Source organism: Ctenopharyngodon idella, chromosome 3 (genome assembly GCF_019924925.1).
Source record: "Ctenopharyngodon idella isolate HZGC_01 chromosome 3, HZGC01, whole genome shotgun sequence".
NCBI classification, from domain to species: domain Eukaryota; kingdom Metazoa; phylum Chordata; class Actinopteri; order Cypriniformes; family Xenocyprididae; genus Ctenopharyngodon; species Ctenopharyngodon idella.
Window position 1 is genome coordinate 1,566,699 of NC_067222.1, and position 144,179 is coordinate 1,710,877.

The 144,179-nt window shown below is 38.6% G+C and overlaps 4 protein-coding genes and 1 long non-coding RNA gene across 8 annotated transcripts in view; 2 read left to right on the forward strand and 3 right to left on the reverse strand.

Moving 5' to 3' along the window:
- Positions 1–8,326: 8,326 nt before the first annotated feature.
- LOC127509475 (Fc receptor-like protein 5) lies at positions 8,327–110,435 on the reverse strand. The gene is made up of 22 exons (XM_051888266.1): positions 110,364–110,435; positions 109,456–109,491; positions 108,919–109,053; positions 108,113–108,283; positions 107,733–108,035; positions 107,260–107,502; positions 104,083–104,325; positions 68,650–68,895; positions 66,391–66,663; positions 55,625–55,897; positions 27,838–27,966; positions 23,720–23,890; positions 23,348–23,629; positions 22,862–23,104; positions 14,602–14,874; positions 14,248–14,490; positions 14,049–14,153; positions 12,180–12,281; positions 11,733–11,783; positions 11,491–11,568; positions 11,319–11,378; positions 8,327–11,241 (listed from the first exon to the last, which is right to left on the reverse strand). The coding sequence occupies exons 1-22, from the start codon at positions 110,392–110,394 to the stop codon at positions 11,201–11,203; spliced, it is 3,732 nt and encodes a 1,243-aa protein (XP_051744226.1). The 5' UTR covers positions 110,395–110,435; the 3' UTR covers positions 8,327–11,200.
- LOC127509461 (butyrophilin subfamily 1 member A1-like) lies at positions 43,722–53,257 on the forward strand. The gene is made up of 9 exons (XM_051888216.1): positions 43,722–43,734; positions 43,841–43,916; positions 47,832–48,182; positions 48,304–48,576; positions 48,783–48,881; positions 49,405–49,446; positions 49,711–49,755; positions 49,989–50,015; positions 50,789–53,257. The coding sequence occupies exons 2-9, from the start codon at positions 43,859–43,861 to the stop codon at positions 51,328–51,330; spliced, it is 1,437 nt and encodes a 478-aa protein (XP_051744176.1). The 5' UTR covers positions 43,722–43,734; positions 43,841–43,858; the 3' UTR covers positions 51,331–53,257.
- LOC127509482 (uncharacterized) lies at positions 86,210–89,139 on the reverse strand. Of its 2 annotated transcripts, XR_007929241.1 has the most exons (4): positions 88,165–89,139; positions 87,971–88,057; positions 87,789–87,854; positions 86,210–87,365 (listed from the first exon to the last, which is right to left on the reverse strand). It is a non-coding gene; the product is annotated as an uncharacterized LOC127509482 (long non-coding RNA). The 2 variants fall into 2 exon arrangements; XR_007929242.1 differs by lacking the exon at positions 86,210–87,365 and having other exon boundaries at positions 87,388–87,885.
- Positions 110,436–120,736: 10,301 nt separating the features above from the next.
- Positions 120,737–128,769, reverse strand: dnaja3a (DnaJ heat shock protein family (Hsp40) member A3a). Of its 2 annotated transcripts, XM_051889644.1 has the most exons (12): positions 128,489–128,769; positions 127,228–127,364; positions 125,980–126,063; positions 125,684–125,890; positions 125,320–125,472; positions 125,098–125,245; positions 124,948–125,012; positions 123,511–123,639; positions 123,301–123,416; positions 123,114–123,211; positions 122,937–123,039; positions 120,737–121,328 (listed from the first exon to the last, which is right to left on the reverse strand). In XM_051889644.1, the coding sequence occupies exons 1-11, from the start codon at positions 128,691–128,693 to the stop codon at positions 122,951–122,953; spliced, it is 1,431 nt and encodes a 476-aa protein (XP_051745604.1). In that variant the 5' UTR covers positions 128,694–128,769; the 3' UTR covers positions 120,737–121,328; positions 122,937–122,950. The 2 variants fall into 2 exon arrangements, with proteins under 2 accessions (XP_051745604.1, XP_051745605.1); XM_051889645.1 differs by lacking the exon at positions 122,937–123,039 and having other exon boundaries at positions 128,489–128,766.
- Positions 128,770–129,795: 1,026 nt separating this feature from the next.
- The window catches only part of coro7 (coronin 7), a 165,756-nt gene continuing 151,372 nt past the window's right edge, over positions 129,796–144,179 (forward strand). For both annotated transcript variants that reach the window (XM_051889638.1, XM_051889636.1), the window contains exons 1-6: positions 129,796–129,974; positions 134,906–135,002; positions 135,190–135,270; positions 135,458–135,528; positions 139,121–139,304; positions 142,710–142,786. In XM_051889638.1, coding sequence (XP_051745598.1) covers positions 129,915–129,974; positions 134,906–135,002; positions 135,190–135,270; positions 135,458–135,528; positions 139,121–139,304; positions 142,710–142,786 — 570 coding nt within the window. In that variant the 5' untranslated portion in view covers positions 129,796–129,914. The remainder of the gene's footprint in view (positions 129,975–134,905; positions 135,003–135,189; positions 135,271–135,457; positions 135,529–139,120; positions 139,305–142,709; positions 142,787–144,179) is intronic.

The window sequence follows — 144,179 nt, forward strand, 5'->3', positions numbered from 1 at the left end:
ACGTAAAAAGTTGACATTATAAAATAAAAAGTCAGAATTTTGATATACTAAATCATAATTATGAGATAAAGTTTGAAATTATGACATATTGATACATACCAAGTCATAATTGTGTGATAAAAAGTTGAAATTATGACATACTAAGTCATAATTGTCATAATTTACTTTGTCATAATTTTGTCTTTTTATCGCATAATTATGACTTAAGTCAGAATTTTCATTTTTCATCTTATGACATTCATTTCATATGACCTAGAATGTCATAATTTCAACTTTTGTCATAATTGTGAATTTTTAAGTCATAATTTTTATCTCATTTATGACATTTCATGACCTAGAATGTCATAATTTCAACTTTTTATCATAATTCTGACTTAAGTCATCATTTTCACTTTTCAACTCATTTATGAGTTAGTATGTCATAATAACTAGCTACTGTTTTAATAGGGGTGTGTAAACTTTTCATAACCACTGTATGTAAAATAACTGGTGAGTTAAAATGTTTGAAATAGCCAATCAGATCGAAGTAGGTGGGCTTTACTAACTGCCAATGAACAACATGTAATAGACAGTCATGCTGGTCTATACCTGGAAAGCTCTGGGCCAGACGTATATGGGACGCTTGAGAAGACCCGCTGCATAAGCCAGCAGCGATCAACCTGAAGCTTTTGTCTGCACATCTAAGAAAGCTAAGCAGGGTTGAGCCTGGTCAGTACCTGGATGGGAGACCTCCTGGGAAGACTAAGTTGCTGCCGGTGTTGTGTAATATTCGGTTCCTGTGAAAATTCAACTGTTCCAGTGGGTGGAGTATACATGAATATTCATGATATTTCCCCGGTTGTGGGCGCGGCCTTGAGACAACGCGCAGACGAATGGAACTCGTTTAAATCAAACTTGTTTAATGGATTATTTCGAAACGGTAATGAAGATTCAATGTTAAGCATTAACTACAACAGTTGACATTTTCGAAACTATGAATATATTGTGTAATATGATAAATCGTATGTGCTGTTTTGCCTGATTGATTACAGACATTCGTATTTAGGTAAAGACACAGCAGAGCAAACAATGAGCGAATAACCTATTCTACAGTTTATTACTTGTGCCCTATTAAAATGTTTATAAGCTAGCCTGTTGTGAGTTATCCTTAATTTCTTGTTTATTTCGCATATAGCCAGTGTTTCTGTTAACTACATAAACTACATACCTGAGGAGAATGTTTTATTAATCTTGCAGTCATCATAAACATTGCAATTTGTACTTTATTATATAATACAGTGCATAAACCTTTAAAGCATTAAAGTCTTTCTTATATAGGCCAGCAGTTACCTCAAGAATATTATTCTATTATTTTTCAGAAACTTCATTTTGCTTTTGTGATGCATATCATCATCATGTAAAGTTACTGTCGTTTCAGACTGGATGAGTGCTGAAGCCACTGGCAGCTCTGGCAGTGTGTGATCTGGACAGATATGGAGGCTGTTCTCATTGAGTGCCAAAGCCCTGTTTTAATCATCTCAGACATTCATTTAACTTTGCTTTGTTAGAGTTGATGAAAAGCATACAACTGTAAAAACAATCCAAATAAAACAGTAAAAAAGATGACACATTTAATTTGTTTACATGCACATCACATTAACCAACATCAGAGAACAGTGAACATGAAAGTGTGTTGTCGAATTATTGAAATATTAACTTTATTAATCTCAGTGGGACTCAAGTAAATATTTTAGGTCAACAGAGTTTGGCTGAGAAAAACGTTTGGGAATCCCTGCCCTACAATGTTGAAGATCGGAAATGCTATAATTGTATGTATACTTGTAAAATGAGAAGAAATACTTTTGAATAATATTTTCAAATCTTAAACGCGATTAACACAGCATTATGGATTATTACATTTTGGATGATTTCACATACCATTATAAAACACATGACATGAAAGTAGATTGTTTTTCAGCGCAATATATGGTCAAAGAACAGACACGATGCATGCTTTATATAAATATATATAAGTGTGTGTGTGTGTAAGAAATATTTAGTAATATAATATTTATTAGTAGTAGTTAGTTATTTCTCTAAACGGTATTTTACTCTTAACTAAATACAACCTGTTTTTGTTAATGAAAACAGAATGTGCTCTTTTGAGGGTCCATATTAAAGGGATAGTTCATTAAAAATAAAAATTCTGATGCCCTCATCTTATTTCAAAGTTGTATGTCTAATCTTTTCGTGGGACATATTTTGAAAAACGTATCAGTGTATTTTTCATACAATGGAAGTCAATGGGCACCAAAATTAGTTCTACTGGTTCCCAATGTTCTTCAAAATATCTTCTTCACAGAAGAAAAGAAAACATACTGGTTTCGAACAGGTGAGTAAATGATGACAAAATTTTCATTTTTGGATGGACTATACCTTTAATCTATTATAATCGATTAGTACTTGGAGACTAGTGATTCCCAAATAGGTGTGGAAAGATTTTGATGTTGCTTTGTTAGAGCTTAAAAAGAAAATGTGACAGATACAAGTAAATGTGAAATTGTGTTTCTTTAATTACAGTTTTACATAATACCCAGTATAATATGAGAAAACAGGAAAAATGTGTAGTTTGGTGTTGATAAAGGAAGTTTGAGCCTTACTGACGTGGCTGTGGAGGCTGGGAAACACTGGCTATAAAATAAATTAAGAATTACACAAATACTCACACCAGGCTAGCTTAGGCTACATTTTAATTAGGGCACCGATGTTTATTTCAGGCATTGTTGTTAACACTCTGCTGTCACCGAATGGCAGAAAGGTAGGCTATAGCACAGGCTACTAACCAAAATATTCAAATTAAATCGAAAACCTCACAAATTAAATAAATAAATAAAGACATCAAATAGTAATAAACCGTGCTAGCCTATATTTCTGTCAGACATCTACAGAAGTACTTATTGAGAACTGACAGAGGTTTAGCTCTAGTCCAGGGGTCTCCAACTCCAACCCTGCTTCTGGAGAGCTTCCGTCCTGCAGTTTTCAGCTCCAACCCTTCTTCAACGCACCTGCCAATCATTTTTTTAGTAACCTTGAACACCTTGATTAGCATTTCTGTCATTAATTACTCACCCTCATGTCATTTCAAACCTGTAAGACCTTTGTTCATCTTCAGAACACAAATGAAGATATTTTTGATGAAATCCAAGGTTTTTTTAAAGCAACGTAATTACCTTCATTCAAAGTCCAGAAACGTAGTAAAAACAGTTAAAATAGTCAACGTGACTACAGTGGTTTAACCTTAATGTTATGAAGCGATGAAAATACTTTCTGTGCACAAAAACAAAACAAAAATAACAACTTTATTCTTTATTATTATTTAGTAAACATTGTGATGATTTTTTTTTGTGGGCAGAGCTTAGTTTGAGGCAGAAAGATTTCCCTGACCACTTCACTGATGCTAGCTAGCAAGTTTTGTTAGCTTGTTTTTTAACAATGACTGGAGAAAATCCAATTTTATCAGAATATGTAAGGTCACAACACTCACTGACTGTGAATGTGATTGTTATTTGAATAAGTTTAAAACTTTAATGGAAGGAACCAGATTGGCCGACCCAAACACGCTCACTCGATGGATGGATGATTTGACGGGATCACCTCCGGTTGAGTGGCCTGACATCTTGAGAAAAAGAGTGTGTAGAGTAAAGAGAGACTGAGGGCGTATAAATCTTTAGATGTCCATATACTAACAGTGGCAAACGTTAGAAAATGCAACTACTTGAACACACACCTGACACATAACATGGTTTTCTTAACATTGGAGGAACGTGTTTTAAAAGGTATGATGTTCCTCAAATGTTCTTTCAGCTTAATTTTGATGAACAATTCAACATTCTAGGAACGTTGATTTGTAACATTCCAAAAACATAAAAATGCCCAGTTTCCTTAATGTTACTAGAATGTTATTTAAAGGTTAGTTTGATGTTTCTGAAACATTCTTCAATCATTCAAACACCTGCTGTGAACAAACACTGAAAAAAAGAGAAATAAGAACACAAACTACAACTTGACATGAATGACATGAGGAATGACAGTGGTTCGAGTCTTACCTCTCAGATAGGTCCTTCAGGGTATCTTGGAGAGGTGAGGTGTCCAAGTCGCATCATCTTGCTACTGGGGTACCTCAGGGCTCAGTGCTTGGACCACTTCTCTTCTCCATCTACATGTCATCACTAGGATCTGTCATTCAGGAACATGGTTTTTCCTATCACTACTATGCTAATGACACACAACTCTACCTCTCATTCAAACCAGATGATCCGACTGTTGCTGGTCACATCGCAGCCTGCCTGACAGCCATTTCCGCCTGGATGAAGGACCACCACCTTCAACTCAACCTTGCAAGAACGGAACTGCTTGTGGTCGGTGCCATCCCAACACTTCATCATGACCTTTCCATTCAACTTGGGTCGTCAACCATAACTCCTTCCAGGACGGCCAAGAACCTCGGAGTGGTGATGGATGATTGTTTAAGCTTCACAGATCACATCGCTACAATGGCCCGGTCCTGCAGATTTGCTCTGTACAACATTAGGAAGATTAGACCCTTCCTATCGGAGCTTTCCACACAAATTCTTGTCCAAGCTCTTGTTCTATCCAGACTGGACTATTGTAATGCTCTCTTGGCAGGCCTTCCAGCATGCACTTTCAAGCCTCTACAACTGATCCAGAATGCTGCAGCAAGACTGGTCTTTAACGAACCGAAGAGAGCGCATGTCACACCTCTCTTCATCAGTTTGCACTGGCTGCCAATTGCTGCTCGCATCCAATTCAAGGCTCTAATGTTTGCCTACAGAACATCCACTGACTCTGCACCACTATACCTAAACCCACTACTTCAGACTTATGCGCCCTCCAGAAGCTTGCGTTCTGCAAGTGAACGGCGTCTTGTGGTGCCATCCCAAAGGGCCACAAAATCACTCTCACGGACTTTCTCCTGGTCTGTTCCTGGTTGGTGGAATGACCTACCACGCTCTATCCGAGCAGCTGAGTCTTTAGCCATTTTCAAAAAACTGCTAAAGACATATCTTTTTCGTCAACACTTGACCCAGTAATAGAGCACTTTTTTTATTTATATTGTACTTTTCATTTTTCGATTTTCTATTCTTTCTCCATATATTTGTGTATATATTTCAAAAAAAAAAAAAAAAAAAAAAACCCAACCTAGCTATGAGCACTTTACTGATGAAACTGTGACTTGACACAGCACTTACATACTGTTGTACTCATGTTGATTTGATTGCTTCTACTATTCTCATTTGTAAGTCGCTTTGGAGAAAAGCATCTGCTAAATGACTAAATGTAAATGTAATGTAAATGTAACTTTCTTCAGCCACAGCCTTAGATGAAATCAACTGAAGATAAAAACATTAAATCTCTCAAGATCTCAGCAGAGGAGGATCAAAGCATTACCAGCTTCACTTATTACTAACCAGACTGACTTCATTTCTGTTATTCATCTACAGCAGTTCTTATTGAGAATTAAAAGAGCTTTAGATGTTTATGTTTGGTTGAAAATGTTTAGTTTGAGGTCACCGTCATGGTGATCAGTGTTTACTTTAGTTGGTCTCTTGACCCTTGACTTCTGTTGCGTTACTTCTAATTCAGCAATTGATGTTCGATGTTGTTTAAACAATGCTTTTTCTGTAATTGTTGTCTTAAGGAATCGAAACATTATTAAAATATAAACTCAGCAGATGTGATAAAGATCATTTGTAACATCATTGTTGCGTTTCAGATGCTGAATGTTGATGTCTGTGAGTGTATAAATAACACTGTCATTGTTAACTTCCTGTTTAAAACCTGTTTTGTGTCATTTGTACACTCACAGACATCAACTTTCAGCATATGAAACACAACAATGGTGACATGCTTCATGCCAACATGCAAAACATATTCATAGCTCCCAGCATGCATTACGGCAATGAATAAATTATGCAGCCAAATTTTTTTTTTTTTTTTTTTTGATTGTCACAATTGTTGAGGTTTGTATGATGAGTGCTGATGTCTAAGTGTGTCTCAACTTCCAAATAGATTTGGACAGTCTTACACAAGTCACTTCAGTGTTACAAATTGGTTTACTTCTCAAAAAATGCTTCAATTCCAAAAGTAAGCAAAACTACAGAAAAAACAGTTGTCTGATCATCATGATGGTGTCTTCAAAGTTCAAACTAAACATTTTCAACCAAACATCAATATCTAAACTTCTGTTAATTCTCAATAAGAACTGCTGTAGACGTCTGACAGAAATAAAGTCAAACTGGTTAGTAATAAGTGAAGGTGGTAATGCTGTTTGTGGAGTTGTTTAATCTTCAGTTCATCTAAGGCTGTGGCTGAAGAAAGTTGTAGTTTGTGTTCTTATTTCTCTTTCTTTCAGTGCTGGTTCACAGCAGGTGTTTGAATGATTGAAAGAATGTTTCAGGAACATCAAACTAACCTTTAAATAACATTCTAGTAACATTAAGGAAACTCAACATTTTTATGTTCTTGGAATGTTACAAATCAACATTCCTAAAATGCTGAATTGTTAATCAAAACGAAGTCAAGAGAACGTTTAAGGAACATCATACCTTTTAAAACACGTTCCTCTAACGTTCCCAGAACCAACACTGAATATTTGAAGAACGTTCTTATAACAAAAATCTGTTAGTTGGGTATCCGGTGGGACAGATCTGGGACTTGATGGTGGTTTCGATCATCTCACTCAGTGTTGGCCAAAGCTCAAGTCGATTGAATAATAGTTTTAAAAAGCCTGTTAATCTCCTCCAGACTGTCAGATCCTGCAGCATCTCTCGCTGTAATCACAACTGCCTTCATGATAACATGATGTACACAATAATCAGGTTTAAATAAATGATACGATTGCCCAGTAGAATATTATCATTTCTTTCAGTATTTATTGTGAAGCTTTCAAGACAAAATAATGTATTTATACATTATTTATAATAATAAACATGGAAGTAAATATGTTTAAATTTGTTCGTTGAACTGTTCAGAGATGTTGTTTGTTCTACGACGACCAATTCTTCACGATCCTGCTGCATCCTTACTAGGAACTGTGATGAAATTTTTTAATTAATCATAACTAACATTTCTTTTTCCTTTCAGGAATAACATTTACATGCTTTGAAACCTAAATGTCCTCAAACCTTGCATGGGCCTAAGTCAGTGTGTGTCTGAATCATGTCCAAAAATAAGAAAAGTGGAAATGACACTTAGGGACAGCTAGACAACCATCTAAATATAATAGCCCCATGATATTGAGTAACCAATGAACTAATAAACACATGATTTGGGCAGATCTTGCTTTACCTAGTAACAGAAGGGTTTGACATATGAAGAACCAATCATATTGTAGAATTCTTTGCCATGCTCCTATCCTATATAAACTGTTGTATTCTTCTTGCTGGTGTGATTCTCTGTGATTGATACGAGGTCCTCCGGCCATGATTAAAGCATATAGTCTGGAGTCTGTTTGGTTTTTAGGCTGCGCAGCAGACTAGACGCTAGAGATCTTACTTCTATACTCAAGTGATAGTGTTTAGTGAAGGAGCACTAAAGAGCTTATTACCAGGTGACAGTGCTCAAACAGGCAGAGACGTTGGCTGACTCGAACAGGTATTGAAGTACGCTTAGTGGAGTATGAATTCATAGGTGTATCCGGTTTAACTTAAGTCAGGTACGTAGGGGAAAATCTACCACAGAACATGTTATAATATAACATGTTAGAATAAGCTATATAAGAACTTTTAAGTAAAATTGGGGTCAGAAAGATTTTTTTTTCTTTTTTTTTTTAATGAAAGTATTTTCAAAAATGCATTAAAAGCAGTAATGTGAAATATTATTTCTATTTAAAATAACCGCTGTCTAAATATTAATATATTTTAAAAGGTAATTTATTTCTGTGATGGCAAAGGTGAATTTTCAGCATATTACAATGATTTCTGTAGGATCATGTGACACTGAAGACTCTTTAAATATACTATTTTAATATATTTTTATCAAAACCACCATTAAGTCTTTTGGTGTCTTCAGTGTCACATGATCCTTAAGAAATCATTCTAATTCACTGATTTGAAAAACATTTCTTCTTATTATCAATGTTTTGATGCTTAATATTTTTGTGGAAACATTTTTTTCAGGATTTTTTGAGAAATAGAAAGTACACTTTATTTGAAATAGAAATCTTTTGTAACACAAATGTCCCTTTTGATCATTGTGTCCTTGCTGAATAAAAGTATTAATTTCTTTAAAAAAAAATATATATATATATCAGTGGCGTGCAGTGGTGTTCTGAAATGAGGAGGCATTTTTTATTTATTTATGAATCAAATGTAAATTCATGTGCATTACTCTTAACGTTGACACATCTTCCTTGTTAAATGAACATTACTTTACATTACATCAAAAAAGAAAAAAAGAAACCAAATACAATTTTATTTTGTAATTTTACATTAACAATGTATTGTAATAAATGTTCTATTTATCAAAACCAAAACAATCTCATCAAGTTAGTGTTTTAAGCATTTCTACATTAATTCCAAAATAATAACTAAAGGCTGTAACAATTTAAACAATATATTTTATTTGTGTATTGATGTTTTTCTTTTTAATAGTCAACTTAGTCTATTTCGGATCACCAGTCATGCTCCGTAAACACCGTCTGTCACAGACACGAAGATGTATTTTTAATTTCACCAGCTGATTGCACTAAAAATCATATTCTCAGTCCATTTCAAATTTGTATTTTGACGTGACATAAAGCGGTGATATCTAACTGGGTGATCTGTTTACTTACTTTTCAATTAGTCTTCCCATTGACGCCATTATTTGTTCATTCAAACTGACGCGCGGAACGTGCACATAAACAAGAGGCGGGATTTATCGCACAAACCAATCGTATCCAATCATAACCAATTACATCCAATCACAGCGAAATGGAGACATTGCCTCCTCTCACGTGACTTTCCCCCATTCATTCTCAATTACCCCCACAAAACCCACCGCATGCCGGGGTCTGATGATTTTCTATGGTTTTCTATGAGAGCAAAGGGAGGCATGACTCCTGCTGTAACTTTACCTGCGGGTGTCGCTGTTGGGCAGTGTTCCTTAAGAAATACGAGTGACTTGCACTCTTTTTAATGTCGTAATTTGTAATATTTGTGTTGTTTTATATGTAATATGGATTATTTTCTCATCCTATTTTTTTTGAGGAGGCACTGCCTCCCTTGCCTCCTTGGAGGAAATGCCCCTGATTATATATACATATATAAGAATCTTACCCCAAGCTTTTGAACAGCAGTGTATATAATACTGAGAAAAAATTTCTGATACACTCAAATAAACAAAAACAAAAAAGAACATAAATAGCACAAGACAAACAAGCAAGCTATATAACCTTGTGACTAATGTATTTCGATGTTGTTGTTTTTTTCCTCATTTGTTTGTGATTACTGTATAAGGTTTTTTAAGACTGCATGCATGAAGAGCTATTTCTAGATTTCTAGACAATGGAATATTTAAAAAAAAAAAAAAAGTAGTTTCACTAGGCTATGTACATATACATTTAAAGAAAACTTTTCTGGACCTGATGTGTCCATGATCATATGAACCTATAGAAATACATTTAAACCAAGAAGACAGAAAAGAAAAAAGGAAACTTGGTCACTTACTCAACAGTCTGAACAGAAATAGTCTTTCACTGAATATTCTGTTCCCTCAGTTGTCAAATGATCAGCTGCTGCTGCTGGTATTAACCAATACGTTGACTTTTTTCTAATGAATAATCTTCTCATTGCTTTTCAGAGATTAACATTGTACAACCCCAATACCAGAAAAGATAGGACATTTTGTAAAATGCAATAAAAACCATAATCTGTGATTTGTTAATTCCCTTGAATCTTTTTTTAACTGACAAAAGTACAAAGAAAAGATTTCTGATGTTTTCACTGACCAATATAATTGTATTTTGTAAATATAAACAAATTTTGATTTTGATGGCTGCAACACACTCCAAAAAAGTTAGTACAGAGGCAAAATAAAAGTGAAAAGATTATAATCAAGTTACACTGTTTTTTTTTTTAACAGTCCACAATCAGCAGATGAATTGGTAATAAGTGAGGGTATAATGTTTGGGTGTAAAAGAGCTTCTCAGTCTTTGCAAGAAAAGATGGTTCATGGCTCACCACTTTGTGCCAAATATCATGAGAGAATTGTCGGACAATTCAAAAATCACATTTCTCAATGCAAGATTGCAAATAATTTGTCTTTCACCATCTACCATACATAATATTGTAAAAAGATTCAGGGAATCAAGAGAAATCTCAGTCTGTATAGGGCAAGGTAGGACACCTCTGTTAAATGTGTGTGACCTTCAAACCCTCAGATGGCACTGCATGAGAAACAGAGTTTCATGCCACAGAGTTCTCTGGCCCAAGCTCATCTCAGATGATCCAAAAGACAGTGGAAATGTGTGCTGTGGTCAGAGTCCATGTTTCAGCTTGTTTTTGGAAAAAAAACAGACATTGAGTTCTCAGTCCCAAAGACGAAAGGGAGCATCTGTCATGATATAGGTGTGACTTGCATTTGTGTGAAGGAATCATTGACGTGGACGCATATATTTGGATTGTACAGAGACATAAACTGCCATCAATATGACATCTTTCCTGGGAAGCACGACAAAGCCAGAACTCATTCTGTTCATCAGAGTGGTTTCTAGACACTCTACACCGTACAGTGGATGTGTCTGACTGACTGCAGTCCAGATCTGTCTCTTATTGAAAATGGTCCATCATGAAAAGGAGAATCAGACAAAGATGACCACAGACTGTTGAGCAGCTGACTTGTATCAGGTGAGATTGAGTAAAAAATCCACTTGCAAAATTGGAATAATTAGTATTCTCATTTCGCAAATGATTAAAAATTGTAATTGAAAGGAAAGGTGATGTGACACAGTGGTAAACATGCTTCTGTCCCAACTGTCAGTTAAATAAATGTTAAAGAGAATCAACAAATCACAGATTCCAACTTTTCTGGAATTGGGGTTGTATCTGAAGCACATGAAGGCTTACTAATATTACAGTCAGTTCTGGTAAATCTATTGCCTTCAAGTGATCCTTCAGTAAACTCATCAGCATCCTGGGATTGAAGTTTCTCCTCCGGGTATTTATATAACCTGAGCATACGTCGCATCACTAGATCCAGCACCTGAAAATATATCAAAAAAATTCAAAATGCACTGATTTCTTGTGAATTGTGATTGATGTTTTTAGTTTGACACTCACCTTGATCTGTTTCCAGCTTCAGTTTAGAGTACAGGACGTCACAACTCTCAGTGTTTTTGTCTAGAAGAAGCCAACAGTTCATATCTCTAGTGCTTACTGTACGTCCAACAGTGATATGAAATATAACATTATAACATGCTAAAAAAGAGCAGAGACTTTTGTGTCGGTTTACCTTTGTTTTCTTTCTCTTTCTTCTGTTTGTTTGTAGATTTGAGTTCAACCTCAGCATATGTGATCTCACTTACACCGTCTACAATGAACAACAGAGAAAGAAATAAGACACTTGGTTGAACTTGATTTCCTTTGCAAAAATCACAGTGACACAAAAAACGATGGATTTGATTTCCAGTTTCTTTAGAGAAGAACTACTGAACTCATAATGACATAAAATACTGTAAATGACATCAATATTACCTGTGCTTATGTCTTTATTAATAGCAACTGAGTCATAGACATGTGCAGTTCCTGTAATAAATTAATACATTAATTAATTTCCAATTATATTTTTAAATACAATTTTAAAATATTTTTATCATCCATCTTATAAATTCAATCCCACAGAAAAATATTGATTTCATGTTTACATAAACTTAAAAAATAAATCACTAGACATAATATTTCATGTGCAATTAACATTCTAAATTACAGAAAAAAAAATATTTTGTTGTGTATTTTTGATCAAATAAAACCAAATGACATCTAGCTGAAATATATACAGTATGTCAGACAAATATCTTGTTAAACTTTAAAAGAGTGAAATATAATTTCTGTCCTGTTAGTTAAAAGTTATTTCTAAGTGTCTTTCATTTCAGCTTGTAAAGATTTATGGGTATTTATTAATGGTAATGAATAAAGTCTGACCAGACAGCGGTGTGTTGTATCCGGCTTCACTCTGGTTCTGCTCTGATGTCTGACTGATGTTCTGCTGTTGACTGACAGCAGAGGGAGACTCAGATCTTCCACCTAGTCAAACACAAACTGGGTCAATGTTTTGAGGAAAACTGACTTTTCATCTCTTTCATGTTTGAGAATGACAAACTGTTTAATGACATGTTTTTATTTATTTATCACATTATGTTTACATTAATCTGCCTCACTGCCTGCTGTCTTCAGACAGCAAATAAAACCTGATAAATGACTAATTTGCAGTGCTTTACAGTACATATGCACTATATCAAACAACTACACTGTAAAAAAAAGTTGAGTGAATGTATTGTTTTTTTGTTTTTGTTTTTTTTGCACTGACTCAGTTAAGTTGTATTTAATTAGAATATTAAGTATGTTCAATTTGACATTTAATGTTGTTTGAACTTATAAAGTTTACTTGGATTAACTTTATGAAGGTAAGGTGAACTTACTTGAAGTTTTCATTACAAACGTTAACTGTAAAATATGTTTTTTGTTCACTCAACTTAACTTTTAGAGGTACTAATTTTCACTGACATATTTAAGTTTTAATTACTTAAAATATTAAGTATTTTCAACTTGACAAATTTAGTTATTTGAACTTACAGTTTTCAATACCAAAGTTCATGTTCATGTAAATTTAGCTTATTTTATTAATTCAACAAAATAAATATTTTTTTTTTTACTTTTTCTTTCATGTCAATTGGAAATTTTATTTCAAATGTTTCAGCCATGTTTCGGTTGAGAACTTTATTCCCATTTAAATTCATTTACTGTGAATAATAACTGATCTGATTTCAGCCACTGAAACATCAACTGCAATTAAATTAAATTTCTCAAGATCTGAGCAGAAGATGATTAAACAACTCCAAAAACAGCTTTATCATCTTCACTTATTACAGACCAGTTTGACTTTATTTCTTTCATAAGTTGTTTTTGGACTAAAGGAAATGCTGTTCACCAAAATACTTGTTTAATCATCCTCTGCTGAGATCTTGAGAGATTTAATTTAATTGTTTGCAGTTGATGTTTCAGTGGCTGACATCAGATCAGTTATTATTTGAGGTAGAAATGAATTTAAATGTGAATGAAAAAGTTCTCAGCCGAAACATGGCTGAAACATTTGAAATAAAAGAATTATTTACAATTGAAATAAAAGAATTATTTATTAGGGTCAGCTAAGAAAATAAGTCAAATTAGGTTAAATGAACATGAGCTGTGGTAGTGAAAACTTAAAAAAGTAAGTTCACTTTACTTTCATGAAATTATTCCAACTAAACTTTACAAGTTCAAATACATTTGTCAAGTTGAAAATACTTAAAATTCTAAGTCAATTCTGAGTCAATGTAAAAGGATAATTCAAAGAGTTAAGTTAAAGAAACTACCTTTTTACAGTGTTTATGCCATCAAAATCAAAATTTGTTTATATTTTCAAAATACACTTAAGTTGGCCAGTGAACACATTGAAAATCTTTTCTTTGTACTTTTGTCAGTTAAATAAAGGTTCAAGAGAATTAACAAACCTTAGATTTTTGATCTTATTGCATTTTACAAAATGTCCCTGCTTTTCTGGTAATGGGGTTGTAGATGATATAAATATTTTTATCAATACTTTTCAGAATTGAAGTAACAAGCCTAATTTAAGATGGTCTCCCAGCCTGACCAGCTGAAAACTGCCCAAAAACAACTAGCAAACATACCAGCTTTAGACCAGCTAAGTCCAGAAGACCAGCTTAGACTGATGTAAGATGGCAGCTCAAAAGGTTTAGAAACAGAGCTAGTGTCTGAAAATGTGTCACTGAATTTTAATGTGAGATGATAAACCTTTGTTGTTTCTGAAGCGCCACAGCAGGACCAAGAAGACAATGATCAAAAATACAGCTGTCAGTCCTGCAGTCACTCCAATTATCAGACCATCAGATCCTGATGCTGGGGATACAGAGATACAAGTATTTTTACATTTAGATTATTGCTGTAAATTGTACAGGAACATTTAAACCGTGTTTATAGTTTTTACTCTCACCTCTGACTGAGATCCAGCTCTTGGGCGACTCTCCTCTCTCTGGGTGTTTGCAGTAGTAGAAACCCTCATGTGACTTTGAGACAGTAGAGATGATCATCTCTGTAGTTTGACTCTGGATGAGTGATCCATCTTTATAGAAATCAGCTCTGACGATTGATGGGGTTGCAGACTTATTTAAACAGCGTAGAGTCAGAGTATCTCCTTCAGTCACAGGATGAACAGGACTCTCCAGAATCACACCAACTACAGAAACACAGGAAACATGCAATCCCTTATGGAAAATAAGTTTATTCAAGTGTGCTATTAGTATACCTATTTTAAACTAAAAATAAGAAAGTATACTTTCAAACTCACCTGATACTGTCAGTGTAACTTCATCACTGATGTTTGATCTGCGTGATCCTTCAGTGTCTGATCCATTACAGGAGTATTTACCTGCATCAGACTCATTAACAGACCTGAATGTGTGTTCCTGTAGTTCACTGAAAACACTGGTTGAACCTTCTTTATACCAGTTGAACCGCCATCTAGTGACTCCTTCAACATCAATGTCACATCTGAGAGTGACTGTCTCTCCACTGAATACATGTTGATCAGGTTTAATGATCACTTTGGGTTTTGGTCTTTCTGTAGAACAACAACAAATCACAATTAAAAATACTCAACAGTCAGAGTCGGTTTGGGAATATCTGTCAATATAAAATTATTGGGAATTTGGGAAATGTTCTGAAATGTTTTCAACAAATCTCATTCTCTCACTGGTAAATTAATTAATTTTTTTTTAGGGTTCATGACATGAAAAAAAAAAAAAAAAAAATCACATTTTCCTTGGTCTTTTGGCATATAAGAGGTCTTTGTATGATTATTACATCCTGCAAGTTCCATAACTTGAAAATGTCCTCGTCATCAATAAAAAAGCATTTATATAATCAAGCTGTAAAAAAAGCTTTGTTTGGAACAGAGGTGTCATGTGATGTCACAGGGGTACACTTGCATACGACTGCCTCTGGAGCAAGACAACAACGCCTACTTTTACATCGGCCCTATCCCAAATGGCACACTTCATGTGCACTTTCGGTCTTGTGGACTTTCAATGGCCGCTGCATTAAATCCCTTAAGTCCACAAGACCGTAGGGTGTCCCATTCCTTATTTAAGCTTAAAGAAGGGTGTTCGTGAGCGCCCCCTTTGCGGATGCTATGCGCCCTCGATGCGCACTTCAGCTGAGCCCGCAAGACTGCGAGCTACGCAGAGGACTTTACCCGGCAGTCAAAGCGGCATTACGTCGTTGAAGTGCGGACTCAGAGGAAGACCGTGAGGGTTTAGGGTGCCATTTGGGACAGGGCCATCACCATCATCGCATCGTTGTCCCTTTCCACTGATGTTCAGTCCATGAGAAGCGAGTGGATCTAAAGCTGTGTGATAATAACAAGATTGCGATGCCATGCAGATGTTGTGTTGTTCCTGGCTGTGGAGAAACATCTTTGCATAAACTGCCGAAGGATCCTGATGTCAGAGAAAAATGGATTCAGTTTATTTTTAACAAACGTCCTAGTCACGTCAGTGCTGACTCATATGTTTGTACTGTACATTTTACCAGCGGCTGTTTTGAGAACAAATCACAATAGGAGACTGGCTTTGCCCAAAAACTTTTGCCTAATACTAGTATTTATACTTCAAAGAACGCTCTCTTTATAATGGCTGAAGCGGTCAATCACGCAGCGCGAGTTTATCTGGACACTTGCCAAAATTTTATATTACACTCTTACACTACATAATTCTCTTACTGTATTTACATCATGTTTGCATTGTTAGTTACGGTAAAAGCATTTCGTGAGAGTGTGAAATTGTGTTGCAATGACAAGATCACTGCATTCACGCGATCAACAGACTGTCATCTGCTCAATGTTAAAGGGTTAGTTCACCCAAAAATGAAAATTATGTCATTTATGGCTCCACCTTACCTTTCCACACTTTTGACTGAGCACCATCCAACAAGATCACTTCGGTCATCTAATCAGAGACTCGTCTATCCCTAAATCAAGGTTAAAATGTAGGGGGGACCTTTTTTTCCGTAGTTGGCCCTAGACTCTGGAATGACTTGCCCATTTCGATTAGACTGGCTTCATCTTTATCTGTTTTTAAATCTAAGTTAAAAACATATTTGTTTGAAAAAGCATATAATACATGTTGAAGCACCCTTACATTGTATTTTATTGTCATAACGATGAAGCACTAATTTTAGTCTATTTTATGGTATTTTTCTACAATTCTTTGTGTATGTGTTTTATTGCTTAATAATTTTTTGTTTTTTTACTTTCTGTGTTTTCTGTGTTTTTAGTAATTGTAAAGCACATTGGACAATGTAGGTTGTATTTAATTGTGCTATATAAATAAATTGCCATTGCCATTTATTACTCACCCTCATGTCGTTCTACACCTGTAAGACCTTCGTTCATCTTCGGAACACAAATTAAGATATTTTTGATGAAATCTGATGTCTCAGTGAGGCCTCTATTGCCAGCAATGACACCGAACTTCTCAAGATCCAGAAAGGTACTCAAAACATATTTAAAACAGTTCATGTGAGTTCAGTGGTTCTACCTTAATTTTATGTCTAATGATGGGCGATTTCAAAACACTGCTTCAAATCTTTTGTTTCGAATCAGTGATTCGGAGCGCCAAAGTTACGTGATTTCAGCAGTTTGGCAGTTTGATATGTAATCCGAACAACTGAATGGAAACAAAAGATTCAAAGCAGTGTTTTGAAATCGGCCATCACTGGATATTGTTGAAAAGTATTATTTAGTTTTTTTGGCACACAAAGTATTCTCATCGCTTTATAATATTAAGGTAAACCACTGTAGTCACATGAACTGTTTTAAATCAAGCATTCTGCGTTAGTTGAGGCAGGCCTCGTAGTCAAGCTCTGCTATCAACTGATTCACAAATTCCAACCCCACCCATATCAGCTGATCTGATTTCTATGGACTCAACAGAGTACCTCAGGGATGACGTGTTTTTGTAGGCCGACCCGGAAGTTAGTGGCGCACTGGTTCCCTCCATCGAAAGCCAATGCATTTTTCCCATAGACTTTTGGAAAATTGCAAAAAATAAGCTCTGTGTTTAACAAAGGGTTATGACACTTACACGTTTTGTTTATCAAGATAATCTTTACAAGTTAACACAATATTTATACATTTTGAAGCCTAAATAAAGTCATCAGATATAAAAAGCTAACAGTAGGCTATAAACGGACTACAGCACACCATGGTCGCAGATCAACGTCACCACCACAAGCTTCCTCAAACTAAAGCATGTTTATCAGGCATTTTGGGAGACACAACAAGTGAATATGGAAATAAATTATACATCAATATTCCTATGAAATATTAGATATTATTATTAAAATGTTGCCAATTATTACTCCAATTATTACATCTTTTTTCATTAAATGTTGCGCCAAGAACACATTAATATGCAAATTAGATACAGTGTACATTGCATTGAATGGGAATATTAATTTATGGCCATTTTAACCACATATTGCATAAAGTAAAATGGTGTATCAATTCATTCCATTATATCTTTCATAACATAGTTGAGAATCATCTTTATACAAATTTTGGTTAAAAAAAAAATCCTGAAACCCAAAAAGTTATTGTGCGTTTTTCAAATGTTCTAATGAAGGATTTGTGCAATTGAGAAATATAATTTTCTCTTTCACTTATGTTGTTATAATAAAATATAACTTTGTGAATTGGATCTCGCCCAGGGTGTAATTCAATGTAGAACCGCCACTGCCGAAGTAGTTCCAGGTATTCTCAACGAAGCAAGAGCACAGTTGATGCTGTAATCATATCATTTTGGCAAACGTTTTTACTGGTTCTTTGGCTCTGGAGGGTGTTTCGTTTGCAGTCATCAGGTGTTCACTAGATCAGTCACAGTCACTGCTGCTCAAACGCGGTGTTTTTGCTTTAAAACAGAAATAGAAGATTCGTTGCATATGGACCGTAGTGATGGTATGGTTATACCGGGACTCCGAAGCTCTGACGCAGTTTTCAAAGCACATTGTATCACACCAAAGACTATAGATATAGGGACTTTGATCACACGCTGTCAATACGTGATTGATTGATTGACGTTTTGAAGCTTCGAACGTCATGCAGTATCGGTAGATCAGGACAGCTGGTTTAAAATTTTGAAAATTGGCGCTTCGTGAGCCGCGCATAAAAGGGAAATGCATTTATTTTTGTTTGTTTAACAGAACATAAGGGTTAATATTTATTCAGACTTCCGATGTTTTACCATACAGATTGTGTCAAAACAGTGTTAACATGAAAACATAGTTATGAAATTGTATATGCCCAGACTGTACTAGACTAGATATGACCCTTCAATATATTTGCACTCTGCAGCTCACTACATGCGTAGTCATCTATAGCCAAATCTACATTTATAAAATGTATGACTGCTTGGCCTCACTTCAGTTCTTCTGTGCCACTTTCTCCATAGCTGCACTGCCTTCAACCAAAAGTATGGTCACCTGCGCTGCCTGGATCCATCCACCATCAGCGTACTAGAAAATCCATCTATTTGTTTCGGGCTTTAAAGAGGGAAACCTCAAACCTCATGATCAGCTTTTCCCTTTTGCTCATGGTTTTCTCAGAGGTGGCGAGTTTTCCACACGCACAAATTATTTTAATCTGTCACATGACCTCACAATTTCTGATGTATCAAATTATTCGCACCACTTCATATTTCTAAAGCACTCTAAAACTGATAGGAACCAGAAAGGAATAGTCATTTGTATCTCTGAATCTAACTCTGCTTTTATCCTCTGTCATCTATGTTGGGCTACCTGAGGAGCCGTCCACAAGCTGGTCAGCAGGACACATTATTTGCCACGGAGGAGGGAAAGCCCATGTCCAGGGCCTGGTTTGCCTCCCATCTACGCCCTCTCTGCAATGCTACGAGCTTCCCCAGAGCTTCCTTCATTCACTGTGCCATGTGCTGCTACAACCGCAGCTTCCTCCACTCCGGTCTCTACATTGAAGGCCATGGGGTGATGGTCTTCAGCTGCTTATGAACGTTACCTCCGGCCGATGCTCGAGCCATCCTTGAGAAAAGCAATGAGTGCTGCTCCCTGATCCATGGCTTGAAAATAAATATTATGGCTTCAATAGCTGTTGGGCCTATTTACATTTAAATACTGTAAATTTGACCGCAGATGCGTGATGACGCTGCGTGTGCTTTTGGTGCGTGTCCACTGGCAAGAGCAGAGCGAGCGTTTTCAATTAGTTTCTTTGAAGTTGAGCGTGAAGTTCGGAAAAGCTGAAGCAAATTACATTCACGGGATTCATTGCACAGGGTATGAGAGAGTTGTGAGAAACGCGTGCTTTGCTTGATGTTTACACTTGCTGTTTGTGGTCTCACCCAAATGCTCTACGAAGGCATCATTTATGTTGTTTGGATTGATGTGGGCTTATATATAAAAATATGAAATTCACTGACGGAAGGCTGCTTTTGATTTCAAATTCTCACGTGCGCTTTGGGAAAAGCACTCACGCATGCGACTAGTGCTTAAATGTACTTGCTTCTCAAAATGCTTTTGACGCAAAATTAAAAAAAAAAAAAAATTGCTACATTCCTCTTGCTAGCTTCACATAGATCGATTGGCTCTTAAATTCAGTAAGATTAGCTTTCTGAAACGCTCATTTTGGTTTCTCTGCTGGCTCTTCAATTTAGCAGGAAGAGCCAGGGAGGATCACCTGGTATGGTCTGTTTGGGGGGGAATTTTGTGCTGCTCTCCCAGTTAAAAAAATGGGAGGTTGTCCCCAGAAGCTGCTGCTGTTCCCGGTCTTAGCTTTCATGGAGCTCATGAAAAGGACGGGGAATTTAGAACAGAGCCATACCACCAAATGTAACTTCAGCAAAATATGCCAATAAAAAATTGACTAAAAAGTTTGTCTCTGGTAATTTTTTGACTTAAGTGGTCCTGACTCAAATATGTTTTTTTTGTACCTTTCTAGATCTTGAGAGGTTCTGTGGCTTTGCTCTCAATAGAGTCCTCACTGAGCCATCAGATTTCATCAAAAATATCTTAATTTGTGACAAGCTGTGTTTCGTGAATGAATCGTCAATGATTCAATGACCTATTCATAAATACAGCCACTTGCTTTGATACTGAAAGAATGAAGGACTCGATGATTCACTCATAAAGACAGTGACTTACTGCCACCTACTGGCGGTTTCAATTTAATATTTAATGTTTTTATCATCATTGTATTTATTGAACTTTTTTTTTTAAAGCATTATTTACTTTATAAAGGTATTTATAAAGGTAAAAAAAAAAAAAAAATGCACTGGAAAAATCGATTTAAGAGGGCAAATATTGTCCTTTAATGGAAAGTGAAAGAGGGGGTACCGAAAGATGTTAATGCCTCAGGGGGTACAACACTAACCATGACAATAAAAAGTTTGAGATCCACTGAAAAGGGATATGTAAAATTGCACAAGTGCTACTGCTAAGAGTGCAGTGTCAATACAGCCTGTTACCTTGATTCAAAGTTTTCATAAGCTTAAATTAATTGGTCTAAAGAGAAAAATTGTAATGACTATTTTGTCTAAAGACTACATATAGAATAGCTATCAAAAGTAATGTTGGTAACTGTAGTTTGACTAAAAGTAATGACTAAGACTTGACAAAAATGTGATGAATTTTCACTGACTAAAACTAGACTAAAATATTAAAGACAAAATTTACAAAAATGTGACCAAGACTAAAGAGCATTTTTGTCTGAAGATTAAGACTAAATCAAAAATGGCTGCCAAAATTAACACTGAAACCCACAATCTTTGAGTTAATAATCTAGAGCTCGAGCCACAGTGTCACACCACCAACATCTACACCAGCAGTCAAAGAGACACACCGTTCAACAAAGTGTTGTGCAGCTGCAGCAGTTTACATGAACATTAAAAATCATCTGCAGTAGATTATAGTGTTGATAAATTGGTATCGTTTCTGACCAGTAGGTGGTGCTGTCACCAAACCTGACATCTCTGATCAGATAAATGGACCGACAAAGATATATTCATAATAATTCAAAGAAAATCTTTGTTTTGGAGGATTGGTGGAAAAGAGGTGTTTGTTGAACATGATGGATAAGAATGGATGTTTCTGGAGTTATAGTGATTTCTTCACCCAATTCAATTTCAATTGTAAGAAAAACGATTATATGAAAGTTAAGTGTCACTTTACCAATGATTAGTATGTTAAAAGGGGTTTTAACATATTTCATCATTCCCAAGGTATTTGATCATAATTTAGGCAAAATAAGTGATACTGTAAGGAGTGAACACTAATAAGATTATAAGGAATTGTCTTGTGCAGGAAAGATATCCTGGTCATATAAGAAGAGATTACAGTTTTCAACATCTCAGTAGGAAATCAGTAAAGGAATTCAGAAGCAAATATCTTTTATTTCCCATTCGACCTAAATGTAAAGAGCATTTTACAAATGATGTATGATATTTATCCAGCTAAGATTTAATGTGGATTCAACACTTGCCAAATTTGTAATAATGATATTGAAACTGTTGATCATTCATTTTACAATGTAATTCAGTTAATATATTTTGGACTGAGGTATTTACTTGGAAAATATAAAACAAAAAAATATCTATATTTTTCCATTTATTACTTGGGATATGGTGAAATTTGGAATACATTTTTAGGACAAAAATGTGGACTTTGTTATATAATTGTTTACTTCTTATTTCTTTTTTCTTTCTTTTTTTCCCCCATAATTTACTTCTTATTTCAAAGTTTTGAAAACAGCACCACAGCTTAATGTCTTTAAAAAGAGCAAACCCTAAATATACTTTATATATAGGCCTTAAAATTATAAGTTATAAAGGCAGGAAATTATTTGATTTGTTTAACCATTAATATTTTGTTTAACCCCCAACAGTGTATATTTATTTATACAACAGTTTGTTCTGGTTCTTGAATCTGATTGGCTGAGAGCCTTTTCCAGATATTCTACCAGATATCACCATGGGAACCGTTTCACTGTTTGTATCACTCCGCTTGCAGCATTTCTCACAGCGAGTGTCATGATGGACGAGCAAACCCACAATCATTTTACAAACACTACTGTTGTTGTGTCACAGAATGTAGTTTTTAGGAGAGAATGAAATTATTTACAACTCAATTATGCGACTTATAAACATAGCGTCTATTTGACAACTTGTTTAGATGTATTTAAAGATGTGAAATGCAAATAAATAAATAAATAAAATTCAGTAATAAAAATCATTGAGATACATCATGACTACTTTTTAGGGTGTTATTTGGTGAAAAATCCAAAAATCCAGCAAATTTTGTGACTTGGTTTGAAGATCATGTGAGACAATTTTGGTTAAAAAAAGTATCTTAATGTGAAGAAGCAAATCTCTCATTAATAACATGATAAACTTGTGTGTGTTTATGAAGAGATGATCAAACTCACCTGATACTGTCAGTGTAACTGCATCACTGCACTTTATCATGGACTATATCTGAACGAGGGCATATGAAGACATAAATCAGCTCACAGTTTCATTGACTCTCACCTCTGACTGAGATCCAGCTCTTGGGCGACTCTCCTCTCTCTGGGTGTTTGCAGTAGTAGAAACCCTCATGTGACTTTGAGACAGTAGAGATGATCATCTCTGTAGTTTGATTCTGGATGAGTGATCCATCTTTATAGAAATCAGCTCTGAGGATTGATGGGGTTGCAAACTGATATAAACAGCGTAGAGTCAGAGTATCTCCTTCAGTCACAGGATGAACAGGACTCTCCAGAATCACACCAACTACAGAAACACAGGAAACATGTGCTGATTGAATAAAGAGTAAGATTATATGAACAATATGGTAACATAAAAAATAGATTTTTTTTAAAAAAATAGATTTTTATTACAGCTTGTGCATTAAGTTTTTTGTTGGTTTGTTTGTTTTTTGCCCATTGATGCTTCCTGTTCTTGTTAAATCAACCTGCTTCCTGCATTGACTGTAAACTGCCAGTCAAATGAATAAATACAGAAACACAGACTCACTTTGTACAGTGATATTAACAGGATGATATTTCTCTCCAGATTCAGACTGACACCAGTACACTCCAGTGTGTGAGGTGATGGTGGAACTGATTGTACATGTAGATCCTGTTTGTGATCCAGACACTGATGATGAACAATCTTCCAGCCCCCAACTGTCTGTGTATCTTCTGACTGTCCATCCATCAGAGTTACTCTGGTCCTCACAGCTCAGAGAGAGAGAGACAGATGTGAAGTGTTGAGTTCTGCTGGGACTGATGATCAGAGAGACTGGAGGAGAAACACCTGACAAGACAATTACAGCTATAATTTTTCAGATTTGAGCATTTTCTTTATAAAAGTTTAACCAATCGTTTAAGTTCTGCATGAACTCACCAGTGACCCACAGTGGTTGTTTGTTGCTGTACAATGTTTTATAGGCTGTTTTTTCTCTCTTTGCTCCACACACATAAACTCCAGTGTGATTTACAGCAGCAGAACTGACAGTGTATTTTCCTCCAGCTCCTCTGCTGCTGTCTGAGAGCAGCTGATAACGATCTCTGAAGTCTGTAAAATAAGAGAATGTGTAGATTTCACTTTAAAGTGGAACTTCGCTGATTTCAGCCAACTTTAATTGTTACAATGTTGGTAGTACACACTGTAAAAAAAAAAAAAAAAAAAAAAAAACTAATTTTACGAAAAATAACTTTTTTACAGTAGTTTTCAGTTATTTTAAATTATATTTAAAACTCTGTAAAATTACAAACAATATCTGTAAATTAACAACTTGACCTTATTTTAAGTATTATATAATTAATGACAAATTACAGTAATTCTTTATTTTAAGTATTATTTATACAGTATTTTTTTTCTGTTTTCATACAAATTCACATAAAATTACATGAATAATCATAATCTGTAATTAAACATGTAGCTCATTTTATTTAAGGTTGATATCATACTAACAATTTAACATTCTTCTTTGTAATTTGAAAGTAAATCTTATTGGTTTTATATTTAGTTGTATTTTTACATTCAAACTCTGTAATTCTGGATACAAATATAGGAAACTATGTATAGCAAAATATCAATGCACAGTCTGTTTTTAAAGAGTACAAAGCTGCTCTGCTCTCCAGGTTTATACTTTCAGGCCTTTGCACACACACCAGTTGATCCAAATGTCTTTACAAAAGAAATTGTCAATAGAGATGAGAAAATCAGACATATACTTTACAAGCTCAAACTCCCAAAAAAAAAACACCCATCAACTTTCACAAACACACTCATGGCATTCTGCCATTTTAAAGTATTATATGTTATCTGATCAGAATATGCATTTGTTATTTGGAGTGTGTGAGAGAAACTGTATACTGAGACATTTGAAACTAGAAAAAGCAGAACATGGAGAAAATGGTCTGAAAGTACTGGAGTGCATCCCAGCATGCAATGTGTGGAAAACAAACATTCAAATATGGAAAATTTATAATCCTCAGTTTGTCAGATGTGCAGGTCTGTATTAAGGAAACACGTTGCTGTGAGGTGACAGTATTAACCACTGACTCATCATGCTGCTGCAAACACTACAGTGTTGAAATTACAATACATTCATTATCGAATCTCTCAATTATTGTTGAATTAGTCTGACAGCATTTCAACATTTTCATTTTCAATGTTAATACATCTGCGTAGCACAGTATGCTGTTAAATATTGTGAAATAATATGCTCATATCGCCCACCCCTAGTGTCAGTTAGTTTTAAGATCAAACTTATCATAAGAAGTAAAGGAACTTAGGAGTGAGTAATCTGAGAACAGTCGTGTACACTCGTTCGACAGAGACGACATGAAAACACCATTCTCATGAATCTAAAGAACAGACCTAGTGCAAACCATGATTTTGGATCTACTTTGATCTTTGGATCTAGATTTTGTATGGAGCTGATGAGAAAATTTTTGCAAACCCATGTCTCTGTCAGTAAGTTAATAATTAATATTGTATTATTAAACAAATTAATATTCATTTGTGTGCGTGCATGTGTATCCTCATGATCCAGAAGTTTTTGGGAATGAATGCTCTTCAAAGGAAGTGAGTATTCATGCCATATTAACATTAATACTGTAAATCAGGGTCTCAAACTCAAATTGGCCGGGGGCCGTTGCTGTGATTGACACCTCAAAGGACGGCCATTTTAACATTCAATCACAAGAAAGCGCAAAATTTATGAAAATTTACTTTCCTTTGCATTATTTCTCACTTCAAATTTCAATGCTAAAATATTTTTGCCATACTTAAAAAATGTAAACAGCAGTGTCTCTATCATTGTTAAATACAGTATTAGTTTTTAACAGTTAGTGCAAATATTTTTTCCCTGACTTTATTTTAGTTTAAATAACATCAAAATCTTGCACAGAACAACACTGTACTGAACAAATGCAATCCCTGAATACATTTCTACACTATTCTATTTCTTGGCAGACACCTGGCAGCGCTTCTGCTCACACAGCTGAGCCACATTTGTCCAAGATGCCGTTTGAGCATCGGACGCGTTTCGGTGGTTTAAATCAAGTCGCGAGCGCTTTTACTGTAATTTAGACACACGCGCTCATAATAGAAGGGACGTGCAGGCGGTGCGGCACGCTCGTTTTTTCCAGGCACGCATATGCCGCCGCGGGATGAAAACATCTCAACTTTTTTCAGAATGCTGCAAGTGCACCGCAGGTCATGTGACAAGGACCAACCGATCAGCTTCGGAAAAGCTCATGGAAAGCTCAGCCGAACAGCTGATCATAGCTGTACAGGGCGGGTTTTTATTTCTCATCTCCATAAATATATCTAGTAGTAGAGCTAATGCAAGGGCTAGAAATCAATTAATCATTTGCTGATACTTCCTCGTCATCGTGGAGAGTGCAGTTCATGGTTGCATAGCAACGACAGACACCACGGGAGCGAAAGCGCATTGGAAAGAAGGAGAAAGCGGCACGGCCCCGCTTTCCACACGTTTCACACGTTTTTAGATGCGATATTTGAACAGCGACTTTTTCTTTGCATATCAGACAGGTAGCGTTTCCATTAAACTCCCGCGGGCCGGCAGTTTGAGACCACTGCTGTAAAAGATACTGTGCCCTTATGTGTGAGGAAATGCGTTTAACACAGGCAAACTCTGCACCAAGGCACCACTCTTGTTCAAACTTACCTTCTTGAGTTTAAAGAGATAGTTCACCCAAAAATGAAAATTCTGTGATTAATTATTCACCCTCATGTTGTTCCAAACCTGTAAGACCTTCATTCATCTTCACACAACTGAAGATATTTTTGATGAAATCTGAAAGCTTTCTTAACCATCCATAGGCAGCAATGTTAATTGCAACTTTCAAGGCCCAGAAAGGTAGTTAGGACATCGTTAAGATAGTCTGTGTGATTGCAGTGGTTCAACATTAGTTGTTATTTTTGTATGTTTTTGCGCACAAAAAGTATTCTCATCGCTTCATAACATTAACCACTGTAATCACATGGACTATTTTAATGATGTCTTTACTTCCTTTCAGGGCCTTGAAAGTGGACGTTGTGTTGCTGTCTATGGAGGGATCAGAAAGTTCTCAGATTTCATCAAAAATATATTAATTTGTGTTCTGAAGATGAATGAAGGTCTTACAGGTGTGGAACGACATGAGGGTGAGTAATTAATGACAGAAATTTCATTTTTTGGGTGAACTAACCCTTTAAAGCTGTTCATCAAACCGCTCAATTAATATGGATTAGTTTTACGATCTCTTTATGAACTTTTTAAGCGTCAAAGTTTCAATTGCATAGCTGTCAATGGAGGGACAGAATTCTCTCAGATTTTATCAAAAAGATTTTCATTTGGGTTCCAAAGATGAACGAAGGTCTTACGGGTTTGTAATGACATGAGGGTGAATAATTAATGACAGAATGTTTATTTTTGGGTGAACTATCCTTTTTAAAGCATTGCTCACCCAAAATGAAAACTCCCTCTTCATTTTCTCACCCTCATCTCTTTTAAAACTTGTATGACTTACTTCTGTGAAACAATATTTTGAAGAATGTTGGTAACCAAACAACACTGGACCAAATTTTATGGACAAAAATCACCAAGAAATTGACCTTTTTTTTAACAAGTTTTTTGTTTGTTTACAGTGTATGTAAGAGTTTACTCATTCACAGTGTTTCCTGGACAGAGTAATTCATATTTATTTGTCATCAATATGATGGTTATACGTATGAGACTTTTGACATCACCAAGGTTTTGTGAAATCTACAGAGTATACTTCTACATTTTTGTATCCTCACTCATGGACAGTCGGATCAACAGAGGTTTATTATCATGGAAAATTGTAACTCACTCCTGCTAAACTTTTACTCTCTGAATTCTTTCACCCGGGAACAACACAAGTCTACATACCCTGTTTCTATTGTTTGGATTTAGAAATATTAATATTTCAGACTTGAATAAAATCAGCTAATTCAGATGATACAACATGAAGCACATTACTGACCTGATGAGAGAGTTACAGTGAACCAGCTGAATGTCCAGCCTGTAGAGGAGCCGTTAACCTCACAGATCAGAGTCACTGGATCTCCTTCAGTCAACCACTTCTGAGGAGAAACACTTAACTGGACTTTATCTGAAATAGAAAAATGAAAGGTGCAAAGATCACCCTATGTGAGGTTCAAACCCACATCCTTTTGGTTAGAAGCTCTGAGCTCAAAGCAGCGTTTCACACCACCTTCATCTACACCAGCAGTCAAAGAGACACACAGTATCAGATACCAAAGTGTTGAAAATTGTTGTTGAAGTTCAAAGAACTGTGGTGTCTGTAGAGTTACTAATATTCCAGACAAAGTAAATGTCAAAAGATATTTTATTTTTCTATATTCTTCGTAACAAATTTTGGCCATGCAATATTTCTGAAGAAATTGGCATTTTTGTGAGTGAATGTTTTTGGTCTTTTTGTCACACTTCAGAACTGTCTGTGTGGTTTTACTAGTTCACAACACATGAATCATTCATATAACTTGTTTAAAAAGCTGTATTTATAATCATGATACTCTTTTTCACTGCTGAGCCTGGATTTATGAAAATCTTCTTAAAAAAGATTTCCAAGAAGTTCGTAAGAATGTTCCTTTGGAGATTTAAGACAGGTTGGAGGTTATCCTAACTTTAAGAAGTTATTTACAATGATTTTAAAGAACATTATTTTCAGGAATATGAATACTCTCTCTCCTCTCCACCTATGGCTGGTGTGTGGTGAACCACTGGTGCTGTTATTCTGTGGCTGCCGTCACTTCATTCATGTGGATGTTGAACACTGGTGCTGGTTGAGGAGAAACTCCCTGATATGATTGTAAAGCACTTTGGATGTACAGTAGAACATAGTAAAGTGCTATAAATGACTCATTCATTCATTCTTCTTAAATTTTGTCTTCAGATAAAAGATAAGAACATTCTTTAAAAAAAAACTTTTGGGAATAAAAATATTCTTATCTTTTTTCTTTTTCTTCATAAGTTAGAAAATAAGAAAATAGCAGTGAAGAATAATTTTATTCTTCAGATTGTTTTGTGAATCCGGCCGCTGGTTTGTAACAGAATCACCAATTGTGATGAAATTTATGAATCAAATTCACTCACCTTCAGTGTGTCCAGAGTGGATGTTTGAAATCAGCACTAAAAATACAAAGTAAAAAATAAAATAAAACTCATGAAAGATTGTTTATTTTTCAATGTTCCTGGTAAAGATGATAAACTGATCCATTGGTTATCCTGAGAGAGTTTCAATGGGACCTTATTTGCAAAGTTCCTCCCGTGAGGGAACCGGCTGTGTTTCTCTGATGGGCTCCTGTGATGTCTCCTGCACGGTGTTAAAATAACAACGCTCAGTGTTCATATGGGAACCACCAGCAGGATGGTATAAGTAACACCAAAGCAGTGTTGGAGTTAATTAGGTACTTTAAGTTGTTAATTAATTGATGATTGTTTGATTATTGAAACACCTGATGATAACGAGCACAATCACTGAAGGAAAGAGAAACACAAAAACTACATCTGACTTCCAGCCACAGCCTTAAGCCCGGGATACACTGCAAGATTTTTGCAATCCTTTAAGATCATTACAAATCACACTGTGCGACATGGATCCAATTGAACTCGGGCACGACATGCATGTAAACTGTATGATGATGACATCTATTGACTCGTAGGCTACGATGCAAGTTTCTATTGAAGAATAAAACGTCATCAGCATGTGCTAGTGGGTTAACAAAAATACCATGTTGAATCACACTTTGGCAGTTGTAATGTTTATGTGTGTTGAAAATAAAAAGGAAGCGGCGAAAGAAGAAGGGAAAAGAGCTTGAGGTAAGCAGTTTTAAGTTTCAGCGCCATGTCGCTTTGATTTCATGACGCATTTTTATTGGCTGGTCAGTAGACGTAGGTCGTAGCAGCAAACACACTGTGCGATGATCAAGCTGAATTTCTGACACTGTCAGAAAATTATCGTAGGCTATCTTTGGTCGCAAAACCGGGAAAACGGCCATCTTTGAACCTCTCTCACTGTACGACATAGGACCACCGATTAAGAGCCACGATCAAACAAATCGCCACGATTGTTTCACGATGGGAATCTTTTTTATCTGGGACAGCCAGAAATCGTGCACTGTATCCCGGGCTTTAGATGAAATCAACTGAAAGACATTAAATCTTTCTTATTACAAACCAGACTGACTTTATTTCTGTCATTTGTCTACAGTTCTTTTTGAGAATTAACAGGTTTAGATGTTGATGTTTTATTGAAAATGTTTGGTTACCATTATGGTGATCAGTATTTCCTTTAGTTGGGCAGATTGACTTGATTTGTGTGTTAAGTTTGTCGATTTTGTAACAGTGTTTATGGAAACATAATTTGTTACAAAGAAGGCTATTAACAAGAGCAATCAGGTGATTGTTCTCAAGAAAAAAACTGATTGTCTAGTACTGTTGTTGACAGTTGTTTTATTATTTATACAACTATTATTTTTACAAAATTACTTATACAACATTACCTTTGTGCCACAGATCAGACCATTTGAATTTTTAAGCACATAGAACCAGCATATGTTTCTCATCAATGGTGACATGCTTCATGTTGCAATGCATGCTGGGAGCCACCATAGTATAAAACTCATGACTCCCAGCATGCATTGCAGCATGAAGCATGTCACCGTTGATGAGAAACATATGAAGAGTTTGGCTCCAAAACGCGATAAACGCCTTTTTTTTAATTGAGTTCTTGCCAAAATCAGTATTGTATCTGGTCGGTATTGAAAAGTCAATTTTTAGTTTTACTCAAAATGCAATATCCGCCATGTTATCCTGTTATGTTTTCTCCCTATCTTTCCAAACCGTGACAAACGCCAGTCCCCCTTCTTTGCAGAATGTGATACATCCGCTTAACCAATCACAGCGCACCATTCCACGCACTGTAAACAGTAATGGCAGCGTTAGTTTTCCTTATCTACTTTGTACTTTGTGATCAACAAAAACAGAAAAATGAATAATTTTGACGGCATTGACGAACATGTGGTGGTTTCTGTGGTGCAGAAGAAATGTAAGTCATCGAAATCTAATAATTTACGTGAGGAGATTAAGAAGATGAGGCACTCGGGAGGAGAAAAAATGCCGGCTGTTGCTTGTTCTCACACGACAGCATCAAACTTCTGTCGTGGTCCCCAAAACTAAATCATGAACAGTTTTTAAAAGCCGTTTAACCAAGACTGATTAATTCTCGAATCTGGCATTGCTAGTTTTGATTCTAAACATCTGATAGAAAAAAAAAACATAACATGATTACTATTTGAATGTTTGCAGTATAGCGACGCCCCTGGGTAGTTGCAGTCAATCCCAATGTACTCGGCAAATGTGTTGTTTTTATTTTAACCGTGCGGTGGCGCCAGATACTCTTTAATCTGTTTTTTTTTTTTTAACATGAATATTATTAATAATTCATTTATAACATTAACAAGATGACCCGTTCAATTCATTTTGGGAGTGATGACTGAATGTATTTTTAGTCCAGTGCCTGTATATAAGATTAGTATTGACCAAGTTCAGATGCTGTCATATAACTTACTTTGCTGTGTATTTTTAACAGTTTCAATATGAAAAATAACTTTTATATTGATTCAATGGATTAACTGCATTTTTGAAACAAAAAAAAAAAAAAACCTGTCATGGATTTATTGCATTTTGGGTAAAAATAATCTGTTTTTATAATAAATCTTTGAAAATCAAAATCTGGATTTGAATGTTTATTATAACCTAAAGATGCTATGTGAAAGATTGAAGCAGAAAATAGTGGTTTTCATCTTGCCACTTTCTTGGTGAAGAAAACACATTTTTACTCAAATTAATCAAAATGGATTTATAGCGTTTTATAGCGTATTTCCTCCCCATAATGTGTTTAAAAATTAAAACTCAAAATGTCTGATCTGTGGCATGATGGTACTGTTGGTGCTAATAACTTAATAATGAACAACCACTTTCAGTCAGTGACAGGACTAGACAATCAGTTTTCTTCTTGATGGTGTAAACCAAATCACCTGATTGCTCTTGTTCATGGTCTCCTTTATAACAAATGATGTGCTTTCTATAAACACTGTTACAAACTACATCTGACAAACTTATCATAAAAACCAAGAGTAAAACTGCCCAAACTAAAAGAAACACTGATCACCATAATGATAACCAAACATTTTCAATGAAACATCAATGTCTAAACCTGTTAATTCTCAAAAACAACTGTAGATGAATGACAGAAATAACATCAGTCTGGTTTGTAATAAGAGAGATGTAACGTATTTTCAGTTGATTTCATCTAAGGCTGCGCCTTTAGATTTAACATCGAGGAATTTACTGTGCAGACTGTCCACCCAAAGTGACAGCTCAGCCAAATACAGGAAAATCTGACAAATATTCAACATGGAGCTGACCAACTTTGTATTATACTTTAGGCATTTTATAAATGCATATTCTTCCTTTGCTTGTGAAACACCATAATTTCACTCTAACATGTTCCTCAGCTTCACAACACAGAAATGTTTATTTTATCATCACAGCAGAAAGAACCTGAAATTGATTAAGAAACTTGAAGCCAACAGTCTGATCTAAAGTCTGATTAAAGATAAACTCTTACTAATTGCATACTAGTGAACATCTACTGAAGACTAACTAGTGAATATCTACTTCATGGACAGCAAACTGTACAAAACAAACCAACAGAACTGATTCAACAAACACTATTACAAAGAGTGACTGAACAAACAGACTGACTCAAACACAACAGAGTTCATTTCTCTTTCACAAACAGCTCTAACTGCACACTTCCTCTCTCAAGATCGTCTTTCACTCATATATCATGAACTAGAGCTGGATCTGAAACACTGAGAGCAGCATGAAAAGAAAAGGAAAATCCAAGAACACTAAATAATCACTTGAATCTGTTCAATCTATTCATAATATGATCAGTTAACATCCACTGAAAATAATACTCACAGAGCACAAGAGGAAGTTGACTGAGCTCCATACTGACTGAATAATGACAGACGGTTAAAGACACAGACTGAGTTAAAGCCTCAAGACTTCCTGATACCTACAGTCAGATCTTTAGGAACATAAAGACAGATTAAATACATACAAATTAACCTCATGTGTTACAAAAAACCTTCTGATAATGTTGATAATCTTGTAACATGTTTTCAAAAAATGTCACAAAAGTTTATAGTGAAATGTTGTCAGGACTCATTCAGTATCAAAGTGAAGAGCAGCAGTTCGCCATTTTGAGAATTAATATTTTGTGTTTAATGGAGAAGGAAAAGGAATCAATACTTTGAAGTATCTGTATTATAATAATGGTATTAGATGTATTTATAACTGTCACAGTTTTGTTCAGTTTGTATGAGTTTTCATGTTTTCATTGCCTTTCTGTTTAAGTTGCTGTGTTTATTCACTCATTTTCTGGTCACATTTCCACATAGCAGTTGTTTCTTTTACTTATCTTGTTTGTATTGCCTTCTAAGTAGACTATTAAAGACGTTATACCTGATCTTTATCTTCATCATGTGTTCTTTGCAACCGTTGGTGACAATAACTTTATAAGTTAAGAAGCAGAAACTGGTGAAGGACTGCTGTTTCTCCACACTGGTTAAAACCACTGAGCTGAAAGAGAACAAACCAAACCACAACTATGAGCTCATCTCTATCTATTTCTATTCTGTCCTCTGACAACAAGGGTGTTGAGTTTGGTGCTGATATATTTGTACTTGTGAACAGTTTAATATTCATACACCAAGACGTAACAATTTTTATGCCTGTTCCTCTTAATATAAGATTAACGTATAATGTAATATAAATTCAGCTACTGAATGATTCATAATAACAGTTTTGTCATTCATTTGGAAATCAATCTGCATTTGTTGCACTATATGATTTTGATTCACCAACAAGAACCGACTTGAGACATTTTTTGGGGAATCAGACTTCACTGTTTGACTGAATAATGACACAGTCAGTGGAAACTGTATCTCAGGAAAATCACAGTTTTTAGCTTTTTTTTCCTCAGGAAAAACAAAAACAAAAAACATATGTAGGCTACATCAGGTATCAGAGTCAATATTTGTATTTCACTTTAACAAAAAATGTCTGACTAAAGCACTGTAGCTACATGGCACAGTTACAAACAGTTAAAAGCTGAGGAGATCGATGAGTTTTTAGCTAAGATTTGAGCTCGCTTAGCCAAAGCATAGAGCGTAAGATGGGCATAATATGATCCTTTGTGTGATTGCCTATGAGCAGACAAGCAGACATATTTTGGACCATTTGAAGGCGAGAGATGGACGAGAGAGGATACCCATAGAACTGAATTGCAATAGTCCAGCCATGACGAAATAAAAGCGTGGATAACAATTTCAAAGTGTTACATAACTACACATCTAGGGCTGGGGAGCTAGTATCAAGATAAGAAAATATATAACTAATGAAAAAAAACTTGGAAAGAGAACCAGGGCAATCCAACCTCCAGTCCCAGAGTCAGCACAAACACTAATTCAAATTAATATCTTTTCATTTGAAAAGATAAAGAATAATAAACAGAAACAGTAAACTCAGTTTTAGTATTAACAAACATGTGGTGAACTGTTATGTACAGAAGGGGACGGAGACACAGATACGGGTTAACAGGTTTATTGAAGGTAATGCAGAGCGTGAACAGGATGCAGGTAAGTGAATGCAGATGAATAGAACAGAGAGCTGAAGAGCTGGCACTGATACTTGACTGGATGTTTCTTTCAGGGAGCGTGGATACCAGGAGACGTGGGAACGAAGACACACCGGAGACGAGGAGACACAGGGAATCACGGAGAACGCTGGAGACAGGTAATCGAGAGCAAGGGAGTCCAGGAGGTAAGTGAACACAGGTAAGTGTCAACGAGACCGGACAGTGACTGTGTGAACTGGTGTGTCTTTTATGTGGCTGTAGTGATGAGTGTGGATTGGCGTCAGGTGGGGCTTGTTAGTATTCAGGAGAGGGAGTGCGATGTGATTGGGTGACTGTGGAGCCTGGCGTGTCTGTGACATGAACAAAGACTTCAGGAGAGAGCTAGGCCAAAATAACCAACAGAACCAAACTAACTAACCCAAGAATATTTATAAATTAATGAATCTGGGAAACAGGAGGAAGTGTTTGCCTTGGAGGAAGGAATTATCTCTCTCTTCTCTTCTCTTCTTAAAGAGGGTCTACAGCAGCATCTAGACCTCCTGCACAGCTTCTGTCAGTCATGGGCCCTGTCAGTTAACCCCAAAAAGACAAAAATAATGATTTTCCAAAAAAGACCCAGCCGACAAGACCAACATCATAGTTGTAAATTAGACAACATGCTCCTTGAGCACACGCAGAACTACACTTACCTTGGCATAAATATTAGCAACACAGGGAATTTTAACAAAGCTGTGAACGACCTGAGAGACAAGGCACGGAGAGCTTTTTACGCTATTAAGAGAAATATCAAAATTGACATCCCAGTCAGAATCTGGATAAAAATAATCAAATCAGTAATAGAACCCATCGCGCTCTACGGGTGTGAAGTCTGGGGCCCACTCACAAACCAAGAGTTCACTAAATGGGACAAACACCCAATAGAGACTCTGCAGACCGAACTATGCAAAGTTTTGCTACGAGTACAGCACAAAACCCCAAATAACGCCTGCAGAGCAGAATTAGGATTTTACCCACTTATAATTACAATTCAAAAAAGGGCCATTAAATTCCATACCCACCTAAAAAATAGTGATAAACAGACCCTCCATCACAAAGCCCTGAACTACCAAGAGCTGACACCAGAAAGAAATGCCCTCGGCCAATTGGTCTTAGAGCTGACTACACAAACCAAAACATGTCTGACTGAAAATAAAAACTTAGCCAGACCAAACCAAATAATCAAAACACAAAAAGAAAAATACCTAAAACATTGGACAGACGCAACAGCCCTACAAAGTAAATTGGAATGCTATTTGGCCCTAAATAGAGAATATGAATTGGCAGGATACCTGAGTACAGTGAGCGACCCTAAACTGAGAAAAGTCCTGAGCATGTACAGACTCAGTGAACACAATCTCACCATAGAGACAGGCAGACACAGACAGACCTGGCTACCAAAGGAAGACCGGCTGTGTCCCCACTGCACAGAGAATGAAGTGGAAACAGAACTACACTTTCTGACATCCTGCCCTAAATATGCACAAATTAGGGACACTTTCTATCCCCATTTCACAACTCACCACAAAGTCTTCCAACAGAAACCAAATATGGACAAACTCCCATACCTGCTAGGAGAAAGCCCAGCAAGCTCAAACCTGGCTGCCAGGTATGTGAGGTCCTGTCACGACGAAAGAGCCTCCAGCGGGACAGAACTACCAACACACTCACTATATGCCTAGAGACACTTCTATAAATATTATAAGAGTGAACATTTTTATTGCAATTTTTTTATAATTATTATTATTTTTTTTTTCTCTTATTTTCTTTTCTTCATCATTATTACATATATTTATTTATTTTTATTGTACAGTGTTATTAATGCTTTGGCAATGTAAAGATTTCTTTTACCATGCCAATAAAGCTATTTGAATCTTGAATCTTGAATCTTGAGAGAGAGAGAGAGAGAGAGAGAGAGAGAGAAAGAGGGAGGGAGAGAGAGAGAGAGAGAGTTCCATGAGAGATGGTCACACTTGAGTTGAGCTCCAGATAAATTGCGAGAAAAATTAGAATATTTTGCCAATAACCTAGAGAAAATAGAAGATTCAACATAAAACATCATCTAGACAACATCTAGACAAAGCTTTTGTTGAATTAGGACAGTTTTTTTTTTTTTTTTTTTTTTTTGACACTGTCACCTGAATCTTAGGAAAATTCAAGAGGAAATAATCACAGGACAACCCTCTGCAGAAGAGGATATTCATGTTTGAAAGGATAACATCAAGCAAAATAAACAACATCAACTAAGAAGAAAACTTACAGGAAAAGAGAGGTAAAGACATTTGAAGAGACAGTGCTATTTATCTCTCATTGGATATTTGCTTGAAAGAACAGCACAGAAAAACATTTTGGACACAACAGGAATTTTGGAGAAAGGAATTTCTTTCTTTTTCATCTTCACAAAATCAGTGAAAAGTCATATTTTGGCTTATTTATTATTTTTTACTATTATTATCTTCACTGAGAGAAAATAAACAAAAAACTGGCAGTTATTTCAGTTGATTCTGTTTACATTCTAAATCAACTATGGCCAGTACATCATCTTGGCCCCGCCCCTTCTGCCCTCAGAAGAGTTCTGAAGCCTCCAACCAGAGCGTTGGGCCTAAACAACCCCCATATGTGGAGGTCATCACACTGCACTATCCCAAAGATGTCACAAATGAAACAGCACGTAAAGTCTACAAAAACAAAAGACTGACTGACAACCCAGAAACACTTTTTGCAGACCTACATAAAGATGGCAGCATAAGTAACCTGATATTCTACACCAACAAGCCCTATGCATGGCACAAGGCCATCATTACACATTACCCCTCTGCTGAAAGAAAAGGCATCTGTGGGGGTTTCCAGCTAAAAATAAGAAACGAGGAAGACACAACTACTGCCAACGTTAATATCTACAAAACAACGGGTATAGTGGTGGTAAAGAGCATCAATGGGCTCTTCGAACAAGACTTCCTCTGCATCAAAGACAGAGCACAGAAAGAGACCATTACCAGCGACCAACTAATCACTCCTGAGGAGTCAGTCTCCCACACCATCCACACAGATGAGGATCAGACAGAACAGAGAGACCCTTCGAGCATAAACCAGACCAAAGACCCCCATTCACACTGCTATTGCACTGACATGAGGGAGAGGTTCACAGAGCTAGAGGGGGAAATGGTACAGCTCAAGGAGATGATCTTTTCCTTGCAAAAAGTTCAGACAACAGACCAGCAACAGCCCCACAGCCAAGCACAGAGAAAAGGACAGCCTCAGGAGAGAGCTGTCTACACTGCAGACTGAAGTGAAGGAACTCCAGCAGGAGAGAGAGGGGCTAAGGGCCCAGCTGGAGACACTGGAAACACTGTTCTTACAACAGACTGAGATACACAGGGCACAACTAACAGCAATGAAGATGGAAATAAGAGAACTGAAGCAGGACAGAGGAGCACAGCACAGCGAGTTCAGCTCATCAGAGGAACCGGTAGAGCAGGACACCCCTCACCCTGATCACAGCTCCCAAACAACAGAGATTCAGCACAGCCTGAATCCTCCTCTCCCATCAGACACTTCCCTCACATCACACTCAGACGACCTCTCCACACCAACAGAAGTAACGCTAAAACCAGAAGTCGCTCTTTTAATTGATTCAAATGGGAAATTTATTGATGAAAAGAAGCTCTTTCCCAAACACAGAGTGGCCAAACTCTGGTGTCCGAACACTCAGAGTGCACTCAAATCGCTAAGTGTGGACAAACTGGGATCCCCAAACCATATAATAATCCACACCGGCACAAACGACCTGAGAGCCCAACAGGAGAGGGTGGCTACATCACTACAAACAGTGATTGAAAAGGCCTCAACCACCTTCCCACATGCTAAAATTACCATCTCCACACTGCTGCCCCGAAAAGACTTCCACCCTGACACTATCCAGCGGGTGAACGCCAACCTCTCCCGTGCCTGTGCACTTAAACCCAATGTGCACCTGGCACACCACCCCACCCTGGACTTCACATGCCTCTACGACCATGTCCATCTGTACAAAACAGCTGTTCCTGTCTTCGCCAAGACCCTAAAAGACGTGGCCCTGAATCGGAACCGCAACAGCACCCCCAGGAGCAACAGAGTCCAACAACCTCCACCCAGACCTGCAAGAAAGCACAGTGTACCCCCAGAGAGAACATCCAGAAGACTTCCGTCACGACAACAGCACTCTCGCATGCTGAGACCGTCCCAGCCAGCACCTGAGCATCTTCTCCCAGCCCTCACATCCTCACATTCAGTGAATCAGGCCAGACCAAAGCCTCTCCTACCTACCCCCTACCCCCCTCATACACAGCAGGCCCCTGGCAGCCACAGCTATGCTCAGATAGTGAGCAGAAAACCAACAACAGGACCAGTGCAAGCCACAACAACAGAGCTAAGAGACATCCGTCAGATGCTCAACCTCATCTGCTCACACCTACTGTCATAGGTCAAAACTTATCAACAAAACTAAGACCCTATGGACAGCAACGCATTTATAATATCATGTTGGAATATTCAAGGCCTGAGATCATCTACCTTTGGCCTCAAAAGCAGGAACACAGATTTCAACTCAGAAATAAAAAATTCAGACATCATCATCCTGCAGGAGACATGGAGCAGAGATGGACCCACCGGCTGCCCCAAAGACTACAGAGAATTCATCATCCCATCCAGTAAACTGCCTGGAGTGACACAAGGAAGAGACTCAGGAGGCATGCTTATTTGGTACAGATCAAATCTTGCCCATGCCATCAAAGTAGCTAAAACAGGACAATTCTATACATGGTTAGAAATTAATAGGACAGTCACCGCAACAGAGAAAAACATCTTCCTATGTGCCACTTATATCCCTCCAGCAGAGTCTCCGTATTTTAATGAAGATAGTTTCTCCATTCTTGAAGTAGACATTAATTACTACCAGTCACAGGGAAGCGTACTGGTCTGTGGAGACCTAAATGCCAGAACAGGTGAAGAACTGGACACACTTAATTCTCAGGGGGACAAACACCTGCCTGGAGGTGACGTCCTCCCCCCACCTATACACACACGAAGACACAACTATGATAAAACAACAAACAAAAGTGGAACACATCTTCTTCATCTGTGTCGCACACTAGGTATGTACAAAGTCAATGGCAGACTAAGAGGAGATTCCTACGGTAGATACACCTACAGCTCACCATTTGGTAGCAGTACAGTCGACTATTTTCTTACAGACCTTAACCCAAACTCCCTCAGAGCGTTCACAGTCAGCCGACTAAACCCACTATCAGACCACAGTAAAATAACCCTCTACTTAACCAGAGCAATGCCCAACCAAGAAGCATCTAAACAAACCCAGCTCCACTCACTTAGAAACACATATAAATGGATCAAAACAGTAAAGATACATATCCAAGTACAATTAGTCAACCACAAATTCAAGTCCTATTAGATCAATTCCTTGCCACTCCTTTCCTGCATAACAGTGAAGGTACAAACCTAGCAGTAGACAAGCTGAACAGAATATTTGAGGTCTCAGCAACATTATCAAACTTAAAAACCACAAAAAGAAAAGCAAAAAGACCACATGCCACTGAGAAATGGTTTGACAATGACTGCAAAATACTTAGGAAAGAAGTAAGAATCCTATCAAACCAGAAACATAGAGATGCTGACAATGAGAACATCCGTCATCTCTATCATGAAAAACTTAAACAATATAGGAATACTTTAAGAAAGAAAAAAGAACAAAACACAAAAAGTCAACTCATAGAAATTGAAGAATCCTTAGAATCCAACCACTTTTGGAAACTTTGGAACACACTAAACAAATCTTACCATCAAGAACTAGCCATCCAGAATGGAGATGTTTGGATAAACCACTTCTCCAACCTTTTTAGTAATATAGTCAACAATCGGGAACAAAATGCAATGTATGAAAAACTAAGGGTTTTAGAATCAACCATCAAACACTACCAAAACCCCTTAGACTCTCCAATTACACTAGCTGAACTATTAGACAAAATACAAACCCTGAAAACCCAAAAAGCCTGTGGTGTTGATGGCATCCTAAATGAAATGATAAAATATACAGACCACAAATTCAAATTAGCCATCCTCAAGCTCTTCAATATCATCCTTAGTTCAGGTATATTCCCCAACATTTGGAACAAAGGCCTAATTACCCCAATCCATAAAAACGGAGACAGATTTGACCCTAATAACTACCGTGGCATATGTGTAAACAGCAACCTAGGTAAACTTTTCTGCAACATCCTAAACAGCAGACTAACCCATTTTCTCAGAGACAGAAATGTCCTGAGCAAGTGTCAAATTGGCTTCCAACCAAAATATCGCACATCAGACCATATATACACTCTCCATACCTTAATCGATAAGCAAATCAACCAAAACAAAAGCAAAATTTTCTCATGCTTTGTTGACTTCAAAAAAGCTTTCGACTTCATTTGGCATGAAGGTCTTTTTCTTCAGTTAATCCAGTGTGGCATCGGAGGAAAAACATATGTGGCATCGGTAACAAACACACAGAATTCCTCCCTCAGTGTTGTGGAGTGAGACAGGGCTGTAGCTTAAGTCCTGCACTGTTCAATATATACATAAATGAGTTAGCGAGGGCTCTGGATCAGTCTGCAGCACCTGGTCTTACTCTACTAGATACTGAAGTCAAATGCCTCCTGTTTGCTGATGATCTGGTGCTGCTGTCTCCCACTAAAGAGGGTCTACAGCAGCATCTAGACCTCCTGCACAGCTTCTGTCAGTCATGGGCCCTGTCAGTTAACCCCAAAAAGACAAAAATAATGATTTTCTGAAAAAGACCCAGTCACCAAGACCAACATCATAGACGCAAAACCCCAAATAACGTCTGCAGAGCAGAATTAGGATTTTACCCACTTATAACCTGCCCTAAATATGCACAAATTAGGGACACTTTCTATCCCCATTTCACAACTCACCACAAAGACTTCCAACAGAAACCAAATATGGACAAACTCCCATACCTGCTAGGAGAAAGCCCAGCAAGCTCAAACCTGGCTGCCAGGTATGTGAGGTCCTGTCACGACGAAAGAGCCTCCAGCGGGACAGAACTACCAACACACTCACTATATGCCTAGAGACACTTCTATAAATATTATAAGATTGAACATTTTTATTGCAATTTTTTTATTTTTTTATTTCTATTTTATTGCTAGATTTTTTTTCTCTTATTTTCTTTTCTTCATCATTATTACATATATTTATTTATTTTTATTGTACAGTGTTATTAATGCTTTGGCAATGTAAAGATTTCTTTTACCATGCCAATAAAGCTATTTGAATCTTGAATCTTGAATCTTGAGAGAGAGAGAGAGAGAGAGAGAGAGGGAGGGAGAGAGAGAGGAGAAAAAAGAGAGCAAACAAGGCCACATCCAACACACACGTACACAATTATAAAACACAATGAATACGTCCTCAGACGTAACACAAAGCTCTTCCTATATAAGTAGGGTTTGACATTGTCTAGTTGAGGAAGGTGATTAAAGCTAGAGCTAACAGTAGCGTTAATTTACTTGTCTAGCTTAAGGGTACTATCAAGATAAAATCATAAACTGTTAGTGTCTAAGGAAAAATAAGGAGTAAGAATACCTACAGTAGGTCAATAACATTCAGATCCTTTTCTTGTTTGGCCCAAACAGAATAATTTGGGTTTTATCGTGATTTATATGGAAGAGACCGGGGTGTTTCCAGGGATGCAGCTTCTCCTCAAAAAAAAAAAAAAAACTGGATGAGAAAATAGTCAATATTACAAAATGTGACATTAAAAATTTTAAAAGTTACTCGTTTTTATAAAGTAACACTGTCCAACAATGACACCCGCAGGTGAAGTTACAGCGGGAGGCGTTCCTGTGTTGAAACAGAGCCCCTAAACAGTGGCTCTCAACCTTTTTTAGGCCAGCGCCCCCTATTCACTATCTAGGTATCTAGGTAGACTTACATTATTGATAGCAAAAGCCCTGGGCTGCTGAGGCTGATTCTGCTCGTTATCATCAGATGTCTTCAATAATCGAACAATCATCACTCAGTTAATCACTAAGGTATCTAACTAACTCTAACACTGTTTTGGAGTTACTTTTACACACTCTGCTGGTGGTTCCCATATGCCTCAGACCACCTAACAAATGAAGCCACGCAGTGGTAACGCAGGGGCTAAGTTCATGTTTTTAAGAAAGAAAGACCCTTGGCTTTTAACAGTTGTTTCATTAGCTAATTGAGTAAATTAAAACACAATACTTACATTTATAAGTGTATTCCTTGGCCGCCACAGAACTAGTATCCATTATTTTCTTTGAAAAAAAGAAAATCCTGTTGTCACTGGCATGCAATGAATTGGGCTAGGCTGTCCCAAATGGCATGTCTGTTAAATCTACGAGACCATAGGGTGTCCCATTTGTCAATTTTAGGTTTCAGAAGGGTGCTCACAAGTGCCCCCTTTGCAGTCAATATGCACCCTCGATGCGCACTTTTGCCGAGCCCGCACAAAACGGAGCTCCGCAGCAGACTTCTTCCCGACAATCAAAGAGGCATTACGTCACAAAAGTGCGTGGGAAGACCACAAGTCTTCGAATTGGGACAGCCTTTGCCATGTTGCAATCGGCCTTCGAATGTGGCCTTCGAAGGATTCAGTACCTGAATTGGGACACAGCTAATGACTGAGGGAGTGTAGCTGCGTCTCATTTTGGAGGCGTCCTCCGGAGGTCGTATTTGTAGGCTGCATATGTCATAAAGGATGTCCTATTTAAGAAAAGTAACCATAATAAAATTGACTGTTACTCCTCGTAAGGAGTAAAATACCGTCATTTCTTTCTTACTTTGCAATCTAACGGTTACTTTCCTTAAATGAGAACGCCTCGATGACGTATGTGGTCGACAAATACGACCTCCAGAGGACACATCCTCCGAAATGAGACGCAGCTTGTGTGTGCTTTATATAGTGCTGGTGATGGGAAAGGCAGTCTGTGACAAATATGTTGTGCAGTTCTACTGGAAGACATGAAACAGAAAGTGATTGTTTTCATGAAACAGGAAGTGATTGTAGATGTGTGTGAAATTTATTTGGTAAGTGTATGTGTAAGTATTCTGAAGCAAAACACATGCATGTTAACTTTATGTGAGTTTCTGATTATAATACATGTTTTCTCTTTTTTCATATTTTTCTTCTTAGCATCTGTGTCCTTCAGAGATGAAGTTCATTTGTTTGATGCTGCTGATTATTAGTAGAATTACAGGTTCAAAATCAGGTAATGATTTACTCCTTATAAAGAGCTGCGTTTTAAAGAGATGAAGTTTGTGTTCTTTGTAAAAGAAAGGGTGGAGGAAGATGTAATAGTTATACAAGGAATAATGTACAGTAAGCTAGACATTGTCTGACTAAAGGTTTATTTTGAAATGACCAACTCACTGTACATTATCCCACTAATTACATTATCCCACTAATTACATGCTACTTTCCAAATAAACAAATAAGTTGACTTGAAATATTGGTCTTACTAAAATATTACAGCAATGGTTGTTACAATTGATTGAGTTCAGTTCATAGAGAGAGAGAGAGAGAGAGAGAGAGAGAGCAATCAGTTTTCCAGGGAGATGTGTAATAATAATTAATAAAACCTTGCTGTTTTATATGAAAACATGTGGAATGAAGAAGAAAAAAATTACACACAGAGAGAAACAGCTTTTGTTTCTGCTCTGACAGCCGCAAGACTGGCTGAACACTGTGAGTGTGTGTTAGAAATCAGGAATGGTGAGAGAACATTGTGCTTGGTACATTTTTGTCTTCAAACCAAACTTGGGTCTTCAGCCGACAAAGTTTAAGCATGAAAGCAATCCGGTCGAATGCGTTTTCTACTACATCTAGAAGTGGTTGAAAGTGGACAAGTTCAAAACGTTTTAGCGTCGTACACTTGTCATCTGATCAACAAAAACGCTTCTTAATACCAGGTGTAAACAGGGCCAAAGTCTTACATACACTGTAAAAAAAACAAAAAAAAACAAAAACAAAAAAAAAAAAACGCTAAATGACTGTCAGCTACAGCTGCCAAACCCATATCCTAATATGATCTTAATTTAAATAAAACACAAAAAACTTTAACAGAAATTTTCCTTAAATGTTTTAGAAAAAACACAGATATTTCCTAAATTATTATAATCAAACACCTTCACTATAAAAAAAAAAATAAAAAAAACGATCAAATGACTGTCAGCAACAGCTACCAAACAAAACTGTAAATGTTTTATAGTTATTTTGCTGGTATTTCTTGAATTATTACTAACAAACACATTCACTGTAAAATATAAATCTCTTGCAGTTAACCAGAAATAACACACATGCATGAATTAATGTAACCATATGTCACTGCATCAGAAACTACCGACTGACCCACAAAACTCAGACAACACAGAAACCCTTTAAATCTCAATCGTAATAATCAATAAACATTAAACACTAACAGATCTCTCAAAATCTCAGCATCTTCACTTATTACAAGTAAGACGGCTGTGTCATCATGACACATCAAACCAAGCTGTATTCATGTTATCATAACGCTTCAACCAATTGCAAATTAAAATAATCAAAATAATTCAAAATAATGACAGCCAACAATATGCACTTTTCGGCAATGTATGGCTTATTACGATAATTTCTTGTTTTCAGTCAGCAAATGACGGTAGCTTTCCGGGAGAGCGGGAAGAAAGGATTTGAACGAAGAGATACAGAGCGCGGCAGGTTACAGAGTTTTCGATTACATAAAATAATAAAAGAAACAAACAAAAACATAGTGAAGAAGTAGCACACAACACAAAAGGTGATTAGAATGATTTTTTATGACCTGAACGAACCATGAATCATTTAATGCACCAGTTCAGCTTTAGAATTTGGAGGTACTTGCTTGTCCTTTGTCTTTGAATGCGGATTCCCTTGGCGGCATCCTTGGCTTGGAGTAAAGGGATCTTCCGTGTTAGCTGGTTTGTTGCAGGGCTTTCGGGTCTGGATTGATGTCGCTGGCAAACAAATGGAGTCTCTCGTGGCTGAAGTTTGGAGTTGAGGCAGCAAAAGAGTCGTTGTTTTAACTTTGCGGCAGACTTAACTTAGAACACGAGACTCTTGACGTAAAAAGAAAAGAAGAGTTAAAGTAAAAGAAAAGAAATGTGAGTAAAAAGTTGGATGGCTTGAAATGAGCTGCTTGTCTGCCCTTCATCATCTGTTCTTTGTCTTAAGCCATATTCTTCTTCTTTGTTCTTTTGAATTACACTCAATTTGTCTTAGTGATCTGACTATTTAACCTATAGGTGTTTGGTTCAACCTCTTTGAGGAGTTGTGACCAATCAGGTTTCGTCTAGTTTCAAAGGTGGCTTTTTCTTCGTCCCCGATCATAAAGTGTTATCTCAGGGCCTCTTGAATTCCCACTCTCGGCAGAGAATACAGAGAGTACAGATTAGACATGATTTCTATTAAACAGAATATGATACATTTTGCACAGATTTCATTCATGCCATGATTTGAATGGAAAATAGAGATTTAAATTCATATCACACAAGACACACTTTCAATCAACCATTCACTAGTTATAACATTTACATGAACTGTGAGTGTTTTAAAGCATAACTGGTCACATGTAGAATGTTTAGACATGATATAAAATTTATGCAGTTGAAAGATGTTTGATAAGTCCGTTTCAAATTGTCTTGGAACAATTTGATGTTATTTATTTTTATATCGCAGTCTCTGTGATTTTTCTTGTGGATTTTCAGCTGTGTCACTCAGAGGTCACTTAGAAGAAATAGGCCTGCATTGTCTCTCTTTCTCTTTTGATCTGGGGATCAAAGACTCCTTATCTTTTTGTGGCTTATGTTGTGTTGTCTTTTCACCCATTGCTTAAGTTCGGCACCTTTCCCTCAGCCAGGAAGCATGCATGGCCATAAAAAAACTTCGCAGGGGGTTGTTGATAGATTCACTGGAGTCGCTTGGGGCCTGCAATGTTGATTTGGATCTCTGGGATTATGTTTGAAAGAATCATCTGAAAGATTCATTTGTCTGGTTCATCCACAATCCTTACAGTGTGTATGGGAAAAAAGTCTCCTAAATGAAAACTGTGCAACCCAGTGTCACAAAAAGACTTATATATATATAATAGTTGAAGTTTGAAGTGTTAGATTCTTTTGCTCATTATTTTTCTTTTTTTAAAAATCATAACATTCCTGATGAGTTTTTTATTTATTTTTTTTTTTAAAGTGATGGTATAGTGATTAATCTGTTTAATATTAGTTTTTAATTTCACATGCCAATGCTACTGCAGAAAATCTTGCAGTGCTGTGATACTCTAAAAGATTTTGTGCAGAAAATGTTTTGACAGGTATGAATCAGGCCACTAAATGATGCTATAGCATCTGAGATTTTCTCCTGCATTTTTTTTTTTTTTTTTTTTGCCATAACAAATCTGCATCAGAAACACACAGTTAAAACAGTAAAATAAATATTTATTATTAAAGGGTTAGTTCACTGCAAAATGAAAATTCTGTCATTAATTACTCATCCTCTTGTCGTTCCAAACTCGTAAGACTTTCGTTCATCTTCGGAACACAAATTAAGATATTTTTGATGAAATCTGAGAGTTGTCTGTCCTTCCATAGACTGCCTTTGCAATGACCACTTTGATGCTTCAAAAAGATCATAAAGAGATCAGAAAACTAATCCATATGAATCGAGCGGTTTAGTGCAAATTTTCTGAAGAGACTTGATTGCTTTTTATGATAAATACATTTAATTTAGGCTTATTCTCACATGTAAACATTGATCAGCGAACATAAGCAGAAGCTCAACAGAACATGAATAACGCACAAGAACAAAGCTATTCCGGAAACTCAAACATGCTGTGCAACCATTGAGGTTCATTCATGCAGTTTAGACCTGGGGCCAGTCACATAAACGTAGCCACTATATTAAGATTCTGTCTTAAGACTAGTCTGACCAGCTAGCAGTTAACCAATGGCTAATCAGTCTTACTTTTTAAATTCAAATTAGACCAATCTTCTTTTTTATGTAACTGACTTTAAAAAGTTATGACCAGTCTTGAAGAAAACAATAAATGACTAACTTGTAAGACTAGTCTAAGGAGTTTATGCAAATGGCCCCTGCTCTCTTTCTCTTGTAACAGAGCAGTATGAAGTAGTGGGACCTGCAGATCCTGTTCTTGCTGTAGCTGGTGAAGATGTGATTCTGCCCTGTTCAATCAAACCCAGCTTCAGTGTTGTGGACATGAGAGTGGAGTGGTCTAGATCTGATCTGAGAGGTTCACCAGTGCATCTCTATGAGAATCATGAAGACAGAAACACGGCACAGATTCAGTCCTACAGAGGGAGAACAAAACTGATCCATCAAGAACTACAGAGAGGAAACGCATCACTCAAACTCTCAGCAGTCCAAATCTCTGATGAAGGACGTTATAAGTGTTTTATTCAGTCCAAATCCTGGTTTGATGATGCCATTTTTGACGTCAGAGTTGAAGGTGAGGAAACCAACAAAAACTAACATTGATGATATTTTTTGTTGATCTTGTCAACGGAAAATAAAAAGGGTTGTAGGCAGAAAATGTTCATTCAATGAATGTTGTTGATGTTGATCTGCAGCTGTAGGAAGTCCTCCAGTGATCACTGCAGATGGGTTTGATCGTTCAGGAGGGCTTCATCTACAGTGTGAATCTGAAGGTTGGTATCCTGAACCTGATCTTGAGTGGCTGGACAGTGAAGGAGTCAGTTTGAGTTCAGAAACAACAGAGACACACAGAAACACAGATGGATTCAGTGTCAAACACACCATCATTGTACATCGCAGTATCGACAAGATTCACTGCAGAGTCAAAATGAAGCATCACGTGCAGGAGACTGAGGTTATCATCTTAAGTAAGTACTGATACATTTAAAGACAAGAGATCTGAAGACTATTAAAGTCCATTACGTTATGTACAGCTAAAAGCAAAGGCAGCATTATGTTCATTATAGATTATTAACATTTCACTGTATACTGTATAGCATTCCGAATTTTCAATAATCAACTCATTAAAACGTTTGACTTACACAATGTGCTTAATTATTGTTTTGTTTCACAGATAATATGTTTTATGATTGGAGGACATCAGTCATCCTGATTTCAGTTTTCGTTTTGCTCATTGTGATTGCTGGACTATTGTTTGTTCATAAATACAGAGGTAGTAATCTTGTTTTCTTGTTATTTTATATATATTTTTTTCATAAATAAACAAGACAGCTTGAAGATAGTTCTCACACGTTTGATTATTTGATTAGTCTTTTTATCATTTCTTCTGAAAGGGATAATTAATGTAATTTCCACCACATCTCAAATGATTGTGTGCTGTGTTTAATCTGTGATGACATTTTTAAACAATATTGAATGAGTTCATATGCTAGATACTTGTTGCCTGTTTCCTTGGTTGAATAGGTTAAATGTTAAATTGCAGGTTTAAAAAGTCCATTTCCATGTCTGCGACCACATTGAAAATATTATAATTTATTATGATTATGTTACAAAAATGCATTTTTACTAGCGGTCTACACACACACACAAATTAAATCAGAAAATATTTAATTGACAGCTATTGTGTATCCATATTCTTTTGTGTATGATCATCCTGTCAGAAATTATGTTTATATTTAATGTTTATGTTGTCTGAAAGCTGTTTTGTTCTTGTCTTTATTCTGAATTGTCTTCAGCACACAGACGTCTAAAGGATAAGAAGAGCACAATACAACATGGTGAATTTGTCTTTATTTTTTCTATATAACGTTATTAATTCATTATTTATTTAAAGTGTTCTTACTTAACAGACTCTGTGTATTTATTTTTATTTTGTGTATATCTTGGATCCTGTAACTGTGGTCACCATTTGTTTATTTATGTAATGTATATTTATTCAGTTGCCTATGTATGTTTATTCATAACTTGTTGTCAGATTTACTGTATAAAAAATAATATAATTTCAATATTCTTATCTCGTCTTTTTTCTGAATTTTCTTTAGAACGTGATCAACTTTTACAAAGTCAGAAGACGATTATACCAAAAGGTGAATTTGTTTTATGGCTTTATTAAGATACATATTTCTGCAAAAATATGAATGAATATGCTGTGCATTCATATATGTATAAAATTCATCATATTTTATTATTGTATTGTAAACTGTGTAAAGTCTTCTTGAATTTTATTGGTATTCAAGTGCTTAAAAAATACCTGATCTCATTACTGATCTAAAGATGAATTCTGTTATGAACTCTTTATAACTTCATACTTTGTTTTTAGCTCTCACACATTTAAGAACACAAAAGGGTGAGTAAAAAATACTCAAGTTTTATGACTATAATTATTTATTTTAGGAATTTTAATTTCCCATATTCATCATGTTGTCACCAATTAGGGTACGTTTACACAACAACAAAGTACTAAAAATAAAAAGTTTTCCGTTTTTAGTTGAAAATGGTGTCGTGTAAACAGCCCCTTAGTCTTTCTATGTCATCTTAGTTTCATTTTCACTGACTTTTAGTATGACTTTAGTATTTATTGCCTCCTGTTTTCCTTTGTTCAGTTTTCCTGCAACTCCTCTGTTGTCATGGTTACTAACATGATTTGCCATCACGTTCAGCTGTGTCATTGTTAATCACCTTGTTTGCCTGCGTATTTAAGTTCCTGTGTTTTCAGTGTTCTTTGTCCAGTCTCGGTAATGTTATGTGGTGTTTGTTTGCTTGCCTGCCTTCTGATAAATGATCAAATGTAGTTTATATGTGACATAAAAGAAAACTATGCATTTAAACTCATAAATGTTTAACTAAAAAAAAGGAAGACAAAATATCATCATAAGGGAATCCAACAATGAACAATAACACACATAGAAAGCATAATCAGAACAATCAAAACATTTCAGTCTTTCAGAAGCAGACAGACTTAATTAATCATAATGCGAAGTACACTGAACATTACATTTATTTACAATAAATGCAGTATTTTTACTGCATTATTTTTGTAAAGATACCAATAAATTATAACAATTATAATTATTTTATTATATACTCATCTGTAAAGCATAATTTTCTATATTTCAACAGTGAATGTGATTCTGGATGCTGATTCAGCTCATCCACGTCTCATCGTATCTGATGATGGGAAACAAGTGGAACTTGGAAATAAATTGGAAAAAAAAATGGATGGAAATGAAGAGCAAAATGGCAGGTTTAAGGAATATCTTAGTGTCCTTGGCAAGGACAAATTCTCCTCAGGTAGTTTTTACTATGAGGTTCAGGTGAAGGAACAAACCAAGTGGTTTTTAGGAGTGGTCAGAGAATCCATTAACAGGAAGGGCTTTGGGATTGGAATGAATCCTCAGAATGGATATTGGACTGTGGGTCTGAGATATGGGATTTATTCGGCTTATAATGATCCCCCTGTCCCTCTTTCTCTGACAGTGAATCCTCAGAGGGTCGGAGTGTTTGTGGATTATGATGAGGGTCTCGTCTCTTTTTATGATGTGGAGTCCATGTCTCATATCTACACTTACACTGATCAGTCTTTCACTGAGAATCTTTGTCCATTTTATAGTTTGGGGTATTGGAATACAAACTCCACACCACTGATTATCTGTGATGATTAATAATGACTTCAGTGAATAAATTTATGTGAATGATCAATGAAATGAAGGGAAATACAGTAAAAAAGTGTAAAGTAATAAAAATCAGATATTATTTACATGGCAGTCAAAACTTTGGACACACAAGGCTGATTTTATGTTTCACGTGATCTTTAAAATGTATTGATCTAAAGACTTCTGCTTAAATGACTGAAATGAGTTTTGTAAACATATAAATTGTGCCTAAACTGTTAAACCATTCAGTGTAAATTTGCAGTGATTAACTGGCAGCAGATTCACCTGCAAATTACTGCTTTTTTATTATAAATTTTTATATAATTACATATATATTTACTGTAAAACCCTGTCCTTTAAATTATCTTTAAAATGCTGGCAGCACAGTTGCACTAAATTAAAACTCATTTTATTTGCAGAAACTGACTGCCTTAAAATGGCCATTTGTTATTTAAGTTTATAAAAAAATATAGTGTGCTAATAATGTGAGCGAATTAATACTGTGAGATTATTTCTTTTTTAAATGACTGAGAGAAATTGCTAAAGTGAACTGAATTAAACAAAATTATGAAAACAAGAAGCATCAATTTAACTCAAATCCTCTTGCAGATAACAGCACTCATGCATGTACTAATTGTCACAATCCTCAGTCACTTGCCCAGTCACAATCTGCATCTCATTTTGAAGGCTGCGTCCTCCAGAGGTCACATTTGTCAGCCGCATACGTCATCAAGGCGGTCCCATTTTTAAAAAAAGTAACCATTAGATTTCAAAGTAAAAAAGAAATGACAGTATTTTACACCTCACAAGGAATTACAGGCAATTTTGTTACAGTTACTTTTCTTAAATAAGACATCCTTGATGACGTATGCGGCCTTCAAATGAGACCTCAGGAGGACACAGTCTCCGAAATGAGACGCAGCAACAGTCCTCAGTCACCACCGAATGAGTGTTATATTGTGTATTATGTGTATAAATGTTTTTGGATATGTATTTTACTCTGTGTTGAGTATTATTATTACTCTGTCTCTCTCCCTCACTCTGCTTGCCTTGCAGTTAATTAACCACTGTCGCTTGTAAGGAGTGTGCTGCAGATCTACTGCTATAAGAGAGCAGAGTGAACACTGCTTTAGGAAAGTTCACTTCTCCCCTGTGCCAGACTTGTGTGTTCCTGCAACTGAGTGTAAAATGATTTCTGAAGGATCATGTGACACTGAAGACTCTTTTAATATACTATTTTAATATATTTTTATCGAAACCACCATCAAGTCTTTTGGTGTCTTCAGTGTCACATGATCCTTAAGAAATCATTTTAATTCACTGATTTGAGAAACATTTCTTCCTATTATCAATGTTTTGCTGCTTAATATTTTTATGGAAAAATTTTTTCAGGATTTTTTGAGAAATAGAAAGTACACTTTATTTGAAATAGAAATCTTTTGTAACACAAATGTCCCTTTTGATCATTGTGTCCTTGCTGAATAAAAGTATTAATTTCTTTAAAAAAATGTAAAATATACATACACACACAAATATATATATATAATTTTAAAATCTTACCCCAAACTTTTGAACAGCAGTGTATATAATATTGAGAAAAACTTGGTCTCTTACTCAACAGTCAGAAAAGAAACAGCCTTTCACTGAATATTCTGTTCTCTCAGTTGTCAAATGATTCGCTGCTGCTGCTGGTATTAACTAATATAAATACACACTGTGCAGTAATAAACAATAATTACTTTTTTATAATGAATAATCATCTCATTTCTTTTCAAAGATTAACATTGTTTCTGAAGCACATGAAGGCTTACTAATATTACAGTCAGTTCTGGTAAATCTGTTGCCTTCAAGTGATCATCAGTATCACAAAGTCATTCACTTCTCAAGCTACAGTAAACTCATCAGCATCCTGGGATTGAAGTTTCTCCTCCGGGCATTTATTTAACCTGAGCATACGTCGCATCACTAGATCCAGCACCTGAAAATATATCAATAAATTCAAAATGCACATTTCTAGTTTTTATATGTAGAATTTAATTTCATCAATGATGCATGTAGATGTAGTTTGCAGTGGTTTCTTGTGAATTGTGATTGATGTTTTTAGTTTGACACTCACCTTGATCTGTTTCCAGCTTCAGTTTAGAGTACAGGACGTCACAACTCTCAGTGTTTTTGTCTAGAAGAAGCCAACAGTTCATATCTCTAGTGCTTACTGTACGTCCAACAGTGATATGAAATATAACATTATAACATGCTAAAAAAGAGCAGAGACTTTTGTGTCGGTTTACCTTTGTTTTCTTTCTCTTTCTTCTGTTTGTTTGTAGATTTGAGTTCAACCTCAGCATATGTGATCTCACTTACACCGTCTACAATGAACAACAGAGAAAGAAATAAGACACTTGGTTGAACTTGATTTCCTTTGCAAAAATCACAGTGACACAAAAAACAATGGATTTGATTTCCAGTTTCTTTAGAGAAGAACTACTGAACTCATAATGACATAAAATACTGTAAATGACATCATTAGTTACATGTCTTTATTAATAGTTGCATCAACGGAGTCATAAACGTGCAGTTCCTGTAATAAATTAATACATTAATTAATTTCAATTATATTTTAAATATATATTTTAAACGATTTTTGTCATTCAGTTTTAAAAATTCAATCCCACAGAAAAATAGTGATTTCATGTTGACATAAACTTAAAAAAATAAATCACTAGACATAATATTTCATGTGCAATTAACATTCTAAATTACAGAAAAATATGTGTATATTTTATGCATTTTTTGATCAAATAAAACTAAATGACATCTAGCTGAAATATATACAGTATGTCAGACAAATATCTTGTTAAACTTTGAAAGAGTGAAATATCATTTAGCTGAGATCTGTCCTGTTAGTTAAGAGTTATTCCTAAGTGTCTTTTATCTCAGCTTGTAAAGATTTATGGGTATTTATTAATGGTAATGAATAAAGTCTGACCAGACAGCGGTGTGTTGTATCCGGCTTCACTCTGGTTCTGCTCTGATGTCTGACTGATGTTCTGCTGTTGACTGACAGCAGAGGGAGACTCAGATCTTCCACCTAGTCAAACACAAACTGTTCGTGTCAATGTTTTGAGGAAAACTGACTTTTCATCTCTTTCATGTTTGAGAATGACAAACTTTTTCATGACATGTTTTTATTTATTTATCACATTATGTTTACATTAAGCTGCCTCACTGCCTGCTGTCTTCAGTATATCAAACAACTACATTGTTAAAAAAAAAAAAAAAAAAAAAAAATCACTCACATTTAACTTTCGGAGTTATCTTTTTGCACTGACTCAGTTAAGTTGCATTTACGTAGAATATTAAGTATGGTCAACTTTACAAATTTAATGTTGTTTAAACTTGTAAAGTTTAGATTAACTTCATGAAAGTAATGTGAACTTACTAGTTTTCAGTACAAACGTTAACTGTAAAATATGTTTTTTGTTCACTGAACTTAACTTTTTGAGGTACCAATTTCCTCTGACTCATTTAAGTTTTAATTACTTAGATTATCAAGTATTTTCAACTTGACAAATTTATTTAAACTTACAGATCAATAATTTTCAATACCAAAGTTCTTGTTCATGTAATCTAATTTGGCTTATTTTATTAATTCACCCAAATAAATAATTACTCTATTTAAATTGTTCTTTCATCTTTCACACATTGAAAATCTTTTCTTTGTACTTTTGTTAAATAAAGGTTCAAGAGAATTAACAAACCTCAGATTCTTGATTTTATTGCATTTTACAAAATGTCCAGACTTTTCTGGTAATGGGGTTATTTTTATCAATACTCTTCAGAATTGAAGTAACAAGCCTAATTTAAGATGGCCTCCCAGCCTGACCAGCTGAAAACTGCCCAAAAACAACCAGAAAGCATACCAGCTTTAGGTTGGGAGACCAGCTAAGTCCAGAAAACCAACTTAGACTGATGTAAGATGGCAGCTCAAAGGGTTTAGAAACAGAGCTAGTGTCTGAAAATGTGTCACTGAATTTGAATGTGAGATGATAAACCTTTGTTGTTTCTGAAGTGCCACAGCAGGACCAAGAAGACAATGATCAAAAATACAGCTGTCAGTCCAGCAATCACTCCAATTATCACAGGTTTGAGACCATCAGATCCTGATGCAGAGAAACAAGTATTTTTACACATCAGCTACAGAAACACAGGAAACATGCAATCCCTTACGAAAAAAATTTATTCAAGTGTGCTATTAGTATACATATTTTAAACTAAAATTAAGAAAGTATATTTTCAAACTCACCTGATACTGTCAGTGTAACTTCATCACTGATGTGTGATCTGTGTGATCCTTCAGTGTCTGATCCATTACAGGAGTATTTACCTGCATCAGACTCAGTAACAGACCTGAATGTGTGTTCCTGATGTTCACTGAAAACACTGGTTGAACCTTCTTTATACCAGTTGAACCGCCAGCTAGTGACTCCTTCAGCATCAATGTCACATCTGAGAGTGACTGTCTCTCCACTGAATACATGTTGATCAGGTTTAATGATCACTTTGGGTTTTGGTCTTTCTGTAGAACAACAACAAATCACAATTAAAAATACTCAACAGTCAGAGTCGGTTTGGGAATATCTGTCAATATAAAATTATTGGGAATTTGGGAAACAGACAATCTCATTCTCTCACTAGTAAATTAATTAATGTTTTGTTTTTGTTTTTTTTTTTGACATGAGAAATCAAATTTTCCTTGGTCTTTTGGCATTTAAGAGGTCTTTGTATGATTATTACATCCTGCAAGTTCCATAACTTAAAACATCCTCATCATCAATAAAAAAGCATTTATATAATCAAGCTTCGTTTAAAACAGAGGTGTCATGTGACGTCACAGAGACACAATCATTTGCATACGACTGCCTCTGGAGCGAGACAACAACGCCTACTCTTACATCATCGCATTGCCCACTGATGTTCCCCACCCACAGATGTTCAGTCCATGACACCAGCTGGAAGCCAGGGGGAGAAGATGGGCAGTGATTTGGCCGCCACTGCTGACCTGCCAACTAGAGGGTGTTACGGTTTAGGGTCGAAACACACAATGAATGTTGGACACCATCTGATGACATCAACTCCCCCTGGCCAAGGCAGAAGGTGAATGTAAGAGAAGCATCTTTTAGATGTAATTTTTCTCATTTTAATTGCAAAGATGTCAGCCAATCACAGGAGTGGGCGTTTACACTGAAGTCTCACAGCAGACACACCCCTTCAAACAGAGTTCAAATCAGAGGACTAAAATCAGTGTAGAAAATAGCCATTTATTTCTAAATTATGACAATTATTTGATGTAAAAATCATTTTAACATTATAAGTGCACCCCAAGTACGGAAGCCCTAAACGGCCATGGATTATTATTTTTTTCTATCTTGTTTTGTCGTGATCACGACTTATTTTCTCGTGATCTCGAGATAACAAAAGTTGTTTTGTCGTGATCACGACTTAACCTCTGCTCTAAATTACACAAATGTGCCAACATTACCAAAATATTACCAAATATAACTGCAGTAAATATCCACTTTACTGTATTAGTTCATATTGGCCCAGATTGTACGAGTTTCGGACAGTATTGTGTGTGTTAAGTGATTAACTTAACTGTTAAATGATTGAATATAATTATTTTGCTTGAAAGTGAATCTGTTATCGTTACGTTCTGCATGACTCACTACAGTTTCACGACCGCAATAGTGTGATACTAAACTTAGGCTATTGCTTATTAAAACTAATTTTGATGTCACTAGTATTCTGTTTGCACCTTATTGTGGCTCTTTAAGACGCCATTTTAATCATCGCAGTTTCACCATGTCACTCAATGTATATTGATAAGAAATATGATTTATAGCCTATGTCATTTAATTCAGTGATAGTGTGTAACCTGTTGTATTTTCTACATTCCTTTGTTGGAAACAACACACATACACATAAACACTCTTCTCAAACAGCATCCCAAGATTGTTTTAGCCTATATCAACTGGATTAAAGTTTTGTTTTTTGGAAATCTGGAGTACTGCACCTCTTTTTTTGAATGCTCTGTTGATTATTAAACATGTTAATTATACAAATAAAATGTTTAGCGTACATTTATTGAACAGTGATTGATTAGCCTATATGTATTTATTTATTGTAAACTTTATTATAAGATATAAGAGCGCATGATATATCCGACGATCAGCGCGTGAAAGTTGTGTTCGTTACTATAGCAACAGTAGAATCCGGGTACAGTGTGTTTCAGAATCAATCACTGTAAAAAGAACTTTTATGTCGTGATGACGTGAAAACAACTTTTGTTATCTCGAGATCATGAGAAAATAAGATAGAAAAAAATAATAATCCATGGCCGTTTAGGGCTTCCGTACCCCAAGAAACATAAAATAATAATAATAAAAAAAAAAATCCATTTCATGACCCCTTTAATTTCATAGACAATATAAGAAACATTACAGGGTCAAAAAGGCCAACATTCACATGGCATAATATAAAGATTTAAAAGACAATAAAGGTTCAAACCCACAATCTTTAACTTTTTCTTAATTTGTTTTTATTTATACTTTTGTTCCCATTCAGTCGGTCACGTTCGACGTACGTCGGACAGACCGACGAATAGGAATCTCGCTAGAGAGGCCAATCTACTTCGAGTGTAACTACAACGAGCCAATGAACATTGGCATGCAATCATATGCATCAGCTGCTCGCCTCGCAGCGCGGGTATATAACGAGCAGCAGGTGCGTTGCATCTTCAGCTTTTCGCTTCGGAGCCGAACGGTGTTTGTTCCTGTTCTCTGCAAGCAAGTGTCTGCTAGAAGACGAGTCAAGCTTTTTGGTTGAACTTCTCTTTTTTTTGTCGAGTGCGGGCGAACAGCACAGCAGCGGGGTCGAAGTCCTCTCTTTATTTTCTGTTTTTTGTTTCGTTTGCCGTTATAGAGCAAATAGCTGTTTTGACAGCGTCAGAAGGCTGTTCTCACGGCCGGTACGGTGCGCTTCGAGCGCTGAAAGCCGTTTTTACGGCTGGTAAGAGTGAGCGCCTTCAAAGAGAGAAAGAGCACACGACAGGCTGCACACAATCCCTGTCTGTGTTGCGGCGGCCGTTCCCCTGCGTGCTTCAGCACTCTAAAAGAGTAAAGTCCGTAAAAGAGCTTACACAAATAGAGCTTGCGTCTTTTTAAAGATGACCTTCTATTTGTGTGTTTCTGGATGCGGTCGTTTCCTGTCCTCACTGACGGCCACGATCACTGTTTCACATGTCTGGGCGCGTGCTGAAACGATGTCCGTGGGTGGTTCATGTTTTCGTATGAGAACATGATCACGTCGACACGCCGGTCGTGACTCTTCTTTCTCCGGGAAGCTTGAGTCCCCTCTGTTGTTGGCCAGCTGCCGCTTGTGTGTAAAAGCACAGCCGCGGGTCTGCCCGACACTCTGGGAGACCGCGGAGATCAGCGAGAGCAAACCTCTCGCTCCTCTGCGTGTCGTGTGCCGTCGAGCTGCAGCGCGGGTTGTCACGGCAACCCAGCGCTCGCTCGGCGCTCTAGATGCGCGGTCTCCTTGCCTAATCTCCATTGTAGCGCCCTCTCTGGTGCACCAGAAGAGGTCTACTTTGGTGAAATGGCTTGGGTGTCTTGAGGTTGAGGGGTTCCTTCGGGGAACCAACCCCCTAGGGCCCCTCCCTCTAGCGCATTACATGCTGTGCAGCTTCTGGATTGGATTGCTGGTCCTTTTCATAGGGGAACCTAGCATTCCATTTAGGGCTCCAGCTGAGGGTCAGATGTCGATTGCAGCATCGGAGAGAGGGCTGTTATGCTCTGGAAATGAGGGTGACGCTGCCCACTGTAATGGTGTGTGCTTATGCTGACTCAGATTCAGAGTTTACAGCCATGCTTTCCCGGGTGTTCCGGATGTGCATGAAAAACTTGGCAGTATGGAGCTATATTGGTGCCATAAATATGGAATGCCAAAAGTGCCAAAATCTGCATAAGTTTTTACTCTCTCACTACCCTTATGGGTGGGGTGGCTGTTCACAGACCACACCCACCCTGCATGTGAGGCCAAGGCACTCTTTATGCATGAGGGTAGTTCTGAGCCGGGGTTGAGCTGCGCTTGTTGACTAACCGTGATCAAAGTCACGGCGCAGGCCTTCGGCCAGACGATGTCCACCTCAGTGGTCCAGAAGCGCCCCCCTGGCTTACCTTGCTGAGGTGCAAGAGGTCGTCAAGCTAAACGCTTTCTCGACACTCCCATCTCACAAGGTGGCCTTTTCGGTGACACTGTCGGGGACTGAGCCCAGCAGTTCTCCTCAGTTAGTGGCAGACCGGGGAGCCTCCCCTGACAAACCATTGAGTTCCTCGTGGGCCCTCAGTCTGCTCGTCGCCAAGGGTGTCGTCCCCTGCAGAATAATAATAAAAAAAAACTCCGGCCCAGTCTGCTCTACTGTGTCCGCTGCAGGAAGATGACACCTCCCGTCTCTGCTACTGTTTAAGTGGTTAATGAAAAATCACCCCTGAGACGGGTGACCCAGAGACGGGTGGGGCTGCTCTCCCCCCCCCCGGAGGAGGGCCGGGTGGTGAATCCTGTTGGTTGGGTTTGTTTCTGTTCTCCCGCTGGTCCAACAGCCAGCGGTACCCAAATTTTCAAAAAGAGAGCAGTTCCTCCATCTCTGGGTCTGAAGAGGGCTCGGAGAGCAGTGGGAGGAGAAAAGCCTCACCACTCTCATCCCCCTCTTCCTTCGCCAGAGGGCAGCAGCGTGCAGTCGAGAAGGCAGCAAAGCCTCTCCTGTGCCCCCTGCCCAACCGTGGAACCAGGTAGGTGTTGCACAGCACACTCTGACCCCGCTTCGGGCCGCCTCGCAGAGAGAGCCTCCCGAGCTGCGTCCCTGTGTTCCACCTCGCTGCCTCACTGCGGGTACGCCTGCGGTCCCTTTGATCCCGCCTGTACGGTCTCTGTGAGCCTGGTTAGCGCTCCCCAGTCCGTCTCGCTGGCTCATTCGGACCATCGGGCTCGGCTATGCGATTCAGTTCGCCCGGCGTCCCCCCAAGTTCAGGGGTGTCCACCTCACTGCAGTGAAGGCTGTCGATGCCCGTGTCTTGCGTGCGGAGATCGCGGTCCTACTGGTGAAGGACGCGATAGAGCCGGTCCCTCCAGCCGATATGAGGTCAGGGTTCTACAGTCCCTACTTCATTGTACCCAAGAAAAGCGGTGGGTTACGACCGATCTTGGATCTGCGAGTTTTGAATCGGAGCCTTCACAAGCTACTGTTCAAAATGCTCACGCAGAAATGCATTTTCGAGTGCATCCGTCCCCAGGATTGGTTTGCAGCGATCGACCTGAAGGACGCGTACTTTCATGTTCGATTCTTCCGCGACACAGGCCATTCCTGCGTTTTTGCGTTCGAAGGTCGAGCATATCAGTACAGAGTCTTACCCTTCGGGCTGGCCCTGTCTCCCCGCGTCTTCACGAAGGTCGTGGAGGGAGCCCTTGTTCCCATGAGAGAACAGGGTGTTCGCATCCTTAACTATCTCGACGACTGGCTCATTCTGGCACAGTCCCGGGATCAGTGGTGCGAACACAGGGATTTGGTGCTCAGACACCTCAGCCAGTTGGGTCTTCAGGTCAACTGGGAAAAGAGCAAACTCGCCCCGGTGCAGAGGATCTCTTTTCTCGGTATGGAGTTGGATTCGGTCGAACAGATAGCACGCCTCACAGAGGAACGTGCTCAGTCGGTGTTGAACTGCCTGAATACGTTCAACGGCAGGACAGCGGTTCCACTGAAATTTTTTCAGAGGCTCCTGGGGCATATGGCTGCCGCAGCGGCAGTAACCCCGCTCGGTCTGCTTCATATGAGACCGCTTCAACACTGGCTCCTCGGCCGGGTCCCGAGATGGGCGTGGCAACGCGGCACGTTCCGGGTGGCAATCACTCAGGACTGCCGCCAAACCTTCAGCCCGTGGTCGGACCCCTTGTTTCTTCGGGCTGGAGTACCCCTAGAGCAGGTGTCCCGGCATGCTGTGGTATTCACAGATGCCTCTGCCACAGGCTGGGGTGCCACGTACAACGGGCATGCAGTGTCAGGGGTTGGACGGGCCCCCATCTGCATTGGCACATCAACTGCCTCGAGTTGCTAGCGGTACGCCTTGCCCTGAGCCGCCTCAAAGGGCCGCTACGGGGCAAGCATGTACTGGTCCGGACGGACAACACTGCGACCGTTGCGTACATCAACCGTCAAGGTGGTCTACGCTCCCGTCGCATGTCGCAACTCGCCCGCCATCTCCTCCTCTGGAGTCAGAAGCATCTGAGGTCGCTTCGTGCCATTCATATTCCCGGTGTGCTCAACCATGTGGCCGACGAGCTATCACGAGCTGCGCGGCCAGGAGAGTGGCGACTCCACCCCCAGGTGGTCCAGCTGATTTGGAGAGAGTTCGGAGAGGCTCAGGTAGACCTGTTTGCCTCACCAGAAACCTCCCATTGCCGGTTGTTTTACTCCCTGTCCGGGGAACACTCGGAACAGACGCACTGGCGCTCAGCTGGCCCCGGGGCCTTCGCAAATATGCGTTTCCCCCAGTGAGCCTACTTGCACAGACCCTGTGCAAAGTCAGGGAGGACGAGGAGCAGGTTCTGCTAGTTACGCCCTATTGGCCCAACCGGACCTGGTTCCCAGAACTCTCACTCCTCGCGACAGCCCCTCCCTGGCCCATTCCTCTGAGGAAGGACCTTCTTTCTCAGAGACGGGGCACTCTCTGGCACCCGCGTCCAGACCTCTGGAAACTCCATGTCTGGTCCCTGGACGGGACGCGGAGGTTCTAGGTGACTTACCCCCCGAGGTACTTAACACCATCGCTTCGGCACGTGCTCCGTCTACGAGACGGGCTTACGCCTTGAAGTGGAACCTGTTCGTCGAGTGGTGTTCTTCTCGTCGAGAGGACCCCCGAAGATGCTCGATCGGTGTCGTGCTTTCCTTCTTGCAGCAGGGGTTGGAGCGTAGGCTGTCCCCCTCCACCCTCAAAGTCCATACTGCTGCTATCTCCGCATATCATGACCACATAGATGGCAAATCTGTTGGTCAGCACGACCTGGTCGTCAGGTTCCTTAGGGGGGCGAGGCGGTTAAATCCTCCTCGTCCTCCCTTCATACCCTCTTGGGATCTTGCTCTGGTGCTGAGAGCACTTCAGAATGCTCCCTTTGAGCCCTTGCAATCAGCAGACTTAAAGATTCTGTCTATGAAGACTTTGCTGCTGGTTGCATTGGCCTCCATCAAGAGGGTAGGGGACCTGCAGTCTTTTTCGGTTGACGAATCGTGCCTGGAGTTCGGGCCGGGTGACGGCCATGGCTGAGACCCCGGCCTGGCTATGTGCCCAAGGTTCCTACCACTCCCTTCAGGGACCAGGTAGTGAGCCTGCAAGCGCTGCCCTCGGAGGAGGCAGACCCAGCCCTGGCTTTGCTCTGTCCAGTTCGCGCTTTGCGACTGTACATACACAGAACACAAAGCTTCAGGACCTCAGACCAGCTCTTGTCTGTTACGGAGGCCAGCAGAAGGGAAAGGCTGTCTCCAAGCAGAGGATGGCCCACTGATAGTGGATGCCATCGCCCTGGCTTACCAAGCTCAGGGCGTGCCCTGCCCGCTCAGGTTGCATGCGCACTCCACGAGAGGCGTCGCATCTTCCTGGGCGCTGGCTCGTGGCGCCTCGTTAACAGACAGGTGTCGCCCAGCCCGCAGCTCTACAAATAACACGTTCGCTAGATTCTATAGCCTTCGTGTCGAGCCGGTCTCCTCCCGTGTTCTCACCTCAGGTCAGAGGCACGGAGAGGCCCCGGCTTAGTGTCGGCTTGCTGCGCTTACATGCGCTTTTTTCTCCAGAGAGTCCCTACAAGGCAGACCCTGTTGAGTCCTCTGATCTCCCTTCGGCAGCCGACGTGGCGGAGCGTCTGGCGCTAGGCCTATACTCCGTTGTATCCTTGAGAACCGGGTTTAGGCTGGGTACCATATGTGTGACCCTACTGGGATCCCATATGTCTAGTTCCACGGTTGCTCCTAAACGAAGCCTGTGTCTTTCCCTCTGGGAGAACCCACCTCTCATCGAGTTGGAGTCACCCCAGTTCTTCCATATGTAGTACAGCCTACGGGTTAGTCCATATGTACTTCTCCACTTAACTCCTTTGGGAAGGATGTGGCTTCCGCAGCGTTCCTTTCCCAGCGGAAGGGTACGCTTTCCCAGCGTTATCCAATAGTCTCACTGAATGGGTTTTGGGGAACAGCAGTGATCGACACTCTCTGTGTTAGCCCTGTCCCACCGTCCGTAGGCAAGGGGGTTCAGGTGGCTTACAACAGAGCGCTGGAAGAGGGCAGCCCCTGTGGCGCTTTGGTAGGGATTCCTATTCGTCGGTCTGTCCGACGTACGTCGAACGTGACCGACTGAATGGGAACGTCTCGGTTACAAAGGTAACCCTCGTTCCCTGAAGGAGGGAACGGAGACGTACGTCCCATCGCCACAGTCGCTGTACCCCGCTGATGCTGCCGCCTATCCGGTTCGGCTCCTCAGCGAAAACCTGAAGATGCAACGCACCTGCTGCTCGTTATATACCCGCGCTGCGAGGCGAGCAGCTGATGCATATGATTGCATGCCAATGTGCATTGGCTCGTTGTAGTTACACTCAAAGTAGATTGGCCTCTCTAGCGAGATTCCTATTCGTCGGTCTGTCCGACGTACGTCTCCGTTCCCTCCTTCAGGGAACGAGGGTTACCTTTGTAACCGAGACGTTTTCTCTTGGGACTGTGAAGCACTTTGGACAACTAACGTTGTATTAAATTGGTGCTATATAAATAAAATACAAATACAAAATACAAATACAAATACAAAAATCTTTGTGTTAATAATCTAGAGCTCGAGCCACAGTGTCACACCACCAACATCTACACCAGCAGTCAAAGAGACACACCGTTCAACAAAGTGTTGTGCAGCTGCAGCAGTTTACATGAACATTAAAAATCATCTACAGTAGATTATAGTGTTGATAAATTGGTATTGTTTCTGACCAGTAGGTGGTGCTGTCACCAAACCTGACATCTCTGATCAGATAAATGGACAGACAAAGATATATTCATAATAATTCAAAGAAAATCTTTGTTTTGGAGGATTGGTGGAAAAGAGGTGTTTGTTGAACATGATGGATAAGAATGGATGTTTCTGGAGTTATAGTGATTTCTTCACCCAATTCAATTTTAACTGTAAGAAAAAAATATTATATGAAAGTTAAGTGTTACTTTACTGATGATTAGTATGTTAAAAGGGGTTTTTAACATATTTCATCATTCCCAAGATATCTGATCATAATTTAGGCAAAAATAAGTGATATTGGTATGGAGTGAACACTAATAAGATTATAAGGAATTGTCTTGTGCAGGAAAGATATCCTGGTCATATAAGAAGAGATTACAGTTTTCAACATCTCAGTAGGAAATCAGTAAAGGAATTCAGAAGAAAATATCTTTTATTTCCCATTCGACCTAAATATAAAGTGCATTTTACAAATTATGTATGATATTTATCCAGCTAAGATTTAATGTGGATTCAACACTTGCCAAATTTGTAATAATGATATTGCAACCGTTGATCATTAATCATTTTACAATGTAATTTGGTTAACCCTTAAATGCATACCTTGGGTCTTTATTGACCCGGGAGGTCATTCACTACCCTCCTCCTCGTTCATTTATCAAAGTTAGACATCAACCTTCTTAGTATTCCTCAATCAATTCATTATAAAGAATATAACAAGAAAAAAAAAAAAAAAATTATAAAAGAATGCCTATTTTCCTATTCGTTTTTTGTAAAAATTGTATAGGTTCACTAACGACACGAGGTTTGTATCAAGGTACGTATATTGTTTTCTGCACAACAATAATTGAATCTTTGATGATGGAATAAGTGCAATTCATTCCACAAGGTGGCAATGTCTGATACACAATGATGAAGTGACGTTTCATTCAGACAGAAAATGAAAGAATAGGCAAAACATGAAATGGCTCAGCGATTTACTGCAGAGTAAGTACTGAATGCAATCAAATATGAGTGTCACTGTCACTTGATGGAGGATCTGGTGAAGCTATCAGCAATCAAAATATTGATTATGAATTTGTTGAAAATGATAGTTTTGAGAATATGTTTGAATTCGCAAATGGGCTCATATTCGCACATATTCTCAAAACTCAAAAAAAAATTCTTCAACATTTGCTGAATGTAATGGGAAATGAGCTCTGATGAGGACAATGATGATGGCATAAAATATCTGCTCAAACTGAATCCTTCCAAGCTCCAAAAGGTAACAAAATATGCTTTATTTTATTCTTCTGTAATGGTTATTCTATTATTAGGGGAGTTTTATATTATCGCGACAGGTGGAGATCCATCTGTGTTAGATATAGATCCGGGTCGCTAAAGGTGTTGAATCAACACTGCTCTGTGTTCATATGGGAACCACCAGCAGGGTGTTAAAGTAACACTGAAGCAGTGTTAGAGTTAATTAGAAACTTAAGTGATTGATTGTGTGATGATTGAGCATTATTGAAGACACCTGATGATAATGAGCAGAAACACTGAAGGAAAGAAAAACACAAGAACTACAACTGACTTCCAGCCACAGCCTTAGATGAAATCAACTGAAAAGACATTAAATCTCTCTTATTACAAACCAGACTGACTGTCATTCATCTACAGTTCATTTTGAGAATTAACAGGTTTAGATGTTGTTTTATTGACAATGTTTGGTCACCGTTATGGTGGTCGGTGTTTAGTTGGGCAGTTTGACTCTTGACTTTTTATGTAAGTTTGTGGTTTTTGTAACAGTGTTTACAAAACACAATTTGTTGCGAAATAACCCATAAACAAAAACAATCAGGTGATATAGTTTTTTTTTTATCATCGTAAATGTTTGACTTAGCTCATCACTGAACAAAACTGATTATTTGTAGTTTAATTTTTTTTCACCGATATTTAAACTTAAAATAAGAAAGTATACTTTCAAACTCACCTGATACTGTCAGTGTAACTTCATCACTGATGTGTGATCTGTGTGATCCTTCAGTGTCTGATCCATTACAGGAGTATTTACCTGCATCAGACTCAGTAACAGACCTGAATGTGTGTTCCTGATGTTCACTGAAAACACTGGTTGAACCTTCTTTATACCAGTTGAACCGCCATCTAGTGACTCCTTCAGCATCAATGTCACATCTGAGAGTGACTGTCTCTCCACTGAATACATGTTGATCAGGTTTAATGATCACTTTGGGTTTTGGTCTTTCTGTAGAACAACAACAAATCACAATTAAAAATACTCAACAGTCAGAGTCGGTTTGGGAATATCTGTCAATATAAAATTATTGGGAATTTGGGAAGCAGACAATCTCATTCTCTCACTAGTAAATTAATTAATGTTTTTTTTTTTTTTTTTTTTTGACATGAGAAATCAAATTTTCCTTGGTCTTTTGGCATTTAAGAGGTCTTTGTATGATTATTACATCCTGCAAGTTCCATAACTTAAAACATCCTCATCATCAATAAAAAAGCATTTATATAATCAAGCTTCGTTTAAAACAGAGGTGTCATGTGACGTCACAGAGACACAATCATTTGCATACGACTGCCTCTGGAGCGAGACAACAACGCCTACTCTTACATCATCGCATTGCCCACTGATGTTCCCCACCCACAGATGTTCAGTCCATGACACCAGCTGGAAGCCAGGGGGAGAAGATGGGCAGTGATTTGGCCGTCACTGCTGACCTGCCAACTAGAGGGTGTTACGGTTTAGGGTCGAAACACCCAATGAACGTTGGACACCATCTGATGACATCAACTCCCCCTGGCCAAGGCAGAAGGTGAATGTAAGAGAAGCATCTTTTAGATGTAATTTTTCTCATTTTAATTGCAAAGATGTCAGCCAATCACAGGAGTGGGCGTTTACACTGAAGTCTCACAGCAGACACGCCCCTTCAAACAGAGTTCAAATCAGAGGACTAAAATCAGGGTAGAAAATAGCCATTTATTTCTAAATGATGACAATTATTTGATGTAAAAACCCCAAGAAACATAAAATCCATTTCATGACCCCTTTAATTTCATAGACAATATAAGAAACATTACAGGCTCAAAAAGGCCAACACTGAAGCAGAAACACTGAAGGAAAGAGAAACACAAGAACTACAACTGACTTCCAGCCACAGCCTTAGATGAAATCAACTGAAAAGACATTAAATCTCTCTTATTACAAACCAGACTGACTATCATTCATCTACAGTTCATTTTGAGAATTAACAGGTTTAGATGTTGTTTTATTGACAATGTTTGGTTCACTGTTATGGTGATCGGTGTTTCATTTATTGGGCATTGGGCAGTTTGACTCTTGACTTTTTATATAAGTTTGTGGTTTTTGTAACAGTGTTTACAAAACACAATTTGTTGCAAAAGAACTCATAAACAAAAACAATCAGGTGATATAGTTTTTTTTTTTTTTTTTATCATAACGTAAATGTTTGACTTAACTCATCACTGAACAAAACTGATTATTTGTAGTTTAAATTTTTTTCACCAATATTTTCTTGCCGCAGATCAGAAATTCTGAATTTTGATTTCTAAACATATTCTGGGGGGTGGGGATTTGACGCACAGATACATCAAGAATCAGCATATGAATCTCAACAATGGTGACATACTTAATGCTCTGAATGCATGCTGGGAGACATGACTTTAATACTATGGTGGCTCCCAGCATGCATTGCAGCATGAAGCATGTCACCAGTTCGTTCTGGTTCTCAAATCTGATTGGCTGAGAGCCTCTTCCAGATATTCTACCAGTATCACCATGGGAACCGTTTCACTGTTTGTATCACTGCAGCATTTCTCACAGCGAGTGTCATGATGGACGAGCAAACCCACAATCATTTTACAAACACTACTGTTGTTGTGTCACAGATTGTAGGGTTTTTTTTTAGGTGAGAATGTAGGTATTTAGAACTGAAATATGCAAATTATGAACATATTGTCTATTTGACAACTTGTTTAGATGTATTCAAAGATTCAAAAATGTATTAAAAATTAAATAAATACATTAATTAATTAAATTAATAAAGCACTCATTAACAACATGTTGAACTTGTGTGTTTATGAAGAGATGATCAAACTCACCTGATACTGTCAGTGTAACTGCATCACTGCACTTTATCATGAACTATATCTGAACGAGGGCATATGAAGACATAAATCAGCTCACAGATTCATTGACTCTCACCTCTGACTGAGATCCAGCTCTTGGTCGACTCTTTCTTAGTCTCTGGGTGTTTGCAGTAGTAGAAACCCTCATGTGACTTTGAGACAGTAGAGATGATCATCTCTGTAGTTTGATTCTGGATGAGTGATCCATCTTTATAGAAATCAGCTCTGGGGTTTGATGTGTTTGCAAACTTATCTAAACAGCGTAGAGTCAGAGTATCTCCTTCAGTCACAGGATGAACAGGACTCTCCAGAATCACACCAACTACAGAAACACAGGAAATATGTGCTGATTGCATAAAGAGTAAGATTATATGAACAATAATGTAACATAAAAAATGCATTTCTATATTTTCTGACAAAACTAGATTTTTATTACAACTTCTGCATTAAGTTTGTTGATGGTTTGTTTGTTTTTTGCCCATTGATGCTTCCTGTTCTTGTTAAAGGGCACCAATTATGCCCCTTTTTACATGTCTCTGATGTCCCCAGAGCTACGTGATCCTTCAGTGTCTGATCTATAACAGAAGTATTTATCTCCATCAGACTCAGAAACAGACCTAAATGTGTTCCTGTCGTTCACTGAAAACACTGGTTGAACCTTCTTTATACCAGTTGACGTCACAGGGGCACACTCATTTGCATATGACTGCCTCTGGAGTGAGACAACAACACCTACTCTTACATCATTGTATCGTTGTTCCCGCCCACTGATGTTCAGTCCATGAGCAGAGAGTGGATCTAAAGTTGTTTACGATATGATTGTGATAATAACAAGATTCTGATGCCACACAGACATTGTGCTGTTCCTGACTGTGGAAAAACAATCTTTGCATAAGCTGCCGAAGGATCCCAATGTCAGAGAAAAATGTATTCGGTTTATTTTTAACAAACGTCCTAGTCACGTCAGTGCTGACTTGTGTGTTTGTAGGCTACTGTATATTTTACAAGTGGCTTTGAGAACAAGTCGCAATACGATACAGGCCTTGCCCAAAAACTTGCTCAAAGATCAGGAATCAACTGTTCTGGAATCAGCAAGGACCCCGCAAACTGTAAGTAACGTATTTCATTTTCAAACCGGTAATGACAGTTAAATTCATAATGAATAATCCTAGTATTTTTACTTCAAAAACGCTCTCTTTATAATGGCTGAAACTGTTGATCATGCATGCAGCGCGAGTTTATCTGAACACTTACCAAAACTCCCATTATAGAGACAGAAAGATTTGTCACTTTGTTTTTAGACCACGAAATCAACAATGTCACCAAAGAAGTGTGATTTTGGTTGTGAGGGAAAGATAACCTTGCTTCCCAAAGAACCCAGTGGAGCTGAGAGATTTATGCTCACGCATTACGTTGATGCGCTCTCGATATTTGTTATTAAAATAACCATAGAAACTGATAGTTTCAATCACTTTATTATTGGTTAAAATGAATGGAGAATATCTCGTGTTTTTCCGTGGCTGCTCGAGCCCTCAGGATCGCCGCTTATGGTTTCATAAACAAGGCCCAGTTCAGCGCTGGATTTACAGATCATTTGAAACTGAAAGATGGAGCGGTCACAGCGATAATGATCCCGGTCATGAGTCGGAACCGCAGGTGGTGAGTAAAACGGCTTCAAATGTGTTTTGTTGGCAATAGGCACCTAAGTGCATATAATGTAAACAACAACTATTCATCATTCACTATGCTATATTCGTTATAGTGATTCAAAAGTTATCCAGGGATAATGCAATGGTGTATTGTGTGTGTTTAAATACATTTGTTTAGCTGACCATTGATAGCTTGCAGATGATCGCTACACAAAAGCTGCGTGTGCTCATGACTCTTTAGCTCCGCTCACACGGCACGCCTCCAGGAGCTCGGCTGCTTTCGGAAAGACTCAGTACAGCGTATGTATCTTTTATAAATATGATAAAACTAAAGACTTTTCGGAGATATGAAGGATGTACTACTACTCCATAGGTACTCAAGATTAACATGAGATTGGCATAAATTGTGTGTGATACTCCCCCTTTAACACCCTGCTGGTGGTTCCCATAAGAACACCGAACGCTGTTAATTTAACACCAGGGAATTTACTATGTTGAATGCACCTGACATCGTAAACACAACTTTCCACCTTGTAAAAGCGAACTTACCAGAAGAACTTGAACGCAGCATTATTATAATATTATACCGCCCCCTGAATCTGTATGTTTCCACCCACGGCATGGCCATTTTGTTTTCGCAAGCGACAACAGTGTACCAGTAACACTGGTCCTGGAGTGCAGCTGTCCTGCACAGTTTAGCTACAACCCTGATCAAACACACTTGACTGTTCAGGATTACTAAAGCTACGTGAAGGAAGGTGAGTTGGGTCAGAGCAAAACTCTGCAGGACAGCATCACTCAAGAACGACCATCCCAAGCTTGTGATATGTCTCATCTATGTAAACATTATCACTTATCTGTTAACGGCTATCCATGGGTTTCAGGCACACTTGTTGCGGCCTTTTTTGTTGTTAGGACCTACGCATAGCGTCTCCTTGGTGATTGAAAAGATGTCACACACCAAAAATCTCTCTTCAGTAAAGCAAAATAAGGGCCAACCATTTACGAGCCTCAACAATATCGACATCTCAACAATAAACCATGAAAACACATGAGAACTTGCAACAGAACACATTTTATATGTTTTTTTACATTTGATAATTTTATTTATTTCTGAAGAACTCTTCAGTATATTGGTGTTTTTTAAGCAGTCATTCTGAACCAGTAATCACAATTCTGCAGCTGTTACCTGGATGGGATTAATTTTTAATCCATACTTTTACATTACTATGTAATTTCTTTGTCCCAATTTTATGTATATAATTTAGTTTTAAAAAACTTTTTAAAATGTCATGATAAATCATATATGACAGATAGGATGATGTATTACATATGTATATGATTAATATGAATAATAAATCAATAACATTAATTAATTGGTAACACTTTACAATAAGGTTCATTAGTTAAACATTAGTTAATGTGTTAACTAACATGGACTAACCACGAGCAATACATTTGTTACTGTATTTACTAATCTTTGTTAATGTTAATGAAAATACAGCTGTTCATTGTTTGTTCATGTTAGTTCACAGTGCATTAACTAATGTTAATAAGATTTTAATAATGTATTGGTAAATGTCGAAATTAACATTAACAAAGATTAATAAATTCTGTAGAAGTGCAGTTCATGATTAGTTCATGTTAACTAATGTAGTTAACTAATGTTAATGAACCTTATTGTAAAGTGTTCCCATTCAGTCGGTCACGTTCGACGTACGTCGGACAGACCGACGAATAGGAATCTCGCTAGAGAGGCCAATCTACTTCGAGTGTAACTACAACGAGCCAATGCACATTGGCATGCAATCATATGCATCAGCTGCTCGCCTCGCAGCGCGGGTATATAACGAGCAGCAGGTGCGTTGCATCTTCAGGTTTTTTCGCTTCGGAGCCGAACGGTGTTTGTTCCTGTTCTCTGCAAGCAAGTGTCTGCTAGAAGACGAGTCAAGCTTTTTGGTTGAACTTCTCTTTTTTTTCGAGTGCGGGCGAACAGCACAGCAGCGGGGTCAAAGTCCTCTCTTTATTTTCTGTTTTTTGTTTCGTTTGCCATTATAGAGCAAATAGCTGTTTGGACAGCGTTAGAAGGCTGTTCTCACGGCCGGTACGGTGCGCTTCGAGCGCTGAAAGCCGTTTTTACGGCTGGTAAGAGTGAGCGCCTTCAAAGAGAGAAAGAGCACACGACAGGCTGCACACAATCCCTGTCTGTGTTGCGGCGGCCGTTCCCCTGCGTGCTTCAGCACTCTAAAAGAGTAAAGTCCCTAAAAGAGCTTACACAAATAGAGCTTGCGTCTTTTTAAAGATGACATTCTATTTGTGTGTTTCTGAATGTGGTCGTTTCCTGTCCTCACTGACGGCCACGATCACTGTTTCACATGTCTGGGCGCGTGCTGAAACGATGTTCGTGGGTGGTTCATGTTTTCGTATGAGAACATGATCACGTCGACACGCCGGTCGTGACTCTTCTTTCTCCGGGAAGCTTGAGTCCCCTCTGTTGTTGGCCAGCTGCCGCTTGTGTGTAAAAGCACAGCCGCGGGTCTGCCCGACGCTCTGGGAGACCGCGGAGATCAGCGAGAGCAAACCTCTCGCTCCTCTGCGTGTCGTGTGCCGTCGAGCTGTCGGGCTGCAGCGCGGGTTGTCACGGCAACCCAGCGCTCGCTCGGCGCTCTAGATGCGCGGTCTCCTTGCCTAATCTCCATTGTAGCGCCCTCTCTGGTGCACCAGAAGAGGTCTACTTTGGTGAAATGGCTTGGGTGTCTTGAGGTTGAGGGGTTCCTTCGGGGAACCAACCCCCTAGGGCCCCTCCCTCTAGCGCATTACATGCTGTGCAGCTTCTGGATTGGATTGCTGGTCCTTTTCATAGGGGAACCTAGCATTCCATTTAGGGCTCCAGCTGAGGGTCAGATGTCGATTGCAGCATCGGAGAGAGGGCTGTTATGCTCTGGAAATGAGGGTGACGCTGCCCACTGTAATGGTGTGTGCTTATGCTGACTCAGATTCAGAGTTTACAGCCATGCTTTCCCGGGTGTTCCGGATGTGCATGAAAAACTTGGCAGTATGGAGCTATATTGGTGCCATAAATATGGAATGCCAAAAGTGCCAAAATCTGCATAAGTTTTTACTCTCTCACTACCCTTATGGGTGGGGTGGCTGTTCACAGACCACACCCACCCTGCATGTGAGGCCAAGGCACTCTTTATGCATGAGGGTAGTTCTGAGCCGGGGTTGAGCTGCGCTTGTTGACTAACCGTGATCAAAGTCACGGCGCAGGCCTTCGGCCAGACGATGTCCACCTCAGTGGTCCAGAAGCGCCCCCCTGGCTTACCTTGCTGAGGTGCAAGAGGTCGTCAAGCTAAACGCTTTCTCGACACTCCCATCTCACAAGGTGGCCTTTTCGGTGACACTGTCGGGGACTGAGCCCAGCAGTTCTCCTCAGTTAGTGGCAGACCGGGGAGCCTCCCCCGACAAACCATTGAGTTCCTCGTGGGCCCTCAGTCTGCTCATCGCCAAGGGTGTCGTCCCCTGCAGAATAAAAAAAAAAAAACTCCGGCCCAGTCTGCTCTACTGTGTCCGCTGCAGGAAGATGACACCTCCCGTCTCTGCTACTGTTTAAGTGGTTAGTGAAAAATCACCCCTGAGACGGGTGACCCAGAGACGGGTGGGGCTGCTCTCCCCCCCCCCCCGGAGGAGGGCCGGGTGGTAAATCCTGTTGGTTGGGTTTGTTTCTGTTCTCCCGCTGGTCCAACAGCCAGCGGTACCCAAATTTTCAAAAAGAGAGCAGTTCCCCCATCTCTGGGTCTGAAGAGGGCTTGGAGAGCAGTGGGAGGAGAAAAGCCTCACCACTCTCATCCCCCTCTTCCTTCGCCAGAGGGCAGCAGTGTGCAGTCGAGAAGGCAGCAAAGCCTCTCCTGCGCCCCCTGCCCAACCGTGGAACCAGGTAGGTGTTGCACAGCACACTCTGACCCCGCTTCGGGCCGCCTCGCAGAGAGAGCCTCCCGAGCTGCGTCCCTGTGTTCCACCTCGCTGCCTCACTGCGGGTACGCCTGCGGTCCCTTTGATCCCGCCTGTACGGTCTCTGTGAGCCTGGTTAGCGCTCCCCAGTCCGTCTCGCTGGCTCATTCGGACCATCGGGCTCGGCTATGCGATTCAGTTCGCCCGGCGTCCCCCCAAGTTCAGGGGTGTCCACCTCACTGCAGTGAAGGCTGTCGATGCCCGTGTCTTGCGTGCGGAGATCGCGGTCCTACTGGCGAAGGACGCGATAGAGCCGGTCCCTCCAGCCGATATGAGGTCAGGGTTCTACAGTCCCTACTTCATTGTACCCAAGAAAAGCGGTGGGTTACGACCGATCCTGGATCTGCGAGTTTTGAATCGGAGCCTTCACAAGCTACCGTTCAAAATGCTCACGCAGAAATGAATTTTCGAGTGCATCCGTCCCCAGGATTGGTTTGCAGCGATCGACCTGAAGGACGCGTACTTTCATGTTCGATTCTTCCGCGACACAGGCCATTCCTGCGTTTTTGCGTTCGAAGGTCGAGCATATCAGTACAGAGTCTTACCCTTCGGGCTGGCCCTGTCTCCCCGCGTCTTCACGAAGGTCGTGGAGGGAGCCCTTGTTCCCATGAGAGAACAGGGTGTTCGCATCCTTAACTATCTCGACGACTGGCTCATTCTGGCACAGTCCCGGGATCAGTGGTGCGAACACAGGGATTTGGTGCTCAGACACCTCAGCCAGTTGGGTCTTCAGGTCAACTGGGAAAAGAGCAAACTCGCCCCGGTGCAGAGGATCTCTTTTCTCGGTATGGAGTTGGATTCGGTCGAACAGATAGCACGCCTCACAGAGGAACGTGCTCAGTCGGTGTTGAACTGCCTGAATACGTTCAACGGCAGGACAGCGGTTCCACTGAAATTTTTCAGAGGCTCCTGGGGCATATGGCAGCCGCAGCGGCAGTAACCCCGCTCGGTCTGCTTCATATGAGACCGCTTCAACACTGGCTCCACGGCCGGGTCCCGAGATGGGCGTGGCAACGCGGCACGTTCCGGGTGGCAATCACTCAGGAGTGCCGCCAAACCTTCAGCCCGTGGTCGGACCCCTTGTTTCTTCGGGCTGGAGTACCCCTAGAGCAGGTGTCCCGGCATGCTGTGGTATTCACAGATGCCTCTGCCACAGGCTGGGGTGCCACGTACAACGGGCATGCAGTGTCAGGGGTTGGACGGGCCCCCATCTGCATTGGCACATCAACTGCCTCGAGTTGCTAGCGGTACGCCTTGCCCTGAGCCGCCTCAAAGGGCCGCTACGGGGCAAGCATGTACTGGTCCGGACGGACAACACTGCGACCGTTGCGTACATCAACCGTCAAGGTGGTCTACGCTCCCGTCGCATGTCGCAACTCGCCCCCCATCTCCTCCTCTGGAGTCAGAAGCATCTGAGGTCGCTTCGTGCCATTCATATTCCCGGTGTGCTCAACCGTGTGGCCGAAGAGCTATCACGAGCTGCGCAGCCAGGAGAGTGGCGACTCCACCCCCAGGTGGTCCAGCTGATTTGGAGAGAGTTCGGAGAGGCTCAGGTAGACCTGTTTGCCTCACCAGAAACCTCCCATTGCCGGTTGTTTTACTCCCTGTCCGGGGAACACTCGGAACAGACGCACTGGCGCTCAGCTGGCCCCGGGGCCTTCGCAAATATGCGTTTCCCCCAGTGAGCCAACTTGCACAGACCCTGTGCAAAGTCAGGGAGGACGAGGAGCAGGTTCTGCTAGTTGCGCCCTATTGGCCCAACCGGACCTGGTTCCCAGAACTCTCACTCCTCGCGACAGCCCCTCCCTGGCCCATTCCTCTGAGGAAGGACCTTCTTTCTCAGAGACGGGGCACTCTCTGGCACCCGCGTCCAGACCTCTGGAAACTCCATGTCTGGTCCCTGGACGGGACACGGAGGTTCTAGGTGACTTACCCCCCGAGGTACTTAACACCATCGCTTCGGCACGTGCTCCGTCTACGAGACGGGCTTATGCCTTGAAGTGGAACCTGTTCGTCGAGTGGTGTTCTTCTCGTCGAGAGGACCCCCGAAGATGCTCGATCGGTGTCGTGCTTTCCTTCTTGCAGCAGGGGTTGGAGCGTAGGCTGTCCCCCTCCACCCTCAAAGTCCATACTGCTGCTATCTCCGCATATCATGACCACATAGATGGCAAATCTGTTGGTCAGCACGACCTGGTCGTCAGGTTCCTTAGGGGGGCGAGGCGGTTAAATCCTCCTCGTCCTCCCTCCATACCCTCTTGGGACCTTGCTCTGGTGCTGAGAGCACTTCAGATTGCTCCCTTTGAGCCCTTGCAATCAGCAGACTTAAAGATTCTGTCTATGAAGACTTTGCTGCTGGTTGCATTGGCCTCCATCAAGAGGGTAGGGGACCTGCAGTCTTTTTCGGTCGACGAATCGTGCCTGGAGTTCGGGCCGGGTGACGGCCATGTGGTACTGAGACCCCGGCCTGGCTATGTGCCCAAGGTTCCTACCACTCCCTTCAGGGACCAGGTAGTGAGCCTGCAAGCGCTGCCCTCGGAGGAGGCAGACCCAGCCCTGGCTTTGCTCTGTCCAGTTCGCGCTTTGCGACTGTACATAGACAGAACTCAAAGCTTCAGGACCTCAGACCAGCTCTTTGTCTGTTACGGAGGCCAGCAGAAGGGAAAGGCTGTCTCCAAGCAGAGGATGGCCCACTGGATAGTGGATGCCATCGCCCTGGCTTACCAAGCTCAGGGCGTGCCCTGCCCGCTCAGGTTGCATGCGCACTCCACGAGAGGCGTCGCATCTTCCTGGGCGCTGGCTCGTGGCGCCTCGCTAACAGACATCTGTAGAGCTGCGGGCTGGGCGACACCTAACACGTTCACTAGATTCTATAGCCTTCGTGTCGAGCCGGTCTCCTCCCGTGTTCTCACCTCAGGTCAGAGGCACGGAGAGGTCCCGGCTTAGTGTCGGCTTGCTGCGCTTACATGCGCTTTTTTCTCCAGAGAGTCCCTACAAGGCAGACCCTGTTGAGTCCTCCGATCTCCCTTCGGCAGCCGACGTGGCGGAGCGTCTGGCGCTAGGCCTATACTCCGTTGTATCCTTGAGAACCGGGTTCAGGCTGGGTACCATATGTGTGACCCTACTGGGATCCCATATGTCTAGTTCCACGGTTGCTCCTAAACGAAGCCCGTGTCTTTCCCTCTGGGAGAACCCACCTCTCATCGAGTTGGAGTCACCCCAGTTCTTCCATATGTAGTACAGCCTACGGGTTAGTCCATATGTACTTCTCCACTTAACTCCTTCGGGAAGGATGTGGCTTCCGCAGCGTTCCTTTCCCAGCGGAAGGGTACGCTTTCCCAGCGTTTCCAATAGTCTCACTGAATGGGTTTTGGGGAACAGCAGTGATCGACACTCTCTGTGTTAGCCCTGTCCCACCGTCCGTAGGCAAGGGGGTTCAGGTGGCTTACAACAGAGCGCTGGAAGAGGGCAGCCCCTGTGGCGCTTTGGTAGGGATTCCTATTCGTCGGTCTGTCCGACGTACGTCGAACGTGACCGACTGAATGGGAACGTCTCGGTTACAAAGGTAACCCTCGTTCCCTGAAGGAGGGAACGGAGACGTACGTCCCGTCGCCACAGTCGCTGTACCCCGCTGATGCTGCCGCCTATCCGGTTCGGCTCCTCAGCGAAAACCTGAAGATGCAACGCACCTGCTGCTCGTTATATACCCGCGCTGCGAGGCGAGCAGCTGATGCATATGATTGCATGCCAATGTGCATTGGCTCGTTGTAGTTACACTCGAAGTAGATTGGCCTCTCTAGCGAGATTCCTATTCGTCGGTCTGTCCGACGTACGTCTCCGTTCCCTCCTTCAGGGAACGAGGGTTACCTTTGTAACCGAGACGTTACCAATTAATCTGTCTAGTAATGTCTAAAAATATAATAATTATCTGTCTAACCAGCTCCGATAGTGCATGGAATATTCTATTAATAGATTATCCAATTTTATAAGCATGTCTGTCACCATATGCTGCTATAAGACAGTCCACCATAAGCAATTGAAATGCTTCTCTGCAACCGGTGCAGTTTGCCTTGCGTTCATCATTAGTTACTGACAGACCCAGTGATAACTTTTCCCCATTCAGCCCTTTAGCTAAAGAATATCTTGCGTTCAAAGGGCAGACGTCAGCTTGACATGTTTTTTAAAAAATGTGCAGATTTATGGCGCATATTCTCGAGACTCTGTCGCTATGGATACAAAGACGCTAAAATGCAATCATGTGCAAATTTAAGCTTCTCTGCAATTTCTTGTGAAATTGATTTCATTATTATTGCTATTAGTATTATCCGCACTGCAAAATGCTTGTTTGTTTATTCAAGTATGTATCGGTCTATCTATGTAAAATACAGGACAAATCGCGTCCTGTATTGATTTGATATGGTACCCATCATTTAACCTTTAAATCCCATATTTTACAGACTGCTTTGCACATGAGGATCAGTAAAACACAGATTGCACAGAAGTTGATTCTCAAAGATGGATCGATACCAACTGTTCATGATCCAATTTCATATATATTTTGTGATGTTTGCAAATTGTCTTTCTGAATGTGTTTTGTTAGCACGTTGCTAATGTACTGTTAAATGTGGCTAAAGTTACCATTGTTTCTTACTGTATTTACTGAGATTTATGTTATTTTAACCCCAAAATGCTTGCAGTCTGTATAATTCATAAACGCGTCTTATTGAGTAAATTCTTATTGAGTTCCTCCAACAGTGAGTAGCTTTAGCCATGTTAGCAATGCAGCACACTATCATACTCATTCAGAATCGAATGTTAGCAAACATCCACAAAATACATGCTATACCTTCGTGATCTGATATGCTGCATCATGAACAGTTTGCAGTGATCTGTTTTAAAGGGGACCTATTATGCCCCCATTTACAAGATGTAAAATAAGTCTCTGGTGTCCCCAGAGTGTGTATGTGAAGTTTCAGCTCAAAATACCCCACAGATCATTTTTTATAGCATGTTAAATTTGCCACTTTTTGGGGTTGAGCAAAAACGCGCCATTTAAGTGCGTGCCCTTTAAATGCAAATGAGCTGCTGCACTCAGCCTAAGAGGGTGGAGCTTCAAGAGCTCATTCTCCCCTGTCAGGAGTCAGTCAGGACGCACTATAATGTCAGAAACAGTTTAATTACAGCTATAACTTATAACTACGGTTATAACCATATTGTCTTCTTGTTTTTATCCACTATATTAGTACATGCCAGTTTACTGACGAGATTTATAACATTTATTGTACTTAAAACTACAAAATATGAAGCGTCTTTCTTCACTCTAGAAAATCTCTGTAAGAGCTGAAGAAAACAGTGCAAGTGTGCATTAAAATATTATCCATAAACTCTCTCTCTCTCCCTTGCATTATCATCAACATACACAGCGAAGTACACAGAAACACTCATTACAAATAACAGTAAACAAATATATAAAGACATTATGCCGTTTCGGGTGGTGCTTAATAAACTGGTAAACTTTATATCCATAAATCAACTCCGATGAACAGTAATAAAGTGCTGTCACCTTCATTACTGCCGTATCCAGTATCACTCTGGAGATAGACTCAGTATCACTATCACTTTTGTATTGTCCCTTTGTATTGATATTCGTTCACAAAGCAGTCCGGTGTGAAATGATTCGCGCAGACATAAACAAATTTCAGTAGAGTTGAGGGAGCATTTTCTTCAAAAACACAATAAATCCACCTCGTCTTCAGCAGCTCAGATTTAGGGAGTAAATGGAGAGAGATATGTGTAATAATCCATCCAGCTACAGAAGACCTAAAACACTTAGGAGACATTCTCGTCAGTAATGGCAGACTGTGTACAACTCGCTGTGAACTTGCTCAGGGCGGTTCTATGTTCAAACGGCAGTGTCTGTCAACATTAGTGGGCGGGGCCTGTGGTTAATGTGACGTCACACTGCCAGGGATCTGGAAATGGCTTGTTCTGAGACACTGCTTATGGTTTATGGGCATTAAAAAAAAAGGAGTGGTTGGATTTTTATCATTATAGGGTGGTTGTGTACACACACTGCCAACACACATTTATGTCCAAACACCATGCAAAAGTGAATTTTGCATAATAGGTCCCCTAAGAGTTATATTTGCTGTGTGAGCTTCTACTGTATTATTTATGCCTCAGTGTATTGGAATCGCAGTAGATTATAGTGTTGATAAATTGGTATCGTTTCTGACCAGTAGGTGGTGCTGTCACCAAACCTGACATCTCTGATCAGATAAATGGACAGACAAAGATTTATTTCATGAGAATTAAAAGAAAATCTTTGTTTTGGAGGATTGGTGAAAAAGAGGTGTTTGTTGAACATGATGGATAAGAATGGATGTTTTTGGAGTTATAGTGATTTCTTCACCCAATTCAATTTTAACTGTAATAAAAACGATTATATGAAAGTGTCACTTTACCAATGATTAGTGTGTTAAAAGCGGTTTTTACCATATTTCATCAATCCCAAGATATTTGATCATAATTTAGGCAAAATAAGTGATATTGTAAGGAGTGAACACTAATAAGATTATAAGGAATTGTCTTGTGCAGGAAAGATATCCTGGTCATATAAGAAGAGATTACAGTTTTCAACATCTCAGTAGGAAATCAGTAAAGGAATTCAGAAGAAAATATCTTTTATTTCCCATTCGACCTAATTGTAAAGAGCATTTTAAAATGATGTATGGTATTTATCCAGCTAAGATTTAATGTGGATTCAACACTTGCCAAATTTGTAATAATGATTTTGCGACCGTTGATCATTCATTTTACAATGTAATTTGGTTAATATATTTTGGACTGAGGTATTTACTTGGATAATATAAAAAAAAATATATATATCTTTTTTATTCCGTCTATTACTTGGGATATGGAATACATGAATATATGAAATTTGGAATACATTTGTAGGACAAAAATTTGTTATAAATTGTTTACTTCTTATTTCTTATTTTTTAATTCTTCATTTTTTTTATTTATTTTACTTCTTATTTTATTCACAAATGCAAAGTATTGAAAACAGCACCACAGCTTATATTTATTTATACAACAGTTCGTTCTGGTTCTCGAATCTACCAGTATCACCATGGGAACCGTTTCACTGTTTGTATCACTCTGCTTGCAGCATTTCTCACAGCGAGTGTCATGATGGACAAGAAAACCAAAAATAATTTTACAAATACTACTGTTGTTGTGTCATGGAATATATATATATATATAAATATATATATATATATATATATAAATATATTAGGAGACAATGTAGATATTTAGAACTGAAATATGTGACTTATAAACATAGCGTCTATTTGAGATTTAAATGTATTCAAAGATGTAAAATGCAAAAAAAAAAAATAAATAAAAATTCAATAATAAAAATCATTGAGATACATCATGACTGCTTTTTAGGGTGTTATTTGGTAATGGATGTGAAAAATCCAAAAATCCAGCCAACGTTGTGACTTGGTTTGAAGATCAGAGACAGTTTTGGTTAAAAAAAGTATCTTAATGTGAAGAAGCAAATCTCTCATTAATAACATGTTAAACTTGTGTGTGTTTATGAAGAGATGATCAAACTCACCTGATACTGTCAGTGTAACTGCATCACTGCACTTTATCATGAACTATATCTGAACGAGGGCATATGAAGACATAAATCAGCTCACAGTTTCATTGACTCTCACCTCTGACTGAGATCCAGCTCTTGAGCGACTCTCCTTCCTCTGGGTGTTTGCAGTAGTAGAAACCCTCATGTGACTTTGAGACAGTAGAGATGATCATCTCTGTAGTTTGATTCTGGATGAGTGATCCATCTTTATAGAAATCAGCTCTGAGGATTGATGGGGTTGAAAACCTATCTAAACAGCGTAGAGTCAGAGTATCTCCTTCAGTCACAGGATGAACAGGACTCTCCAGAATCACACCAGTTATATCAGCTACAGAAACACAGGAAACATGTGCTGATTGCATAAAGAGTAAGATTATATTAACAATATGGTAATATAAAAAAATAGATTTCTATATTTTCTGACAAAACTAGATTATTACAACTCATGCATTAAGTATTTTGTTGGTTGCCCATTGATGCTTCCTGTTCTTGTTAAAGGGCACCAATTTTGCCCTTTACAAGATTTAAAATAAGTCTCTGACGTGTCTGTGAATAAATAAATAAATAAACTCAGATGAACTGTAATGAAGTACGTGCTCTCCCTTTCATTACTGCCGTATCCAGTATCACTCTGGAGACTGTAAGCTGGATCACGAACAGTTGGTACTGCTGATTTATCCTTGAGTAACAACTTTTACTTTTATATTTTTTGTTTTGTATTATGGCTTTGTATTGACACTCATTCATAAAGCAGGCTGGTGTAAAATGATTGGCGCAGACATAAACAAATTTAGGTATATGGGGACACATTCCCTTCATAAATAAAACACGCGTCGTCAAATTGCAATAAAAGTTGTTGCCTATTTTCCTCCATCACTGCTAAAGCTTCTCTGACAACGCACATGACAAGCTGCTTCTTCTTCTTCTGCCTTGATACTCAACATGACGGTGGACACTGCCTACTAGTGGTCTGTATGTTGCATGTCAACGCAGACAACGACGCAGAAGTATAAATGAAAACCGACGCATAGCTTACAGTGCAGAGGCTCCGGCGTAGGTCCAACGCAGAAGTATAAATCAGCCTTTACATCCAACAACAAAACACCTCAAACTCTTGCGAGACATTCTTGTCGCTACAGCTGCTCCAGGCCTATTTCACAACGTGACGTATGCAAACCGGAAGTAGGGAAAACTCTTTTCCGGTTCGGTAAAAGCAGTAGCAGAACAGTGGCGGAGACTAAAAGTAGCGAGTCCTGTATTGTGCCTTTATGTTCACACTCGAAGAAGAAGCAACCTTTTATCGTTTTACAACTTTCCCAACAACGAGAATTTAATTCAGACACTGAGGGGCAGCTGATTTTGAAATGGAGAGTGTTGATGCAGCGCTGCTGTTGCAGGAGCACGATTACGACAGCCACATTTCTGGATGAGTATAACATGATCTGAATGGACAGTAAAATAGTAGATAATTGTTAACTGATACAATTTCACAATATGTGTAAAATATATTATGCTGTATGGATGTAAATGTAAGGTAGGCTAGCATATGATAGCAGTTGTTTCATTATTTACATACACGTTAGCTAACGATATGTAACACTGTGGTTTAGATGTTTGTGTTACCAAACGAGTATGAGCTGAAGAAAGTGCTTCCATCCACATCCATCCATCATAAACATATTTCACACGGCTCCGGAGGGTTAATAAAGGCCTTGTGAAGCAAAGCGATGCGTTTGTGTAAAAAAACATATCCATATTTAACAAGTTATGAAATAAAATATGTATCTTCCACCAGACCGCCTTTCGTATTCTTCAAAAACCTTACCTTGAGGGTAAGTAAAGCTTGGGGCAATTTTAATTTGAAAGTGAACTAATCCTTTAAGCTAGTCCTACACTAAAATGCATGTTTGAGCTGTTTTAACTGAAAGCAACTTGTACTGACATATCTTGAAATATGTCAGTGCCATTGTTTTGTTTCAATATTTCATTTCATTTCATTTATTTATAAAGCACAAATAAACACAACAAAAGTCGACCACTGTGCTGTACAGAGAAAAGAATAAAATAAAAGACAGTAGTAGTAAAAAACATCACTAAATTTAAGAAAACAAGAGTTAGAATGAATGAAATGCAAGACTAAGAAGATAAGACTGTAACTTCGATTTAAAATCATATGCAGACGAAGCAGATTTTACAGATAAAGGAAGACTGTTCTATAACTTAGGACCAGCCACTGCAAACGCACGGTCACCTCTCAACTTCAATCTAGATCTTGGATAAGACAGAGTAATACTGTCTGAGTATTGATATGTCTGATATGAACACCAGTAATGTTTTTTCTAGAGTACGTTTAAAAAAGCTACTTAAATATCCTAATTGATCCTAATTAATCCTGGTTTAGGCTAAGCCCTGTCTGTGAAACCGGGCCAATAAGTTTTTTATTTATTTATTTATTTTTTATTAAACCACTTCGAAATGCATCCATGAAGCCAACAAGTGATAAATTGAGAATTAGCTATAGGCAACTGCCTAATAATACATACCTTGACAATCAAAAATAAGTTGCTCAAAAAAGAATTTGTAGCCTTTCCTGAAAACGGTCAACAAAACAACATCTGCTATTCTTACTTTATAGGCAAATAAATTAATGTACTTACTAAGAGAAAACAAACTTCAGTGCATTAAACAATGAATGGTGATCGTAGCGGGCAGCGTCGCGACCGGACGTCTCGGTTGCCATATTGTGAAATAGGCCTATGGTGTACTGTGTACAACTCACTCAGGACGGGGTCTATGCTAATTAGCCAGAGTCCGTCAGCAGTCGTGGGCGGGGCCTGTGCAAAGTGATGTCACTTTGCCCAGAATCTGCAAACTGCTTGTTCTGAGACACTTATTATTTATGGGGATTAAAAAAAGAGGAGCGTGTGGATCTTTATCATTATAGGCTAGTTGTGTACACACACACCCAACACACATTTCTGTTCAAACACCATGTAAAAGTGAATTTTGCATAATAGGTCCCCTTTAAATCAACCTGCTTCATGCATTGACTGTAAACTGCCAGTGAAATGAATAAATACAGAAACACAGACTCACAGTGTACAGTGATATTAACAGGATGATATTTCTCTCCAGATTCAGACTGACACCAGTACACTCCAGTGTGTGATGGGATGGTGGAGCTGATTGTACATGTAGATCCTGTTTGTGATCCAGACACTGATGATGAACAATCTTCCAGCCCCCAACGGTCTGTGTATCTTCTGACTGTCCATCCATCAGAGTTACTCTGGTCTTTACAGCTCAGAGAGAGAGAGACATCTGAGAAGTGTTGAGTTCTGCTGGGACTGATGATCAGAGAGACTCGAGGAGAAACACCTGACAAGACAATTACAGCTATAATTTTTCAGATTTCAGCATAACAATTTTCTTTATTAAAGTTTAACCAATCGTTTAAATTCTGTTTGAACTCACCAGTGACCCACAGTGGTTGTCTGTTGCTGTATGTTATATAGGCTGTTTTTTCTCTCTCTGCTCCACACACATAAACTCCAGTGTGGTTTGCAGCAGCAGAACTGACGGTGTATTTTCCTCCAGCTCCTCTGCTGCTATCTGAGAGCAGCTGATAATGATTGCTGCTCCCTGTAAAATAAGAGAATGTGTAGATTTCACCTTAAAGTGGTTTGAACCTGCTTTGAATTGTTATAATGTATAGTACATGTAAATGAACAGTGTTTACTCATTCTCTGTTTCCTGTACAGAGTTGTTCATATTTATTTGTCAGCAAAAGGCCGCTGGATGACACATTTTACATATGAGACTTTTGACATACACAGCAAAATCCCCAGTGTTAAATTAACACCCCTCAGTGTACATATGTGTCCACACTACAGGGTGTTAAAAGTAACATTGAAGCAGTGTTGAAGTTAATGAGATTTTTCTGTGCAGGGCTTTTGTGAAAAGTACAGAGTATACTTCATCATTTTTGTATCCTCACCCATGGACAGTCGGATCAACAGAGGTTTATTATCAGTGATTGTAACTCACTCCTGCTAAACGTTTACTCTTTGAATTCTTGCACCCGGGAACAATACAAGTCTAAATACCCTGTCTCTATTGTTCTTGAATAAAATCAGCTAATTCAGATGATACAACATGAAGCACATTACTGACCTGATGAGACAGTTTCAGTTTCAGTGAACCAGCTGAATGTCCAGCCTGTAGAATTGCCTTTAACCTCACAGATCAGAGTCACTGGATCTCCTTCAGTCAACCACTTCTGAGGAGAAACACTTAACTGGACTTTATCTGAAATAGAAAAATGAAAGGTGCAAAGATCACCCTATGTGGGATTCAAACCCACATCCTTTAGGTTAGAAGCTCTGAGGTCAAACCAGGTTTTCACACCACCTTCATCTACACCAGCAGTCAAAGAGACACACAGTATCAGATACCAAAGTGTTGAAAATTGTTGTTGTAGTTCAGGTGGTGTCTGTAGGTGGTGTTATTAATATTCAAGACAAAGTAAATGTCAAAAGATGCTTTATTTTTCTATATTCTTCATAACAAATTTTGGCCATGCACTACGCTATTTCTGAAGACATTTGCATTTTGCATTTGCAAAAAGCTGTATTTATAATCATGACATTCTTTTTCACTGCTGGGGCTGGATTCACAAAAATCGTCTTAAGAAATATTTCCAAGAAGTTCGTAAGAATGTTCCTTTGTGGATTTAAGACAGGTTGGAGGTTATCCTAACTTTAAGAAGTTATTGATGATTATTTTTAAGAACATTCTTTTCAGGACTATGAATACTCTCTCTCCTCTCCACCTATAGCTGGTTTGTGTTGAGCCACTGGTTCAGGGTGTAACAAGCAGCAACCTCCCCCAGTTTCTCTTGAAGCCAATACGGAAGTGACTTAAACTGCAATTCATTGACTGGCAGCTAGGGACAGGCTCCAAAAGAGAGCAGAATCTCACTGACCCACATGTTAAAATTGCCAATTTTACCAATATTATCCGTCTGCAATACCGGAAGCTGCACTTTCAGGACCACAGTGCCAGGACCGCATTTCCAGGACCCTAGTATTGGATAACCGAAAAAAGTGCCACCAAGGCAGTATTTCCACCCAATTCTAACTAATTAGAGTTTTTAAAAGGTTTATAATACCCAAATACTACTTTCATTCTTGCAAATAAACCTGGTTGCCAAGAGCTGAATGTTGATTAATTATTGTGACTAACTAGCATAATCTAGTAAAGTCATCAAGTAAAATAAACAAGGAATCAAGGTATAGCCTTTTCATTCAGATAAACCACATTTTCAAGTACAGAGGGAAGACACAAGGATGACTCTGGGGGTATATTTAAGATTGTGTATATTTTATAAAATAATATATTACAACAGTTGAACACACAACAACAAATTTGTTCATGACGTGAACCACACAGAAAGAACTTAAGTGACGTCTTCACTGACTCCTAAGAGAGAGAGAGAGAGAGAGAGAGAGAGAGAGAGAGAGAGAGAGAGAGAAGTGAATGAAATAAGGAACATTTAGTTAAACATGTTCAATATTTAAAAGATCTTAGTGAACACAGAGCACACACATTATATATGATACAAAAATAATCATGTCAATCTTCATACCAATTAATGTTCATATTACTGTTATTGCATACTGTTCGAAGATTTGGAAACATTTTATTTTGATGCTGTGGGAACAAAGGTTCTCAAGAAAATAAAACTTTCATGTCAATAAAGCCCATCTGAACTGAGAAAAAATAAATAAATAGAGAGAGATGCAAGAGATCTGAATAGAAGTAACATGTTATTGACATGACTTTTCCTGATCTTTGAATATTTAAAGCCCAGATTCACAATCTGTATGCAGCAGCACTACCTACCAATTGGATGTTCTCCCCTCTTTTCTCAATTGTTTCTCTCTCACTCTATTAAATTCTTACACTTCACTGAAATAGTAAATGGAGAACATGATCACTGCTGGGTTAACAGAAATACTGTTAATGCTTAAAAAATGATACACTGGACACTGTGTAAAAAAAAAAAAAACATTTTCTACTCTTACCTGTGATGATAATCCGGACCAGAGAAGAAGGCCTTCTCAACATCCCACAGAGAAATTCTGCAGCACAGACAGGCCATATATGATGGTCTATCAAAAGAAAAATGTTCATTGAAATATACACAGATCTAGGAATTGAGGTCAATTTAAATTAATCATAACATTGCATTTCCCAAAAGAACATTTGAAAATGTTACTTTCATAGAGAACTGTGTGTTTGAAATGGCTCTCCAAACGGGATTTCACTTTGCTCAACTTTGTTGGGTGAAACAAAGCAGAACTGCAGAACGGGCAGAGGAACTCCTTGCAGCATGTAGTGCATCTCTTTAGTCCAGGAAAGGATCTTCCTTCTTGGATTGTTATGTGTTTCTTGAAAAAGAGAGAGTCCAATTGGTCAAATAAAACATTTTAAGTTCATTTCATATAAATAAATAGACATAAATTAGGCCTAAGCCTAGTACTTGACCAATTTATTTATTATTCTTTTGTCATATATTGCCTGCACTGAAATCACTTATAGAGAACACAGTACGTGACACAATCTAACATGTGGTATTTTAACAGTCAATTATTATGATGGCCTCTCTGTTATGTCTATTAAAAATGTCAAATGCTTCAATCAACATTATAAAAACAATGTCAAAATGAAGAGACATGCTCATAACATGTATAGTGGGGTAAACATGCCCAGGTGAAAAAATACTATAGTAATTTATAGTAAATACTATAGTTTTTTTTTAACCATACTATAGTAAAGTACTTGAATTAATTTATTGTGGTAATTCTATAGTTGCTGTGGTAACATAACTATAGAAATATAGTATTTTTTGACCTGGGCAGGCTGACAGTGAGCACGCACGTGACATTTAAAACATTAAGATTATTTTAACTTACTTAAAGTGGAAAAACAATGCATAAAGTGCTACAGTTTATTGTACTGGCTAGGATTATTAATCATACCATAGTCACTAAGTCAACACAAGCTTGCTAGTCGTGCTACAGTTTTGTTAAACGAATATGCTAACAATTCGTTTCACAGCATGATAAGCTAATATATGATGGCTATAAAGTTATTTCAAGACTATTTAGCAACTCACGATCACTTCACTTCGCAATTAAATGCATCACAATTGTTTTTAATGTTAAACAAATAAAAATTGATTCACATTTGATACTCACACTCTGAATATCGTCCATCTTCCAGAAAAATATGCGGTCACTGGTCCTGTAATTCGGTAGGTGGCGACGTTGTCACTAAACATATAGGGTCCTAGAAATGCGGTCCTAGGACTGCGGTCCTGAAAATGCAGCCTCCGGTTGTGCAGGCAGATGCTACTCAATTTTACAGCAGAAAAAAAAATTTTTACAGCTACAAATTGTGGTTTTGGTCTATACTGCTAATTTTGCCCTTCATGACAACTCTGAGGGGGGTGAATTTTTTTATAACTCATCCGTTTAAATTATATTAAGCCTTAAAGTTCTGCATAAGGGCGTGGTCACTTGAGTGACAGGTGGATTGCCGCTGCTGTCTGTGAGCCATCACCTCAGCTAATTCCAGCCGCTGAATTTGGCATCTCAGCCGTGTTTGTGCTTTTTTCGGGATTATTTTATAGAATTATAAAATAATATGGCTTGCTGCGTTAATGGTCGAGACACGAGACAGATGTGCGTCTGTGTATATGTGCACACATGCAGAAGATAAACAGAACACACATTGTTGGATCCTGGCATTGGCTAAAAGTTTTAGATAACTAGATGAAAACAAGAAGAAACACACGTGCTACAGACTATCCCTGCAGCATTTCGGCAGGCATTTCCAACTCATTCAAACAGGGCAAAAGACATCACAGCGGCGATTGGTGCATTTATAGCCGTGGATATGAGATCTTACTCTGTAGAGGAAAACGCAGGTTTTAAGAACATGCTTAATGTAATTGAGCCCTGTTACACTATTCTTTCACGAGCCCATTTCAGCCAGACCGTATTTCCTGCTTTTTACGAAAAACAAAAAACAAAAGCCCACATAGAGAACCAATTGGCCGAAGCACCAGCGGTTGCTCTGACAGCAGACGGCGGGACGTGAAGGGCTACACAAAGCTACCTGACTGTAACACGGCACATTATGGGAGAAGAAAAGCCATGTTCTTCAGACACACCACCTTGAGAGTCACATGTCTGAGGATTTGGCCAAAGGGTTGGTGGATGTGTGGAAGTGGGAGCGAGCTAATGTAACTATTCCTGTGACTACTGACAATGCCAGGAATATAGAGCCAAGCACCAAGTCTGTGGCCAAAGTGGCAGAGGAGGAGGTGAAATTGTTCAGGGCAGTGGACTGTATTCCCCTGGATGCAGATCCACTGAAATGGTGGAAAACCCATGAGCACTTATACCCTCATTTTGCCATGTTGGCACGGCATTACTTGGCTGTGCCTGGAACCTCTATCCCTAGCGAGAGGTTGTTTAAAACTTAAAAATTGTGTAAAACTGAGTTCCATATTAAAACTTTGTATTTTTGTATCTTTGTATTTGTTTATAGCTACTACAATATTACATTTCATTTTTTTTTTATAAGGAGCTGTTTTTGTTTTATATGTTGCTAAAGAGACACCCCAGAAGATGAGTCAAATATAGCTCCATCATTGTTCAAAGTATAAAAAGATCATGCTTTATGATGTTAGTTTTAATAAATAAAAAAACACTGTAAAAATCAAGGACATTTCTCTGGCATTTCTTTCTTTTTCTGTATCAAAAATGTATCGAACCGAACCATGACATTTGTGAACCGCTACACCTCTACCACTGGTGCTGTTATTCTGTGGCTTCCGTCACATGATTCATGTGGATGCTGAACACTGGTGGTGGATGAGGAGAAACTCCCTGATATTGTAAAGTGCTTTGGATGTACAGCAGTACATAGGGGTGTCCAATCCTGCTCCTGGAGGACCACTGTCCTGCAGAGTTTAGCTCCAACCCCAATTAAACACACCTGAACCATCTAATCAAGGTCTTACCAGGCATATTAAAACCTTCAGGCAGGTGTGTTACGGCAAGTTGGAGCTAAACTCTGCTGGACAGTGGTCCTCCAGGACCGAGTTTGGACACCACTGTTCTATATAAATGACTCATTCATTCATTCTTAAATTTTTTATTAAGAAAAAAATAGGATTTAGCATTAAAAGTAATATTAAAAGTTTTTTGGAATACAAAATATTCTTCTTTTTTTTTCTTAAGTTAGAAAATAAGAAGAAAATAGCAGTGAAGAATAATTTTATTAATAATAATTTATTAATCAAATTCACTCACCTTCAGTGTGTCCAGAGTAGATGTTTGAAATCAGCACTAAAAATACAAAAGTTAAAAAAAAAAAAAACTGATGAAAGATTATATGTATTTTGTCTGTCAGACATCTACAGCAGTTCTTATTGAGGATTAACAGAGGTTTAGATGTTCAGTTTGACATCACTATCATGGTGATCAGTGTTTGCTTTATTTGGGCTCTTGACCCTTGACTTTTGTTAAGTTGCTTCTTTTTCAGCAATTGTAGGCAATTTCAGAAAACATTTCTGCATTGATAAAGCAGATCAACATGTCTGTTTTAATGGTCAAATGACTGCATTAAAGTTGGAGCATTATTGAATGGTATTAAACTCAGCTGATGTGATAAAGATCATTTGTAACACCACTGATGTGTTTCAGATGCTGAATGTTGATGTCTGTGAGTGTATAAAAAACACTATCGTTGTTACATTTTTGTTCAAAACATGTTTTGTGCCATTTATATACTCACAGACATCAACATTCGCCATATGCAACACAACAATGGTGACGTTTCATGCCAACATACAAAACATTCATGGCTCCCAGCATGCATTGCACCATGAATAAATTATGTTGCTGAATTATGTTTTGATTGTCACCATTGTTGAAGTTTGTATGATGAGTGTTGATGTCTAAGTGTGTCTCAACTTCCAAACAGATTTGGACAATCTTACACAAATCACTTCAGTGTTACTAATGATGTTTATCAAATTGGTTTATTACTTTATTCTAGTTGTTTTAACCACTTTAATGCAGTCATTGGACTGTTAAAACACAAAAGTTGATCTTATTTCTCTTTCTTTCAGTGCTTGTTCACAGCAGGTTTTTGAATGATTGAAAGAATGTTTCAGGAACATCAAACTAACCTTTAAATAACATTCTAGTAACATTAAGGAAACTGGACATTTCTATGTTCTTGGAATGTTACAAAATCAACGATCCTAGTATGTTGAATTGTTCATCAAAATTAAGTTGAAAGAACGTTTGAGGAACATCATACCTTTTAAAACACATTCCTCTAACATCAAGAAAACTGGACATTTTTTATGTTCCCAGAACCAACACTGAATATTTGGAGAATGTTCTCATAACAAAAATCTGTTAGCAGGGGACAGGCTAACATCATTGCTAAAGATCTGTGCTAAACTGCTACCTTCAGTAAATTCTCCTCCTCACAAGATCTCTGGTCAAGCTTACTTATTTTATGCATTAGAGAAATCTAATACATTAACAAGCCACCCAAACGACCGCTCAGCCAAATACAGGAAGATCTAACAATTATTGAACATGGAGCTGATCAACTTTGTATTATGGCATTTTATAAATGCATATTCTTCCTTTGCTTGTGAAACATCATAATTTCAACATGATACAAGTCTTATTAAAGATAAACTCTTACTAACTGCATACTAGTGAACATCTACTGAAGACTAACTAGTGAATATCTACTTCATGGACAGCAAACTGTACAAAACAAACCAACAGAACTGATTCAACAAACACTATTACAAAGAGTGACTGAACAAACAGACTGACTCAAACACAACAGAGTTCATTTCTCTTTCACAAACAGCTCTAACCGCACACTACATCTCTCAAGATCGTCTTTCACTCATATATCATGAACTAGAGCTGGATCTGAAACACTGAGAGCAGCATGAAAAGAAGAAAAAAATAATCAAAGAACACTAAATAATCACTTGAACCTGTTCAATCATATTCATAATATGAGCAGTTAACATCCACTGAAAATAATACTCACAGAGCACAAGAGGAAGTTGACTGAGCTCCATACTGACTGAATAATGACAGACGGTTAAAGACACAGACTGAGTTAAAGCCTCAAGACTTCCTGATATCTACAGTCAGATCTTTAGGAACATAATGACAGATTAAATACATACAAATGTACCTCATGTGTTACAGAAAACCTTCTGATAATGTTGATAATCTTGTAACATGTTTTCAAAAAATGTCACACAAGATTATACTGAAATGTTTTCAGGACTCATTCAGTATCAAACTGAAGAGCAGCAGTTCGCCATTTTGAGAATTAATATTCTTTTGTGTTTAATGGAGAAGGAAAAGGAAACTATACTTTGACGAATTTTTATTGTAATAATAATTATTAGTTGGGCAGTTTGACACTTTGTTTTTTTTAAATGTCAGTTTGTGTTTTTTGTCACAGTGTTGACCAAAACACATAATGTTGCAAAGGAAACGAGAAACAAAGATGATCAGGTGATATTGTTATCAAAGAGAAAAACAATTTACACCAACAATATTTTCTTGCCACAGATCAGACATTTTGAAACTTTGCTTAAGGGCACCTCAGTTGTGGGTAATTTGAGAGGAAAAATGCACTATTCATTTCCTGCTGGTATTGAGACTCGAACCCACAACCTTCAGGTTACAATCATATCAGTGATTAGATTAATGAAACAGGCTGTTACATGATGATAAAATCATCATCAAAAAGTAACCCTATAAAAAAAAAGTAACTATAGCAAACATGTCTTAACACATTACAGCAGCCAAAAGAACTAATACTAAAAAAAATCAAAGGTCAGTAGCCCAACCAAAGTAAACACTGTTCACCATAATGGTAACCAAACATTTTCAATAAAACATTGTTCTGACTTAACTTAGTTCTGGGTTTTTTAGCTTGTTTGCTGTACACCCTGTCAACACAGCAGCTTTTAGGCATTGTTCTGTCTTTTGTTAGAAGCAAGAAATGACAAGGAGGCAGCTTCACACAATACAAAGTCAATGGAAAGGGTTGGATTGTTTGAGATGCATCGGCGCTGCACAGACTGATCAGTGTATGACGTCAAAGTACCGCGAGAGCGATTGGAGAACAAACGTCTCCTTATGCTTTTGAATCACTCTCGCGGTACTTTGACATCATACACCGATCGGTCTGTGCAGCGCTGCTTCAAGTCAAACAAGTCTATTGATGGCATTAATGGGAAGACTAATTAAAAAGTAAGTTTCACCACTTTATATCACATCAAATTAAAACTTGAAATGGCCTGAAAACATGACTGTATTGTATTGTATTGTATTGTATTGTAAAACTTTATTGTCCCCCTTAGGGGCAATTTGTTCTACAGCATGATAGCACCACGTACAAGACAGACAAATACACAATATTAATAGCACAAAAAAAAAAAAAAAAACTACCTCTTCCTATTTGAATTAAGCAAAGTGATAGCATATGGAGCAAACGAAAATTTAAATCTGTTTGTCTTAGCTAGAGGGACCCTATACAAAGATCCTGAGGGGAGGGTCTGAAATGAATCATAAAGAGGGTGAGATGTGTCAGATATGATGTGATGCGCTTTCTTTATCACCTGAATATCAAACAAATCTGACAACCCAAGCAATTTCACACCCAATACTTTACGGCAGTTATTTAAAACCTTTGATAGAGAATTCTTCTGTTTGACCTTTAAAGAGTCAAACCAACAAATCAATGAAAAGGTTAAAATCGATTCAATATATGCCTTATAAAAAGCAGTCATCAATGTCCTATCAATATTAAATTTAGCTAGTTACCGCAAACAATAAAGTCTTTGTTGGCTCATCATACACAATCTATCAGTATTCTCTGCAAAATTTAGTTTATTATTGATAATAGTACCTAGATACTTATAACTTTCGACCAATTCAATCAAATGATTATCGACAATAGTACATGGAGCTGCTGTCTGATTTCGCCACAGGTCAATGCACATGTCCTTGGTTTTCTCAGCATTCAGAAGTAGACCAGCCTCTCGACACCAGTTTGCAAAATACTCGACAATAGGCCCGTGTTCCCTCTCCTCACCAACCAACAAACTTACAATAACTGTAAACTTAAGAATGTACCGATTCTCAAGCTGACTATGACACTCATTTGTGTATAGGATATAGAGGAGAGGAGAAAGTGCACACCCCTGTGGGGAGCCAATAGATGTAATTAAAGGGCCTGACAGAATGCCATTAATTCTTACCCTCTGAGACCTATTTGTAAGGAAATCTAGTAACCAAGCGGCCATTCTTGCATCCACACCAAAACTCGACCTAAGCTTGTGAACCAACAAGCCTGGTCGAATCGTGTTGAACGCAGACGAAAAATCTACAAATAATAGCCTTGCATGGTTACTACTACCCTCCAGATGTTTATACAACAGGTCCAATAAGGTCAGTGTTGCATCCTGCACACCTCTCCCCGCCCTGTAGACAAATTGCATCGGGTCGAGAATTGTTTTAGTTTTTTCCAATAATACCTCTTTTACTAATTTCTCAAACACATTCATTACAAGTGAGGTCAATGAGACAGGTCTATAATCTGTCAAGCCTTTAGGACAATTATTTTTTGCTACTGGAATAATGATCGACTGTTTCCAAAGTTTTGGTACATACTGAACCTCAAAAGACCAATTAAAAATATAAGTGAAGATTGTACCCAATTCTTCTGCACACTGTTTCAGGACCCTACCACTTATTCCATCCAGACCAGGACTCACTTTAATTTTACATTGTTTAAAAAGATTAACTACATTTTCTACATTAAAAGAAACAAATAAACTTCCCTCTTGAGAGGAGTTATAGAACTCATGCCTTATGCCACCATTCTGCTCTTCAAATCTAGCATAAAATGTATTAAAATCCTCTGCAAGGGCACTATCTCGCTCATAACCGGTTACTTTCACTTGTTTTCTACATCCATTATTTAGGCCCGTCATTAATTTAAGACTATCCCATACTGAGCCCATACAGTTTGTTCTTAATTTAATCTCCACTTTTTCCTTATAACGTATTTTTGCTGTCCTAATTTCTTGTCTAATTAATTTCTGTACATTTTTAACTTCAAGCAAATCCCCTCGTTGAAAAGCCGGTCTTTTCTTAATCAACAGACCTTTAAGATTGGTGCTCACCTATGGCTTACTCTTTGGATATATCTCCACAACTTTTTCAGGAATGACAGAGTCAACACAATAAGTTACCCAGGAACTAACCACATCATTAAGCTCATCAATATCAGCAGATGAATCCATAAAAACATTCCATAAGGTACAATCAAAATATCCTCGTAAGCTCTCAATAGCATCATCAGTCCAAGATTTCACAGTTTTCGTTTCAACTTTTCCCCTCTTCAGTTCAGTAGTATAACATGGAATTAGATGAATACAATTATGATCTGACGAACTCATAGGAGGTAATAGAGAAGCTTTGTATGCTCCCTTAGAGCCATAGCATTGGTCCAATGTCCTTTCATACCTAGTTGGACACGTGACATACCCATACATGTTCTTTACCAATTTTTCCAATATACAATTATTAAAATCACCCATGATAAAAGTCGGAGCATCCGGGGATAGTGACTGATATTTCATAAAACTCTTCTCAATATACTCCATAGCCAAGTTCACATTCGGCTTTGGGTGCATGTACACCACAGACACAAATATTTGGGGAAACTCTCTAGGCAGATAATGAGGCCGGAGGGATACCGTGAGCATCTCAATGTCCTCAATGTCCATCTCAATGTAAAAAACTTTACATAGTTTCTCTCTCACGACAACAGTCTTGCACCAGCGTTTCTTTCTCAATCTTTCACGTACCCCACCTCTTCTCCCTCGCTTCCTCGGTCGCTGACTCGACCCATTAAAGTGGGCTTTAGAGTTGATTCCATCAGCAAAGATCTGATCTGATCTGATCTCAGATCTGGGAAGAAGAAGTCCACAGGTGGATTCACCGGCGAGAGATTCTCCCATGACTGTGGGAGTTTTTAGTGAGCAGTCAGCTTGGGGAAATTAAAGGTACATCTTCGTGTCTGTGACCAGTTTGTACAAGCTGAAAAAAGCTGACTGTTAAAAAGAAAAGCTGAACATTAGCTCCCATATAATATATTGTTTAAATTGTTACTGTTTTAGTTATTATTTTGGAATAAATGTAAACATACATAAAACACTAACTTGATGAAATGTATTCTTGGTTTTAATAAATAGAACATTACATAAGTCTAGTTATTGCAAGATATGTAAAATTGTATTTGGTCTCTCTTTTTTATATAATATTTAACCAAGAAAATTAAGAATAATGGACATAAATGTACATTTGATATACATTATATAAAAAATGTTTTGAGGACTTTGCCTCATTTTAAAACACCACCGCACACCACTGGGATGTAACACCTTTTGGTTCAGCAGCTGTAACTCACTGAAGTTTTGAGCTAGAGTGCTTGAACTTTTATAAAAAGTACACACATTTGTTTACTACAAAAGGCACCAATTCAAAACTCTGCAAGAATATGAGATTTGAGTTGATGTCAAAGACATTGTGTGCCTTTGTTAGAGTTTACTACGGAGCAAGATGTAACAATTAAACAAAAGAAGCAAAAACACCATACAATGATTCAAAAACAGGTTTATTGAAACAATCCAAAGGAACAATCCCACACAATCTCTCTCTCTGTGACTGACCATAATCCACTTTCTGTTTGACTCAGGAGTGTGTGCATGTGAGTAAATTAATCTACAAGAAAACTTCATTAACAGTATTTATGCTTAATATACACTCCAGTGTACCTGTGGAAAGAACATGTAGGTCTAAGAAGAAAACAGTCATGTTTATGTGTCTATGTGTGAATATTGTCAATCAGAGTCACAGTGGTGACAAATTAATGTGGTTCACCATTGAGTTCAGGTTTGGGGGGCCAGAAACTGCACAATACACATTTTACCCACACATCCTTTGGCTTTGAGTTGCCAAATGGCTTCATACAGACAACACAGAAGTTTTCGCTGTCTGAGGTCTCAGAAACTTCACCACTGGGTTTTAACATTTTCTCCTCAACTGATCTGACAGACCTGCCCTTCTTTGAAACCACATCAGTTCCTGTTTTAAACACTGACAGGCACAGCTCTATCTGTCTGGAATGAGTCCACTGGAGACAAGATGAAGATGAACCCTTGCAGTTTATTACAAAGAGTGAAATCAATACAAGAAAACAGAACAATGACTTGAACATGAACCACAACAGAACTCACCAACAGCGGGTTACATGAACAACGCTAGGCAAAAGAAACAATGGAAACATGAGGGCTATATATACACATGAACTAATGACTAACATGAAACACCTGAACACAATGAACCAAAGAACGTGACATATAAATCAAGGGAACCAATCAAAACATGACACATGAGACTAGGGAAGCACATGATGGGATAAGGGAATCACATGACAAAACCAGGAAACAAAGGAACCATCATGGAACAAAACCCAAAACAGAAATGACATTTGCCCCTCTAAGGATGACTCCAGACACCCTACCCGAACATAACTGAACATAAACCAGAACACAGATGTCCAGGAGGAAGGATGGAGGGTCAGGCCTGTAAAGGGGAACCGGACCTGGATCATGGCATGGTGGTGGGCCTTAGATTATCTGCTTTCCCTTAATAGATAAAATATATTTTTATTTGAGAAGAAAATGATTAGAAAAGACATAATTATCATTGATGGACGTGACATGTACCCTAAATTGTAGAAAGACTCATTTAACTGAGAGACTGAGAGTGAAAGAGGAAGTGCTGTAGAGAGAGAACATGGTGTGAAGAGAAGCTCACGTCAGTAGATCTTGTTTTATTCTGCAACACCCTTTTCTAAACAGTTTTAAAGAACTAATAAAACTATTCTTGTGTTTCACAACTCTCCACACATATTCAGCACTTGACACCATGTGTTCATGTTCAGTTGCGTTAAAAACCATCACAACGTCACACAACCAACAGTTCTCATGTGAACACTAGTATGTAACAGTTTCACACGCCAGTCTGAACCACAAGACGTAAAAAATCATTGTGTGTGAAATCTGTACAATAGAAATGCATGATCAAGAATTGTTGAGAGATTAAAACTTGATTCATTACAGTCAGAGGTCATGATTCTTCTGCTTTTATGTGACAGCAGAATATTTTAAAAAGGCTGTTTCTTTATTAAAAAAGTAATCAAACATTTAAAATATGAAATGTTGCAGCAACACAAGTCAGGAGAATTACACTAAAATAAGGAATATATTATAAATGACTGTGTTCATGTGGTTATAATGTGAAACATGCAAATATCACACAAGCCTTACATTGTAAAGGATGGCAATGTATTATATAAAGCAGAACAAAATAAAAATATTAAACTTTCACTTATAAATGAATACTGAAAAGCTATTGAAATATGCTGATAATGGAAGTACACTAAAACTGTGATGTAAAAAAATGGCCAAATTCGGTAACGCTTTAGATTACAGCCCGGAAAGTACTGCGTAATTACAACGAATTTACAGCATAACTTTCGATAATTATAGTGTACCTATAAAGTAAGAACATGTAAGTATAAAGGGAACAATATGTAAAGTCTTGGGAATAAAGGTGTAACAACCAGGAACATAACAAATTATTTATACTGTAAGTATTTTAGAACTAAGGGGTACTTATACTATTATGATAGACAACAATCTTATGTTTGGGAGCAATTTAGCGAGAAAGTGCACTGACTAAGTTGTTTCAAAGCAAGTAGAAAGAACTATTGCAATCTTTTTTAATACATGGGGAAATATGCTTTTGTTTCATGTAGTTACAGGGTAAGTATGACATTGCGGGCCGTAAATTAAAGTGGTGCTTGTTACACTCTTGTTTCATATAGTTACAGGGTAAGTAATTAAAAAAACGCAAACAATCTGTTATCACTCTGAAACCTTTATTTGAAAAACAACTTATTTCAAAACAGATTTTAAGTTACAACACTTCTTATTCGTTTCTCTTGCTTGGTTTCCTCCTCTTGTTCCTCTTCTTCTTTTTCTTTCTTTCCACTGATGAATCTTAAGAGGGAATCCCATGTCATTTGCTATTCTGTATTAAAAGAAAATACAGTACACCCAGATATGTGCTCACCGTTTACTCATCTTTTACCCTCGTGCCATCTGAGATGTATACGACTTTCCTTCTTAAGATGAACACAAACAAAGGTTTTTTAAAAAATAAATCATATCTGGGAACGCTTTATAATGCAAGCTCATGTGTTCCTAAAAGTCGGAGCATCAAACAGCACATACAGCAATAACAACAGTAATCCATACGACCCCAATGGATGAATCAATGTCTTCTGAAGTGAAACGATACATATTTGTAAGAAAAATACCAAATATTTTAAAATTTTAAACTTTCAACCAACTGTCACCTGCCCTTGCATGAGAGGGTTGAGAGTTCGTGCTTGATGTAACTTGAAGCGTGACGTAACCGTGCCGAGAAACTCACGCGAAAAGTCACTCAGATGTCGGATGCCGTCAGTTTTTTTTTTTGTTTTTTTTATTTATTTATTTTATTAATGCTTACAACAAAATACACAGAATAACAGATAATGATAACGAGAAACAAACAAGACAGAATAACAGAGACGGCAGTTCTCGCGCGAGTTTCACATGAATCTCCGGCGAGAACGTCATGAAAGCTTCACATTGCTCATTACAATATGCTTCATCGAACGCAAAGTCGACTCTCATGCAGGCGCTGGTGACAGTTTCTTCGGAAGCAAATAGCAAATAGCCTTGTTACATCCACGTCTGTCCTGAACTCCATTTCCCAGAATCCTCGTGTTCCGCGCACCTGTCTTCACTCCCATCATCAGTCTTCCCGCCTTCTCCCCGGATTCCCTGCACCTGTTGTTCCTCGTCAGTACTCCCTTTAAGTTGGACTCACTCCTAGCACTCCCTGTCCGTTGTTGTTGTCGTCTTATACGTGTGATGCTGAGCACTTTCCTGGGTTGTCTATTAAAGCCTATTGCATTGTGGATTTCCATATTCGCCTCGTCTTTACAGCAGCATCGGTGACAGAACAACGGACCAAACCGCTGGAGATCCACTATCAAGATGGGATTGTTCATAGTCTCCGAGGCTCCTACTTCTCCCATGCCTCCCACGCCTGTTTCTGCCGCGGATCGCCTCATTGGACTGCTTCAGGACGGTCGTTCGCTGGAGAGGTATGTGGAGGAGTTTGTTGAGTTGGCCTATGTGACGAATTGGCCAGATGCTTGTTTAAACTGCCTTTTTCTGGAGGGGCTGGACGAGAGCACGATCCGTTTTGATGAACCTGCCGACCACTTATCCTTAGTCGATACCATTAATTTGATTTTGTTTTTTATCGAAGAGGTCCCGGATATAGCGTGCAATTCTCGTCCAATTCCTCCAGAAACACGGGCGGCCTGGCCAGTTCGTCAGTCTCCATCTTCCTCCGCATGCCCCTCCAGTGAGCTTTTCCCCGGTGTCCTGCCAGATCCACAACCCTCTGCTGGGTCCAGACGACCAAAGAGAAGGAGGAGGAAGACCAAGCCGTCCAAGTTCCCTGAGTTTTCTGCCCCCGTGCAGCCCAAGTTTCCTGAGTTTTCTGCCTCCGAGCAGCCCAAGTTTCCTGAGTCTTTTGCCTCCGTGCAACCCAGGTTCCCTGAGTTTTCTGCCCCCGTGCAGTCCAAGTTCCCTGAGTTTTCTGCCCCGTGCAGTCCAAGTTCCCTGAGTTTTCTGCCCCCGTGCAGCCCAAGTTCCCTGAGTTTCCTGCCGTTGAGCCCGCTCCAGTTCCAGTGGGGCTTTTAATTGAATTTGAGGGGATGAACTGGACCCCATTTCCAGGCCCCGCTCCAGCCTGTCATAAGCCCGCTCCAGCCTGTCACGAGCCCGCTCCAGCTCCAGCCGCCACCTCCGAGCCCGCCCCAACCGCAGCTGAACCCACTCCAGTAGCCCACGAGCCCTTTGAACCCTTGAGTCTCCCAAAGAATTTTTTTTGGGGGGGAAGGGTATCCGTGGGTGGGAAAGATGGGGGTGGGCTCGGAGACCTGCCATGGCCAACCACGGCCTCTGACCCGTCTCGGCCGCCTACAGCTCCTGACCCGTCTCGGCCGCCTACAGCTCCTGACCCGCCGTGGTCATCCCTGGCTCCAGACCCGCCATGGCCGTCCACAGCTCCAGACCCGCCGTGGCCATCCCTGGCTCCAGACCCGCCGTGGCCATCCCTGGCTCCAGACCCGCCGTGGCCGCTCACGGCTTCAGACCCGCCATGACGGCCGAGGACCTAGTACCGCCCTGGAGACCTCCGCACCCGCCAGCACCCCCCGCACCTGCCTGTAGGTCTCCAGGGCGCCCACCCCCCCCTCCCCGCTGTTTCATCTGAGGCGTGAGGACATGCCTTCCGGGGAGGGGGAGGTAATGTTACCCGAACTCCATTTCCCAGAATCCTCCTGTTCCGCGCACCTGTCTTCACTCCCATCATCAGTCTTCCCGCCTTCTCCCCGGATTCCCTGCACCTGTTGTTCCTCGTCAGCACTCCCTTTAAGTTGGACTCACTCCTAGCACTCCCTGTCCATTGTTGTTGTTGTTGTTGTTGTTGTTGTTGTTTTTATATGTGTGATGCTGAGCACTTTCCTGGATTGTCTATTAAAGCCTATTGCATTGTGGATTTCCGTATTCGCCTCGTCTTTACAGCAGCATCGGTGGGTGTACTGTATTTTCTTTTAATGGGATTCCTCCTTAAGATTCATCAATTAAGAAACAAGAGGAGGAGGACCCAAGCAAGAGCAACAACAACAACCAAAAAAGGACAAAACGTGTTACTTTCTGTCAGGACTTTAGAATTTGAAATGAAAAGTTGATTTAAAAAAAAATGAATAAATGAATAATAAGTGTTGTAGACCTGTTTTTAATTAAGATGTTTTTCAAATAAATGTTTCGGAGTCAGTGATATCAGATTGTTTGTGTTTTTTTTTTTTTTTTTTTTTATTATTACTTACACTCTTGTTTCATGTATTTACAGGGTAACAAGCACCACTTTAATTTACGGCCCGCAATATAATACTTACCCTGTAACTACATGAAACAAAAGCATATTTCCCCATGTATTAAAAAAGATTGCAATAGTTCTTTCTACTTGCCTTGAAATAACTTAATCAGAGCACTTTCTCACTAAATTGCTCCCAAACATAAGATTGATGTCTATCATAATAGTATAAGTACCCCTTAGTTCTAAAATACTTACAGTATAAATAATTTGTTATGTTCCTGGTTGTTACCCCTTTATTCCCAAGACTTTACATATTGTTCCCCTATACTTACAAGTACTTACTTTGTAGGTACCCTATAATTATCGAAAGTTACGCTGTAAATTTATTGTAATTATGCAGTACTTTCCGGGCTGTAATCTAAAGCGTTACCCCAAATTCTAACAGTAACATACCGTTTTCCATTAAAACATTAATATACCATAGAAAACAATGCATTCTGGGTAACATTTGTTGTTTTTGATAAAGTAGCCTGGACGACTCTACATACAGGTATAAAAGGGGTGTAAGTATATTAATTTAACCAAATTTGACAATTCAGTATTTGTAAAGCAGTTTTCACAACATTGTTTTTGAAGCAGCTTTACAAAGAACAAACCCTCAGTGATCAAAGCCGAACGTGACATCACATAATATTAATGATTATTTTGACTGATTTGTTGGTCAATTAAATATAATGATGATTATGACTTCTAATAAGTCAGTCATATATTTTACCTCTTATTCTGCAGCATTTGTAAATCAGCACGACTGTCACAAGCAGATATGGACAAGCTGCCAGTACAGAACTGAGTATGTTGAGGACAGAGATCTGAGAGACTGAATGAGACATTGAAAAAGAGACACACAAGCACTTTATCATGAACTATATCTGAACGAGGGCATATGAAGACAAAAATCAGCTCACAGTTTCATTGACTCTCACCTCTGACTGAGATCCAGCTCTTGAGCGACTCTCCTCTCTCTGGGTGTTTGCAGTAGTAGAAACCCTCATGTGACTTTGAGACAGTAGAGATGATCATCTCTGTAGTTTGATTCTGGATGAGTGATCCATCTTTATAGAAATCAGCTCTGAGGATTGAAGGGTTTCTATGTTGATATAAACAGCGTAGAGTCAGACTATCTCCTTCAGTCACAGGATGAACAGGACTCTCCAGAATCACAGCAGCTACAGAAATACAGGAAACATCCTTGAGATGGTTCTACACCTTCATTTGAGTCCAGCTGTGTTTGATTATACTGATTGGACTTGATTAGGAAAGCCACACACCTGTCTATATAAGACCTCACAGCTCACAGTGCATGTCAGAGCAAATGAGAATCATGAGGTCAAAGGAACTGCCTGAAGAGCTCAGAGACAGAATTGTGGCAAGGCACAGATCTGGCCAAGGTTACAAAAAAATTTCTGCTGCACTTAAGGTTCCTACAAGCACAGTGGCCTCCATAATCCTTAAATGGAAGACGTTTGGGATGACCAGAACCCTTCCTAGAGCTGGCCGTCCGGCCAAACTGAGCTATCGGGGGAGAAGAGCCATGGTGAGAGAGGTAAAGAAGAACCCAAAGATCACTGTGGCTGAGCTCCAGAGATGCAGTCGGGAGATGGGAGAAAGTTGTAGAAATTCAACCATCACTGCAGCCCTCCACCAGTCGGGACTTTATGGCAGAGTGGCCCGACGGAAGCCTCTCCTCAGTGCAAGACACATGAAAGCCCGCATGGAGGACTCCAAGATGGTGAGAAATAAGATTCTCTGGTCTGATGAGACCAAGATAGAACTTTTTGGCCTTAATTCTAAGCGGTATGTGTGGAGAAAACCAGGCACTGCTCATCACCTGTCCAATACAGTCCCAACAGTGAAGCATGGTGGTGGCAGCATCATGCTGTGGGGGTGTTTTTCAGCTGCAGGGACAGGACGACTGGTTGCAAACGAGGGAAAGATGAATGCGGCCAAGTACAGGGATATCCTGGACGAAAACCTTCTCCAGAGTGCTCAGGACCTCAGACTGGGCCGAAGGTTTACCTTCCAACAAGACAATGACCCTAAGCACACGGCTAAAATATCGAAAGAGTGGCTTCACAACAACTCTGTGACTGTTCTTGAATGGCCCAGCCAGAGCCCTGACTTAAACCCAATTGAGCATCTCTGGAGAGACCTAAAAATGGCTGTCCACCAACGTTTACCATCCAACCTGACAGAACTGGAGAGGATCTGCAAGGAGGAATGGCAGAGGATCCCCAAATCCAGGTGTGAAAAACTTGTTGCACCTTTTCCAAAAAGACTCATGGCTGTATTAGATCAAAAGGGTGTTTCTACTAAATACTGAGCAAAGGGTCTGAATACTTAGGACCATGTGATATTTCAGTTTTTCTTTTTTAATAAATCTGCAAAAATGTCAACAATTCTGTGTTTTTCTGTCAATATAGGGTGCTGTGTGTACATTAATGAGGAAAAAAATGAACTTAAATGATTTTAGCAAATGGCTGCAATATAACAAAGAGTGAAAAATTTAAGGGGGTCTGAATACTTTCCGTACCCACTGTACTTTATATATAGGCCTTAAAAATTATGAGAAGTTATAAAGGCAGAAAATTATTTTGTCAGTTCGTTCTGCTTCTCGAATCTGATTGGCTGAAAGCCTTTTCCAGATATTCTACCAGTATCACCATGGGAACCGTTTCACTGTTTGTATCACTCCGCTTGCAGCATTTCTCACAGCGAGTGTCATGATCGACAAGCAAACCCACAATAATTTTACAAATACTACTGTTGTTGTGTCACAGAATGAAGTTTTTTTTTGGGAGAGAATGTACAGTATCTCACAGAAGTGAGTACACCCCTCACTTTTTTGTAAATATTTTATTATATCTTTTCATGTGACAACACTGAAGAAATGACACTTTGTTACAAAGTAAAGTAGTGAGTGTACAGCTTGTATAACAGTGTAAATTTGCTGTCCCCTCAAAATAACTCAACACACAGCAATTAATATCTAAACCACTGGCCACAAAAGTGAGTACACCCCTAAGTGAAAATGTCCAAACTGGGCCCAAAGTGTCAATATTTTGTGTGGCCACCATTATTTTCCAGCACTGCCTTAACCCTCTTGGGCATGGAGTTCACCAGAGCTTCACAGGTTGCCACTGGAGTCCTCTTCCACTCCTCCATGACAACATCACGGAGCTCGTGGATGTTAGAGGATGCCCAACATCACCTTTACCCTCAGCTTCTTTAGCAAGGCAGTGGTCATCTTGGAGGTGTGTTTGGGGTCGTTATCATGTTGGAATACTGCCCTGCGGCCCAGTCTCCGAAGGGAGGGGATCATGCTCTGCTTCAGTATGTCACAGTACATGTTGGCATTTATGCTTCCCTCAACGAACTGTAGCTCCCCAGTGCCGGCAGCACTCAGACCATGACACTCCCACCACCATGCTTGACTGTAGGCAAGACACACTTGTCTTTGTACTCCTCACCTGGTTGCCGCCACACACACTTGACACCATCTGAACCAAATAAGTTTATCTTGGTCTCATCAGACCACAGGACATGGTCTGAGCTGTACACTCGCTACTTTACATTGTAGCAAAGTGTCATTTCTTCACTGTTGTCACATGAAAAGATATAAAAAACAAATATTTACAAAAATGTGAGGGGTGTACTCACTTCTGTGAGATACTGTAGATATTTAGAACTGAAATATGTGACTAATAAACATAGCGTCTATTTGACAACTTGTTTAGATGTATTCAAAGATGTAAAATGCAAAAAATAAAATAAAATTCAGTAAGAAAAATTGAGATACATCATGACTACTTTTTAGTCTGTTATTTGGTAATGGATGTGAAAAATCCAAAAATTCTGCCAACTTTGAGATTTGATTTGAAGATCATGTGAGACAATTTTGGTTAAAAAAAAAAAAAAAGTATCTTAATGTGAAGCAGCAAATCTCTCATTAATAACATGATAAACTTGTGTGTGTTTATGAAGAGATGGTCAAACTCACCTGATACTGTCAGTGTAACTGCATCACTGCACTTTATCATGAACTATATCTGAACGAGGGCATATGAAGACATAAATCAGCTCACAGTTTCATTGACTCTCACCTCTGACTGAGATCCAGCTCTTGGGCGACTCTCCTCTCTCTGGGTGTTTGCAGTAGTAGAAACCCTCATGTGACTTTGAGACAGTAGAGATGATCATCTCTGTAGTTTGATTCTGGATAAGTGATCCATCTTTATAGAAATCAGCTCTGAGGATTGATGGGGGTGGAAACTGATATAAACAGCGTAGAGTCAGAGTATCTCCTTCAGTCACAGGATGAACAGGACTCTCCAGAATCACAGCAGCTACAGAAACACAGGAAACATGTGCTGATTGCATAAAGAGTACGATTATTTGAACAAAAAATAGATTTTTATATTTTCTGACAAAACTAGATTTTTATTACAACTTGTGCATTAAGTTTTTTGTTTGTTTGTTTTTTGCCCATTGATGCTTCCTGTTGTTAAATCAACCTGCTTCATGCATTGACTGTAAACTGCCAGTGAAATGAAGAAATACAGAAACACAGACTCACTTTGTACAGTGATATTAACAGGATGATATTTCTCTCCAGATTCAGACTGACACCAGTACACTCCAGTGTCCTCTGGGATGGTGGAGCTGATTGTACATGTAGATCCTGTTTGTGATCCCCAGCGTGATAATGAACAATCTTCCAGCCAACCCCAACTGTCTGTGTATCTTCTGACTGTCCATCCATCAGAGTTACTCTGGTCCTCACAGCTCAGAGAGAGAGAGACTAATTTGAAGTGTTGAGTTCTGCTGGGACTGATGATCAGAGAGACTGGAGGAGAAACACCTGACAAGACAATTACAGCTAAAATTTTTAGATTTAAGCATAACAATTTTCTTTATTAAAGTTTAACCAATCGTTTAAGTTCTGCATGAACTCACCAGTGACCCACAGTGGTTGTGTGTTGCTGTACAATGATTTATAGGCTGTTTTTTCTCTCTCTGCTCCACACACATAAACTCCAGTGTGATTTACAGTAGCAGAACTGACAGTGTATTTTCCTCCAGCTCCTCTGCTGCTGTCTGAGAGCAGCTTATAACGATCTTTGAAGTCTGTAAAATAAGAGAATGTGTAGATTTCATGAAGTAGAACTTTGCCAATTTCAACCTGCTTTGAATTGTTACAATGTTGGTAGTATATGTTAATGAACAGTTTACTCCAGTGGTTCCCAAACCTGTCCTGAAGGACCCCCAGCACTGCACATTTTGTATACACCCTTATCTGACACACCTACTTCAGATCTTGCAGTCTCTACCAATGAACTGATGAGTTGAATCAGGTGTGTTAGATGACATCCAAAATGTGCAGTGCTGGGGGTCCTTCAGGACAGGTTTGGGAACCAATGGTTTACTCATTCTCCGTGTTTCCTGGACAGAGTTATTCATATTTATTTGTCAGTAAAAGTCTGCCAGATGACGCATTTAACATATGAGCCTTTTGACATCAGGAGGCCTTTTGTGAAAACTACAGAGTATACTTCTGCATTTTTGTATCCTCACCCATGGACAGTCAGATAACAGAGGTTTATTGTCACTGATTGTACACATTTACTCTTAGAATTCTTGCACCCGGGAACAATACAAGTCTAAATACCCTGTCTCTATTGTTTGGATTCAGAAATATTAATATTTCAGACTTGAATAAAATCAGCTAATTCAGATGATACAACATGAAGCACATTACTGACCTGATGAGTCAGTTACAGTTTCAGTGAACCAGCTGAATGTCCAGCCTGTAGAGGAGCCTTTAACCTCACAGATCAGAGTCACTGGATCTCCTTCAGTCAACCACTTCTGAGGAGAAACACTTAACTGGACTTTAACTGAAATAGAAAAATGAAAGGTGCAGAGATCACCCTATGTGGGGTTCAAACCCGGAGTAATTAGAAGCCTTGAGCTCAAAGCACTGTCTGTGTGGTTTTACTAGTTCACAACACATGAATAATTTATATAACTTGTTTAAAAAGCTGTATTTATAATCATGACACTCTTTTTCACCGCTGGGGTCGATTCACAAAAATCTTCTTAAGAAAGAAGTTAAGAAAGTTCTTAGTATTATTTCTAGGAAGTTCGTAAGAATGTTCCTTTGGGGATTTAAGACAGGTTGGAGGTTATCCTAACTTTAATTTACGGTGATTTTTAAGAATGATGTTTTGTGAATCCATACCCTGATTTGTAACAGAATCACCCATTTGTGATGAAATTTATGAATCAAACTCACTCACCTTCAGTGTGTCCTGAGTGGATGTTTGAAATCAGCACTAAAAACACAAAAAACAAACAAACAAAAAAACTCATGAATGATGTGATGATTATGTGTATTTTTAAATGTTCCTGGTAAAGATCATCAAGCTCATCCATTGAGAGTTTCTGTGGGATCTTAGTTCCTCCCGTGAGGGAACCGGCTGTGTTTCTCTTATGGGTCTCTGTGACGTCTTCTGTTTGTAAATTAGCTTTAGGTATAAAGGTCTGTCCCACAGACAGAAATGTGGATTCAGATTCTCTGAAGACTGAATAATATCACTGTTAAAGATCTGTGATAAACTGCTACATTCAGTAAATTCTTCTCCTCACAAGATCTCTGCTCAAGCTTACTTAATTTATGCATTAGAGACATCTAATACAGCCAGCCAAACGACAGCTCAGCCAAATACAGGAAGATCTAACAATTATTGAACATGGAGTTGATCAACTTTGTGTTATACTTTAGGCATTTTATAAATGCATATTTTTACTTTACTTGTGAAACACCATAATTTCACTTTTACATGTTCTTTAGCTTCACAACACAGAAATGTACACACACACTAGTGAATATCTACTTCATGAACAGCAAACCGTACAAAACAAACCAACAGAACTGATTCAACAAACACTATTACAAAGAGTGATTGAACAAACAGACTGACTCAAACACAACAGAGCTCATTTCTCTTTCACAAACAGCTCTAACTGCACACTTCCTCTCTCAAGCTCGTCTTTCACTCATATATCATGAACTAGAGCTGGATCTGAAACACTGAGAGCAACATGAAAAGAAAAAACAAAATCTAAGAACACTAATTAATCACTTGAACCTGTTCAATCCTATTCATAATATGATCAGTTAACATCCACTGAAAATAATACTCACAGAGCACAAGAGGAAGTTGACTGAGCTCCATACTGACTGAATAATGACAGACGGTTAAAGACACAGACTGAGTTAAAGCCTCAAGACTTCCTGATACCTACCTACCTATTCTTTTTCTGTTTAATGGAGAAGGAAAAGGAAACAATGCTTTGATGGATCTTTATTGTAAGAATGGGTCTTAGCTGTATTCATAACTTTTTAAAGTTAAGAAGCAGAAACTGGTGAAGGACTGCTGTTCCTCCACACTGGTTAATGCCTCTGAGCTGAAATAGAACAAACCAAACCACAACTATAAGCTCATCTCTATCTATTTATATTCTATCAGGCCTCTGACAGTAAGGTGTTGAGTTTGGCGCTGATATATTTGTACCCAGGTTACGTAATCAGGATACAAAAATCCAGTAACTGTAATTCATTAAAGGAGTAGTTCACTTTCAAATAAAAATTTCCTGAAAATGTACTCACCCCCATGTCATCCAAGATGTCCATGTCCTTCTTTCTTCAGTCGAAAAGAAATTAAGGTTTTTGATAAAAACATTCCAGGATTATTCTCCATATAGTGGACTTCAATTGGCCCCAAACAGTTGAAGGTCAAAATCACAGTTTCAGTACAGCTTTAAAGCATTCTATGCGATCCCAGACGAGAAATAAGGGTCTTATCTACAGAAACCATTGCTCATTTTCTAAAAAAAAAAATATATATATATATAATTATATAATTATAATTATATAATTATTATATATTATATAATTCACTATAAATTGTATTGCTCCAGTCTGCTCCGCTCTGCCTCACTGCTGAATAGTTTGCGTCTGTAGCTCCGTGCATCTGTAGCTCCGTAGAGCTTTGTTTTGAATCTATTTATTATCATTACTTGTCTATTTTATCATCACCATATATCTGATATCACTTTAATCTGATGTTGCTAGCATTTAATCTTTTAATCCAAATCGATATCACAGCGCGTTAGCATTTCGCTAGCTTGTTAGCTTGTCACCCGAGCCACAAACCATCCTTTTCTCTCGCGCGCTCCTTTTTCTACGACTCGAGTCCATCAAACAACTGTGGTAAGTCGGATCACTCTACAAACACGGTGAGTCATGTCATCCTCTCCTTTTGTTGTTACTTGCACTGTCTGTCGCATGCATAGTATAGCTTTCTCTGTCAGCGGTGAGATTTACACATGTGATAAATGCAGGGAGATAGTCAGGCTGACAGTGAGAATCTCAGAATTAGAGACACACATCCAAACTTTAATTGAGGATAGCAAGAATGTAAGGGCTTTAGATTCTGTTTTGAATGAGGCTAGCTTAGTGAACTCTGTACATTGTTCGTTTCCGGCTGTAGAGCCCGTGCAGCAGGGCAACTGGGTGATCGTGAGGTGGCCTAGTCGCGAAAAACACCACTCTTCCGTTCCGATTAAAACATCAAACAGGTTCTCCCCACTCAGTGATGCACCCACTGAGAACCCTGTTGAAAGTGCCCTAGTAATTGGCAATTCTATTACACGGAACGTGACAATAGAGACACCAGCCACCATAGTCACAGTCACTGGCTAATGCTAATCGTAAATTCTCAAAGATTATTATTCACGTCGGCACAAATGATGTTCGACTTCGCCAGTCAGAGATCACTAAAATTAACATTAAAGAGGTGTGTGAACTCGCAAGTACAATGTCAGAAACAGTAATTTGCTCTGGTCCCCTTCCTGTTCGTCGGAGTAATGAGATAGTTAGCAGACTATCATCACTCAATGGCTGGCTGTCTAAGTGGTGTCCGCAGAATAATATAGGTTTCATAGACAATTGGAAAAGTTTTTGGGGCAGACCTGACCTGTTGAAAAGAGATGGTATTCATCCCTCCTGGGATGGTGCTGCTCTTCTCTCTAGTAATATGGCACATAGTCTTAGAGCTAAAACGTGACAAACTGGGGCCCAGGTCAGGAGCCAGACAGACTGGCTAAACCGACCGTCTGCTAGCTGCCTCACGTCACAGAGGTCAGATAATTCCCAACACATAGAAACTCTTTCACCTAGATATTATCACATAGAGACTGTGTCTGTACCCCGAAATATAAAATACAAAAAACTTCCAAACCCATTTAAGGGCAAAAATTGAATTGATGTTCAACAAATAAAAAACAGAGATAATACTGATAAACAAATGATAAAGCTTGGGTTGCTGAATATTAGATCCCTTTCTTCAAAAGCACCTATTGTAAATGATATTATCACAGACAATAATTTTGATTTGCTGTACTTTAAATGAGTCTTGCCCTCAAGGTTATTATTATCTGCACAAACCGTGTCGGAAAGGTAAATGGGGGAGGTGTTGCTGTAATTTATAGTAATATCTTCAGTATTACTCAAAAGTCTTTCAATATAATTCCTTCGAAGTGATGGTGCTTTATGTAACATTATGTAATGTAAGTGACAAATCTCATCTGACATGTGCGCTGGCTACTGTATACAGGCCACCAGGGCACCATACAGACTTTATCAAAGAATTTGCGGATTTTCTATCAGAGTTAGTACTGGCTGCAGATAAAGTCCTAATTGTTGGTGATTTTAATATCCATGTAGATAATAAAAAAGACGCATTGGGATTGGCATTTACAGACATTTTAAACTCTATTGGAGTTAGACAACACATGTCAGGACCCACTCATTGTCGTAATCATACTTTAGATCTATTGTCACATGTCAAATCTTTTAGAAGAAAATAAACACAACACTAGGTATTTATTTGATACAGTGGCTAAATTAACGAAAAATAAAGATTCAACTTCTGATGTTTCCAAACAGCACAGCAGTAATGACTTTATGAACTTCTTTACTTGCAAGATTGATAATATCAGAGAGAAAATTATAACCATGCAACCGTCTACTACAGTATCGCGTCAGACAGTGCATTGTAGTGTCCCTGAAGAAAAATTCCATTCATTCGCTGCTTTAGGAGAGGAAGAATTGTCTAAACTTGTTAAATCATCAAAATCAACAACATGTATGTTAGACCCTCTACCGACTAAGCTATTGAAAGAGATACTTCCAGAGGTCATAGACCTTCTTCTTAATATCATTAATTCATCATTATCACTAGGATATGTACCGAAAACTTTTAAGTTGGCTATTATTAAGCCTCTTATTAAAAAACTACAACTTGATGCTAGAGAATTAGTCAATTACAGGCTGATCTCGAATCTACCTTTTCTGTCAAAAATACTAGAAAAAGCAGTATCATCGCAACTATGTTCCTTCTTAGAAAGAAATAGTATCTGTGAGGATTTCCAGTCAGGATTTAGACCGTACCATAGTACTGAGACTGCTCTCATTAGAGTTACAAATGATTTGATCTTATCATCAGATCGTGGTTGTATCTGTGTTACTGGATCTTAGTGCTGCATTCGACACTATCGACCACAACATTCTTTTGAATAGACTCGAAAACTATGTTGGCATTAGTGGAATTGCATTGGCATGGTTCAAATCTTACTTATTTGACTGTTATCAGTTCGTAGTAGTAAACGATGAGATGTCATATCAATCACAAGTTCAATATGGAGTACCACAAGGCTCAGTACTAGGACCGTTGCTTTTCACTCTGTACATGCTACCCTTGGGAGATATCATTAGGAAGCATGGAGTTAGTTTTCACTGTTACGCTGATGATACTCAGCTCTATATTTCTTCGGCGCCCTGACGAAACTTACCAATTCACAAAATTAATGGAATGCATAGCTGATATAAAAAAATGGGATGACCAGTAATTTCCTACTACTAAACTCAGAAAAAACAGAGATTCTAATTATTGGACCAAAAACCTCTGCACATAATAACCTAGAATACTGTCTAACACTTGATGTCTGCTCTGTTAAGTCTTCGTCATCAGTTAGGAACCTGGGTGTGCTCTTTGATACCAATCTCTCTTTGAAAGTCACATTTCTAGCATCTGTAAAACCGCATTTTTCCATCTTAAAAATATATCTAAACTACGACATATGCTGTCAATGAAACATGCGGAACAGTTAGTTAGTTAGTATTCGTTTTTTCATATTCGTCATTTGGTGGCTCTCAATTGTCAAAAACACCCCTCAAAATATTTGCTACGGATGCGAAAAATGCAGAAAATCGAACCATCCGAATTAATTTTTATGACGGACGGAAGTTTCAGATGCTGCAAACGTATAAAACGTGAGGTTGTATTTAGTTTTATATATATATACATATATATATATATATATATATATATATATATATATGAACGAATAAACTAGTCAGAATATAGGCTACAGTTAAAGCTTTCCTTTACCTGCAAGCTTCTGTAAAAAATGCACTAAACTAAGTAGTTTAGTTAATCACTAAACTACTGTCATAAAAAGTTATAGTTTTGTATATACATAACTCCTGAATAAAATTAAAATGTGTTTGGACTGATTTAAAAAAAAAAGTTTTGAACAAATTTGATTGGTTTGTCGATAGTGAGCGCAAATGCAGGTGATAAGCGGTTTTAGCGAGTCATTGAGTCGTTCATTCACGATTCGTTCACGATTCATTAGCATTGTAGTTTTATATATATACAGGTGCTGGTCATATAATTAGAATATCATCAAAAAGTTGATTTATTTCACTAATTCCATTCAAAAAGTGAAACTTGTATATTATATTCATTCATTACACACAGACTGATATATTTCAAATGTTTATTTCTTTTAATTTTGATGATTATAACTGACAACTAAGGAAAATCCCAAATTCAGTATCTCAGAAAATTAGAATATTACTTAAGACCAATACAAAGAAAGTATTTTTAGAAATCTTGGCCAACTGAAAAGTATGAACATGAAAAGTATGAGCATGTACAGCACTCATTACTTAGTTGGGGCTCCTTTTGCCTAAATTACTGCAGCAATGCGGCGTGGCATGGAGTCGATCAGTCTGTGGCACTGCTCAGGTGTTATTAGAGCCCAGGTTGCTCTGATAGTGGCCTTCAGCTCTTCTGCATTGTTGGGTCTGGCATATCGCATCTTCCTCTTCACAATACCCCATAGATTTTCTATGGGGTTAAGGTCAGGTGAGTTTGCTGGCCAATTAAGAACAGGGATACCATGGTCCTTAAACCAGGTACTGGTAGCTTTTGGCACTGTGTGCAGGTGCCAAGTCCTGTTGGAAAATGAAATCTGCATCTCCATAAAGTTGGTCAGCAGCAGGAAGCATGAAGTGCTCTAAAACTTCCTGGTATACGGCTACGTTGACCTTGGACCTTAGAAAACACAGTGGACCAACACCAGCAGATGATATGGCACCCCAAACCATCACTGACCGTGGAAACTTTACACTGGACTTCAAGCAACGTGGATTGTGTGCCTCTCCTCTCTTCCTGCAGACTCTGGGACCTTGATTTCCAAAGGAAATGCAAAATTTACTTTCATCAGAGAACATAACTTTGGACCACTCAGCAGCAGTCCAGTCCTTTTTGTCTTTATCCCAGGCGAGACGCTTCTGACGCTGTCTGTTGTTCAAGAGTGGCTTGACACGACAGCTGAAACCCATGTCTTGCATACGTCTGTGCGTAGTGGTTCTTGAAGCACTGACTCCAGCTGCAGTCCACTCTTTGTGAATCTCCCCCACATTTTTGAATGGGTTTTGTTTCACAATCCTCTCCAGGGTGCGGTTATCCCTATTGCTTGTACACTTTTTTCTACCACATCTTTTCCTTCCCTTCGCCTCTCTATTAATGTGCTTGGACACAGAGCTCTGTGAACAGCCAGCCTCTTTTGCAATGACCTTTTGTGTCTTGCCCTCCTTGTGCAAGGTGTCAATGGTCGTCTTTTGGACAACTGTCAAGTCAGCAGTCTTCCCCATGATTGTGTAGCCTACAGAACTAGACTGAGAGACCATTTAAAGGCCTTTGCAGGTGTTTTGAGGTAATTAGCTGATTAGAGTGTGGCACCAGGTGTCTTCAAAGTTGAACCTTTTCACAATATTCTAATTTTCTGAGATACTGAATTTGGGATTTTCCTTAGTTGTCAGTTATAATCATCAAAATTAAAAGAAATAAACATTTGAAATATATCAGTCTGTGTGTAATGAATGAATATAATATACAAGTTTCACTTTTTGAATGGAATTAGTGAAATAAATCAACTTTTTGATGATATTCTAATTATATGACCAGCACCTGTATATATATATATACGAATAAACTAGTCAGAATATAGGCTACAGTTAAAGCTTTCCTTTACCTGCAAGCTTCTGTAAAAAATGCAGATGATGCCTAATATTAGGCCTAGTAATAATAACAATAATAAAGCATAAATTAATATCAGAGGTCTGGTGCCAATTCGGCACTGGGGCCCCAACTGCAATGAACCAGCTTTGGGGGGGCCCAGCTTGCAAAAGGTTGAGAACCCCTGACCTAGAATATCAAAATCAACCACAGGCGGTAGATCCTTCTCCTATTTGGCACCTAAAGTCTGGAACAATCTTCCTAGCATTGTTCGGGAAGCAGACACATTCTGCCAGTTTAAATCTAGACTAAAACCGCATCTCTTTGCCCTGGCATACACATAACACATTATCAATTTATGTTTTCAAATTCCTTAAAGGATTGTTAGGCTGCATAAATTAGGTCAGCCGGAACCAGGAACACTTCCTATAACACCAGATGTACTCGTTACATCAGAAGAAGAATGGCATCTATGCTAATATTAGTCTTTCTGTTTATCCCGAGGTTTACCGTAGTCAGCCAGATCCAGGCCGTATCCAGATCAGATGGAGGACCTGTGCCTAGACACGACGACAACGCAGCCCTGAAGTGTCAGCAGAGATTGAGTCAACTACTAGATCATCCCTGAGATGGCCTCACCGACACAACAGCCAGTGGCACAGATTCCCACCAAACCATCCCATACCGCCGTGATGAATCCAATCTTCAACTAGATGGAACTGGACCAAATATTTTGACTGTTGCAATCCAAATCGGACTTATGACCTGTAACGTTGCCTGAATCATAATCATGCACTGTTCGCTGTTGGCCAGAGGAGAACTGGCCCCCCGACTGAGCCTGGTTTCTCCCAAGGTTTTTTTCTCCATTCTTATCACTGTTTTGTCATCTGATGTTACCTGGATGGAGTTTGGGTTCCTTGCCACTGTCGCCTCTGGCTTGCTTAGTTGGGGACACTTGATATTCAACAATGTTTTTGATCTGCCTGCATTGACACCATTGTATGCAAACAGAACTGAGCTGGACAATGACATCACTGTTTTCTCCAGTGCTGATATATAGATAAATGAACTAATTATTGATTTTTAAAACTGAATGAATCAATACTGAAATTACTTAAGCTGGACAAAATTATTCACCAGTAAAGCTGCTTTGACACAATCTGCATTGTAAAAAGCGCTATATAAATATAGATGACTTGACTTGACTATAAATGCTCATCTTGAACTAGCTCTCTTCTTATTCTTCTCTATTAGAATTCCGGCAGTGTAGACGCTGCTAAGTGTAGTACTGCCCTCCACAGGTCAAAGTTTAAACTAAATTCTCATATACAATATGCTAGTGCAAGTATATAACAATTAGTTCAAACATTGACCTTTAGAGGGCAGTAATACACTTAGCAGCGTCTACACTGCCGGAATTCTAATAGAGATAAATAAGAAGAGAGCTAGTTCAAGATGAGCATTTATAGTGAAAACGTATATAATTTTTTTTTTTTTTTTTTTTAGAAAATGAGCGATGGTTTCTCTAGATAAGACCCTTATTCCTCATCTGGGATCATGTAGAGCCCTTTGAAGCTGCACTGAAACTGAAATTTTGATTTTCAACCGTTTGGGGCCAATTGAAGTCCACTATATGGAGAAAAATCCTGGAACGTTTTCATCAAAAACCTTAATTTCTTTTCGACTGACGAAAGAAGGACATGGACATCTTGGATGACATGGAGGTGAGTAAATTATCAGGAATTTTTTATTTGAAAGTAAACTAATCCTTTAAAGTTACGTCAAAAAACGTAGTAATCAGTTTACAGACATTTTGAAAAAAAGAGGAATACTATCAGGATTACAATGGTTTCATTTAAAACTAAATAAATCATTATTTTGCCATAATAACACCATATTAAGCGCTGCTTGATTATACAGTAGTTCCTGATTCTGTTGCCAGTGATGACGTGAGCCACCCGCTGGTGCATGCGCAAATAACACCCGTGTACAATCTCCTCAGACGCAGATTGAATCACTGCTGCTAGTTGAAACGATACTGCCCGCGGGGGAAAAAATGCTTTAAATTCATGGAAATTTCGCTGCTATTTTGTTTTCAAAGAAGAAAATGCAAACAAGGTTGTACAGTGCAAACTCTCCCTTCCAGCTTCGAAAACACTTTCTTCATCAAAGGACTAAAAATAATTTTGTAATACCAACTGTAGCCACTAGATGTCTGTACAGCCCTTTACATATTACATATACATACTTAACATTCAAATTAAAGCAGAACAAACATGAACAGAAATGTTTGATCCAAGCTTGTTCAGTTTGGTTAACAACAACAACAATAATAATATTGCAATAGATTATTTATCAGACTTTCTTTCTTACTTTCTTACTTTCTGTATGTGACCTTGAAGTAATCCAAAAGTAATCAGATTACATTACTTTCATATTGTGGTACTTGGATTATGCTACTGAATACTTTTTTATGAAGTAATTTGTAACTGTAACAGAATACATTTTTAAAGTAACCCTCCCAAGCCAAATTGTACCTGTGAACAGTTTAATATTCATACACCAAGATAACGAATTTATGCCTGTTACTCTTTATATAAGTTTAATGTATAATGTAATATAAATTCAGATACTGAATGATTCAAATAACAGTTTTGTCATTCATATGGAAATCAATCTACATTTGTTGCAATATATGATTTTGTTTCACCAAAAAGAACCGACCTTTTGACATTCTTTGGGGACATACATACATACATATTCCACGTCCTAACACATACCTACACACACAGACACACCCCTACAACAAAAGGAAAAGAAGGCTCATAATTATACTATTCCACCCCTAATGAAAATTCAAAATAAGATAAAAAGGGCTGCCAAATCACATAAAACTTTCCAGAGGAGCCTCGGATAGTAAGGTGCTCAAATTTGAGATATGACATCACCTCTTTTACCCAGCGTTTATGAGATGGTGGCATTGCTGTTTTCCAACTGAAAAGAATCGGCGTCTAGCCAATAATGTGGAGAAGGCGATGATCTCTATTTGATTAGTAGATAGCTGCATTTCTTTCAGATTCTTGCATTTCTGCAAGAGTCGTCTTCCCTGAATGTTGATCATTATTCTGTGTTTATTATAATTTGGCCTATTGTTATATTTAAACTACCATTCAAAGGTTTGGTGTCGGTACAATTCTTTTATTTAAAAAAAAGAAACCGATACTTTCATTCAGCAAGGTCCCTGAAATTTATTTTAACAATAAATACAGTGAATTGATTTACAAAGTTTTTAAGCATTTTTGGTGATTTTCAGTGCAGTAGCCTTTGACAATGTTTCTTTAAAATTCTATCAGACATACCCTGCTGCCCCAAAGGGTAAAAAGACTTGTTACAAAATCCTGTTTAGGATACATCTATAGTGGAATTTTTACAAGTTTTCAGTTTAATCTCCCTTTCCTGAAACTGAAAAATAATATTTATCCATTAGTTTTAGAAGATATCCTGTTTTTTAAAACTATATTGAATCCCTAGTTTTCTCACGTTGTGAACATGGTAAAGTTGGTGGGAAAATATAACATTCACATATGTAAATTTAATTCTTCATGATTTTGTGAGAATATTTCAAAGTTTCAATTACTTAAAACAAACTGTAAAACGTATGATTCTCTATGTCAAAATATTTATATGTTGAGTGATGATGTCAAACAGTATATTTAAATGTTTATCCCGGACCTGGTGCAGCATCTTGCCCCATATAGACTTTCAATGTAAGTGCATTTATGTAAACACAATTTTTGTTATTTCTTACAAACTAAGGGATGAGTTGAAATTATTTCTATGGAAATTGACATAATAAATGATATCTAACTCAGAAAAGTCCTTAATTTGAACAGGAAAAAAATTAAAAAGCTGTAAAGTTAACCTTAAAAATGTATAACTTAAAACTTCAGCATTTAAAATTAAAATATTTCAAAAGACAATTATATGTAATGTTTTTTACATTTATTTTTTACAGTAAAGTTCTAGCAACAACACTTACCAGTTTTTGTTTATAATTAACAAAATTAGTGCTGTCTTAAAGTAATTTTTTGTGAAAAATGCATCAGAAGGTTGACATACACTATATATTCAACAACAAAAACAGTCATTTACATGTTACACAGAGATTTTATTAATAATTGCATATTTATCTCTACAATAACACATTAAAATGATTTTAATATTAACAGTGGTCTATGTACACTGCAAATGAAGCAGATGGATGTAACATTCAGTGATAAACAGCACAAAGATCTTGAACAGTGGACTTGATTAATCTGAAATGTTCATTATTACTGAAGTAAAGAGTTCCTATCTGTTTGTGAATCACTTTATTTGAGAATATCAGAAAAGGAAAGAACTGACTATGTAAAACCTTAATGTAAAATTACAGACCAAAGAAAAGATCTATCGTTCGCGTTGGTGCTAAGGCTGATATCACAATGTTTCGGGTAAGAACGGTACATGTGCGCATATCATACTCCTCTGGGATCTGGAGGGATCTTCTCTTAGAAGTCATTGATAGATCCAGAGCTATTCATCGTCTCCATTATGTGTAGTTTCTGAGGAGGGTTCAAGATGAATTCAATGCTGCATGTGTCCAACAACATCTCCTTCTCTTGTATGTCCATCAGGTTTTACAGTCAATCTGAATCCCCACTAGCAAGACCAAGTCTCTCAATTTCCAGTGGATCTTTTACCTGTAAAGACAAACAAATGGAAGAATGAACCTATGAGATGCAAAAGATCAGGGGTTTTCAATCTTTTAAATGACACGGACCCCCAAATATGATCATCCTCATGTGAGAGACCCCATCCTAAAAATTTAAAAAGGCATCTGTACAGTTTCTTGTATAAAAGACCCAATTAATACAGTGAAAGATTCATATTATAAATGTCTAAAATATTACCTGTAAAATATGTAGTTTCTATTAACTTTCATTATTAAATTCAATATAGTACTGTTAAACTGTATTTATTTATTTACTCATTTATTTTAATATAACTTACTTACTTTCTTTCTTCCTTTGTTAATTTACTTATGAGAAATATAGCCCAATAAACTAGCCCAATGGCCAATCAGAAATAGCCCCAAACTAGCCCAATGGCCAATCAAAACAGCTCAAAACCAGCCCAATGGCCAAACAGAAACATCCCCAAACTTGCCCAATGGCCAATCAAAAACAGCTCAAAACTAGCCCAATGGCCAAACAAAAACAGCTCAAAATTAGCCCATTGGCCAAACAAAAACAGCTCCTAACTCGTCCAATGGCCAGTCAGAAACAGCCTCAAACTCGCCCAATGGCCAAACAGAAACATCCCCAAACTAGCCCATTGGCCAAACAAAAACAGCTTAAAACTAGCCCAATAGCCAATCAGAAACAATCCCTAACTCGCCCAATGGCCAATCAGAAACAGCCTCAAACTCGCCCAATGGCCAAACAGAAACATCCCCAAACTAGCCCAATGGCCAAACAGAAACATCCCCAAACTCGCACAATGGCCAATCAGAAACAGCCCAAAACTAGCCTAATGGCCAATCAAAAACAGCTCAAAACTAGCCCAATAGCCAATCAAACAGCTCCTAACTCGCCCAATGGCCAATCAGACACAGACTCAAACTCGCCCAATGGACAATCAGAAACAGCCTGAAACTCACCCAATGGCCAATCAGAAACAGCCCCAATCTAGCCTAATGGCCAAATTAAAAACAGCTGAAAACTAGCCCAATGGCCAATCAAAAACAGCCTATTCCAAATATCAAAACTCAAAATATGCCACTCCCATATAAAATATTGTACAGTCACTGTTATGCATTATAAATATTTTCAACTACAAAATCACTATATAGAAGTAATCAATGTATTCAAAAAGGAGCTCACAGGAGCTCAAAGGCACTTCCCCTCCCTTACAAAAATCACCATCTAGCACAGCTTTATAATTGGTAGAATATAACATGAGCAAATTATTACAATACAAGCATTTCAGTCAAATGCAATTTTTGCAATATGTCAAACCATTAATCAGCTGTTAAAAAAAAAAAAAAAAAAAAAAAATCAACTTGCGGCAAGAATTTAAATGTAACCTCATTCTGTGGGAAATTTTGTCATCTAAAATGTATTCATACATTTTTAAGTGAGTTTCAGGTGTCCAAATGCTATTTTGGAGGAGTCACAGACAGCCGCAAACCAGATACTGAATCTTGATAATAACATCTTACTCAGTTTTTTTCCAATCCCTAAAATCATTCAATTGAATCATAATATCTTCTTAAATCTTCCTATCTATCTTAAAACAAATCATCATACCTGCTTTGTGGCTGTCAGGAGGAGCTAAACATTTTCTTTAATTTGGAGAAAAAGCCCTCGTCTTTCTGTTTGTGCCCTGTCCCAGTCTGATTACCGCCCCCTCCTGGACAAAGACAGGTACTAGTTTTAACATGACCGCCCCAGATTGTAATGTAGACTTGACTGAACTACCACTACCTGCAGTGGTGCTGGTCACGCCATTGACGGTTCCCTCCACATCAGTCTCGTCCTCTGCGTAGCTCATCATAAGGGCTCGTTGTCGGTCTGTCAACATCCTGGACAGAAGACAAATGGATGGATCAATCATTTTAATGTTCAACAGTGACATAAAACAAGTCCTTTTATCATATGTAGGAAGTCTTACTTGGGGACTTTGATCTTGACATGGACGTAGTGGTCACCGTAACCATAGCCGCTAACTCGCGGTATACCTTTACCAGAGAGCCGGATCCTCTGGTCAGTCTGGATTCCAGCTGGGATCTACAAAGTCATTCAATCAGTAAATGTTCGTTTACATGTGTAAGAATTTCCTAATTAGTATTATGGCCATGTTAACATCACCAAGATGCCCCACCGAGAGATTGACGGTCTCGTACAGTCCTTGCGCTCTGACCGTGCCACCCAATATGGCCTGAGCCACAGAGATCATAACGTCAGAGTGGATGTCAGCGCCATCTCTCCTGAAGATCGGACTCTTCTGGACCTGAGAACATAAACACAGATAATTAGCGTGGTGTACACAAGATGGATCTGGGATTACACAGAATCACAGAATGTTCCTTCTTTATCCAGTTAATTTAATAGAAACAGACACTTCAGTCTTCAGACTTATCTGGCAACAAAATTCTTGTATAGGGACAGAAAGCCCTGGCAAGAGCACACAACAACACCCTAGTATCCAAATAGAAAAATGTAGAAAATACCGAGATATACACCGTATATCGCCATTTAGCCAAAAAATACCGAGATATGATTTTTTGGCCATATTGCCCAGCCCTACCTCTATCAGCTGATCCCTAATATATCTGCTGATAGATGCCTGCTTTCAAACACTCCAGTGTGTATCTGTGTAAGCGCACAGTGAAGAGTGTCAAACATGTCCATTTATAGCATGTTCTTGAAGCATTGATCATTGTAGCCAATCACAGACATATCTGTTGAGCGCATGAACACAATGGCCAATCAGAGGTGTTTAAGAATCCGCTCAACAGCACTCAAAATGTTAGGGGGAAATGCTGGTATCGTCACATTTTTAAGTTGGTACTTTTGACAACCCTAATTGTTAACAAATATTAGTGTCATTAGAAACTTTTCTACTGCAAATTATAAATGTTTGGAAAGATTTTACTGATACAACATAAAATAGTAAACTTTTTACATTTATAATAGCAGTTATCAGCAAACAAAAATAATGATCAAAATGTCTTAAAATAAATATTAGTTTAATAAGTATAAACAATTAAATATATAAATATATTTATAAAAATACGGTTTTATTAAATGCAATTTGCATTAGCAAAACAATTAGTGTAAAAATGTTATATTGAAAAATGATCATCATTTTGGAAACGTCTTAGTATTTGGTTTGTTTCCTTTTGCTTCAATGACAGCAGCACTTACACTAAGGTTTAATTTCATTTTTATGCCCTTCACTCACTAACTTCCCTCCGTCTCGTTCACTCAGATGTACGTCATTGCTTACGTCGCATGAATCCCCACTTCTCGCGGAACCCTTGCAATGGGTTTAAATAGAACGCAACCCTTGATCATTTGTGGGAAAATTAATTGAACAATACGGTGTCTAATTATTTTCCAATAAACGCACAGCTAAAGTAGTTCCAGGCAGGTCTTGACTGCATTACAGTTCCATATCACTTCGCCAAAATATTTCATTCATTTTAAAGCCTACAACATCAAAAGAAGCAAACCCCACAAAACTTAAACTGACCATGTAAGCACTTAACACATGCTTATAGGCTTCCTAAAACCTTTAATGCAGTGATATACTCACTCTGAACGTAATAAAGATCTCTTTCTTCCCCACAGGCATTCGGACCGTCTGCCCATCTTCAATTCCTGAACAACACAGTAAACAAAACCTCAAACTCAATAACTTCACTGAAACCTGTCTCACTTCACCTAAGATGACCGGCTAACTCACCAGCAGGAACGGGCACCGTGACGGTTTTCCTCTGTTTGTTCTGTCCCGTTCCTCGACATGCTGTACAGGGCGATGTAACGACAGAGCCCCTTCCGCCACAGCGTCGGCAGGTGGACCGCATCACAAAAGGCCCCGTGTTCACCGTCTCCTACAAGGACAAATGATACATGTTGAGTTATTGGGTGCTTCTAAATGACTTTATGTGTCGAGGGCGTCACTAACCATGCCAGTCCCGTTGCAGTTCCCGCAGTGCTGGACTTTAGATCCGGGCTCATGGCCTCGGCCGTCACAGCGCTGACATGTGCCCTCGATGTTGACGGTGATCTCCTTATTCACTCCTTTGGCAGCTTGAGCGAACGTGAGCTCCATGACATACTGTTAATAAACAACAGAGTGTTTATGGGTTGTCTTGAGCCGTATGACAGCATCAACAGTCGGAATCACGCAATCCAGGCATAAAAAATAAATTTATTGTATAGAGGGGAATGTCACAGAATTTCACAGTTGACCACCACTCAAATCTGATTGGCTGCCTTCACACTCAGTTGGAATACATTAGATATCTACAGAAGAGACCACATCTGACCTCTTGTGGCTGATCGAAGATGGCATTGAAATCCCCGAAGCCTCGCGCTCCAGAAAACTCGCCAAAGATCTTGCGGAAAAGCTCCTCGGGGTCAATGCTGGCCCCTCCGCCCCAGTACTGCTGATGTCCCGCGCCGGCCTGACCCGCATTAAACCCGGCAGAACCATACGTGTCATACTGTTTCCTCTTCCCCTCGTCACTGAGCACCTGAGGAAAGCATCAGTCCAACAGAAACTCATTATTCCTTCTGGACTCGGATATATTAGAACAAGCTTTCGTAGAGAAAGGCTTCAAACCTCGTAGGCCTCAGCCAGCTGTGCAAACTTCTCCTTAGCTTGAGGGTCTTCTTTGTTAGTGTCTGGATGATATTTCTTTGCCATCTGAGTGGAGAAAGAAAAAATCATGGTCAAAAGCCAGAAATTACACCGGGGCTAGTTGTCACACACTTTACTCCGGTGAATATTTTGTCTAAATTTACCACAAAAAGCTATTTAACACATCCATTGTTACTACCCAGGAAAAGAGATCCACAATAGTATTAAAAATTAATTTAGTATTAAACGGTTAGTTCACCAAAAAATGAAAATTATCCCATAATTTACTCATCCTCAAGCCATCCTAGGTGTATATGACTTTCTTCTTTCAGCCAAACACAATTGAAGTTATATTAAAAATATCCTGACTCTTCCAAGCTTTATAATGGGAGTGAATGGTAACCAAGGTTTTAAAGCCCAAAAAAACACATCCATCCATCATAAAAGTAATCCATACGGCTCCAAGGGGTTAATAAAGGCCTTCTGAAGTGAAGAGATGTGTTTTTGTAAGAAAAATATCCATATTTATAACTTTATAGACCATAATCACTAGCTTTCAGTAACGTCCGTCTGAGTGTTCATGAGAAAGTCGAGTTCCAACGTATGACGCAGGATGTAGGAGTATCGTAAGCTTAGACACCTCTCGCGGTTCAAACAAATAGGGCTGGGCAACAAACTCAAGCTAATCTTCTCTTATATTGAAATCCTCCGACATTTCTCTTTAAAATGTATCATTTTAGACTTCTAATTAATTCTAATTTGTGACCGGTGTTTTGTTTTTGCTCTCTCATCTGCGCTTCTATGTTCGTCATTACGTCATGCATCAGGTCAGAGGTTACTCTTCCGCCAGAATCAACTCGCGTACAGAAGCCAGTGATTCTAGTTTATAAAGTTATAAATATGAATGGGTTTCTGTAAGAAAAACATCGCTTCACTTCAGAAGGCCTTTATTAACCCCCTGGAGCCGTATGGATTACTTTTATGATGGATGGATGCATTTTTTTGGACTTCAAAATCTCAGCCCCCCTTCACTCCCATTATAAAGATTTGAAGAGCCAGGATATTTTTTTAAGATTTTTTCTATTGTGTTTGGCTGAAAAAAAAAAGTCATATACATCTACAATGGCTGAAGGGTGAGTAAATTATTTTGGGTGAACTATCCCTTTAATAGCTGTGACAACTAGCCCTGGTCTATATTTAAAGCAAACTCAGACTAGTCAGGCGTCTTACCTGGTAATAAGCTTTCTTAATCTCCTTCTGCGTTGCCGTCCGTGGAACTCCTAAGATCTGGTAGAAGTCCTGTTTTCTTGCAGGAGAGCTGGTGTGGAACGACATCTTGCACATGAGATGAGAAGATCGACCCACGGCTGTGACACACAATAATATGATTGCTTATGTTTTCAATTATGAAGAGCATATTTACTATGGGTTTATTACAGTAACAACTACAGCATTTCACTTCACAGATCACTTAAACAAACCCTTACTAAACCCTTAATTTTTTTTAGAATTTGTTTAGAAATATAACTGTTGAGTCCTAATTTAACTAATTTATTAGAAATATATGGGTTGTTTTCAAAGAATTAAAATACCATTGTTATTATTATGAATAACACTTTACTAAATATCAAGGAAATTCCACAAAACATATGCAAAGTATAATTTCACTGTCTACATGACCCAAATTATTACAAATATTTACCATGGTAACCACAGTTTTTACATAAATAAATAGTGTGGTGTCACCATGGAACAATAAATATTGTCAGATGATAAAAACATGGTACAATTATGCTAAATGGTATATGTAAAAAACAAACAAAACAGCAACAAAAACATAGTATTATCATGGGACTTTCTGATAAGTGAATCAATTGTCATCGATCTAAACATGGTGAGGAGAAGAAATTCAAGGTTTGACCAGTGGTTATGATGATTGTGTTAATTTAGGTGTTAGTTATTATAATGAATAACGCCAAAACTATGTTTACTACGGTAAACTTCAGGTCAGGTCTTTTCTAGGAACCAAATGGAAACAAACAGATCTACAATGGTAAAACTGAGCAAAACATCACAACATTCCCATCACACTATGGGTTATTTTGAAAATGATTTCATTATTTTCTTTGTAATAATAAAGCATGCAGACTCATAAAGTGTCTTTACTAGTGCAGCTGACAGTCACTGCTGAACTGCAACAAGGTCAGAGAAGATTCTGGAAACTGGGCCAAAACTGGTCTGTGATTTCTCATCAGATCCAACCTCGTATTTACTCATTATCGATTAGGCAGTTGTTGATCAAAGTGATTACATGTATTGATCAGAGTTCCAGTTTGCTTTCTGACCTACATGTTGCAACTAAGCGTATATGGTTACATCACCATGTCATGTAACATATGAACCTGAATCTATATAAATCAGACCAGAGCTCATTTTTAACGCAGAGTTAATAGTTTGTATGGAGCTGGATGCTCAGGCCTTTCTATCTCACCTGTCATGCCTCTCAATGTCACCGCATTCCCGGCTCCTCCGCCCACCCCGCCGCGCGCTGTCCAGATCTGCCGGCTTGACAGCGTTGAGAAACTCCTGTAGGCTCCATCCGCGCTGGATATGAAGGTTGAACAGGCCCGTCTGTGGCTGGAGGACACGGCCACTGTGATCCAGCGTGCAGAGCTGCGAGCCGCGGAACACGCCATCTTTGCCACTCACTTACACGAGAGCGACTGCGCATGTGCGAGTGGCACACGCATGCGCATTACAATTAAGAGGGAGATTCTTTGTTAGCTTGACCATTCCATAGTATTGCTGTGGACTGAAATAGAGTGGACGGTCTCGTGAAGTTGCTGTTTATAAAATTTATAATAAATTGCACTTAAAGGGTTAGTTCACCCAAAAATGAAAATTCTGTCATTAATTACTCACCCTTATGTCGTTTCAAACCCGTAGACCTTCGTTCATCTTTGGAAGACAAATTAAGATATTTTTGATGAAATCCGAGAGGTATGACAGAAATATGCTTTTAAGGACCAGAAAGGTACTAAATACATCGTTAAAATAGTCCATGTGACTGCAGTGGTTCAACCTTAATGTTATGAAGCGACAAGAATATTTTTTGTACGCAAAAACAAAACAAAAATAACGACTTTATTCAACAATATCTTCTCTTCTGTGTCATTCTCCTATGCTGTTTATTTTCAGCACTTCCAGAATTTTCATTTTTGGGTGAACTAACCCTTTAAGAGGAATTTATTTTAATGTATCTCATCATTAAACACAACTCATTATATACTGAAATACGATACACAATGCAAAGCCAACATATTTAAAAATGCATTAAACAAGCATATTCAAGCAAGCAATTCAAGATCATGATAACTTTGGACTAATTAATAGAAAATAAAAAGAGCAAGAAAACACTTGTGGACTGAATAGACTAATAAAAATCTAAAATAAAGTAAGCCAACATAACAAATTAAAAGTACAGTGCATCACATTTCTTATTTGTAGAATATACAAATATAGCTCAGAAATCAGCCTGCTATTTTAGACTCATTTGAGATATTTACCAAAAAAATGTTATTGTTGTCATTAAAAATTATAAAGTTTTTTTTTTTTTGCCTCAGTTCGTCTCAGTGAAATCAGAATCTATCTATCTATCTATCTATCTATCTATCTATCTATCTATCTATCTGTAATATAGTCACCGACTGCGTTTTTATTTCGCAGACATGACATAATGCTGCGTGATTTACTGAACCGCCCCCAGTGCGAGTTTATGATTTGTAAATCAGCGTTTGAGCGCAGCGAGACGCGTATCGCGCGCGCCAGCTCTGCGTCACATAAACGCACTCATTCAAACGCACGGATCACAACACCGAGACACCCGGAAGGTTCAAACGTCCGACCAGCAGTCCAGAATGAATCGCTTTAAAACGTCCAAATATAAGAACACCACTCCCAAAATCCCCAAGAAAGATGTGAGTACAGCCTCGTTGCACTTCAGACCTAGCTGGAGAGCGTGTGGGGTTATTGTGCGTCTTGTGATTTGGGCTCCGAGCAGAAGGAGTGGTGCAGATGCACTAATGATGTCTTAACTTCCTCTGTCCTCAACTGAAGCTTGATGTACTTTAAAATGCATGATCTTAAGGCATTGCGTACATATGAATGTGTGTTATATGAGTAGTGATGACGCTGTGATTTCATGCTGAGTATGTTATGAAGATGCATTGAATATACAGTTGTGTTAACTTGATACCGTTTCACTCTGATCTTGCTGGAAGTGTATTAGTATTTTACACTGCCATAAATGCATAGTGCATTCAAAGATGCGCACATGACACTAAAATACATCATTTAGAAAAGTAGGAGAATAACAAATGCAAAAAGTTAACGATATAAAAGGTTGTGCATGCAAAAACTTTTGGTGACCAGATTCACTGAAGCCCTCAAGATGAAATAATTGAATCAATTCATAGTTACTTTAATCAAAAGTTAAATATTCTGATTGATTTTGAGGTAGTTAAATTAATTAATGATTAAATATGGCCTAAAACAACAATTAAATGTTTTTTTCAATACTCTATGAGAGAGTATTACGCTTTTTTCCCCAAAAAAATTTCACTGTGAAAACAAGTGTATTTCCAAACGTAATTTTTAATAATAAAATGACAGATTATATACTTCAAACCTTGATTTCCAAGAGTTTTTTTCACAATAATTCAATGTTTTTTATTTAATATTGCAAAACAAATTGGTGCATTTCAATTATTGATTTATTGAATTACTGATTTATTGTTTCAAAATAAGGGTATGTTTACACGACAACAATGTACTAAGAACGGAAAAGTTTTTTTCTTTGCGTTTTTCACATACAGACGACAACCTTGTCAAAATGACCCCATTCACTCACATGAAGCCATGAAAACGACTAAAAACTAGGGCTGGGACAATACATCTCTTCTCGATTAGCGATACAAAGAAACTGTAACGATTCTGCTATTTTCCGATGTATCGCGATTCTCTCTCGAATCGATTCTGAGCATAGCTTTAACAGCAGATGGCACTACATGCTTTAGAAACACCCGCACTCTGTCTGCTTCCAGTTCCTTACACACGCCACTTAAACCTAAAATAATCATTCATAAAGTTCAAAAAGGTTGAAGCGAATTACAAATTTCGCATTCTGAGCCGAGGTGCAATATATTTAACCACTTACATGACTCACGCGAAGGCACGAGCGCTCTCCAGCACTCTTCTTCGTGAGCATTTGAGTGTGCAGTTAAAAACCAGCCTAGAGCGCCATCTGCTGTTAGAACTAAGCTCAGAATCGATTTGAGAGAGAAAATAACAGAATCGATCCAGAATCATTGTATGTATCGAGAATCGATGTATTGTCCCATCCCTACTAAAAATGCTGTATTATTCATGCCAGGCCAGTAGATGGCGATGTCATTTGTAAAGAAACTACACAACTATAGACTGAACACGTAATACACATGCACATGATGTCACTGTTTTCACAAATTCGCGTTTTTGTAGTTTGCATGGAGACGATAGCGGTATCGTTTTCAAAAATTCGCATTTTGAAAAGTTTTCAGACCCCCAAAACGCTGTTGTCGTGTAAATGAACGACCAAAACGCATACAAAGTTTTTAGTTGAAAACGGTGTCGTGTAAACGATCCCTAATTCATAATTTATTTCATTCTGAGTCCTTTGGCACATTGGTTTGTTATCTTGGCACTTTTTCACCTGCGCACATAGTTTTTTGTTGAAACAACTAAAATTTTGCATATCCAAATCAGATTGAGTGCTCTGCAGTGATGCAGTAGACAGATTTTTCTTCATACTAGACTGTCAGCAACAAATAAGAGCTCCTGTTTCTTGTCGTCATATGTGGTGGTGTTGTTAAATAACAGCCCTGAGGTTCACAGACCTTCAGTGTGAATTCTTCACATACCTGAACTTTATATGATCACCGACGCACGTGTTTGTGTGTTCATGTGTACATACGGCAAATGTAGAAGACGTGATGTGTGAATGTCATTGCATTGTGTTTGAACTTCTATTTTTGCTGTAGTTCTGTATATTTCTATGGCATTTCTGTTGAAGAGTAATTGGCTGGTTAAGTGGATTTACTTGTTGTAGAGTTAATGAAAGTTATCATGAGCATTATAATGTTTGAAGTGGATCTCATAACAAATGTCAGTAGGCCGGAAAGTTATTTTATAAATCTGTAAGATCTTACCTTCATGCTGTGAAAACACAAACCAGAAGACAGAACACAATAAGCTCAGTGCTGAAAAGGGGCGGATTTACATACAGTCTATAAAGTCAAGTGTTATTTATTTGGTCACTGTTGTGAAATCACATCTGCTGTTATACTTATCAGTCATATAGCACTGTGATTTTCATCTGGTTTTGCTTCACACATTGCTTCACACACAGATCACACATTTAAATTTTTATGTTAACATATTAGGTGGATAAAGGCATTTCGATCTCATTGAGGCGTTGAACATGGGAGCGTGTTTTTCCAAAGTTTGGGTCAACGTGTGTATGGCAGATATTATTTCATTGTTGTCATTGGTGTTCACCTTTACCTGATGTCTTATTTCTGGAAGAAACACAATGTGTAAGTCACATGACAGGAGGTCACACTGTTAAAGACTGAAAGACGAGTTTGTGCTGTGAGGACATTTAGCTGAGCGTCCGGATGTAAAGGGCTGACTAATGCAGCTGTAAGTGTAAGATGAGATCTCATCTTTTTTTGAAAGAAATTAATACTTTTATTCAGCAAGGACACATTAAATTGAGCAAAAGTGACATTACAGACATTTATAGTGTTACAAAAGATTTGCATTTTAAATAAATGCTGTTCTTTTGAACTTTTTAATAGGCTATATTAAATAATTTAATAAATATGTATTACATAAATAAATACATAACATAAATGACATTTTAAAATGTATTAAAATAGAAAATTCCCTCCTTCAACGTAAATCTGTGTGCAGTTTTATCGTCCAGCATGCAGATGATAATTGTGAATGTGATATGGTCAGAACTGGAGGGTTTGGTTCTGGATGTCGGGTTTAGAGTTTCATTTGCATGTTCTCTGTGCTTTTTAAGAAGCTAGAAGGCCTTATTTTCATATTTTATTTATATCTTGTGTTGTAATGCACTGGTTTGTCACCTCATCGTTGTGTAGGAGTGTCTGTGTTTCTCTGCAATCCCTGGAGATGCAGCACGAGAGCATGTGTTTGTCTCAAAGGCCTGAATGCTTCGAGATAGTTGTCCTTCTGAGTGTCTTCTCTGGTCAGATTCGTGCTGCTCGAACACGTTCACTCTCTGCGTGTTGTTTCTTGTTGACATTCTGGAAGGATTTGAAACCATACAGCTGCTCTTTGCAGGAGCTCTTCTGCATTTCCTCAAGTGTATCTGCTGCTTTGTGTGTGTGTTTGCGCGCCGTTGGCTGGAGAAAGTGCTGCGTTTCTATCCGTTTCCTCTTTCCTGTTTGTGATGATGTCAGTTGTAATCAGTGTCGTCTTTTGTCAACATCTCAAGGCTTTTGGTGTAATCTGGTGTTATTTTAGTATTATTTATATACTATTATAGTATTTATTACTATTTTAAATTAGCTTGTGCTTTCAGTTTTCATTTTAATTTTAGTTTCAGTGATTGTGATTTTGTCTTTTTATATTTTTTTAATGTTTATATTTAGCTTTATTTTATATTTATTTATTTTGTTCTATTTAAAAATTGATTAATTGGTTGATTGACTGTATTATTTAAAATAAGATTTTATTTTACATTAATTTTTAGTATTTTTAAAGTTTTAATTTGACATGCTTTGTTATATTTTAGTATATTTAGTGTTAGTTTTTATTTTAAAATTACTTATTTCATATGATTGTATTATTTAAAATTAGATACATTTTTAGCGTTATTTTTATATTTTCATTTTAATTTATTTTATGTAGTAATTTTATTATTGTAAAATTACTTATTTTAATATTTATATTTGTATGATTTTCATTTTTAATAAGTTTTTAATTTAAATTTATTTATTTTAGTTTTACATTGATTTTCATTTTTAGTAAATTTTATTTTATATGATTTATATGTATTTTTTTTAGTAAGCTTTTATTTTAAAATTATTTATTTAAATGTTGCATTATGCTATAAATTTTAGTATTATATTAGTATTTTTTTATTTTTAAAATGACTTTTTTCGTTTACATTTATTTCAATTTTTAGTAGGCTAAAAATTGATTTTAAAATTAGTTATTTAAATTTCATTATTCTTTCATTTTTAGTATTTTCATTATTTATTTATTTATTTATTTTTAAATTACTTTATTTTACATTTTATGGTTTTAGTATTTATAAAATTTTACTTCTTTTATTTTTATGGTTTTATTATTTATTAGGGATGCACAGATATGAAAATTTAGTCCGATACCGATAATTTTTTATGTTTGAAAGCCGATAACCGATATATTGGCCGATAAATCTAAATCCAAATTTTTATATAATTTTTGAGAGCCTAATTACAAAAAAGTCATGTCCCAAGCACACAGTTATAATGCTCTCATGAACTTGCGCCGTACATGTTGAATCTGTATTTTCCTTTTTGAAGTGATTTAAATCGTATTTCAAGCAATTCATAACCATCATGGTGGACAGTGCGCATCTGAAGTGTCTCAGCTGAAGGAATTAATCCATTATTTATCGGCTATATAACGATAGTATTAAAAATGAACATATATCAGCCAATACCGATATTGTAGCCGATATATCATGCATCCCTATTATTTATTAACTATTTTCATCAACTCACAAACCCCCTGCAGTTCCTTCTTCATTTTAAGATGCCAGCTGATTTAACAACACCCCTGTCTCTCTGTTCAGGGCTGGATTGCAAACGTACGAGGAGGTTCCTTCTCTTCTCAGGGCAATCACATCAAATCCAGCTGCAGTCTGGTGGCCTTCAACACGGATCAGGCTGGTACGAACCCTTGATTCTGCATGTCTGTCTGAACATCTTCACTATCACCACTGAACATCTGAGCACCTCTGATAACGTTTGCACACTAAACCTGATGCCAGATCAGATTAAACAACAGCAGAACCAGTCTGTCTTGAGTTTTGTATACAGTGTTTTTATCGTAACCTTGTTTATTCTGTCTCTGGAGGAGGTGGGATGGTTGGCCTGTCTTCTGTGAATGCTGGATCTGACGGGAAGTGGACCGTGACCCAGATTTCATGCCATGCTGGTAAGACACAATACTATAGGTCCAACTAACATGCTTAACTTCATTTAGAGCAAAAATAGATGTCTGTGAGGATTCCTGGAGTAAATAAAAGCGCTGTTTAGACGCTGTCAGATGCAAATGTAACGGTTCACTAAAAATAAACCCATATGACTTTGTCCTAATTCTCTTTCCAATCTTTCTGTCCCAGACCTCGTGACCGACTTGGACTTCTCTCCGTTTGATGACTACCTTCTGGCAACCTGCTCAGCTGATGAGACTGTAAGTCATGCTAAAGCACTGATAATTTTGTGTTGCTCGCCTGGTCCACTGCAGCTTATTCTGAACAAAAACATGAGTGACATGTAAAGTGACCAACCACGTTTAGGGGCGGGTACATCTGAAATTTGATAGCATAATACTCAGTAAAATGACAAACCACAATATATAGTAAGCTATATAATATAATATCTTGCACCATGTAAGCACATTACCTTAAATCTCTGAATGTTTTCAATAATATGAACATAAAAAAACCTATCAAAACCAGTGATTATTTTTTTTTTTTTTTTTTCCTGGTATATTGATATAAATAAACCTAGATGTAAATATAGACACTTTGTGTATTTACTTAGGTCACTTGTGTAGTTAATAATAACTTTTTATTTTATTTTATTATTTTATTTTATTTTTATTATATTATTTTTAAATGTTATCATTTACTGATTTTTAAATGTATTTATTTATTTAGTTTTTGAAATTTATTTATTAAAATAATTTGTTTTTTAATTCATTTTAATGTATTTTATCTATCGATCAATCTATCGTTCTATCTATCATTCTATCGTTCGATCTATCTATTGATATTTCTATCGATCTATCGTTCTATCCTTCCATCTGTCGTTCTATCTATCCTTCTATCTATCCTTCTATCTGACGTTCTACTTATTTTGTTTTATTTTTTAATTTATTTCTAATTTTTAAAAAAAAAAAAAAAATATATATATATATATATATATATATTTATTTATTTATTTATTTTTTTTTTTAATTTTATCATTTACTTATTTTTAAATGTATTTACTTATTTAGTTTTTGAAATTTATTTATTAAAATATTTTTTATTTGTTTTTTAATTAATTTTAATGTATTGTATTTACATTTAATTTTGTAATTTATAGTTTATTTATTTATTTTTTGTTTTGTATTTTGTTTTTTTTTGCTGGTCCACTAAACCCATAAATTTATTTACAGGTTGCATGAGTTTAGTTTGAATTGGAAAGTTGTTGTTGTGTTTTTTTTTTTTTTTTTTTTTTAAATTATTATTTTTTTTATTTTTTTTGGTTCAGTCTTTAAGAATGTGCTTCATTGGCCATCAGCAACATGCTTTTGTTGAGCTGTTTTGTCTGTTCAACTCAACTACAGAAAAGCAAACACACACATCACATTTCTCTGGAGGTATTGTTATATCACCTTCTGTAAATAGCATTTTTAGCAGCTGTAACTCCACACAGATGTTCAGGAGGTTGGCAGACGGCGCTGTCACTCAGGTCGGGTTTTTCTTTCTCGCGTTTAAAGCCGTGATTTGAAAGCTCAGCAGAATGAAGAGACAAACGCACACGAGGCTCTTGATGAATCTGTCTGCTAATGCCTTCATATCTCTGCACAGCTGGTCTCCACCTGACATCTGCTCCAGTGTATGTCTGAGTCAGTGGAGTTCAGTGTTTAGTATTCCCAGCACAGCACGCTCAGAGTCAGACCAGTTCCGTTAGGGATATTTCCCATGGTAATCGTGGATTCTGCCAAAATACCATGGTTACTTTTGCTTCAGTTAATCTGCTGTAAATTGGTATTAGCCGCTTAGAAAATAAATAAAATTGACTGTCTGTCTGTCTGTCCATCTGTCTGTCCATCTGTCTGTCCGTCTGTCTGTCTGTCTGTCTGTCCTCTCCGTCTGTCCTGTCCTGTCCGGTCTGTCATGTCATGTCCTGTCCTGTCCATCCCTCCCTCCATCCGTCTGTCTGTCTTGTCCGTCTGTCCGCCTCACTTTCCTGTCCTGTCTGTCCTGTCCGTTTGTCCTGTCTGTCCATCTGTCCTGTCCGTCTGTCCATCTGTCCTGTCTGTCTATCCTGTCCGTCTCTCTGTCCTGTCTGTCTGTCCTGTCCGTCCGTCCGTCTGTCTGTCCTGTCCGTCCATCTGTCTGTCCTGTCCGTCCGTCTGTCCTGTCCGTCTGTCCTGTCTGTCTGTCTCATCCATCTGTTCTGTCCGTCTGTCCTGTCCTGTCTGTCTCGTCCATCTGTCCTGTCCTGTCCGTCTGTCCTGTCCGTCTGTCTGTCTGTCTTGTCCGTCTGTCCATCTATCCTGTCCTGTCTGTTATGTCTGTCTGTCCTGTCCTGTCCTGTCTGTTTGTCTCATCCATCTGCCCTGTCCATATGTCCTGTCCATCTGTCCTGTCGGTCAGTCCTGTCTGTCTGTCCATCTGTCCTGTCCATCTGTCCTGTCCTGTCTGTTATGTCCCGTCCATCTGTCTGTCCTGTCCGTCTGTCCTGTCTGTTTGTCTGTCTGTCTCGTCCATCTGTCCTATCCTGTCCGTCTGTCTATCTTGTCCATCTGTCCTGTCTGTCTTGTCCGTCTGTCCTGTCCATCTGTCCTGTCCATCTGTCCTGTCTGTTATGTCCCGTCCATCTGTCTGTCCTGTCCGTCTGTCCTGTCTGTCTCGTCCATCTGTCCTATCCTGTCCATCTGTCTGTCTTGTCCATCTGTCCTGCTCATCTGTCCTGCTCATCTGTCCTGTCTGTCTTGTCCATCTGTCCTGTCTGTTATGTCCTGTCCATCTGTCTGTCTTGTCCATCTGTCCTGCTCATCTGTCCTGTCTGTCTGTCTCGTCCATCTGTCCTATCCTGTCCGTCTGTCTATCTTGTCCATCTGTCCTGTCTGTCTTGTCCGTCTGTCCTGTCCATCTGTCCTGTCCTGTCTGTTATGTCCCGTCCATCTGTCTGTCCTGTCCGTCTGTCCTGTCTGTCTGTCTCGTCCATCTGTCCTATCCTGTCCGTCTGTCTGTCTTGTCCATCTGTCCTGCTCATCTGTCCTGTCTGTCTTGTCCATCTGTCCTGTCTGTTATGTCCTGTCCATCTGTCTGTCTTGTCCATCTGTCCTGCTCATCTGTCCTGTCTGTTATGTCCTGTCCATCTGTCTGTCTTGTCCATCTGTCCTGCTCATCTGTCCTGTCTGTCTTGTCTGTCTCGTCCATCTGTCCTATCCTGTCCATCTGTCTGTCTTGTCCATCTGTCCTGCTCATCTGTCCTGTCTGTCTTGTCCATCTGTCCTGTCTGTTATGTCCTGTCCATCTGTCTGTCTTGTCCATCTGTCCTGCTCATCTGTCCTGTCTGTCTTGTCTGTCTCGTCCATCTGTCCTATCCTGTCCGTCTGTCTGTCTTGTCCATCTGTCCTGTCTGTCTGTCCTGTCTGTTATGTCCTGTCCATCTGTCTGTCTTGTCCATCTGTCCTGCTCATCTGTCCTGTCTGTCTGTCTTGTCTGTCTTGTCCATCTGTCCTGTCCTGTCTGTTATGTCCATCTGTCTGTCCTGTCCGTCTGTCCTGTCCGTCCGTCTGTCTGTCTGTCTTGTCCATCTGTCCTGTCCGTCCGTCCATCCTGTCCATCCTTTCTGTCCTGTCTGCCTGTCTGGGACAGCTTTAATTTTTGTTGTGTTTAGGGATTTTAAAAAGACTGTATATAAATTTTCTCGATTTAGCACATGTATTTAGGAATTACCACATTATAGTGTTTAATAATCTCTCTCTCTCTCTCTCTCTCTCTCTCTCTCTCTCTCTCTCTCTCTCTCTCTCTCTCTCTCTTCTCTTTCTCTTTCTTCAGGTGAAACTGTGGCGTGTGTGTGATCCGGATCAGGATCAGCCCAGTAATGCCGAGGTCACTCTGACCCCCAAAGACGGGCGACTGGAGGTCGTTCTCTTCCACCCCGCGGCCTCAGGTCTGCTTGCCGTGGCGTCTGCAAGGGGCGTTCAGGTGTGGGACGTCACACGAGACTCCGCCTTGACAGGTGAACTCACACCTTTTGCATTAATATATACAACCATCACTGCTGTTGAACACCTGTTGTAGTCTTGTCTTTAATTACTTTAAGTGTACACTTAAACCCTATTCAGACTGTAACTGTTTTTCATCTCAATATGCTTGGCCATTTCTGGGGTGCTAGATTTGATTAATTGATTTGATTTATTTTTTTTATAATTTTCATTTATGTATTTGTTTGTTTGTTTATATTTTTCCAATTCATTTCTTTTTTTTAACTAATTAATTTGTTTCAATGTATTTCTTTTTAAATAAATGTATTTTAATTAATTAATTAGATTTATTTTTATTTTTATTAATACATTTGTTTTAATTTATTTATACATTTATTTTATTTAGTTTATTATTTATTTTTATATCGTTTATTTTTTATTTAATTAATTATTTGTTGTTGTTTTTTTTAACATGCAACATGATAGTATTGTATAGTGTTAATTCACATCCAGACTGATTTACAAAGACAAATTTGACAAGGCCCAAAAATCAATTTATTATTTAAATCAAATATTGACAAGTGCTGTAGGTGCACAATAATGAAAAGTTAAAATCAAGTGTCTAAAGTGCTATCTGATCAAACTGCTAAAACCTCGTCCCTTGTCTGGATGCATGACTTTACAGCAATTACAGCCTGAATAATGCAGTTCATGAGGGTTTTGTCTGCAGCTTTTCTTTTGTCTCTGCTGTGTGTTTTTTTTTGTTTGTTTTGTCTCTGTGTGTATTTCAATGTTTGGTTTGATCTGCTGGGCCTCTGGTGGTTTCCAGGGCTGCAATTGTTACAGTCCTCTGGGGTCTGACGTGGAGCAGCTGAGGTAAATGTTTGAACTCAGAAGCACCTCAGAGCTTTGGGCCACGTGTCCCCGGAGCCCCATGATGGCTGCTGGTGCTTCCCAACCTCACATCTCACATCACTGTCTGCCTTCATCCGTTTTCATGCGCTTGTGTCCCCGTTAGCTGTGTTTCATTCACTCCCGCTGTCGTTTTACACCAGACTCTGTCACTTAAAATGAATCCAGTGCCATGGAATCAGATCTTTGAGAAAATGAGAAATTTTGCAATGGCAAGTAGCTAAAATAAAATACGTTTTTTATTTTATTTCAAGTAACAAAAAGTTTTTTGTTTTTTTTTATGGTTTAAGTCTTAGTTAACTATATTAACCCTGGAATTTATTTCTCAATTGTTCTCTCAGGCCCTGTTTATACCTGGTAAGATGAGTTTCGGTCGATCGGATCACAAGTGGACGATGCTAAATACAGGTGTAAATGGGGTCTAAAACATTTTGAGCTTGTCCACTTTCGACCACTTCCAGAGGTAGTTGAAAACACATTTGACCTAATTGTTTTCGTAGTGGAAACGCTCATGTGGTCGAATGTGTTCAAACAGCCACAAAAGACCTTCTACTCTCTTCCTACTGATCTAAAGCGTAAACTGTATGGGAAGGGGGTTAGCCAGCTAAGTAAATCAAACTAAACTTGGTTTGTTGACAAAAAACTTACCAAGCACAGTGTTCTCTCACCATTCCTGATTTCTAACACGCACTCAACGCATTCAGCTGGTCTTGCTGCTGTCCGTATGTTTTTCTGTCGTCTTTGGTCGCGTTCATATGTAAATTGTGCAAGCTTATTTTGACCATTGTATTGCAAGATCTAAAAAAAAAAATCACAAATGTTTAATGAACGATTTGATTGACAGCATTGGTTCTTGAGGCAAAGTTGTTCAGCATGAGGAGATCTATCAAATGATATGCATATTGTGTGGATCTGTGAAACACCACGTGATTACTGAGGTGTAAAACTCGTTAGCGCCAACTTGTGGCCGATTTCTTTCAAAATTCTTACAGACCTCTAGGACCATGAGTCGAACATGACCACCGAGTTTCGTTCCGATCGGCCTCCGTTAACCTTGTCTAATAGGTGCTCAAACTTCATTGGCCGATGGCGGCCATGTTTTTTGAGATACGCCAATGTCCTCATAGACTGTCTTGGACCAAGACCGCTGTTTTCATGTTTTTTTTTCTGTTATAGCACCACCAAGTGTCCAATTGCTGCAACTTTTTTACTGTGAGCTCATACACATGTGTACCAAGTTTGGTGAAAATATCTCCTTCCTTTCTTATAGCCATTTTAGTAAAAGTGGCTCCGCCCACTTCAAACATTTTGGCGTCCGTGAATCGAAATTTCAATTTATTTTTTTTTTAAGTTTTTTGATGATTATTGATATTCAGACTCCAGAGAATCTTTCTGCACTAGTTTGGTTCCGATTGGGTGAAAAAACCTAGGTTTTTGACAATTCAAAATGGCTAAAAAATTTTCATGATGGAAATATTGAAATGGCCAATCGGGTCTCCTCAAATTGAGACCTATCATTTGGCCAAGTTTCAAATCTCTAGCACTTATGGTTTGGACTGAAAAATAATAAAAATCCTTACAATAACAATAGGGTTTCAGCACTACATTCTTGAACCCCTAATAAATAAAGCTAATAAACTATGGTTAAAATCAGTGTTATTTTAGTGTCATTTATATACTATTATAGTATTTATTAATATTTTGAATTAACTTGTATTTCTATATTTTCAGTTTATTTAAATTTTAGTTTGTTTTACTAATTTTATGTGCTTTTGTTACATATTAATAAATCTAAATTTAGTATTTTTTTAATTTTTATTGCTTTAATTTTATTTTAGTTAGTTGCCAAGACAACATTTCCTATTTAATTTTCTAATTTTTCTTATTTTAATGTCTAATTTTCTAACTTCACATAACCGGATCTCTGAGATCTGCTTTGGCATATTACATAAGCTTCTCCCAGTGCATTGATTTGTGCCGCCACACTTCCTTAACGTGTGTCTGTGTGTCTGTGTGTCTGTGTGTCTGTGTGACTGTGTGTGTGTGTGACTGTGTGTGTGTGTGACTGTGTGTGTGTGTGACTGTGTGTGTGTGTGTCTGTGTGTGTCTGTCTGTCTGTCTGTCTGTCTGTGTGTGTGTCTGTGTCTGTGTGTCTGTGTCTGTCTGTCTGTCTGTCTGTGTCTGTGTCTGTGTGTGTGTGACTGTGTGTGTGTGACTGTGTGTGTCTGTCTGTCTGTCTGTCTGTCTGTCTGTCTGTGTGTCTGTGTCTGTGTGTCTGTGTGTCTGCGTGTGTGTGTCTGTGTGTGTGTGTGTCTGTCTGTCTGCCTGCCTGCCTGTCTGTGTCTGTCTGTCTGTCTGTCTATATGTGTGTGTGTGTGTTGTGCACAAATTCCCAGCACTATCATGCTTTTCTGTGTGTGTTCCTCACTGATGTCACGTGTGTTTCCTGTCTGAGAGATAGTGAACTTACCTTGAATGTTTGTGTTGTTGTGACGTGTGTGTGTGTGTGTGTGTGTGTATTTGTGCAGTTCTGGAGCAGCATGCGGATCAGCTGCAGGCTCTGGCCTGGAAGGAAGACGGATCACTGCTGGCTTCATCCTGCAAGGTAAATGCTCTCTACAGCACAATTATCACAGTGTGTCTCACCTTCTGAAGGCTCATAGACAGCAGGAGAAATCAGTGCTGAATGCAAATAATGTGTATGTGAGGTGTAAAGACCGGTTTACACAGAACATGTTTATGCAGGTCAGTGGAACGAAAGAACGCACAAGATCTGTCTGTCTGTCTGTCTGTCTGTCTGTCTGTCTATCATTCTATCTCTGTCTATCATTCTATCTATTGTTTTTTCTTTCTATCGTTTTTTCTATCAATCTATCGTTCTATCCGTCATTCTATCCGTTGTTCTTTCTATCTTTCTGTTGTTCTTTCTGTCGTTCTTTCTATCTATCTGTCTGTCTGTCTGTCTGTCTATCTATCTATCTATCTATCTGTCTGTCTGTCATTCTATCTATTGTTCTTTCTTTCTATCGTTTTTTCTATCGTTTTTCTATCGATCTATCCGTCGTTCTTTCTATCTATCTTTCTATCTATCTTTCTGTCGTTCCTTTTGTCATTCTTTCTATCTAACTTTGTCATTCTATCTTTCTGTTGTTCTTTCTAACTTTGTCATTCTTTCTATCTTTCTGTCGTTCTTTCTATCTTTCTCATTCTATCTATCTTTCTGTCGTTCTTTCTATCTAATTTTGTTGTTCTTTCTATTTTTCCTTTTAACGTTCTTTCTATCATTCTGTCATTCTTTCTATTGTTCTTTTTTCTATCGTTCTGTCGTTCTTTCTATCTATCTGTCTGTCATTCTTTCTGTCATTCTGTCGTTCTTACTAACTTTCTGTCATTCTTTCTGACTTTCTATTGTTTGTTCTATGGTTCTTTCTATCGTTCTTTTTTCTATCGTTCTGTTGTTCTTTCTATTGTTATTTTTTCTGTCGTTCTATCTATCTATCTGTCATTCTGTCGTTCTGACTTTCTATTGTTCTATCTTTCTATCCTTCTATGGTTCTTTCTGTCACTCTGTCATTCTTTCTATCGTTCTTTCTATCTTTGTCATTCTTTCTATCTTTCTGTCTATCTATCTATCTATCCATCATTCTATCTGTCGTTCTTTCTTTCCGTCATTATTTCTAACTTATCTTTCTATTGTTCTTTCTATCGTTCCTTCTAACATTCTTTCTATCATTCTGTCGTTCTTTCTATTGTTCTTTCTATCGTTCTATCTGTCTGTCTTTGTCTTTGTCTTTCTGTCGTTCTTTCTATGGTTTTTTTTCTCACTTTGTCATTCTTTCTATCATTCTTTCTTTCGTTCTTTCTATCTATATTCATTCGTTAATTTGTTTACATATAATTTTTAATGTTAACATGTTCATTTTTATACATGTTATGTGTATTTCTGGGAGTTTTCTGGGAAGTATTTGGAAAGGTATGCATTTGCCATCACAGACAGT

Excerpts from the sequence above, each read along its gene's own strand:
- LOC127509475 (XM_051888266.1), bottom strand. The coding sequence starts at position 110,394 with ATGGAGCTCAGTCAACTTCCTCTTGTGCTCT. Across the intron at positions 68,896-104,082 it reads GAGCTGGATCTCAGTCAGAG|TTGGTGTGATTCTGGAGAGT; the intron begins GTGAGAGTCAAT and ends GTGTTTCTGTAG. Across the intron at positions 23,105-23,347 it reads TGTTAATATCACTGTACAAA|TTGGTGTGATTCTGGAGAGT; the intron begins GTGAGTCTGTGT and ends GTGTTTCTGTAG.
- LOC127509461 (XM_051888216.1), top strand. The coding sequence starts at position 43,859 with ATGAAGTTCATTTGTTTGATGCTGCTGATTATTAGTAGAATTACAGGT. Across the intron at positions 48,183-48,303 it reads TTTTGACGTCAGAGTTGAAG|CTGTAGGAAGTCCTCCAGTG; the intron begins GTGAGGAAACCA and ends GTTGATCTGCAG. Across the intron at positions 48,577-48,782 it reads GACTGAGGTTATCATCTTAA|ATAATATGTTTTATGATTGG; the intron begins GTAAGTACTGAT and ends TTTGTTTCACAG.
- dnaja3a (XM_051889644.1), bottom strand. The coding sequence starts at position 128,693 with ATGGCGTGTTCCGCGGCTCGCAGCTCTGCACGCTGGATCACAGTGGCC. Across the intron at positions 125,473-125,683 it reads TCTTCGATCAGCCACAAGAG|TATGTCATGGAGCTCACGTT; the intron begins GTCAGATGTGGT and ends GTTTATTAACAG. Across the intron at positions 123,212-123,300 it reads GTCAAGATCAAAGTCCCCAA|GATGTTGACAGACCGACAAC; the intron begins GTAAGACTTCCT and ends TCTTCTGTCCAG.